Genomic DNA, 112,036 nt, shown 5'->3' on the forward strand with positions numbered 1-112,036 from the left:
ATACAAGAATTCACCCTAACCCTAACCATTGCCATAACCCTGAACCTAAACCCTAACCCTAAACATGACGCTAACATAGACCCTAATCCTGACCCTAACCCTAACCCTAACCTTAAACCTAACCCTAACCCTGACCTTAACCGAACCACACTCCTAACACTGACCTTGATCCTAACCCTAAACCTAACCTTGACCCTGATCCTAACCTTGACCTTAGCTCTAACCCTGATCCTGACCCTGAGCCTAAACCTGACCCAAAACCTGACCCTGACCCTAACCTTGACCTTAACCCTAACCCTAACCCTGATCCTGACCCTGATCTGAACCCTGACCCTGAACCTAACCCTGACGCTGAACCTAACCCTGACACTGATCCTAACCCTGACCCTGATCCTAACCCTGACCCTATCACTAACCCTGATCCTAACCCTGACCCTGATCTGAACCCTGACCCTGACCCTAACCCTGACCCTGATCCTAACTCTGACCCTAACCCTGACGCTGAACCTAACCCTGACCCTGATCCTAACCCTGACCCTATCACTAACCCTGATCCTAACCCTGACCCTGATCCTAACCCTGACCCTGATCCTAACCCTGACCCTGATCCTAACTCTGACCCTAACCCTGACCCTGACCCTGAACCTAACCCTGACCCTGATCCTAACTCTGACCCTAACCCTGATCCTATCACTAACCCTGATCCTGACCCTGACCCTGGCCCTGACCCTAAACCTGATTCTATTACTAACCCTGATCCTAACCCTGACCCTGATCCTAACCCTGATCTGAACCCTGACCCTGATCCTAACTCTGATCTGAACCCTGACCCTGATCCTAACCCTGAACCTAACCCTGACCCTGAACCTAACCCTGACCCTGAACCTAACCCTGACCCTAACCCGAACCCTGATCCTAACTCTAATCCTAACCCTAACCCTGACCCTGATCCTAACCCTGAACCTAACCCTGACCCTGAACCTAACCCTGACCCTGAACCTAACCCTGACCCTAACCCGAACCCTGATCCTAACTCTAATCCTAACTCTAACCCTAACCCTGATCCTAACCCTAATAACCCTGACCCTAGCCCTAAACCTGACCCTGACCCTAACCGTAACCTTTACCCAAATCCTGACCCTGACTCTAACCCTGAGACTATCCCTAACCTTAAGCCCAGCCCTAACCCTAACCCTAATCCTATCCCACCCCAACTGCTGACCCTGACCCAACCTGCAGCCCTAACATGAACTGCATTCCTCGGTGTGACCCCCCCGACCCTGATCCTAACTCTAACCCTCACCCCAACTCGCACTCGGAACATCCCCTCAATCTCACCCGAAACGCTGACCTCCAAGCTAATTCCAATTCAACCAGGTGTCAACCCTGGTCTGAGGTGAACCCTGACCTTTCACCCCGACACTCCCCTCCACGAGGAGGTCCTGCGGCTCCAATCCTACCCCCGCCAACGCCCTGGAACACGTCTGGCCAGTTTCCCAGCCAAAGGGGGATACTGGCACGGGGCACTTGTGGGTGCAGGAGGGGAGGGGAGCGACTTGGTGGGGGAGGTGGGGGTGCGAGGGAATCGGGCAGGTTGAGGGTGCAGGGGCCTACAGACGGGGGGTGGGGTATTGGGAGACTTCGGGTGGGCTCATGGGGTCTGAGGGGGTGTGGGGTGAGGGTGTGGGAGGGGGACAAGGGTTCCCTTCATGAGCCAAATGTAGGACTTGTTGCTTCTTCTCAAAACCAGGTCACGGGGAACATCCTTCCCGTGTTTCCCCTGTCCACTCCTGTTGGAATTTTATAGGTTTCTATGAGATTCCTTCCCGTGTTTCCCCTGTCTATCCCGTCGGAATTTTATAGGTTTCTATGAGATTCCTTCCCGTGTTTCCCCATCTGGTCCTGTTGGAATTTTATAGGTTTCTATGAGATTCCTTCCTGTGTTTCCCCTGTCTAGTCCTGTGGGAATTTTATAGGTTTCTATGAGATTCCTTCCCGCGTTTCCCCTGTCTAGTCCTGTTGGAATTTTATAGGTTTCTATGCGATTCCTTCCCGTGTTTCCCCTGTCTATCCCGTCGGAATTTTATAGGTTTCTATGAGATTCCTTCCCGTGTTTCCCCATCTGGTCCTGTTGGAATTTTATAGGTTTCTATGAGATTCCTTCCTGTGTTTCCCCTGTCTAGTCCTGTGGGAATTTTATAGGTTTCTATGAGATTCCTTCCCGCGTTTCCCCTGTCTAGTCCTGTTGGAATTTTATAGGTTTCTATGCGATTCCTTCCCGCGTTTCCCCTGTCTAGTCCTGTTGGAATTTTATAGGTTTCTATGAGATTCCTTCCTGTGTTTCCCCTGTCTAGTCCTGTGGGAATTTTATAGGTTTCTATGAGATTCCTTCCTGTGTTTCCCCTGTCTAGTCCTGTGGGAATTTTATAGGTTTCTATGAGATTCCTTCCCGCGTTTCCCCTGTCTAGTCCTGTTGGAATTTTATAGGTTTCTATGCGATTCCTTCCCGCGTTTCCCCTGTCTAGTCCTGTTGGAATTTTATAGGTTTCTATGAGATTCCTTCCCGTGTTTCCCCTGTCTAGTCCTGTTGAAATTTTATAGGTTTCTATGAGATTCCTTCCCGCGTTTCCCCTGTCTAGTCCTGTTGAAATTTTATAGGTTTCTATGATATTCCTTCCCGCGTTTCCCCTGTCCACTCCTGTTGGAATTTTATAGGTTTCTATGAGATTCCTTCCCGTGTTTCCCCTGTCTATCCCGTCGGAATTTTATAGGTTTCTATGAGATTCCTTCCCGTGTTTCCCCATCTGGTCCTGTTGGAATTTTATAGGTTTCTATGAGATTCCTTCCTGTGTTTCCCCTGTCTAGTCCTGTGGGAATTTTATAGGTTTCTATGAGATTCCTTCCCGCGTTTCCCCTGTCTAGTCCTGTTGGAATTTTATAGGTTTCTATGCGATTCCTTCCCGTGTTTCCCCTGTCTATCCCGTCGGAATTTTATAGGTTTCTATGAGATTCCTTCCCGTGTTTCCCCATCTGGTCCTGTTGGAATTTTATAGGTTTCTATGAGATTCCTTCCTGTGTTTCCCCTGTCTAGTCCTGTGGGAATTTTATAGGTTTCTATGAGATTCCTTCCCGCGTTTCCCCTGTCTAGTCCTGTTGGAATTTTATAGGTTTCTATGCGATTCCTTCCCGTGTTTCCCCTGTCTAGTCCTGTTGGAATTTTATAGGTTTCTATGAGATTCCTTCCTGTGTTTCCCCTGTCTAGTCCTGTGGGAATTTTATAGGTTTCTATGAGATTCCTTCCTGTGTTTCCCCTGTCTAGTCCTGTGGGAATTTTATAGGTTTCTATGAGATTCCTTCCCGCGTTTCCCCTGTCTAGTCCTGTTGGAATTTTATAGGTTTCTATGCGATTCCTTCCCGCGTTTCCCCTGTCTAGTCCTGTTGGAATTTTATAGGTTTCTATGAGATTCCTTCCCGTGTTTCCCCTGTCTAGTCCTGTGGGAATTTTATAGGTTTCTATGAGATTCCTTCCCGCGTTTCCCCTGTCTAGTCCTGTTGAAATTTTATAGGTTTCTATGAGATTCCTTCCCGTGTTTCCCCTGTCTGGTCCTGTTGGAATTTTATAGGTTTCTATGCGATTCCTTCCCGTGTTTCCCCTGTCTATTCCTGTGGGAATTTTATAGGTTTCTATGAGATTCCTTCCTGTGTTTCCCCTGTCTAGTCCTGTTGAAATTTTATAGGTTTCTATGAGATTCCTTCCTGTGTTTCCCCTGTCTAGTCCTGTTGAAATTTTATAGGTTTCTATGAGATTCCTTCCCGTGTTTCCCCTGTCTGGTCCTGTTGGAATTTTATAGGTTTCTATGAGATTCCTTCCCGTGTTTCCCCTGTCTAGTCCTGTTGGAATTTTATAGGTGTCTATGCGATTCCTTCCCGTGTTTCCCCTGTCTATTCCTGTGGGAATTTTATAGGTTTCTATGAGATTCCTCACCCCACATTCTCCTAAATCCCAGTGAATAGAGAGAGGCTGAACAGGCTGGGACTGTTTTCCCTGGAGCGTCGGAGGCTGAGGGGTGACCTTATAGAGGTTTATAAAATCATGAGGGACATGGATAGGGTAAATAGACAAAGTCTTTTCCCTGGGGTCGGGGGGAGTCCAGAACTAGAGGGGCATAGGTTTAGGGTGAGAGGGGAAAGATATAAAAGGGACCTAAGGGGCAACTTTTTCACCCAGAGGGTGGTACGTGTATGGAATGAGCTGCCAGAGGATGTGGTGGAGGCTGGTACAATTACAGCATTTAAGAGGCATTTGGATGGGGATATGGATAGGAAGGGTTTGGGGGGATATGGGCCGGGTGCTGGCAGGTGGGACTAGATTGGGTTGGGATATCTGGGTCAGCACGGACGGGGTCGGGCCGAAGGGTCTGTTTCCGTACTGTACGTCTCCGTGACTCCATGAATATAATCCCAACTGATCCAGTCTCTCTTCACACATCAATCCTGCCATCCCGGAATGAGTCTGGTGAACCCTCACTCCATAACCAGAACGTCCTTCCTCAGGTCAGGAGACCAGTGTGGCCGATGGTCACTTAACCATTTCAGGACCAACTGGAAGACAGCACTGTCGTCTGCTCAAGGACAGGTAGCCAGAATTCTCTGGTGTATCTCAGAATGAGAGAGGAATCTCAAAGGAATGTTTCCAATCCCTGTCGGGTTTGACAGGGATCGGTTCCCCAAAACTGCGCCCCCCTCCCCCCGCCACCCCCACTCTGGCTGGAGAGTCCACAGCCAGAGGTCGGAAGATGGGACAGTCTCACAGCTGCAGGATGTGTAGGCGACCATTTTGGGACTAGGCCGAGTCTTCAACTCGGAGGGTTTGTGGATCTCTGGAACACCCTCGCCCTCCACCCCCAGAGAGCTGTGGATACCCGGATGTATCGTGCATTCGAGACCGAGATGGATTGTCCAACACTGAGGGGATTGAGGGACACGGGCAGTGGGCGGGAGGGAGGGTGGGGGTCGAAGGTCATCCATGACCATATTGAACGGTGGGACGGGCTGAAGGGACTGAACGATCTCCACTCACTCGTGCTTCTGTAGGGATGTCCAATACAGACATTGTGAACTTCACAAAACATGTCAACAGCCACACAACGAGGACAGGAGAACAAACACAGAGACAAAGCAGGTAGTGTCAAGCAGTGAAGGAAAGAAGGGGAGAGAGAGAGAGATGGAGGGAGTGACAGTGACAGAGAGAGAGATGGAGGGAGAGGGAGAGACATAGACAGACAGACAGAGAGAGAGAGAGACAGAGAGAGATGGAGGGAGTGACAGAGACAGAGATGGAGGGAGAGGGAGAGATATAGACAGACAGACAGAGAGAGAGACAGACAGACAGACAAACAGAGAGAGAGAGACAGAGAGAGATGGAGGGAGTGACAGAGAAAGAGAGAGAGAGAGGGAGAGACAGGTACAGAGAGAGAGAGAGGGAGAGTGGGGTTCAGGAAGGCAATGCCAGAGCATGGTCGCCAGGTGAGGTGAGGGCTCAGCCCCCAGTGATCGAACTCTGAAACTGGAGGGCCAAAGGTCAGAGAGGCACAGAGATACTGGAGGGTTATGGTTGCTAGGGACAGGAGGGGGGTGTAGGGGCTGGAGGGGGTTACAGTGATAGGGAGGGTGTGTAGGGGCTGGAGGGGGGTTACAGAGATAGGGAGGGGGTGTAGGGGCTGGGGGGGGTTACAGAGATAGGGAGGGGGTGTAGGGGCTGGAGGGGGTTACAGAGATAGGGAGGGGGTGTAGGGGCTGGAGGGGGGTTACAGAGATAGGGAGGGGGTGTAGGGGCTGGAGGGGGGTTACAGAGATAGGGAGGGGGTGTAGGGGCTGGAGGGGGGTTACAGAGATAGGGAGGGGGTGTAGGGGCTGGAGGGGGGTTACAGAGACAGGGAGGGGTGTAGGGGGTGAAGGGGCCGGAGGGGGTTACAGAGATAGGGAGGGGGTGTAGGGGCTGGAGGGGGTGGAGGGGCTGGAGGGGGGGGTTACAGAGATAGGGAGGGGTGTAGGGGATGGAGGGGGTTACAGAGATAGGGAGGGGTGTAGGGGATGGAGGGGGTTACAGAGATAGGGAGGGAGTGTAGGGGCTGGAGGGGTTACAGAGATAGGGAGGGGTGTAGGGGCTGGAGGGGTTACAGAGATAGGGAGGGGGTGTAGGGGCTGGAGGGGGTTACAGAGATAGGGAGGGGGTGTAGGGGCTGGAGGGGGTTACAGAGATAGGGAGGGGGTGTAGGGGCTGGAGGGGGTTACAGAGATAGGGAGGGGTTGTTGGGGGTTACAGAGATAGGGAGGGGGTGTCGGGGCTGGAGGGGGTCTGGGAGAGCAGAGAGAGGTGGACGGGCTGTACGTGGTGGGTGTGAGGGTTGGGTGCCGGGTGAGGCCTTCTATAGCCGACAAGCCGGGAGTAGACACCTCGCTGAGACACGAATGGGGGTGGGTTGGGGGGGGGGGGAGGGGGTACGGGCTGGGGGAGACGGGCTGTCCAACCACTTACCGAGGTTCGTCTGGGGCCCCCCCCCTCCCCTCCTTCGCAGCGTCGCTGCCCTCCAGCACCCCGAGAGATCAGGGTCGAGTCTGGGCGCCGCGGTGACAGGAGGGACTGGTTTGGCTGAGGACCTGGGAGTGGGGGGGAGGAGGTGGGTGGGGGGGTTGTGCAGATGGTGCTGTCACAAGGGGGGCAACATGCCAAGTGGAAACCTCTGGCTCCTCAGTCTCTCTCTCTGTCTCTCTCTCCCTGCAGCTGAACAATCCTTCTCTGTCCCTTCCCCAAGAACCACTCCCCCCCCCAGCCTCGGAGAGTGAACCGTTGAATTATTCAGCCTCCCACTCAGCGTTCTGTGGCACTCCGAGATTGTCACCGCTTTTAACCCCTTCCTCCACCCCACACCAGACGGGGAGGGACGGCAGGAGGCCACTCGGCCCCTCGAGACTGTTCCAGCATCCAATATGATCGGCAGGAGCTGGGACTGGGATGGAATGAGCTGCCAGAGGATGTGGTGGAGGCTGGTACAATGACAACATTTAAGAGGCATCTGGATGGGGATATGGATAGGAAGGGTTTGGGGGGATATGGGCCGGGTGCTGGCAGGGGGGACTAGATTGGGTTGGGATATCTGGGTCAGCAGGGACGGGGTTGGGCCGAAGGGTCTGTTTCTGTGCTTTACATTTCTATAACTGTATGACTCAAGGGGCATCAGTGTCACTGTCTGGGCCCCAGTATTTATCGCCCCGTCCCTAGTTGCCCCACCCCTCCCTTGAGAAGGTGGTGGGGGGGTGAGCGGCCATCTTGACCCACTGCAGCCCATGTGTTGTGGGTAGACCCACAATGCCCCTGAGGGAGGGAATTCCAGGATTCTGACCCTGAAGGGAACGGCGATATGTTTCCGAGTCGGGATGGGGAGTGTCTCGGAGGGGAACTTGCAGGGGGGGGGGGGGGGGGGGAGTGTTCCCATGTACCTGCTGCCCCCCTTGTCCTTCTGGATGGGAGTGGGGCCGTGGGTTTGGGGGAAGGTGCTGCCTGAGGGTCTTTGGTGAGTTTCTGCAGTGCCCCTTGTAGATGGTCCACCCTGCTGCTACTGAGAGGGGGGGGGGGGGAGGGAGGGGGGGGGAGGGGGTGTTTGTGGGTTTGGGGCCAATCCAGCAGGGGGGGGGGGGGGGGGCTGCTTTGTCCCTGGATGGGGTCGAGCTTCTCGAGTGTTGTTGGAGCTGCCCCCATCCAGGGGCAAGTGGGGGGTATTCCCTCACCCTCCTGACCCGTACCTTGTAGATGGTGGGACAGGCTTCGGGGGGAGAGTCAGGAGGGGAGTTACTCGCTGCAGGATTCCCGGCCTCTGACCCTGCTCTTGTAACCACTGGGTTTATGTGGTGAGTCGAGTTGAGATTCTGGTCAATGGTAACCCCCCCCTGGATATTGTTAGTGAGGGGATCCAGTGATGGTAACGCCAGTGATGTCAGGGGGCAGTGGTTAGATTGTCTCTTATTGCTGATGGTCGTAGCCTGGCATTTGTGTGGCGCAAATGTTATTTACCACTTGTCAGCCCAAGGCTGGACATTGTCCAGATCTTGGACATGGACTGCTCCAGTATCAGTGCATTGTGCCGAACGTTGTGCCATCGTTGGCGAACATCCCCACTTCTGACCTTACGATGGAGAGGAGGTCATCGATGAAGCAGCTGAAGATGGTTGGGGCCTAGGACACTCCCCTGAGGAACTCCTGCAGAGATGTCCTGGAGCTGAGATGTCTGACCCTCCAACATCCCCGACCCCCCTCCTGTGTGCCAGGTGTGACTCTAACCAGCTGGGGGTTTGCCCTGGATACCAGTTTTGCCAGGGCTCCCTGATGCCACACTTGATGGAAGGGCAGCCTTGAGGTCCAAGGGCTGTCCCTCTCTCCCCTCCCCTCTGGAATCCAGCTCTTTTGCCCGCGTGTGTGTGTGTGTGTGTGTGACCCAAGGCCGGAATGGGGTCAGGAGCTGGGGCCTGGAGGAACCCGAACTGGGCAGGTCACTGAGCAGGTTATTGCTGAGCTGGTGCTGATTGAGAGCAGTGTCGATGACCCCTTCCATCACGTTACTGAGAGGAGACTGATGGGGCGGTGATTGGCCGGGTGGATTTGTCCTGCTTTTTATGTACGGGACATACCGGGGCAATTTTCCCCATTGTCGGGTAGATTCCAGTGTTGGAACCGTACTGGAACAGATGGGAGCGACGAGTCCTGGAGCACAATCTTCAGTACTGTTGTGAGAATGTTATCAGGGCCCATTGCCTTTGTAGGGTCCAGTGCCTCCAGCCATTTTTTTATATAACAGGGAGTGAATCGAATTGGCTGTCGATGCTGGGCACCACAGGAGGAAGCTGAGATGGATCATCCTCTTGGCACTTCTGGCTAAGAATCGCTGTGAAAGCTTCAGCCTTATCCTTTTGCGCTGATGTGCTGGGCTCCTCCATTGTTGAGGACGGGATTATCTGGGGAGCCTTCTCCTCCAGGGAGTTGTTTAATTGTCCACCCCTATTCCCGACTGGATGCAGCAGGACTGGTTCTGGGATCGCTTCCCTCTGTCTGTCACTTGCTGTTTGGCAGGTCGTCCTGTTTGGGGGCTTCACCAGGTTGACCCCTCATCTTCAGGTGTGCCCTGGCACTGCCCCCTGGCCTGCCCCTCCTGCCCCCTCTCTCCACTGAACCAGGGTCGATCCGCCCCCTGACTTGAAGGGAATGGTCGAGTGCGGGATGTGCCGGGCCGTGAGGTTACAGATTGTGCTGGAGGACAGTTCTGCTGCTGTCGGTGACCCCCAGCACCTCATGGATGCCCCCCCCGGGTCTTGAGTTGCTGGATCAGTTTGAGGTCTGTCCCATTTAGTATGGTGACAGTGCCACACAACACGATGGAGGGTCTTCTCAATGTGAAGGTGGGACTTGGTCTCCGCATGGACTGGGCGGGTGGTCACTCTGACCGATACTGACAGGGACAGATCCATCTCCCGCCGGCAGATTGGTGAGGATGGGGGTCAGGGATGTTTCTCCCCCCCCTGTTGGTTCCCTCACCACCTGCCACAGACCCCAGTCGGACAGCGATGTCCTTTCGGACCTCACCCGCTCGATCAGTGAGTGCTGCAGACCCAGCCAACTTAATCAGTGGTACTGCTGCCTACTGTGTGGGGAAGGTTGTGGAGATAATGTTCTCTCTTGAGGTAAAGTTGGCTGAGAAGGGTCCATTGTGTACTTTTTGGGGATAGGAATGGACGCTTCTGTTTGGACCGAAGTTGTACAAGGTTTTGGGGGGGGAGGATGATGGAATTTGAAACACAAACAGCCAAGCCAAAACTTCGGCCAAGGCTCCAGGGGGTGGGTGGGCAATGGTGATGAAATAGTTGCAGGGTGAGGTCTTTCATTGCCAAATAGTCTGCCACCACCTTCCCCACCACCCCCGCCCCTCCCATGTCAGTTTTCAGGAGTTACAGATAAGCCACCAGATTTGAGGATGTGCTGTGGAGGAAATTGTATGTTTTAAAAGAAAATACATCCCACTGTTGTGAGGGTGTATGGTTATGGGTGGTGTGCCCTTCCAAGAGATGGTGGTGGGGTGGGGGTGGCCGCAACACTCCGACTGGCGCTGTCGAGGGAGGTCGCCTTCAACCGCTCCTCCCCTCGTCCGCTCTTGTCCGCGCTCCTCCCTCTCTTGGAGACGGGCCGGCGCCTGACCCGGGCGCCATCTTTGTGCGGGGAAGCTCAGCGTCGCCCGAGGCGAGCAATTCGAACAGAAGAGGCCGGAGACTGGACCCTGACCAGCCCCTGAGGATCCTCCCTCGAACGATAAGCGGCAGCGGTGGCGGCGGGTGGGGCTGCGGGGTGAGCCGCACGGAAAGCCGGGGGGGGGGGGGGGGGGGTGCCCCTCACAAAGATGGCGTCGAGCCCCTCACAAAGATGGCGTCGAGCCCCTCACAAAGATGGCGGCGTCGCCCGCCGCGTTTCAATAAAGTTTAATTGACGGGCAACCGTAATATTTTATTTATTTATTTTTCCCCCCGACGCCCTCCGAAGCGGAAAGGCCCTCGGTGTTGGGCTCCAGCTGAAGGGCTGAAAGGCGCGGCGGTGCGGAAATCAAAAATTAATCGAGGGGGTGTGACCACTTTTTTTGTTTCAATTATCTTTATTGTTCCAGGCCCATGTGGCCAAGAGGGAGAGTGAGGGTTGTGTTGCTGCAGGTAAACTGGGGGCTGGAGTGCTCAGTCTTAACATGGTCTTAAGGTCATATTGTGCCTCTGCTCATTGATTTTCTTTCTGTTTCCACCCAGCAGCAGGGACCCTGCCATTGACTGCACCCCCCCACCCCACCCACCTACCACCTCCCTCTGGTTATGGACCCCCTCAAGGCGCAGCAGTTGGCAGCCGAGCTGGAGGTGGAGATGATGGCCGACATGTACAACAGGTGGGTGCCCCCTGCCCCCCCCCCCCTCTCCTGCCTTGGCTGGGTGAGGGCGCGCTCTGTGAACCAAAACCATTCTCCCCCCCCCACACAAGTCGCCTTGGTTTGGAGGAGTAGACCAGGATGACCTCTGACCCCTACCCCCCCCCCCCCCCCGGTTGGTGGAGGTGGGGGTGGGAAGGCTGACCTCTGACTCCGAGGTGTGGGCGGGCTAGGATCCCTATCCCTTCTGATTCCCCTGGGTGTGGGAGTCTGGGATGCCCTCTGACCCCTGGGTGTGGTGGGGGGGAATAGGGTGATCTCTGACCCCTGGGTGTGGTGGGGGGGAATAGGGTGGTCTCTGACCCCTGGGTGTGGTGGGGGGGGGGAAAAGGGTGATCTCTGACCCCTGGGTGTGGTGGGGGGGGGGGAATAGGGTGATCTCTGACCCCTGGGTGTGGTGGGGGGGAATAAGGTGGTCTCTGACCCCTGGGCGTGGTGGGGGGGAATAGGGTGGTCTCTGACCCCTGTGTGTGGTGGGGGGGGAATAGGGTGATCTCTGACCCCTGGGTGTGGTGGGGGGGGGAATAGGGTGATCTCTGACCCCTGGGCATGGTGGGGGGGAATAGGGTGGTCTCTGACCCCCGGGAGTAGGAGTCTGGAATATCCTCTGACCCCTGGGTGGGGTAGGGGGAATAGGGTGGTCTCTGACCCCTGGGTGGGGTAGGGGGAATAGGGTGGTCTCTGAGCCCTGGGCGTGGTGGGGGGGGGAATAGGGTGGTCTCTGACCCCTGGGCGTAGTGGGGGAACAGGGTGGTCTCTAACCCCCGGGAGTAGGAGTCTGGGATATCCTCTGACCCCTGGGTGGGGTAGGGGGATAGGGTGGTCTCTGACCCCTGGGTGTGGGAGTGTTAGGATGCCCTCTGACCCCCGCCAAGTCTGGAGGGGGATAGCGAGACCTCGGAGAGTACCAACCTCTCTCTGAACCCTCCGGGAGGAGGAAGTTCCCCTCGATTCCGTCCGGAAAGGGCAATCCCTGAACTCTGTCCCGCTGGTTCAGAAACAGAAATCGCCGGCCAATCTCAGCAGGTCTGTGGAGAGCGAAAGCAGAGTTAATGTCTCAGGTCCAGCGACCCTCCTTCAGGCCTGATCGCGGCTTGGGAAAAAAACTGGGAGATATGCCGGAGAGGATGTCGGAGTTGGGGGAAGAGAGGGAGAATGGAGAGGGTGGAGATAGAGCTGGCACATTATGACCAGTGGAGGCGGTAGACTCGAGTGTGCGAAGTGCAGGTAGAGCGCTGCTTCACCTGGACCCTTGGACACCAGAGGAGGGCGGAAGTACATGGGCAGGTGATACATCTTCAGTGGTTGGAGCAGAAGGTGGTGTTGGGAGTAAAGGAGGTTCGGACCGAGCTGTTACTGAAGGAACGGTCCCTGCGGAAGGCGGACAGGGGAAGGGAAGGGGAATATGTGTCTGGTGGTGACGGAAATGGCATCTTACTATGCTTTGGCTGGTGGGTGGGAAGTGAAGACCAGCCCCATCGTTATTGTGGGATGGAAGAGGTTGGGGGGAACACTATGGGACAATCGTGTTCAGGGATGTGTAGGTTAGGGTGGATTGGCCGTGCTAAATTGTCCCATAGTGTTCAGGGGTGTGTAGGTTAGGGTGGATTGGCCCGTGCTAAATTGTCCCACAGTGTTCAGGGATGTGTAGGTTAGGGTGGATTGGCCGTGCTAAATTGTCCCATAGTGTTCAGGGATGTGTAGGTTAGGGTGAATTGGCCGTGCTCAATTGTCCCCATAGTGTTCAGGGATGTGTAGGTTAGGGTGGATTGGCCGTGCTAAATTGTCCCACAGTGTTCAGGGATGTGTAGGTTAGGTGCTTTCGTCAGGGGTAAATATAGGGTTGAGGAATATGTCTGGGTGGGTTACTCTTCGGAGGGTCAGTGTGGACGTGTTGGGCTGAAGGGCCTGTTTCCACACTGTAGGGAATCAATAAAACAAGTTGCAACATGTCGCTGTGCGGAGGGCCCTGGCTGTCCTTGTGCACGAATCACAGAGGGTTGGTCTGCAGGTACAACAGGTCATTAGGAAGGCAAGTGGAATATTGTCCTTCATTGCTGAAGGGGTTGAGTTTAAAAGCAGGGAGGTTGTGTTGCAGCTGTGTAGGCCACACTGCGTGCAGTTTTGGTCTCCTTACTTGAGAACAGATGTACTGGGACTGGAGGGGGTGCAGAGGAGGTTCACTGGGGTGATCCCAGTGTTGTGGGGGTTGGCTTGTGAGGAGAGACTTGAGTAGAATGGGAGAAGAATGAGGGAGGGATCTTCCAGAAACATAGAAAATGATGAAGGGGAATCGATAAGAGAGAGGATGTTTCCACTGATGGGTGAGACTGGGACAAGAGGGCGTAGCCTCAAGATCAGCGGGAGCAGATTTAGGGGTGAATTGAGAAGGAACCTCTTCACCCAGAGAGTTTTGAATCCCTTGCCCAGGGAAATAGTTGACGCTACTTTGTTAAAGTAGGGTAGATGTTTGTTGAACAATGAAGTGAGAAGGGCGGGTAAGTGGTCCTGAGTCGGTGAGAGGGTCAGCCATGATCTTACTGAGTGGAGCAGCGGGCTCGATGGGACGGACGACCTACTCCCACTCCCGGGTTCGTGCGTTCCCCTCGGCTCCCATCTATCTTTTCCCTGGCTCCCACAGGATGACCCACGCCTGCCACCGCAAATGCGTGCCGCCCCATTATAAGGAAGCCGAGCTCTCCAAGGGCGAGTCAGTCTGCCTTGACCGCTGTGTGGCCAAGTACCTGGACATCCACGAGCGCATGGGCAAGAAACTGACGGAGCTGTCCATGCAGGACGAGGAGCTGATGAAGAGGATGCAGCAGGGTGCGGTGGCACAGTGAGGGCACCACGGGCACACAGGAACCACCGTCAATAAACTCCACCCTCCACACTCTCTCGCTGCCTTGTCTTCTCATTGTGGGTGGCGGGGGGTGGAATGGGTGAGCCCAAGAAGAGGACATTCAATTCCCATTGGAAAACCATTGAAGACAAACCACCACCGTCTCTAATTTCCACACCTCTCTAAAGTCCCCTAACCCTCCCATCAAAGACCGTACGACTAGACCCCTAACCCTCCCATCGATCACCGTCCGACTAGACCCCTAACCCTCCCATCGATCACCGTCCGACTAGACCCCTAACCCTCCCATCGAAGACCGTCCGACTAGACCCCTAACCCTCCCATCGATCACCGTCCGACTAGACCCCTAACCCTCCCATCGATCACCGTCCGACTAGACCCCTAACCCTCCCATCGAAGACCGTCCGACTAGACCCCTAACCCTCCCATCGATCACCGTCCGACTAGACCCCTAACCCTCCCATCGATCACCGTCCGACTAGACCCCTAACCCTCCCATCGAAGACCGTCCGACTAGACCCCTAACCCTCCCATCGATCACCGTCCGACTAGACCCCTAACCCTCCCATCGAAGACCGTCCGACTAGACCCCTAACCCTCCCATCGATCACCGTCCGACTAGACCCCTAACCCTCCCATCGATCACCGTCCGACTAGACCCCTAACCCTCCCATCGATCACCGTCCGACTAGACCCCTAACCCTCCCATCGATCACCGTCCGACTAGACCCCTAACCCTCCCATCGAAGACCGTCCGACTAGACCCCTAACCCTCCCATCGATCACCGTCCGACTAGACCCCGAACCCTCCCATCGAAGACCGTCCGACTAGACCCCTAACCCTCCCATCGATCACCGTCCGACTAGACCCCTAACCCTCCCATCGATCACCGTCCGACTAGACCCCTAACCCTCCCATCGAAGACCGTCCGACTAGACCCCTAACCCTCCCATCGATCACCGTCCGACTAGACCCCTAACCCTCCCATCGATCACCGTCCGACTAGACCTCTAACCCTCCCATCGATCACCGTCCGACTAGACCCCTAACCCTCCCATCGATCACCGTCCGACTAGACCCCTAACCCTCCCATTGAAGACCGTCCGACTAGACCCCTAACCCTCCCATCGAAGACCGTCCGACTAGACCCCTAACCCTCCCATCGATCACCGTCCGACTAGACCCCTAACCCTCCCATCGAAGACCGTCCGACTAGACCCCTAACCGTCCCATCGATTACCGTCCGACTAGACCCCTAGCCCTCCCATCGAAGACCGTCCGACTAGACCCCTAACCCTCCCATCGAAGACCGTCCGAGTAGACCCCTAACCATCCCATCGAAGACCGTCCGACTAGACCCCTAACCCTCCCATCGAAGACCGTCCGACTAGACCCCTAACCCTCCCATCGAAGACCGTCCGACTAGACCCCTAACCCTCCCATCGAAGACCGTCCGAGTAGACCCCTAACCCTCCCATCGATCACCGTCCGATTAGACCCCTAACCCTCCCATCGAAGACCGTCCGACTACACCCCTAACCCTCCCATCGAAGACCGTCCGACTAGACCCCTAACCCTCCCATCGATCACCGTCCGACTAGACCCCTAACCCTCCCATCGAAGACCGTCCGACTAGACCCCTAACCCTCCCATCGAAGACCGTCCGACTAGACCCCTAATCCTCCCATCGAAGACCGTCCGACTAGACCCCTGACCCTCCCATCGATCACCGTCCGACTAGACCCCTAACCCTCCCATCGATCACCGTCCGACTAGACCCCTAACCCTCCCATCGATCACCGTCCGACTAGACCCCTAACCCTCCCATCGATCACCGTCCGACTAGACCCCTACCCCTCCCATCGAAGACCGTCCGACTAGACCCCTAACCGTCCCATCGAAGACCGTCCGACTAGACCCCTAACCCTCCCATCGATCACCGTCCGACTAGACCCCTAACCCTCCCATTGAAGACCGTCCGACTAGACCCCTAACCCTCCCATCGAAGACCGTCCGACTAGACCCCTAACCCTCCCATCGATCACCGTCCGACTAGACCCCTAACCCTCCCATCGAAGACCGTCCGACTAGACCGCTAACCGTCCCATCGATTACCGTCCGACTAGACCCCTAACCCTCCCATCGAAGACCGTCCGACTAGACCCCTAACCCTCCCATCGAAGACCGTCCGAGTAGACCCCTAACCATCCCATCGAAGACCGTCCGACTAGACCCCTAACCCTCCCATCGAAGACCGTCCGTCTAGACCCCTAACCCTCCCATCGAAGACCGTCCGACTAGACCCCTAACCCTCCCATCGAAGACCGTCCGAGTAGACCCCTAACCCTCCCATCGATCACCGTCCGACTAGACCCCTAACCCTCCCATCGAAGACCGTCCGACTACACCCCTAACCCTCCCATCGAAGACCGTCCGACTAGACCCCTAACCCTCCCATCGAAGACCGTCCGACTAGACCCCTAACCCTCCCATCGAAGACCGTCCGACTAGACCCCTAACCCTCCCATCGAAGACCGTCCGACTAGACCCCTAACCCTCCCATCGATCACCGTCCGACTAGACCCCTAACCCTCCCATCGATCACCGTCCGACTAGACCCCTAACCCTCCCATCGATCACCGTCCGACTAGACCCCTAACCCTCCCATCGATCACCGTCCGACTAGACCCCTACCCCTCCCATCGAAGACCGTCCGACTAGACCCCTAACCGTCCCATCGAAGACCGTCCGACTAGACCCCTGACCCTCCCATCGATCACCGTCCGACTAGACCCCTAACCCTCCCATCGAAGACCGTCCGACTAGACCCCTAACCCTCCCATCGATCACCGTCCGACTAGACCCCTAACCCTCACATCGAAGACCGTCCGACTAGACCCCTAACCCTCCCATCGATCACCGTCCGACTAGACCCCTAACCCTCCCATCGATCACCGTCCGACTAGACCCCTAACCCTCCCATCGATCACCGTCCAACTAGACCCCTAACCCTCCCATCGAAGACCGTCCGACTAGACCCCTAACCCTCCCATCGAAGACCGTCCGACTAGACCCCTAACCCTCCCATCGAAGACCGTCCGACTAGACCCCTAACCCTCCCATCGAAGACCGTCCGACTCGACCCCTAACCCTCCCATCGAAGACCGTCCGACTAGACCCCTAACCCTCCCATCGATCACCGTCCGACTAGACCCCTAACCCTCACATCGAAGACCGTCCGACTAGACCCCTAACCCTCCCATCGATCACCGTCCGACTAGACCCCTAACCCTCCCATCGATCACCGTCCGACTAGACCCCTAACCCTCCCATCGATCACCGTCCGACTAGACCCCTAACCCTCCCATCGAAGACCGTCCGACTAGACCCCTAACCCTCCCATCGAAGACCGTCCGACTAGACCCCTAACCCTCCCATCGAAGACCGTCCGACTAGACCCCTAACCCTCCCATCGATCACCGTCCGACTAGACCCCTAACCCTCCCATCGATCACCGTCCGACTAGACCCCTAACCCTCCCATCGATCACCGTCCGACTAGACCCCTAACCCTCCCATCGATCACCGTCCGACTAGACCCCTAACCCTCCCATCGATCACCGTCCGACTAGACCCCTAACCCTCCCATCGATCACCGTCCGACTAGACCCCTAACCCTCCCATCGATCACCGTCCGACTAGACCCCTAACCCTCCCATCGATCACCGTCCGACTAGACCCCTAACCCTCCCATCGATCACCGTCCGACTAGACCCCTAACCCTCCCATCGATCACCGTCCGACTAGACCCCTAACCCTCCCATCGATCACCGTCCGACTAGACCCCTAACCCTCCCATCGATCACCGTCCGACTAGACCCCTAACCCTCCCATCGAAGACCGTCCGACTAGACCCCTAACCGTCCCATCGAAGACCGTCCGACTAGACCCCTAACCCTCCCATCGAAGACCGTCCGACTAGACCCCTCACCCTCCCATCGAAGACCGTCCGACTAGACCCCTAACCCTCCCATCGAAGACCGTCCGACTAGACCCCTAATCCTCCCATCGAAGACCGTCCGACTAGACCCCTAACCCTCCCATCGATCACCGTCCGACTAGACCCCTAACCCTCCCATCGAAGACCGTCCGACTAGACCCCTAACCCTCCCATCGAAGACCGTCCGACTAGACCCCTAACCCTCCCATCGAAGACCGTCCGACTAGACCCCTAACCCTCCCATCGAAGACCGTCCGACTAGACCCCTAACCCTCCCATCGATCACCGTCCGACTAGACCCCTAACCCTCCCATCGATCACCGTCCGACTAGACCCCTAACCCTCCCATCGATCACCGTCCGACTAGACCCCTAACCCTCCCATCGAAGACCGTCCGACTAGACCCCTAACCCTCCCATCGATCACCGTCCGACTAGACCCCTAACCCTCCCATCGATCACCGTCCGACTAGACCCCTAACCCTCCCATCGATCACCGTCCGACTAGACCCCTAACCCTCCCATCGAAGACCGTCCGACTAGACCCCTAACCCTCCCATCGAAGACCGTCCGACTAGACCCCTAACCCTCCCATCGAAGACCGTCCGACTAGACCCCTAACCCTCCCATCGAAGACCGTCCGACTAGACCCCTAACCCTCCCATCGAAGACCGTACGACTAGACCCCTAACCCTCCCATCGAAGACCGTCCGACTAGACCCCTAACCCTCCCATCGATCACCGTCCGACTAGACCCCTAACCCTCCCATCGAAGACCGTCCGACTAGACCCCTAACCCTCCCATCGATCACCGTCCGACTAGACCCCTAACCCTCCCATCGAAGACCGTCCGACTAGACCCCTAACCCTCCCATCGAAGACCGTCCGACTAGACCCCTAACCCTCCCATCGATCACCGTCCGACTAGACCCCTAACCCTCCCATCGATCACCGTCCGACTAGACCCCTAACCCTCCCATCGATCACCGTCCGACTAGAACCCTAACCCTCCCATCGATCACCGTCCGACTAGACCCCTAACCCTCCCATCGAAGACCGTCCGACTAGACCCCTAACCCTCCCATCGATCACCGTCCGACTAGACCCCTAACCCTCCCATCGATCACCGTCCGACTAGACCCCTAACCCTCCCATCGATCACCGTCCGACTAGACCCCTAACCCTCCCATCGATCACCGTCCGACTAGACCCCTAACCCTCCCATCGAAGACCGTCCGACTAGACCCCTAACCCTCCCATCGAAGACTGTCCGACTAGACCCCTAACCCTCCCATCGATCACCGTCCGACTAGACCCTTAACCCTCCCATCGAAGACCGTCCGACTAGACCCCTAACCCTCCCATCGAAGACCGTCCGACTAGACCCCTAACCCTCCCATCGAAGACCGTCCGAGTAGACCCCTAACCCTCCCATCGATCACCGTCCGACTAGACCCCTAACCCTCCCATCGATCACCGTCCGACTAGACCCCTAACCCTCCCATCGATCACCGTCCGACTAGACCCCTAACCCTCCCATCGAAGACCGTCCGACTAGACCCCTAACCCTCCCATCGATCACCGTCCGACTAGACCCCTAACCCTCCCATCGATCACCGTCCGACTAGACCCCTAACCCTCCCATCGAAGACCGTCCGACTAGACCCCTAACCCTCCCATCGAAGACCGTCCGACTAGACCCCTAACCCTCCCATCGAAGACCGTCCGACTAGACCCCTAACCCTCCCATCGAAGACCGTCCGACTAGACCCCTAACCCTCCCATCGATCACCGTCCGACTAGACCCCTAACCCTCCCATCGAAGACCGTCCGACTAGACCCCTAACCCTCCCATCGATCACCGTCCGACTCGACCCCTAACCCTCCCATCGATCACCGTCCGACTAGACCCCTAACCCTCCCATCGAAGACCGTCCGACTAGACCCCTAACCCTCCCATCGAAGACCGTCCGACTAGACCCCTAACCCTCCCATCGAAGACCGTCCGACTAGACCCCTAACCCTCCCATCGAAGACCGTCCGACTAGACCCCTAACCCTCCCATCGAAGACCGTCCGACTCGACCCCTAACCCTCCCATCGAAGACCGTCCGACTAGACCCCTAACCCTCCCATCGATCACCGTCCGACTAGACCCCTAACCCTCCCATCGATCACCGTCCGAATAGACCCCTAACCCTCCCATCGATCACCGTCCGACTAGACCCCTAACCCTCCCACCGATCACCGTCCGACTAGACCCCTAACCCTCCCATCGATCACCGTCCGACTAGACCCCTAACCCTCCCATCGATCACCGTCCGACTAGACCCCTAACCCTCCCATCGAAGACCGTCCGACTAGACCCCTAACCCTCCCATCGATGACCGTCCGACTAGACCCCTAACCCTCCCATCGAAGACCGTCCGACTAGACCCCTAACGCTCCCATCGATCACCGTCCGACTAGACCCCTAACCCTCCCATCGATCACCGTCCGACTAGACCCCTAACCCTCCCATCGATCACCGTCCGACTAGACCCCTAACCCTCCCATCGATCACCGTCCGACTAGACCCCTAACCCTCCCATCGAAGACCGTCCGACTAGACCCCTAACCCTCCCATCGATCACTGTCCGACTAGACCCCTAACCCTCCCATCGAAGACCGTCCGACTAGACCCCTAACCCTCCCATTGATCACCGTCCGACTAGACCCCTAACCCTCCCATCGATCACCGTCCGACTAGACCCCTAACCCTCCCATCGATGACCGTCCGACTAGACCCCTAACCCTCCCATCGAAGACTGACCCTCCAGCAGACAAAGGCATTTTCCCCAATGGGACTGTGTACAATAGGAGGGATTGGGAAGGGATGTGGTCCATTGGGATTGTGTACAGTGGGAGGGAATGGGGAAGGGGTTTGATCCATTGGGATTGTGTACAGTGGGAGGGAATGGGGACGGGGTTTGATCCATTGGGATTGTGTACAATGGGAGGGAACGGGGAAGGGGTTTGATCCATTGGGATTGTGTACAATGGGAGGGAATGGGAAGGGGTTTGATCCATTGGGATTGTGTACAATGGGAGGGAATGGGGAAGATATTTACAGTCATAGAGATGTCCAGCATGTAAACAGACCCTTCGGCCCGACCCCGTCCATGCTGACCCAGATATCCCAACCCAATCTAGTCCCCCCTGCCAGCACCCGGCCCATATCCCTCCAAACCCTTCCTATTCATATCCCCATCCAAATGCCTCTTAAATGTTGTCATTGTACCAGCCTCCACCACATCCTCTGGCAGCTCATTCCATACACGTACCACCCTCTGGGTGAAAAAGTTGCCCCTTAGGTCCCTTTTATATCTTTCCCCTCTCACCCTAAACCTATGCCCCTCTAGTTCTGGACTCCCCCACCCCAGGGAAAAGACTTTGTCTATTTACCCTATCCATGTCCCTCATGATTTTATAAACCTCTATAAGGTCACCCCTCAGCCTCCGACGCTCCAGGGAAAACAGCCCCAGCCTGTTCAGCCTCTCCCTGTAACTCAAACTCTCTCTCTCCTCCACTCTCTCCCTCTCTCTATCTCTGTCCCACTTTCTCCCTCTCTCTATCACTGTCTGCCTCTCTCTCCCTCTCTCCCCCTCCCTCGTTCACGCTCCCCACTGCTTAAATCACTCTGTCCGTTGCAATGATGGAAAAACCCCTGGAAATCTGGGATTTGTGGAGAGACCTCCTGCTCCTCACCATCAGGCTATCCTTTACCTCCCCCACACCCCCACCCTGGTCATCGATCCCTCCATCGGGGTGGGGGGAGGGGGGTGGTCCCCCTCCTGTCTGTGCCCGTCATCATTTTCTCCATCTCGCTCTCGTTCCCCCTCTCTGCTCCATCAGGGAACGTCCCCAGCCGCCAGGGGAAGGTCCTGGTAAGCCCCTCCCTCTGCTTCCCCCCCCCCCCCCCCGTCCTCTCCAGGTGCTATCACATCCCTCGGGTAATGTGGATCCCAGAACCGCACACAATCCTCTCGCTGTGTGTCGTGACCAACGTCCTACACAGTTCATGCATCACCTCCCCATTCCCCTCAACACCGATACCTCAGCTCACAAAAGCACCCCCCCCCCCCCCCCCACCGACCGTGTGCTGTGATACCTCCAGGGGCTGGTGAGCACGCACAGCATCATCCCACTAACACTCAGCGTTCCCCCCCCACCTAGCGTCCTGCTCCTTGTCCTGTGCTCCATTGGGATTATGTACAATGGGAAGGAGTTTGATCCACTGAGACTGTGTACAATGGGAGGAAACGAAAAGGGATTTGATCCATTGGGACTGTGAACAATGGGAGTTAAATGGGAAGGAGTTTGATCCATTGGGATTGTGTATAATGGGAGGGAATGGGAAAGACTTTGATCCTTCTGGGGTTGTGTACAATGGGATGGAATGGGAAGGGGTTTGATCCACTGGAATTGCGTACAATGGGAAGGGCTTTGACCCATTGGGATTGTGTACAGTAGAAGGGAATGGGAAGGGGTTTGATCCATATTGGTTGTGTACAATGGGAGGGAACGGGATATGGGTTTGATCCATTGGAATAGTGTACATTGGGAATGGATGTGATCCATTGGGATTGTGTATGGTGGGAGGGAATGGGAAAGGGGTTTAATCCATTGGGATTGTGTACAGTGGGAAGGAATGGGAAGGGTTTGATCTGTTGGGATTGTGTACAATGGGAGGGAATGGAAAGGGTTTGGTTCACTGGGATTGTGTATCAAGACACAGTGAAAAGCTTTGTCTTGTGAGCAATCCTGGCCGATCACAGAGTTAAATAGCAAGATAAGTAAATAATAGGTACAGGCAAATGTGAAGAGTTTGTGAGTCCATTCAGTATTCGAACAACAGGAGGGTAGAAACTGTTCTGAAACCGGCTGGTGTGTGTGTGTGTATATGGGTGAGTGGGTGTGTATGGGTGTGTGTGTGTGTGTGTGTGTGTGTGTGTGTGTATGGGTGTGTGTGGGTGTGTGTGTGTGTGGGTGTGTGTGTGTATGGGTGAGTGGGTGTGTGTGTGTGTATGGGTGGGTGTGTATGGGTGTGTGTGTGTGTGTGTATGGGTGTGTGTGTGTGTGTGTGTGTGTGTGTGTGTGTGTGTGTGTATGGGTGAGTGGGTGTGTGTGTGTGTATGGGTGGGTGTGTATGGGTGTGTGTGTGTGTGTGTGTGTGTGTATGGGTGTGAGTGGGTGTGTGTGTGTGTGTGTGTATGGGTGTGTGTGTGTGTGTGTGTGTGTGTGTGTCCAGACCTCTGTCCCTTCTCCCCGATGGGAGAGGTTGGAGAAAAACATCGCCAGGGTGGGATGGATCTTTGAGAATGCTGGCGGCCTTTCCCCGGACAGTGGGCCTGGGAGATGGATTCTATCGATGGGAGGTTGGCTCTTTGTGATTGTCCAGGCCGAGTGTCACCGCTCTCTGTAACCGTCCCCCGATCTCGAATGGTCCGGTTACCGTACCAGGTAGTGACACATCCAGACAGAATGTTCTCGATGTCGCACCTATAAATGTTCGCCAAATTCCCTCGGCTGCCTGAGGAAGGAGAGACATTGTCGGGCCTTTGTAACCAGTACGTCCACACGAAGTGTCCAAGAAAGTTTGTTGTGGATGACCACTCCCAGGAGTGTGACCCTCCCCACCCCTTCCCCCCCTCTGTGCTGTTAATGTGTAGGGGGAGGGGGCATGAGTAACATCCCACCCAAAGTCAATAATCTGTCCCTTGGTTTTGCCGGCGTTGAGAGCTGGGTTATTCTCAGTGCACCATTTTCCCAGGTCTCCCACCTCCCGTCTGTTTCATCACCATCTGAGATCCGACCGACTCTGGTGGTGTCATCAGGGAACTTGTAAATGGCATTAGTCTGGTATTTGGTGACACAGTCATGGCTGTACAGTGAGTACAGTCGGGGGCTGAGTACACACCCCTGGGGGGGGAGCTCCAGTGTTGAGTGTTAGTGAGGATGAAATATTGTCCCCAATCTTCACCGATTGTGACCCGTGGGTCAGGAAACTGAGGATCCAGTTGTAGAGAGTGGGGCTTAGTCTGAGCTCACCAAGTTTAGTCATCAGTCTCGAGGGGAGAATGGTGTTGAAGGTTGAACTGTAGTCAATGAGTCAGATTCTTATGTCGCTGTTCCTGGTGTCAGGATGTTCTAGGGAGGAGGGAAGGGTGAGTGATGTGGCATCTGACGTGGATCTGTTGGTCCGATCGGCAAATTGGAGTGGGTCAAGAGAAGTGGGGAGGCTGGAGTTGGTTAATGCCATGACCTGCCTTTCAAAGCACTTCATGTCCACCGAAGTTAGGGCCACTGGGCGATAGTCATTGAGACAGGCTGCATGAACCTTCTCAGGCACAGGGCTAATGTTGGCCCTCTTGTACCAAACAGGGAGAGTGGCCTACTGCAGGGAGAGGTTGACAATGTCTGAGAAGGCCTCCGCCAGGTAATCTGTACAGGGCCAGGGGGCTCTGAGTGCACGGCCTGGTATTCCGTCTGGTCCTATCGCTCTCCTTGGATTCACTCGAAGGAAAACTGATCTGACCTCTGATGCAGTGACTGTTGGGATAGGTTTGTCAGGACCTGTCAGAATAGGTGTTAGCTCTCCGCCGAAATTCTGCTCATAGACGGGGTTGAGACGTCCTGGGAGGGATATGTCATCGTCTGCTGTCTTGCACTGTCTCTGTTTAGAACCTGAGATGTCATTCAGTGGTTGTCATGGTCGCCGGGCGTCTGTCTGGGTCTCTCGTTTGTGTACAATGGGAGGGAATTGGAAGGGGGTTTGATCCGTTGGGATTGTGTACATAGGGAGTGAATGGAAGGGGTTTGATCCATTGGGATTGTGTACAATGGGAGGGAATTGGAAAGGGGTTTGAGCCATTGGGATTGTGTACATAGGGAGTGAATGGAAGGGGTTTGATCCATTGGGATTGTGTACAATGGGAGGGAATTGGAAAGGGGTTTGAGCCATTGGGATTGTGTATAGTGGGAGGGAATGGGATGGGGTTTGAGCCATTGGGATTGTGTACAGTGGGAGGGAATGGGATGGGGTTTGAGCCATTGGGATTGTGTACAGTGGGAGGGAATGGGACAGCACGGGGTTAGATACAGTGTAGAGCTCTCTCTACATCCCCCTGACAGTGTGTCCCCCCTCCCACTTTATACCCTGTGTCAGCATCCAGTGCTCCCAGGGACAGGGACAGCACGAGGGGGTTAGATACAGTGTAGAGCTTCCTCTACATCCCCCTGACAGTGTGTCCCCCCTCCCACTTTATACCCAGTGTCAGTATCCAGCACTCCCAGGGACAGGGACAGCACGGGGGGGGTTAGATACAGTGTAGAGCTCCCTCTACATCCCCCTGACAGTGTCTTCCCCCTCCCACTTTATACCCAGTGACAGCATCCAGCGCTCCCAGGGACAGGGACAGCACGGGGGGGAGCTAGATACCGTGTAGAAAGACATCAGCTATTGGACGGCAGTCAGTTAAGATCAAAGCAGTGAACAGCCACTCAGTGATGTGATAACATTCAGCATTTATCAACCTCTTTTCACATTGTATTTTACAACAACAATCAGGGAAAATAATTAAAACTCACCAGGACAATATCCCTGAGGGAGCGGTACGTCAGGAATTGCAGGGTTCCCTGCACAGGGAAACACAGTCAGCTTTTGTGAAATGATTCAAGTCACGGCTGAATGTGGGGCCAAACCCCCAACTTGTCTGTCCCATTCCCCAGTCCCAGGGCGAAGGAAGCCTGCAGGAGGAAGAGATTCGGTTCAACGCAGTTGCACGCACAGAGTACTGACCGTGAAAGAGCTCTCAGCTTTACACAAAGCTGGGACCACCCTGGAGTATTGTAAACGAGGTAGCAAACCAGGGGGGGACAGTCAGAGGTTGGAGGTCCATTCCCCACCTCGGGTCATCAGCGAGGTAACGGTGCGCTTTGCGGTGCACGTGCACCAGATGACGTTCCCCTCTGGAGGTTTTCGAGGGGAAAAGTGAGGGTTTTCTTGCTGCAGAACTGGACATTTCTCCACCTGTCGCTGGACCCATAGTAATCCCCCCATGCCCCCCCCCTATCTCTGTAACCCCCTCCAGCCCCTACACCCCCTCCCTATCTCTGTAACCCCCTCCAGCCCCTACACCCCCTCCCTATCTCTGTAACCCCCTCCAGCCCCTACACCCCCTCCCTATCTCTGTAACCCCCTCCAGCCCCTACACCCCCTCCCTATCTCTGTAACCCCCTCCAGCCCCTACACCCCCTCCCTATCTCTGTAACCCCCTCCAGCCCCTACACCCCCTCCCTATCTCCGTAACCCCCCTCCAGCCCCTACACCCCCTCCCTATCTCTGTAACCCCCTCCAGCCCCTACACCCCCTCCCTATCTCTGTCACCCCCTCCGGCCCCTACACCCCCTCCCTATCACTGTAACCCCCTCCATCCTTTACACCCCCTCCCTATCTCTGTAACCCCCTCCAGCCCCTACACCCCCTCCCTATCTCTGTAACCCCCTCCAGCCCCTACACCCCCTCCCTATCTCTGTAACCCCCCTCCAGCCCCTACACCCCCTCCCTATCTCTGTAACCCCCTCCGGCCCCTCCAGCCCCCTCCCTATCTCTGTAACCCCCTCCAGCCCCTCCACCCCCTCCCTATCTCTGTAACCCCCTCCAGCCCCCTCCCTATCTCTCTAACCCCCTCCAGCCCCTACACCCCCTCCCTACGTCTGTCAACCCCTCCGGCCCCTACACCCCCTCCCTATCTCTGTAACCCCTTCCAGCCCCTACACCCCCTCCCTATCTCTGTAACCCCCCTCCAGCCCCTACACCCCCTCCCTATCTCTGTAACCCCCCTCCAGCCCCTACACCCCCTCCCTATCTCTGTAACCCCCTCCAGCCCCTACACCCCCTCCCTATCTCTGTAACCCCCTCCAGCCCCTACACCCCCTCCCTATCACTGTAACCCCCTCCGGCCCCTACACCCCCTCCCTATCTCTGTAACCCCCCTCCAGCCCCTACACCCCCTCCCTATCTCTGTAACCCCCTCCAGCCCCTACACCCTCTCCCTATCTCTGTAACCCCCTCCAGCCCCTACACCCCCTCCCTATCTCTGTAACCCCCCTCCAGCCCCTACACCCCCTCCCTATCTCTGTAACCCCCTCCAGCCCCTACACCCCCTCCCTATCTCTGTAACCCCCTCCATCCCCTACATCCCCTCCCTATCTCTCTAACCCCCTGCAGCCTCTATACCCCCTCCCTATCACTGTAACCCCCTCCAGCCCCTACACCCCCTCCCTATCTCTGTAACCCCCCCTCCAGCCCCTATACCCCCTCCCTATCTCTGTAACCCCCTCCGGCCCCTACACCCCCTCCCTATCTCTGTAACCCCCCTCCAGCCCCTACACCCCCTCCCTATCTCTGTAACCCCCTCCGGCCCCTCCACCCCCTCCCTATCTCTGTAACCCCCTCCAGCCCCCAAACCCCCTCCCTATCTCTGTAACCCCCTCCGGCCCCTACACCCCCTCCCTATCTCTGTAACCCCCTCCAGCCCCTCCAGCCCCTCCCTATCTCTGTAACCCCCTCCAGCCCCTACACCCCCTCCCTATCTCTGTAACCCCCTCCAGCCCCTACACCCCCTCCCTATCTCTGTAACCCCCCTCCAGCCCCTACACCCCCTCCCATCTCTGTAACCCCCCCTCCAGCCCCTACACCCCCTCCCTATCTCTGTAACCCCCTCCAGCCCCTACACCCCCTCCCTATCTCTGTAACCCCCTCCACCCTCTACACCCTCTCCCTATCTCTGTAACCCCCTCCAGCCCCTCCAGCCCCTCCCTATCTCTGTAACCCCCCTCCAGCCCCTACACCCCCTCCCTATCTCTGTAACCCCCTCCAGCCCCTACACCCCCTCCCTATCTCTGTAACCCCCCTCCAGCCCCTACACCCCCTCCCATCTCTGTAACCCCCCCTCCAGCCCCTACACCCCCTCCCTATCTCTGTAACCCCCTCCAGACCCTACACCCCCTCCCTATCTCTGTAACCCCCTACAGCCCCTACACCCCCACCCTATCTCTGTAACCCCCTACACCCCCTCCCTATCTCTTTAACCCCCTCCGGCCCCTACACCCCCCTCCCTATCTCTGTAACCCCCCCCAGTCCCTACACCCCCTCCCTATCTCTGTAACCCCCCCCAGCCCCTACACCCCCTCCCTATCTCTGTAACCCCCTCCAGCCCCTACACCCCCTCCCTATCTCTGTAACCCCCCCTCCAGCCCCTACACCCCCTCCCTATCTCTGTAACCCCCCTCCTGACCCTACACCCCCTCCCTATCTCTGTAACCCCCTCCAGCCCCTACACCCCCCCCAGCCCCTACACCCCCTCCCTATCTCTGTAACCCCCTCCAGCCCCTACACCCCCTCCCTATCTCTGTAACCCCCCTCCAGCCCCTACACCCCCTCCATATCTCTGTAACCCCCCTCCAGCCCCTACACCCCCTCCCTATCTCTGTAACCCCCCTCCAGCCCCTACACCCCCTCCCTATCTCTCTGTGTCTTTAATTCCTTCCCTTTCATTAAACTGCCTCGCTCCCAACTCCGTGGACCTCCATCCCTAAACGTTCCACCTCCCCCCTTCCCCAGTGAAGACCAATCCTGCCCCTGACACTGTCACAGTGAGACCGTCTCTCAGTCTGCGAAGTTCCGAATTCTCGTCTGCACCAGGCCCCCCGTTCCCCCTCCCTGTCCTTACAACTCACCGTTCCTCTGCCTGACAAAATCTATCTTGCCTTGAAAGACCGTTTCCGGTGGCCACCCCGTTCAGAGGCAGTGCGTTCCAAAGTCACACCCCGTCGATTCCTCTCATAATGAGGGATAGTATTCCTCCTGGGTGCCTGCGTCTTCATGTTTTGAACCTCATTCACAGATCCTTTCCTCGTGAGACAATCCGGAGAAATCGAGGTCAGAGTTGAAACGTGTGGTGCTGGAAAAGCACAGTGGGTCAGGCAGTATCCGAGGAGCAGGAGGTCTGACGTTTCGTGGGCAAAACCCCTCCATCGGGAATGGGTGGCAGAGGGGGAAGGAGGGTGGGTTTGCTGAGATTAACTCAACCCGTCGGTGCCACAGTGGTTAGCACTGCTGCCTCACGGTGCCAGGGACCCGGGTTCGATCCCAGCCTCGGGGGGGGGTGACTGTCCGTGTGGGAGTTGGCACATTCTCCCTGGGTCTGTGTGGGTTTCCTCCGGGTGCTCCGGTTTCCTCCCACAGTCCAAAGATGTGCAGGTCAGGTGAATTGGCCATGCTAAATTGCCCGTAGTGTTAGGTAAGGGGTAGATGTAGGGGTATGGGTGGGTTGCGCTTTGGCGGGGCGGTGTGGACTTGTTGGGCTGAAGGGCCTGTTTCCACACTGTAACTAATGTAAAAAAAATTATCATCTTGTATGTCTCTGTTAAATCCACTCTTAGCCTTCTCTCCAATGCGAACAGACCCAAGTCTCTCGGCCTTTCCTCGTGAGACCTTCCCTCCAGACCAGGCAACATCCTGGTAAATCTCCTCTGCACCTTTTCCAATGCTTCCACATCTTTCCTGAAATATGGAGACCAGAACTGTGCACAATATTCCAAGTGAGGGCACACCAGCATTTTGTGTAGTTGCAGCATGACATTGTGGTTCTGGAACTCAATCCCTCTCCCAATGAAACCTAACACACCATATGCCTTCTTAACAGCACTATCCACCTGGGTGGCAACTTTCAGGAATCTATGTACATGGACTCCAAGATCCCTCTGTACATCCACACTACCAAGAATCTTTCCATTGACCCAGTACTCTGCCTTCCTGTTATTCTTCCCAAAGTGAATCCCCTCCCATTTGTCCGCACTGAACTCCATATCACAAACTACATCGCAGGAAGAGAAATTGACTCGAATCCTCTTGCAAGGATGCCTGCCTTGAAGAAGTTTTCCTCCTCTCTCTACAAGAATCTCAGGGAGTCCCTCTCCCACTGCAACTCCCAGGTCATTTCCCCTGCCCTGAAGCTATGTTACTTTCTCCTCCCCCCCCCCCCCCCCACCCTCCTCTAGCTTATCTCTCCACGCTTCAGGCTCACTGCCTTTATTCCTGATGAAGGGCTTTTGCCCGAAACGTCGATTTCGCTGCTCGTTGGATGCTGCCTGAACTGCTGTGCTCTTCCAGCACCACTAATCCAGAATCTGGTTTCCAGCATCTGCAGTCATTGTTTTTACCTCCGCTGATACAAAACTGACCGTCTGTACAGATAGATCAAGGGTCCCCCCTCCTCGGGCTGAGGATGAAGCCAGGTTTTATAGGAATCTTGTACAATAAGGTTAATTAAAACGGGGAAAGATTTGGAAATGGAGTAATCCCGGGACGATGAGGATAATTGGAAAAATCGTTCTTGGATGAATGTCCTGATTCTCAATACAATGCAACACCCTGACAGTATCAGTGGGAATCAGGAGATTCCAGCTCTCTTTGCCGGTCGGTGAGAATGTCTCGTTTGGAACAGTTCAATCCTTGGTGGTGTCTCTCCCCCTGACCTGTCCTTTGTGTGGCTTTTGGTATTGCTGTGTTATGAGACTGCCCTCGGGCCTTTGGGACAGCCATGTTGACTGGGTATTGTTGGTGCGTTTTGCGAAGTGTATTCCCCTGTCTGCGAGGGCTGTCTGATTTCACTTGTCAGCCTACTTGGTCCCTGCTGAGGCATTCTGGGTGTTTCTGGTATAGTTTGGCCAGGTTTGCTTTCCCCTGCTCTGCGTGGGTCAGCAGAGTGGCAGATCTTTTCCCACAGTCAGGCTTTCGACCTGGGTCTCACTTATAAAGCTCAACATTTCCACGTGTTCAACAGTCTTTGTAAACTCACGTTGTTTTTATTTTAGTTGGCCAGTGCATTGAGTGCTGGACAAAAGTGAGGATTGCAGATGCTGGAGATCAGATTAGTGTGGTGCCGGAAAAGCACAGCAGGTCAGGCAGCGTCCGAGGAGCAGGAGAATCGACGTTTCGGGCAAAAGCCCCTCAGAAGGTCTGAGGGGAGCCTCCTGCCTTCAGTCCTGATGAAGGGCTTTTGCCCGAAACGTCGATTCTCCTGCTCCTCGGACGCTGCCTGACCTGCTGTGCTTTTCCAGCACCACTCTAATCTGGACATTTGAGTACAGGAGTTGGGAGGTCATGTTGCGGCTGTACGAGACATTGGTTAGGCCACTGTTGGAATACTGTCTCCAGTTCTGCTCTCCCTCCTGTAGGATTTTGGAAAATTTGAAAGGGTTCAGAAAAGATTCACCAGGATGATGCCAGGGTTCGAGCCGTAGGGAGAAGCTGAATAGGCTGGGGCTGTTTTCCCTCAAGTGTCAGAGGCTGAGGCTTATAAAATGATGACAGGCATGGAAAGGATAAATAGACAAGGTTAGGCCACTGTTGGAATATTGGGCGCAATTCTGGTCTCCTTCCTATCGGAAAGATGTTGTGAAATTTGAAAGGGTTCAGAAAAGATTTACAAGGATGTTGCCAGGGTTGGAGGGTTTGAGCTACAGGGAGAGGCTGAACAGGCTGGGGCTGTTTTCCCTGGAGCGTCGGAGGCTGAGGGGTGACCTTATAGAGGTTTATAAAATCATGAGGGACATGGAGAGGGTAAATAGGGAAAGTCTTTTCCCTGGGGTGGGGGAGTCCAGAACTAGAGGGGCATAGGTTTAGGGCGAGAGGGGAAAGATATAAAAGGGACCTAAGGGGCAACTTTTTCACCCAGAGGGTGGTACGTGTATGGAATGAGCTGCCAGAGGATGTGGTGGAGGCTGGGACAATGACAACATTTAAGAGGCATTTGGATGGGGATATGGATAGGAAGGGTTTGGGGGGATATCGGCCGGGTGCTGGCAGGTGGGACTAGATTGGGTTGGGATATCTGGTCGGCATGGATGGGTTGTCCAACTCTCTGACTATGCCATACAAACACAAGTGCTCTCATCTTTACCATAAAAAATAGGAACGAAATTAGGCCATTCAGCCCATCATGTCTTCTCCCATCATGGCTGATATGTTTCTCAACCCCATTCTCTTGTCTTCTCCCTGTAACCTTTAGTCCCTTTGGTAGTCAAGAACCTATCTATCTTTGTCCTCAATACACTCAATGATTTGCCCTCCTCTGTCCTCTGTGGTCGTGAGTCCCACAGATTCCCCACCCTCTGGCTGAAGAACTTCCACCCCATCTCAGTTTTGAAGGGTCATCCCTTCACTCTGAGGCGGTGCCCTTGGGTCTTCTCCATGTCTGCTGTATCCAGAGCCCCTCGGTATTGTGTACATTTCAATCAGATCCCAAGACCCCTTGTCCTTCTAAACTCCATCGAGTACACAAGCCCTTCATCCCTGGGATCATTCCTGTAAATCTCCTCTGGAACCCCCTCCAAGGGGTCCCAAACACTGCTCACGTTATTCCAAACGTGGTCTGACCAGAGGCTTACGCAGTACGTCTCTGATCTAGTCTTCCAGCCCCCCCCCTCAAAAACGGTTACCAATGGGGATCCAAGATGGCGGCGATCTAGGAGGGTCGCGTTGCAGAGTCACAGTGATGGAAGCTGATGCCAGTTCCTCCAAGGATGGGATCCAAGCCCTGGAGACGCAGGTCTGTAATTTGCCCGACCAAGTAGCTGATCTTGAGAACAGGGGCAGGAGGAGGAACATTCAGATCGTTGGTCTGCTGGAGGGTAAGGAAGGTGAGCGGCCGGTGGAACCTACTGAGGACTGGTTGCCGAAATTCCTTAACTTGAAGGCCGGAACGGGAGGGTCGAAGGTCGAGGGGGCTCCCCGGGTCACGGCGCGGAGGTCAGGTCTGGGTCAGCGTCCTCGTCCTGTCTTGGTGCAGTTTCATCATTATAGGGATAAGGAGAGAATTGTGGGAGCTTCCAGGATCCAGGGGAAGGATCCGAGGGCCCGAGTTTACGAGGGGTCTCAGATTGTGTTCTTCCAGAAATTCTCAGCGGCGGTGATCCGGGAAAGACAATCCGATGATGGCGTCAAGAGGAGACTGAGGGAACTTGGGATCCAGTACTCTCTGAGGTATCGGGTGGTGTTTCAGATCACCTCAGATGGATCCATACATCTCTTTGACACATCAGAGAAGGCAAGAGACTGTGGATTAAATTAACTTAATCTGAACAATTTACTATGTACAAGTAGTCGCGTTGTTTGACTATGTCTTTGATTTGTTTCTTTTATAAACAGAGGAAGTCCGGTTGGAGATTTCTTATCCTGTTTTTTTTTCCCCTATTGGTAATAATTCCGGTTTAAGCTATGTTGGGCGGTTGAGATGTGTGCTTTCAGTTTGTAAGTTCAGTTGTACCAAAGGATGGTTGGGCTATTTCCCCCTTTGCTGTTTAAAATAAAAAATTATTTATTCACATTGCTAATTCAAGGTGCATTTTCTTTCTTTTCTGCTTGTGTTTGCGGTGCAGGAGAGAAAATGGTTGGGATGCTGACTTACAATTAGTTTATGGGGAAAGCGCAGCAGGTCAGGCAGCATCCGAGGAGCAGGAGAATCGATGATTCGGGCATCAGCCCTTCTTCAGGAATGAGGAAGGTGTGTCCAGCAGGCTAAGATAAAAGGTAGGGAGGAGGGACTTGGGGGAGGGGCGTTGGGAATGCGATAGGTGGAGGGAGGTGAAGGTGAGGGTGATAGGCTGGAGTGGGGTGGGGGCGGAGAGGTCGGGAAGAAGATTGCAGGTTCGGAAGGCAGTGCTGAGTTCGAGGGATTTGACTGAGACAAGGTGGGGGGGAGGGGAAATGAGGAAACTGGAGAAATCGGAAGATGAGGCGCTCTTCCTCCAAGAGGAGGCCACATCAGGTGCAGTGGATGCATCCTCTATATTAGATTAGATTATTTACAGTGTGGAAACAGGCCCTTCGGCCCAACAAGTCCACACCGCCCCGCCGAAGCGCAACCCACCCATACCCCTACATCTACCCCTTACCTAACACTACGGGACAATTTAGCATGGCCAATTCACCTGACCTGCACATCTTTGGACTGTGGGAGGAAACCGGAGCACCCGGAGGAAACCCACACAGACACGGGGAGAATGTGCCAACTCCACACAGTCAGTCGCCTGAGGCGGGAACTGAACCCGGGTCTCTGGCACTGTGAGGCAGCAGTGCTAACCACTGTGCCACCGTGCCGGTGGGGAGACAGGCCGCCTACTTGTGGAACGTTTCAGAGAACACCTCTGGGACACTCGGACCAACCAACCCAACCACCCCGTGGCTCAACACTTCAACTCCCCCTCCCACTCCACCAAGGACATGCAGGTCCTTGGACTCCTCCATCGCCAGACCATAGCACCACGACGGTTGGAGGAAGAGCGCCTCATCTTCCGCCTAGGAACCCTCCAACCACAAGGGATGAACTCCGATTTCTCCAGTTTCCTCATTTCCCCTCCCCCCACCTTGTCTCAGTCCCAACCCTCGAACTCAGCACCGCCTTCCAAACCTGCAATCTTCTTCCTGACCTCTCCGCCCCCCGCTTCCACCCCCACCCCACTCCGGCCTATTGCCCTCACCTTGACCTCCCTCCACTTATCGTATTCCCAACGCCCCTCCTCCAAATCCCTCCTCCCTACCTTTTATCTTAGCCTGCTGGACACACTTTCCTCATTCCTGAAGAAGGGCTGATGCCCGAAACGTCGATTCTCCTGATCCTTGGATGCTGCCTGACCTGCTGCGCTTTTCCAGCAACACATTTTCAACTCTGATCTCCAGCATCTGCAGTCCTCACTTTCTCCTTATGATTACTTTATACCCGATTCACGTATTTAAATGCTGGAGTATTGGCTGTGGGATGGGAAATTGGGTTTTGGGATGGGTAATTGCCCCCTTTGGGCTGGGGTGGGATGGGGGGGGGATGGTGAGTTCCTCTATTCAGCACCATTGGCGCTTTATATATTGGTTTGTTTTTTGGTTTTTGTTGTACACAATCTTTGATAGGTTTGTGAACTGTCGTGGGTTTAGTTTATCTAGTTTTTATGTTCGATGTATCTTGCGACACTAAGGCTTGGCAATTTGTGGTTCAAGTTCCTCTGCTCTGAAAACAAAATGTGACTACAGAGGGTTATAGCGAATGACTTGAGTAAATGGTGTACCTGGAACATAAAGGGAAGTCACTCACCAATTAAGAGGAAGAAGGTACCTTTGAGTCTTAGCAAGGAGAAGGCAGATATTGCTTTGTTACAGGAGACACACTTGGGTGATAAGGAATATCTGAAATTACAGTAGAATGGCTTTGACCGAGTTTATTTTTCATCATTTAACACCAGAAGCAGGGGAGTGGCTATATTGGTTAGGAGGAATCTCCCATTTAAGTTACTAGAGTGTGTTAAAGATACGCACAGGAGGTTTGTAATCCTCAAAGCCCTGATAAATGGGGAAGAATATGGTGTTTTAAATGTTTATTTCATTCCAGCCCATCCCCTCCAATTTTTGGTAGATGCATTCTCTAAACTGATCAGTCTTGAATCCCAGCATATCATTGGTGGGTGGCACAATGGCACAGCGGTTAGCACTGCTGCCTCACAGCGCTGGAGACTCGGGTTCAATTCCTGCCTCAGTCGCCTCAGGCGACTGTCCGTGTGGAGTTTGCACATTCATCCCGTGTCTGCGTGGGTTTCCTCCGGGTGCTCCAGTTTCCTCCCACACTCCAAAGATGTGCAGGTTAGGGTGGATTGCCCATGGGAAATTGTCCCATAGTGTTCAGGGATGTGTAGGTTAGGGTGGATTGGCCGTGCTAAATTGTCCCACAGTGTTCAGGGATGTGTAGGTTAGGGTGGATTGGCCGTGCTAAATTGTCCCGTAGTGTTCAGGGATGTGTAGGTTAGGGTGGATTGGCCGTGCTAAATTGTCCCACAGTGTTCAGGGATGTGTAGGTTAGGGTGGATTGGCCGTGCTAAATTGTCCCACAGTGTTCAGGGATGTGTAGGTTAGGGTGGATTGGCCGTGCTAAATTGTCCCATAGTGTTCAGGGATGTGTAGGTTAGGGTGGATTGGCCGTGCTAAATTGTCCCACAGTGTTCAGGGATGTGTAGGTTAGGGTGGAATGGCCGTGCTAAATTGTCCCATAGTGTTCAGGGATGTGAAGGTTAGGGTGGAATGGCCGTGCTAAATTGTCCCACAGTGTTCAGGGATGTGTAGGTTAGGGTGGATTGGCCATGCTAAATTGTCCCACAGTGTTCAGGGATGTGGAGGTTAGGGTGGATTGGCCATGCTAAATTGTCCTGTAGTGTTCAGGGATGTGTAGGTTAGGGTGGATTGGCCGTGCTAAATTGTCCCACAGTGTTCAGGGATGTGTAGGTTAGGGTGGATTGGCCGTGCTAAATTGTCCCACAGTGTTCAGGGATGTGTAGGTTAGGGTGGATTGGCCGTGCTAAATTGTCCCACAGTGTTCAGGGATGTGTAGGTTAGGGTGGATTGGCCGTGCTAAATTGTCACACAGTGTTCAGGGGTGTGTAGGTTAGGGTGGATTGGCCGTGCTAAATTGTCCCATAGTGCTCAGGGATGTGCAGGTTAGGGTGGATTGGCCATGCTAAATTGTCCCATAGTGTTCAGGGATGTGTAGGTTAGGGTGGATTGGCCGTGCTAAATTGTCCCATAGTGCTCAGGGATGTGCAGGTTAGGGTGGATTGGCCGTGCTAAATTGTCCCACAGTGTTCAGGGATGTGTAGGTTAGGGTGGATTGGCCGTGCTAAATTGTCCCATAGTGTTCAGGGATGTGTAGGTTAGGGTGGATTGGCCGTGCTAAATTGTCCCACAGTGTTCAGGGATGTGTAGGTTAGGGTGGATTGGCCGTGCTAAATTGTCACACAGTGTTCAGGGGTGTGTAGGTTAGGGTGGATTGGCCGTGCTAAATTGTCCCATAGTGCTCAGGGATGTGCAGGTTAGGGTGGATTGGCCGTGCTAAATTGTCCCATAGTGTTCAGGGATGTGTAGATTAGGGTGGATTGGCCGAGCTAAATTGTCCCACAGTGTTCAGGGATGTGTAGGTTAGGGTGGATTGGCCGTGCTAAATTGTCCCACAGTGTTCAGGGATGTGTAGGTTAGGGTGGATTGGCCGTGCTAAATTGTCCCACAGTGTTCAGGGATGTGTAGGTTAGGGTGGATTGGCCGTGCTAAATTGTCCCACAGTGTTCAGGGATGTGTAGGTTAGGGTGGATTGGCCGTGCTAAATTGTCCCACAGTGTTCAGGGATGTGTAGGTTAGGGTGGATTGGCCGTGCTAAATTACCCATAGTACTGAGTGCATTAGTCAGAGGGAAATGGGACTGGGTGGGTTACTCTTCGGATGGTCGGTGTGGACTTATTGGGCTGAAGGGCCTGTTTCCACGCTGTAGGGAATCTAATCTACACCTCTATTCTTCCGATCAAAGTGCATACCCTCATCCCTTCCCATGCTATTGTCCATCTGTCCACTCTCCTGGTCTTTCTGTAGCCTCCCTGTTTCCTCAACACCACCTGTCCCTCCACCTGTCTTCTTGTCATCTACAAACTGAGCAACAACGCCCTGATCTCCTTCTTCCCGTTTGTGAATAGTTCTGATCCAATCCTGTTCCCCACGGAGCTCCACTAGTCACTGGCTGCTGTCCTTTATTCCCCGCCTTTGACTTCAGTGAAACAATCCTCTGTCTGTGCCAGTACCTTGTCCCTAACACCATGGGTTCTGATTAGAGTCCTAGAGATATACAGCACAGAAACAGACCCTTCGGCCCACCCTGTCCATGCTGACCCAGATATCCCAAACCAATTTGGTCCCACCTGCCAGCACCCGGCCCATATCCCTCCAAACCCTTCCTATTCATATACCCATCCAAATGCCTCTTAAATGTTGCAATTGTACCAGCCTCCACCACATCCTCTGGCAGCTCATTCCATACCCGTACCACCCTCTGGGTGAAAAAGTTGCCCCTTAGTTCCCTTTTATATCTTTCCCCTCTCACCCTGAACCTATGCCCCTCCAGTTCTGGACTCCCCAACCCCAGGGAAAAGACTTTGTCTATTTACCCCATCCATGTCCCTCATGATTTTATAAACCTCTATAAGGTCACCCCTCAGCCTCCGACGCTCCAGGGAAAACAGCCCCAGCCTGTTCAGCCTCTCCCTGTAGCTCAAACCCTCCAATCCTGGCAACATCCTTGTAAATCTTTTCTGAACCCTTTCAAGTTTCACAACATCTTTCCAATAGGAAGGAGACCAGAATTGCACACAATATTCCAACAGTGGCCTAACCAATGTCCTGTACAGCCCTAACCTACACAGCCCTGAACACTTTGGGACAATTTAGCACGGCCAATCCACCCTAACCTACACATCCCTGAGTACTATGGGACAATTTGGCACGGCAAATCCAACCTAACCTGCACATCCCTGAACACTATGGGACAATTTAGCACGGCCAATCCACCCTAACCTACACATCCCTGAACACTATGGGATAATTTAGCACGGCCAATCCACCCTAACCTACACATCCCTGAACACTGTGGGACAATTTAGCACGGTCAATCCACCCTAACCTACACATCCCTGAACACTATGGGACAATTTAGCACGGCCAATCCACCCTAACCTATACATCCCTGAACACTGTGGGACAATTTAGCACGGCCAATCCACCCTAACGTACACATCCCTGAACACTGTGGGACAATTTAGCACGCCCAATCCACCCTAACCTACACATCCCTGAACACTGTGGGACAATTTAGCACGGCCAATCCACCCTAACCTACACATCCCCGAACACTGTGGGACAATTGAGCATGACAAATCCACCGTAAACTACACATCCCTGAACACTATGGGACAATTTAGCACGGCCAATCCACCCTAACCCACACATCCCTGAACACTGTGGGACAATTTAGCACGGCCAATCCACCCTAACCTACACATCCCTGAACACTGTGGGACAATTTAGCACGGCCAATCCACCCTAACCTACACATCCCTGAGCACTATGGGACAATTTAGCACGGCCAATCCACCCTAACCGACACATCCCTGAACACTGTGGGACAATTTAGCACTGCCAATCCACCCTAACCTACACATCCCTGAACACTGTGGGACAATTTAGCACGGTCAATCCACCCTAACCTACACATCCCTGAGCACTATGGGACAATTTAGCACGGCCAATCCACCCTAACCGACACATCCCTGAACACTGTGGGACAATTTAGCACTGCCAATCCACCCTAACCTTCACATCCCTGAACACTGTGGGACAATTTAGCACGGCCAATCCACCCTAACCTACAGATCCCTGAACACTGTGGGACAATTTAGCACGGCCAATCCACCCTAACCTACACATCCCTGAACACTGTGGGACAATTTAGCACGGCCAATCCACCCTAACCTACACATCCCTGAACACTGTGGGACAATTTAGCACGGCCAATCCACCCTAACCTACACATCCCTGAACACTGTGGGACAATTTAGCACGGCCAATCCACCCTAACCGACACATCCCTGAACACTGTGGGACAATTTAGCACGGCCAATCCACCCTAACCTACAGATCCCTGAACACTGTGGGACAATTTAGCACGGCCAATCCACCCTAACCTACACATCCCTGAACACTGTGGGACAATTCAGCACGGCCAATCCACCCTAACCTACACATCCCTGAACACTGTGGGACAATTTAGCACGCCCAATCCACCCTAACCTACACATCACCGACACTATGGGACAATTTAGCACGGCCAATCCACCCTAACCTACAGATCCCTGAACACTGTGGGACAATTTAGCACAGCCAATCCACCCTAACCTACACATCCCTGAACACTGTGGGACAATTTAGCACGGCCAATCCACCCTCACCTACACATCCCTGAACACTTTGGGACAATTTAGCACGGCCAATCCACCCTAACCTACACATCCCTGAACACTATGGGACAATTTAGCACGGCCAATCCACCCTAACCTACACATCCCTGAACACTGTGGGACAATTTAGCACGGCCAATCCACCCTAACCTACACATCCCTGAACACTATGGGACAATTTAGCACGGCCAATCCCCCCTAACCTACACATCCCTGAACACTGTGGGACAATTTAGCACAGGGAGAATGTACAAACTCCACACGGACAGTCGCCCTCGAGGCTGGGATCGAACCCGGGTCCCCAGCACCGTGAGGCAGCAGCGCTAACGACTGAGCCACTGAGCTGCGAGGAGTCTGCCCACCCCTCCCCTCACCTCTTGGTATTATCGCTAAACCTTTAATCCAGAGCCCCAGATCATACCCTGGAGAGTTGGGTTCTGATCTTACCAAGGTGGAATTTAAACTGAAGGCAAAAAGAGTGTCATGGTGACCATGGGACTTGCTGATTGTTGGAAAATTCCGCTTCGGACCAGAACAACAGGTAGGCGGTTCGGCCCCTTGAACATGTTCCAGCGATCGATGAGATCTGATTTGTGGTCGAAATACACAACCCCGGGCCTGTTTCCCTTCATAACTTTGCTCAACAGGCATCTATCTATCTCAGATGTGGAATTAATAACTGATCCTGCACACACTGCTGTTTGTGGAAGAGACTTCCCAAACTGCTGCCACTTTTTGTGTCCAGAAGCTCTTATCGTCCCTGAAGAAATAGGGTGTACAAAGTTACAAATCACACAACACCAGGTTCTAGTCCAACAGGTTTAAACGGAAGCACACTAGCTTTCACTAGCTATCAGGTGGTTGTGATGAAGGAGCGTCGCTCCGAATGCTAGCGCTTCCAATTAAACCTGTTGGACTATAACCTGGTGTTACGTGATTTTTAACTTTGCACACCCCAGTCCAACACCAGCACCTCCAAATCGTGTCCATTTAAGACTGAGATGGGGAGGAATTTCTTCTCTCAGAGAGGTGGGGAGCTTTGGATCTCTTTGTCACCGAGAGCAGTGGGGCCAGACTCCTTCTTCTTATTCCTATTTCTTTTGGTTATTTATTGGTGCGTTGTACATGGGTGTTGCTGGCTGGGCCCAGTATTTCTCGCCCCGTCCCTAGTGGCCCCCCCCCACCACCCCCAAGATGGTGGTGGGGGGTGAGCGGCCATCTTGACCCACTGCAGTCCATGTGCTGTGGGTAGACCCACAATGCCCCTGAGGGAGGGAATTCCGGGATTCTGACCCTGAAGGGAACGGCGATATATTTCCGAGTCGGGATGGGGAGTGTCTCGGAGGGGAACTTGCAGGGAGGGGGAGGGGGGGGTGGTGTTCCCATGTACCTGCTGCCCCCTTGTCCTTCGGGATGGGAGTGGGGCCGTGGGTTTGGGGGAAGGTGCTGCCTGAGGGTCTTTGGTGAGTTTCTGCAGTGCCCCTTGTAGATGGTCCACCCTGCTGCTACTGAGCATCGGTGGGGGGACGGAGGGAGGGAGGGACGGAGGGGGTGTTCTTGGGTTTGGGGTCAATCCAGCGGCGGCGGGGGGGGCTGCTTTGTCCCTGGATGGGGTCGAGCTTCTCGAGTGTTGTTGGAGCTATCTCCATCCAGGGGCAAGTGGGGCGTATTCCCTCACCCTCCTGACCCGTGCCTTGGAGATGGTGGGACAGGCTTCGGGGGGCTTGGGGCCTCGGACACTCCCCTGAGGAACTCCTGCAGAGATGTCCTGGAGCTGAGATGTCTGACCCTCCAACAACCCCAACCACCCTCCCGTGTGCCAGGTGTGACTCGAACCAGCTGGAGGTTTGCCCTGGATACCAGTTTTGCCAGGGCTCCCTGATGCCACACTTGATCGAAGGCAGCCTTGAGGTCAAGGGCTGTCCCTCTCTCCTCTCCCCTCTGGAATCCAGCTCTTTTGCCCGTGTGTGTGTGTGTGTGTGACCCAAGGCCGGAATGGGGTCAGGAGCTGAGTGGGGCCTGGAGGAACCCGAACTGGGCAGGTCACTGAGCTGGTGCTGATTGAGAGCAGTGTCGATGTCACATTCTGTGATGCTGAGGACCCACTGGAGGAGGCCAAGATGGATCATTCCCTGGATACTTCTGACTGAAGATTGCTGTGAAAGCTTTAGCCTTATCGTTTGTGCTGATGTGCTGGGCTCTTCCATCGTTGAGGATGGGGATATTTGTGGAGCCTCCTCCTCCAGTGAGTTGTTTAATTGTCCAGCACCATTCACGACGGGATGTGGCAGGACTGCAGAGCTCAGATCTGATCTGCTCATCTAATCTAATCTAATCACCTGACTAGGGAAGATCTTCAGTGGGCCTCCAGGCGAAGCACTGCTGATAATTCCTGCTTTCTATTTACATGTTTGGGTTGGTGACTTCATTTCCTGTGGTGATGTCATTTCCGGTTCTTTTTCCCAAGGGGTGGTCGGTGGGGTCTAACTCGGTGTGTTTGTTGATAAGAGTTCTGGTTGGAATGCCATGCTTCTAGGAATTCTTGTGCCTGTCTCTGTTTAAGGTTTAATTTAAATAAAACTTAAGTTTTTTTTTAATAAGAAAAGGTGACATCTCAGCTCATTCATGCATTAAAGGTGTGAGGTTAGAGCCTGTCTGTATCCCAGTCTTGAGTCGGACTGGTTCTACTTCCAAAGTAGGAATTTATAAAATGTAACATGGATTGACTGCCTGTAGGTTGTGGGCTCTTTGAGCAAAAACACCACCTTGGTGATGGTTGAGAGGGAGCTATGCTGGGCAGCGAGGTCGCAGATTGTGTGGGAACGGGTAACTCACCTCCTGACTCCCAAAACAGTCCTTGGTGCAGCTGAGACCCAGTGCGGAGCGGACTGGAGTCTTAGAGTGGAGCGAGACCCTTGTCGGACTGGGGCCTAGCGCGGGAAGTAGGACCATGGGCTTGCTGAGCTGCAATGTAATTGTCTCTTTGAAATTCTTTACCGGGCCTTCCCGTCAAACCTCTTACTATATCATAGCTATCTCGTGTCCAACTTTGTTGTTAGACACTGCAAGTAACGCTACTACTTTTCCTTTTGTAAACAAGATTTGTCCCCGGGTACTTGAAACTAAAGTGGCGCCATTTCCTCCCACAGTCCAAAGACGTGCAATTCAGGTGAATTGGCCATGCTAAAGTGCCCATAGTGATAGGTGCATGAGAAGGGAGTTGGGGGAATGGGTCTGGGCGGGTTACTCTTCGGAGGGTCGGTGTGGACTGGTTGGGCTGAAGGGTCTGTTTGCGCACTGTAGGGAATCAAACCCAATTAGTGAACCAGATGGGTTTCTCCAACAATCAACAATAGGTTCATGGTCATCAGTCAATTCTCAATACCAAATATCTTCGTTGAATTCAAATTTCAGCATTTGCTGTGGTGGGATTTGAAGCCTGACACCCCCTACCCTCTCTCCCCCCCCCAACACATTGCAATGCAGAACCTTGCATGGACCACCTTCTCCCCCTCCCTCAACTCATTGCATTTTTTTCAATAAGGTCATGTCCCTTTAAGAGTCCATTCCGCCCCGCCCGTCCTGCAAAAGGCGGGCCCGAGTACCCTTCCGATACCCGATTGGCCGATGCCCGCTGCCAATCGGCGCGGCGCGGTCCAATCGGTTGTAGGCTCGTGACGTAAGGCGGAGGCGGGTCACCAAGTCTCTGTGACGTCAAGACCAGTGCCGACGCAATCCGGAGAGCAGCGGGGCCTCCCACGCCGGGCGCAACCAACTGCCCCGGAGGGCGGGGGTGGCGTGCCAATCTCACTACCTTTTCTTTGTCGTTGACGCACACAGAAACCGCTAGAGAATCTCAGAAGCATCCGACTATCAACAAATAGAGTCAGGATTAAACTTCCGATTCGTGTGCGACGCTCATCATCATTTTTCTCCAACACTTACCCAAACGAACACCCATCTCTTCTTTCCTTCTCCCCAACCCCCCCCGTCACAGACGGCGGCGGTTGTGTTTTGGGTTGCGGAGGGGGCGGGGCCGCTCGCCTGACGTAGGAAGGGCCGGCCTTCAGAGCCGCGCGCCGATTGGGGTCCGAGGGGCGCGCTGTCGTCACCAACCACCCCGCCCTCGAACACGCCCATTGGCCGAAGGTTGGGGCGCCCCTCCCCGTCTTCCCTCAAGCCCTACCGGTCGGTCGGTCGGTCGGGCCGTCCATCATATTTTCCCCACCTACACCTTCCCCCTCCCCCACCTTCTTACCACCAGAAAAGCGGACGACCTCTCCTTCCCCCCTCCCCCACCCCTGGGCTTTCCGCGACTGGACGAGCCCGGTGTCAGTCAGGGCGGAGGCCGACCAATCGGAGCGTGCGGTCCTCTTCCCTTCCTTCCTTCCTTCCTTCACCTGTCGGAGAGAGGGGGGGGGTGTCCCGCCTTCTTCCGCGGGGGTAAGGGCGAGCGGAGGGGCCAGGGGCGCGGGGGTCCCGCGCGCGCGCGCGCGAGGGGGGGTGCAGGGCGGGTTGCTGAGGTAACCGAGACCCGAACGTTCCGTTTCTGTTCGAAATTTGAATCTCAACGGTTTTTTCCTCCCGCCCTTTGTCGTCCTCTTTAAACGGTCGCTTCCTCTCCTCCTGTTTATTTGTCTCTCTCTCTCTGTGTGTGTGATGGAAAAAAAACAAATTTCGACGCTCTTTTGCTTTAAAATCCAAACCCATGAGGTAAAGGGAGGTCGGAAAGTTTGCAAATAAACCCCTCCCCCACCTTTTTAGGTTTTCCCCTCAAGCAACTTTTGCCCCTCAGTTTTTTTTGCCCCTCAGTTTTTTTTTTGCCCCTCAGTTTTTTTTTTGCCCCTGCTTAATATTTGCTTCCCCCCCCCTCTCTCTCTCTCTCTCTCAATTTTTACCCCCTCCTCCTCCTCAAATTTTTGCTGCCACTTCTCTTGATTTTATTGCCATCACTGTCCATTTTTTTTTTAACCTCCCCTTGGGTTTTGCTTCCCCCCCCCCCCCCCCTCTCTCTCTCAATTTTTACCTCACAATTTTTTAACCCCCCCCCCCCCCCTCTCTTGGGTTTTTGCTGCCCACTCTCTTAATTCTTGCCCCTATTCTCTCAATTTTTTAACCTCCTCTCAAATTTTTGCTGCCGCTTCTCTTGATTTTATTGCCATCGCTGTCAATTTTTTTGTACCTCCTCTTGGGTTTTGCTCCCTCTCTCTCAGTCTTTACCTCTCTCTCTCTCTCTCTCTGTCTTTACCCCTCTCTCTCTGTCTTTACCCCTCTCTCTCTGTCTTTACCCCTCTCTCTCAGTCTTTACCCCTCTCTCTCAGTCTTTACCCCTCTCTCTCAGTCTTTACCCCTCTCTCTCAGTCTTTACCCTTCTCTCTCAGTCTTTACCCCTCTCTCTCAGTCTTTACCCCTCTCTCTCAGTCTTTACCCCTCTCTCTCAGTCTTTACCCCTCTCTCTCAGTCTTTACCCCTCTCTCTCTGTCTTTACCCCTCTCTCTCTGTCTTTACCCCTCTCTCTCTGTCTTTACCCCTCTCTCTCTGTCTTTACCCCTCTCTCTCTGTCTTTACCCCTCTCTCTCTGTCTTTACCCCTCTCTCTCTGTCTTTACCCCTCTCTCTCTGTCTTTACCCCTCTCTCTCTGTCTTTACCCCTCTCTCTCTGTCTTTACCCCTCTCTCTCTGTCTTTACCCCTCTCTCTCTGTCTTTACCCCTCTCTCTCTCTCTCAGTTTTTACCTCTCTCTCAATTTTTTAATCTCCTCTTGGGTTTTTGCTGCCACTCTCTTAATTCTTGCCCCTATTCTCTCAATTTTTACCTCCTCTCAAAATTTTGCTGCACCCTCTCTCTCTCTCTCTCTCTCTCGGTTTTTGCCGTCACTGTCAATTTTTTAACCTCCACTTGGGGTTTTTGCTGCCCCCTCTCTTAATTTTTGCCCCTATTCTCTCTCATTCTTTTTTTGCTTCATAATTTTTCCTCCTGTCCTCAACCTCTCCCCTCCTGACGAGGTTTCTTCTCTTCCCACCACCACCATCCGCTCGGTCTCCCTTCGTCGGCTTTTCTCCCCCTCTCAATTTCCTTCCCCCTCACCCCTCAACTTTTCCCACCTTGACTCAGATTTCGCCCCCCTCTCAGATTTATCCCGACTGTCTTCGTAATTTCCATTCTGCACCGTGTTTTTCTCTCTCTCTCTCTTCCCCCACCCCCCTCCACCACCACCACCATCCTCCTGTATTTTCCCTTCCACTGTGTTTTCCCCTGTTCCTCACAGTTGCTTTTTCCCTTCCCATTCCCCCACTCCCCCAACTCTTACAACTTAGATGTACAAAACCTACCCTTTCTCCATCTGGCTTTCTTCCCACTCTGAATGAAATTTTCACCCCCTGTTAATATTGAAGAGGGGGGGAATAAGGATTGGGAAGGAGAGGAAAATTAAGGCCAAACTGTTCTCAGGAAAAATATCTCCTTGTTTTCAAACTGTGACAGATTCATTTCTTCCTCCTCCCTCTTCTCTTCGCCCCCCCCCCCCCCCCCCCCCCGCCAGCCAGCCAAACACAAAGAATAAGAAGTCTCTCCATTTCTCTTTTGAGTATTTCAAGGGGAGAATTGAACACCTGCGAGAGCAGAAAGGAAATGGATGTCACTGCTTTTTCGCTTTCGTTTTCAGTTTTAAATAAGAATGTAAAATCTTAAAAAGGAGAGGCAGAGCAGTTGTCAGTTGTGAATCCTTCTTCTCTGTGTCATTACGAGGATGAAAGGTTTTGATGTTTCTCAAAACAAGCCTTTAATCGTTATTTTCACTTTTAAGCTGTGGTGATGTAGTTTTTAAGATTAATTCAGTCAAAGACATCGAGAGGAGAAAAAGGGACTCGAGAATAGAAAAGATTAGACTATTTTAACTTAATCCATTGAAATTACGAAAAGGAAACAGTTATGAATTTCCATTTTCTTTTAAAAAGTTAATGTTCAGGAATTTGAGTTAAAAGCATCCTGAAGAGGAAAATTTAAGGCGTGCTCATTTGTGTTTTTGACATTTCCTTTTACGTTCATTCTCTGCATTTAAAATTATCTTGTTTCTCTTAAACCCTCAGCAAGAAGAGGAGAAAGGAGGGGAGCAAGTTGACCTCTCCAAGACTAAATGGCCTCACCAAAAGGATGGATGGGATTTGACGGTTCTCCCTGCCAAAGAGTGTGTCTGCTGATTTAAAAGACAGACGGTTAATATATTGCACTGCAACTGGAATTTAAGTTTGACTGTCAGCCAAGAAGAAGTGCTTCCACCTCTTCCACATTTTCTTTTTAAGCTTCATCGCTCAGGTTATTTGTTTTATAAGTGATTCAGGAACTCTCCTTGGCTGTTCAGGAAGCAATTTTGGGTTTGATTCTCCTCTCTAGGAATTCTCTTCAAGACGAGAGAGGCAGACAGAAGGAAGATTTCAAATTGGATTGGAATTTACTTGCATGTGTGAACTTGAGATCAAGTGGGAACGTTTGGTCGAAGTGGAGGAATTCAGAGTATCATCACCAATCTCTTGCCTCAACTGTCGTCAGCATCGACGGTTTTGTTTGTTTGTTTCTGACAAATTGGATTTGGAAGGGATGGTCACTGGATCTTGATCTGGTTTGCTTGGTGTGTTTGCTCCCACTAGATTTATTTCTGGTTTCTGCATATTTGAAGAAAAGACGAGGAAAGGAAATTAAAAGGAGGAGAGAGTCGTTTGTGCACTTGCTGATTTTCGTGGTACTTTATTTTTGTAATCTCCTGCACCACTCCACTGTCAAAAACCACCCAACTGCTCCCAAGTTGGTGTTTCTGTTCTGCACGTGCAAAGAGACTCCTGCCGTTTTACGATCAAGAATTGAATCCCTGTAACGCTGCCTTGACAGTCTGAAATCGGAAGGAGACGGAGTGGGGGAATCAGATACGGTGGCAAAGATTTATAAAGCAGCGGTGGAAAAGAATTGAAAAGATTTTTCTGTTGCTTTGGCAATTAGATTTAGAACCTTGCTGGCATAGCCCCTCACATTTCCTCCCCCACTCCGTCTCATACCCTTAGAGCACTGCCTGATCCTAGATTTCTGCCTTGATTTCCAGATCCTTCACCCCCATAATCTGTTTAATTGTCAGCTTGCTTATTCTGAGTTCCAGCCATTCCGTCCATTTTAGTACCAGGCTCCAATGTCTGATTTATTCTCCCCTCTGTGTCCCTACTCTCCTGTAATCTTGAAGATCAACCTAAGCTGCTGCTAAGAATTGGATTTTGCATTGTCCAAAAAGGCCCCAGTTTTCCTGTTGATATCCCATGAGGAAGAAATCCCTGGTAGAAATCCTTATCTTGTCCATCGCCAACAGAAAAATAAATTGCCATTTATTCCTTAAATTGGTTCTTACTTTCTTGCTTCCAGACCCAGATCGAACTTGCCTGCAACTCCTCCAACTTGATGTTATAGGTTGGTTGATCCTGGTGTGAAGTGTAGTGTCTTCACTGTCTTGTCTTGAACAAGCTCCTCCATCTAGTTTCAGCACCTGACCTCATTTTGGAGCAGTTCCCATATAGATTTCCTAGTTCCTGAGCTTTGTTCAGCGTTTGCTTTTTAAAAGAGCACACCGTCCTTCATCTCTGCCAAAAGAGCACCAAATCTGCACCCCATCTTCAGCTGGTGTGGAATCAAGATTTGCCCATCTTGGCACACTGTATCTATCCTTAGTGTTTTCCTCCATTCTTCATCTGCCTTGTCCTTTTACTCATTCCTCCAGTTTTGACCATTTCTTCCTGCCATTTGTCTACCCCCAATGCTGTGCTGGGCACATCAGGATCTCAGTCAGTGACTCATCCCATCCCACCACTACTCTCTTTCCCCTGTCCCTCCCTCACCACAACAGTTACCCTGGGCTATGCTGCTGAGCAGGGTTGCTGACCGAGCAATATGCCATTGGGAACGGAGAGGAAATTCAAACCCAGCAAGTACATCCCCGTGTCGGCAGCTGCCACTTTTCTTGTGGGCTCCACCTCCCTGTTCTTCGTTTTTCCGTGAGTATTTGTTGATATTGCTGTGCGGGTGCACAGGTTGGGTTAAGCAGGTGACAGCACACACCACTCCACTGCCCCAGTAAACACAATGTTGCTATCTCTGATCCAGCTGGACATTCCATTATTAGAGGGGAGTCTTGGCTGAGTGGCTACTTGTCAAAGTATGGATGGAGTCAAGGTTTAGCTGATCAGGAATAGGAACTTGCAGTGCGAAACTTGATTTTCAGTACAATGCTCAGGGAGCACTTTGTTGACTATGCGATGCCTTGGAGATGTCCTGAAATGACAAAAATGTCAAGAGAAGAGTTTTGTTTCTGTCCTTTAACAGAGCGGATAGGTTCAAGCCCCAAGTCTGTGCTCCTCTATTGTCTCTTCTGTATACCAACGTGCCCAATGACTTTAAAGGTGCACTGTTACAGCTTCTGTGGTGGGATAACCTACCAAGGCACAGTTATAGAGTCCTAGAGATATACAGCACGGAAACAGACCCTTCAGTCCATGCCGACCAGATATCCCAACCCAATCTAGTCCCACCTGCCAGCATTCGGCCCATATCCCTCCAAACCCTTCCTATTCATATACCCATCCAAATGCCTCTTAAATGTTGTCATTGTACCAGCCTCCACCACATCCTCTGGCAGCTCATTCCATACACGTACCACCCTCTGCGTGAAAAAGTTGCCCCTTAGGTCTCTTTTTATATCTTTCCCCTCTCACCCTAAACCTATGTCCCTCTAGTTCTGAACTTCCCTACCCCAGGGAAAAGACTTTGTCTATTTATCCTATCCATATCCCTCATGATTTTATAAGCCTCTATAAGGTCACCCCTCAGTCTCCGATGCTCCAGGGAAAACAGTCCCAGCCTGATCAGCCTCTCACTGTAGCTCAAACCCTCCAAACCTGGCAACATCCTTGTAAATCTTTTATGAGCCCTTTCACGTTTCACAACATCTTTCCAAGAGGAAAGAGACCAGAATTGCACACAATATTCCAACAGTGGCCTAACCAATGTCCTGTACAGCCGCAACATGACCTCCCAACTCCTGTACTCAATACTCTGACCAATAAAGGAAAAACATACCAAACGCTGCCTTCACTATCCTATCTACCTGCGACTCCACTTTCAAGGAGCTATGAACCTGCACTCCAAGGTCTCTTTGTTCAGCAACACTCCCCAGGACCTTACTATTAAGTGTATAAGTCCTGCTAAGATTTGCTTTCTCAAAATGCAGCACCTCTCATTTATCTGAACTAAACTCCATCTGCCACTTCTCAGCCCATTGGCCCATCTGGTCCAGATCCTGTTGTAGTCTGAGGTAATCCTCTTTGTTGTCCGCTACACCTCCAAATTTTGGTGTCATCTGCAAACTTACTAACTATTCCCCTTATATGTCTCCTCTTCTTCTCCCACCCCTGCCCCATTCAAACAAAATAAAAAGTGGCCCATTGAGACACTAATTCTGCTTGTCTTCATGGTCTCCATTTTGAAACAGCCTCAGTACATGGGTGTGAGCCTGGACCTTTCCTGTGTGTACCCAGTATGTTTGACTATATTTGTGGTAATGCTTTTCTCATAGACCTTTCTGCCTTATTCGCCAGCACTCTCACAAGATTGCAAGTAAACAGGAAACAGCAACAGCTTGTGTTTACCCATAAAGTACCTTTTCACTTTCCAAGCCCACCACCCAACCTGTGCAGGAACTGAAATTAATTTGTTTGGAAGTGGGTTTTAGGACAATGAGTGATCAGAAGCATGGTCAAAGGAGGAGGTTTTAGGGAATGTATTGAAGGAGAGAGAGATGTAGAAAGAATCAGGGAAGGATTTCCAGCAACTGAAAGCATGGTCAAAATAATGGAGTGATAAAATCAGAATGCTCATGAAACCAGAACTGGAGGAGTACAGAGGTCACAGAGTTAATAGGAGGTTATGTGCACGTTAAGAATGAGGAGGGCAAAGAAAGGAGATTTTGAAATTTGACTTTTTGTTTTCTTTCCTGTCTGTACTGTTTGATCCTAATTTGTGTCCTTTCAAAGTCCTCATGGATTGTGGGGAATATTCTGCCTGTTGATCATTATGGAGTTGTGTTGAGTTTTTAACAGCTTGTTGGAAGAATTGTGCTGTCATTTGTGTGCAGGTAAACAGTCGGTTGAAATTTACTGTTTTGATCAGAACTTTGAGTATTGTGACTAGGGGAGAGATTGTCCATAAGACAGAGGATCAGAAATTAGGCCATTTGGCCCATTGAGTCTGCTCAGCCATTCAGTCATGGCTGCTAGGGGATGAGGACTCTCTTGTTGTCATTCCCGCAATGTCAGCATCGTGCACTGTCAAGTCCTCTTTGCCCACCCATTTCCCATATTAGTCAATTTCCTCGTGTCCAGAAGTTAGACACAGTGTAGACCTCCCTCTAACAATAGCCTGATGGTGTGTCCCCCTATTATTTCCCAGTGTCAGCATTGAGAGCTTCCAGCACAGGTTAGGTACACGATAGAGCTCCCTGTTTTACCTGAATGGTGTATCATTAAAGGAAGGATGTGGTGGAGTTATGTGCTTCATTTCTCTTGGGTTGCAGTAGGTTTGATCTCAGGCTCAAGAATACGCTTTCCTTCTACTTGAAAAGTTGTGGCCTTCAATCTAGATGGAATTTAAACTCCGTATCATTGATTTCCTGCTTGGAGAGAAGATCCTTTTATTCTTTGTCTTGAATTTTTCTCCTTTTATCTTTGGTGAATATCTTTCCTTTGGAAGTGGTACAACAGATGTTTGCCACATTCTGGGTCGGAATTGTTGCTGTCTGATGAGACACTGAATAGAATAGACCTGTGTTGTCTAGCGGTTAGCATTTGAAATGTGTGAAATTGTTGGGAGTTTTTGACAGTGCCCCCCCACCTCCAAACTCAGAAGTGGAGAGTCTAGAACTAGGGCTGTAACAAAGAATTGGTTGAAGATGAGAAGTATTGTCCTCGCTTGAAGGACTTAGAATCTTTGGCAATCCCCCTATGCAAAAGCTGTGTGTGCTCAGTTGTTGATTATATTTGAGATAGATTGAGAGATTTCTGGACACGAGGAAATTGACTAATATGGGAAATGGGTGGGCAAAGTGGACTTGAGGTCAAAGGTCAGGTGTGATCTCATTGGCAGACTAGGCTTGAAGGACCAAATGACCCCCTACTTAAATCTCTGGTGTCATTTTGATCAGGCAGAGTGACAGCCAAGCATTGAGCAGCTGTGGCTGTTGCCACAGCTGAGCAGGAATGTTGACCTTCTCCTGTTCAGAAGTGGTTCTCACGGCAGTTGTGCTTGCGAAAGATTGTGTTTCTTCCGGGCCTTGTGTTTGTGAAAGTCTGAAGTTCTGTAAAAGGGAGGATTGCCTTCAGTGGTGTGTTCTATAAATAAACCCTGTCGTCGCTCCTTGACAGCCTGGTGAAGTCAGGCAGCCCTCAGCAACACAGGCGTAAAATTTCCAACCTGGGGCCTATGTTAATTCTACTGACTTTATCCAAAGCTGATGGAGAGGCAGGGCAGCAGTCAGCCTCAACACTGCAGGATGTTTTAAAAATAATGTTTTCTCAGGGTTTGGGCAAGGCTGATGAAGTTGCATTCATAATAAATCTGCAGAAGACGTGAAACAAAAGGAAAATAACTGGGATGCCTTCATTCACTATCTGCTGGTTCCTGCTACTGAATGGTATTCCTTCAGCATCTTGAATCATATTCATGTATCCCACCCAAAGATGAGGGGGCCACAGGGTCCCACAAGAGTCCAAAAATATTGGCTGTAGTCACATGTTCTATAACTTCTTCCGAAACCTCAAACTGAGACCAGAGTGTGCTGCCAGTTTAATATATCAGAAGACCACTCTTATGTCACAGAAATGGAGAGCCTAGAACTAGGACTGTTGGGGGTGATAGTCACAGAACAAAGGACTGGGCTAATGTGTGAAGCCTCTGGTTGCTGCACCTCTGGTGGAGCAAGGCTTTGCTATGGCCTTGAATGATTTTTCATCAATGATATTTCCTGCACACCGGCAATAAGACTGAGTTCAGCTATGTTTGCTTGGTGGTGGTTGTGACTGAAGCCTAGTGTGTTATGTTTGCAGTGGGGAGAAGCCAGTGGTGGTCAGCAAAATGAGGTTGATTGTTATTTTTGGCTTAGCTTGATGTAGGAGAACAAGATTATTTGAGATTTTGCACTGTAGGAACAGGTTATTCAGCCCAAAAATTTCATGATAGCGCTTCTTCTCTATCATTCCTTATGGGAGCAAGTTCCACATTCTCCCTACTCTTTGAGGGACTAAATTTGAGTTTCCAAATGAAATTATTAATAATTGTATTGATGCCTCCTAGTCTAACCTCATCTATAATTGGTAACATCCACCCTACCAAAGACCTCTAACACACAATTCTGTCTTTTTTTTTTGAGGAAATAGCTCCTGCCTATTCATCAGTAAGGACTTTTAGTTCTGGTAGCATCCTCGTGAACCTTTGTAGTACTTTCTCCAGTGTGTATGAGTCCTTTATGAAAATATAGTGACCAGAACTGTGTACATTCAGCAAATTGTCGAAGCCATTTTGTGGGTAACCACAATGCCCTTCAGTTGATGAACCAGGCTCCAGTTGTTAGGATAGTCATTGCAGCAAAGGACTGGAGGTCTGAACAAGCCTTTGTAATCATTTCCCAGCAAGATTCAGCCCCTTGAATAGGGCAAGGAGGATCAGTGCAAAACAAAGTGCCAACTAGATGTGTTTATTTTTTCCAGTCCTTGTTGATAAAGCTGCACTGTTGTTTTGTGCTCATCAATTGAGCGCCCTCATTCCCAAGGGAAGTGAAAGGTTTCCATTCTGCACTCTCAGTATTGAGCTCTCCCAGCATCACTTAGATACCCATATGCCCTTCATCTACACTTACCCTTCTAATACTGAAGATCAGCATTTGAAATCAGCACTGGGGATTTTGTGAAAGGCTACACACAAAACTTAGAGGGTAAGAGGGTTTTTTTCTCTCCATCACTTCATTAACTGGTCTCTGCCTACCTGGGAGGGTGCTCTTGCTGAATTATTGTTGAGTTAGGCTTGTTCAGTCACTGCACCCAAGTTTCCCAACTGTGGTGAATGTTAGAAGAACCATTGCACTATTTTGAAGGTGATCACAGGAGCTCGGTGTGGTGTCATGGCCAGTATTATCCCTCAATCAAAACCAGTGAAACTGATTATCTAGTCATTATCTTGCTGTCTGTGGCAGTTTGCCATATGCCTGCTGTTTCCTAAAGCATTTTGAAACACCTATTTGTCAAAAGTACTAAAACTTTAGTGTCTACTTTCAAAGAAAACCACTTCTCAATTGCATCAAGTGAATTCCTTTGATCTTGACTCCCAAACTCACCACCCCTCCCCAAAAAGTAAGTTAAAGCTTCATCAATATTACCTTTTAGAGTTTGTATTTCATAACCAGTAATGACTACGCAAAATCATCATAAAATCTCAAGAAACATGAAGTAAATAATCTGGAGTATTATTTTGATGTACTGTACATTTAGACCTTGGTGCATTGAAATTCAGGTGGGCACTGTCAGAGTTGGGACTAACTGAAATAATTGGACATGATTTTAAAAATGTGTATTTATGCATTGCCTCTCACAACTAAGAAATACCCTAGCATTAAAAAAAAAATTGGAAGCACGAGTCAGCTATACAGCCTCTCAAACCTCCGCCACATTAGGATTAGGAAAAAACATCTGAAGTGTGCTGGTGTTGCAGTGCAGAAAATGTGGATCCACAGCACGTTCTCTCATGGTAATGAGTAGAATATCTGATTTCTTTTGCCCATCAATAGACAATTTGAACAAATGTTGGGTTCCAGGGTATGAGGGAAATAAATAAAATGATAGAGATATTATGCTGCATCATAAACCTTACTGGACTTGGTAAAGTACACATTTGAGTCAGCTCAGGGAATCCCTTGTGGACTCAATCTGTAAGCCTCTCTTGGTTTTTCCCAGAAATCGTATTGTTTTTGAGTTAAAAACCTCTTACAGGCAGTTTAGTTTAATTTTAGTCATCCCCCTTACCAAGAGCATCACTGTTACAAAGTAACTCGGATACCTAAAAGCTAAGCTAACTAGGTTCTAATAACCCAGGAAAGTAGGGCACCAGCTGTACAAGAGCCCTAGCAGGCTACTCTGTCTTACTGACACAAACAGGCTTCCTTTATACAAAAAGTTTACAAAAAATACTGCATGTTCTTAATTAAACAGATAACGGTAAAAGACTAATCGTAACGAAGAGAAGTTAACTGACAGATCCTACAGGCCTTGAGCTATTTATCAGGTGGGAAAAAGAAATCCAGCCGAGTTAGGCAGTTGCTGGCGAGATAAGTTCCTATCATAGAGGTACCACTCTGAGCTAATTGAAGACTTCATGAGGTAACCTTGCACAGCTCGCATATCAGATACAATTGTTTAACAAAATGGCTTCTTAGCAAGGAGGGCACACTTTTGACCTTAAAATGGCTTCCTGACAGATTGTGTCAGAATCTCTGGGTGGCACAGTGGCTCAGTGGTTAGTACTGCTGCCTCACAGCACCAGAGTCTCAGGTTCAATTCCAGCCTCAGGTGACTGTCTATCTATGTGGAGTTTGCATATTCTCCCCATGTCTGCGTGGGTTTCCTCCGGGTGCTCCAGTTTCCTGCCAGAGTCCAAACATGTGCAGGTCAGGTGAATTGGCTGTGCTAAATTGCCAGTAGTGTTAGGTGCATTAGTCAGAAGGAAATGGGACTGGGTGGGTTACTCTTCGGAGGGTCGGTGTGGACTTGTTGGGCCGAAGGGCTTGTTTCCACACTGTAGGGAATCAAATTTAATCTTCAATGTTATGTTTAGAATAACTTTTAAGTTTAGAGCAGACTCCAGCTTTTTATCTTAAGCAGTGAATCATTCTGTACCTGAGGCTGAGATGTTACCAGAAAGTTGCATTGAAACTGATTCATTAGTCTCGAATTAAACATGCTTTCTTTTCAAGGTTGTGATTCAAAATCAAATAAGAATTAAGATCTGATTAGTTAGAATTAACAGTGGGGCAGTCTGTAGAAACAGCAAGTAAGTTAAAGCTTCATCAATATTACCTTTTAGAGTTTGTATTTCATAACCAGTAATGACTACTCAAAATCATCATAAAATCTCAAACTGCAATTAACTTCAATCCATAGCAAATAAGCAGAAAGTTAGTTGTCTCCATCCCTCATCATTTTATAAACCTCTATAAGGTCACCCCTCAGCCTCCGATGCTCCAGGGAAAACAGCCCCAGCCTGTTCAGCCTCTCCCTGCAACTCAAATCCTCCAACCCTCGCAACATCCTTGTAAATCTTTTCTGAACTCTTTCAAGTTTCACAACATCCTTCCAATAGGAAGGAAACCAGAATTGCATGTAATATTCAAAATGTGGCCTCACCAATGTCCTGTACAGCCGCAACATGACCTCCCAACTCCTGTACTCAGTACTCTGACCAATAAAGGAAAGGATACCCCAAACACCGCCTTCACTATCCGATCTACCTTGGATTCGACTTTTAAGAAGCTATGAACCTGTACTCCCAGGTCTCTTTGTTCAGTAACACTCCCTCAGACCTTGCCATTAAGTGTGTAAATCATGCTAAGATTTACTTTCCCAAAATGCAGCACCTCTCATTTATCTAAATTAAACTCCATCTGCCACTCCTCAGCCCATTGCCTTATCTGATCAAGATCCCCTAGAATATCCTGTTATCACTTGATGAGAACAAATGTTTTTATCTTCTGCATAACTTTGGTTCCCCCTTTTTGTTCTGTGCCTCCCTGCCTGTCTATTTTCTCGTGTGCAGCAAATGTGTTCTAGAATTCAACACTACACTTTAGTCTAAATGTTAAAGGGCAAGTTTTAAGGCTATAAACTTTCTCGGACTGTTCTGCAAAAAGGCCTGCAGTGGCCATAGTCAATGTTACCTTTTCTGAGCTCTCAATCCCAAGCTTCCCTTTGCTATTATTATCAAGTTTGCCTTTGTTTCCTCTGGCCCTGGACGCTGTTTCAGGGCGAAATACATCTACTTTCACATTGCTTTCTGTTAACACAACCAGATTTACCAAGAGGTGGAAGTGGATTGACTTGGTAGTGACAGAGTCAGGATAAAACGCAGTGTAGTACAACTGGAACATATAGGATGTATTTGATGCTGAGAGAAGTGAGAATGGTAAGCACTGGCCATAATCTTCTAACCCTTGGTCGAAACTGGTGCCAGAAAGGAGGGGGGGGGGGGGGGGGGGGTAGAAATTAGTCAGAGATGTACAGCAAGGGAACAGACCCTTTGGTTCAACTTGTCCATGCCAACCAGATATCGTAACTTAATCTAGCCCCATTTGTCAGCGCTTGGCCCATGTTCCTCTAAACACTTCTCACTTTAAACCTATGCCCCTCTAGTTCTAGAATCCCCCACCCCAAGGAAAAGACCTTGTCTGTTTATCCTATCCATGTCCTTCCTGATTTTATAAATCTCTGTACGGTCACCCCTCAGTCTCTGACCTCCAGGGAAAACAGCCCTAGCTTATTCAACCTCTCCCTTTAGCTCAAGCCCTCCAACCCTGGCAACATCCTTGTAAATTTTTTCTGAACCCTTTCAGTTTCACAATATCCATCCTATACAAAGGAGACCAGAATTTCATGCAATATTCCGATGTCTTGTACAGCCACAACGTGACCTCCCAACTCCTGTACTCAATACTCTGACCAATAAAGGAAGGCATACCAAGTGCCCCCTTCACTATCCTATCTACCTGCAACTCTACTTCCAACCTGCACTCCAAAGTCTCTTTGTTCAGCAACACTCCCTAGGACCTTACCATTAAGTGTACAAATCTTGCTCTGATTTGCTTTTCCAAAATGCAGCATCTTGCATATATCCGAATTAAACTCCAACTGCCACTTCTCAGTGGCCCATTTGGTTGAGATCCGGTTGTACTCTGAGGTAACATTCTTCACTGTCCACTATACCTCCAATTTTGGTGTCATCTGCAATCTTATTAACTATCCCTGTTATGCTCACATCCAAATCATTTATATAAAATGCTAAAAAGTAGTGGACCCAGCACCGATCCTTGTGACCCACCACTGGTCACAGGCTTCCAGTCTGAAAAGCAACCCTGCACCACTACCCTCTGTCTTCTACCTTTGAGCCAGTTCTGTATCCAAATGGCCAGTTCTGCCTGTATTCCAAGAGATCGAACCTTGCTAATCAGTCTCCCATGGGGAACCTTGTTGAACACTATATTCTAGTCCATATAGGTCACGTCCACCGCTCTGCCCTCCTCAATCCTCTTTGTTACTTCAAAAAACTCAAACAAGTTCATGAGACGTAATTTTCCATTCACAAAGCCATGTTGACTATCCCTAATCAGTCCTTGCCTTTCAAAACACATGTACATCCTGTCCCTCAGGATTCCCTCCAATAACTTGCCCACCACCAACATCAGGCTCACCAGTCTAATTGAAGTAATTTTTTTTGTGTGCAAGGTATGTATTAAGATAAACTCAGCAATTACAGGCCAGTCAGTTTTACTATGGTGGTGAGAACAGCTTTAATCTGGGACCTCGTTTGGGCAAGTCTGGGCTAATAAAGGAAAGCCCGCTTAGATTTGTTAAGGGCAGTTAGTTTTAAGAAACTAGCTTGAGGTTTTGAAAAGCTTACAGGGAGAGTTGATGAGGGAAATGCAGTGGATGTGGTGTGGATTCATAAGGTTCTCGAAGTGTCAAATTCAACTGCAATTCACAGCCTTGTCTGTGAAATTAGAATCCAATCCAAAGGATAGTTGCAGCATGAATATGAAGTTGCTGAGTAAAAGGAAATAGTGGTGAATGGTTGCTTTCCAGTCTAGAGGCAGATAAACAGCAGAATTCTCCAGGATGAAGTACTGGGATTGCTGCTTTTCCAGATTTCTACATTCTGACAAGATGATGTCAGGCAGATATAGTTCATTTGGGCCATCAAAACTGATGCACCATTCAATTTGTTCATGGCTGATCTGATAATCCTCAAATCTACTGCACTGGCTTTTCCCTATGACCCTGATTCCCTTATTGATGAAAGACCTGTCTACCTCAGCCTGAGTCTGGTTATCGACGCAGCTTTGACAGAGCTCTATGGTTTTTAAAAAAACAAATTCCACTGACTCATCAACCTCCTGAAGAAATTCCTTCTCATCTCCACTTAAATGGGCAACACCTTACTCTAAGAGTTTGCTGTCTGGTCCTAGACTTTCTCTCATAAGAGGAAACTACCTCTCCACATGTACCTTATTGAAGACCTAAACTTGGGTATCGGACACAGTTGCAACATGGCAAAAGTGAGGACTGCAGATGCTGGAAGCCAGAGTCAAGATTAGAGTGGTGCTGGAAAAGCACAGCAGGTCAGGCAGCATCCGAATAGCAGGATGCTGCCTGACCTGCTGTGCTTTTCCAGCACCACTCTAATCTAGACAATTGCAACATGTGCATTCAACACAAACCTTGTCAATGTAATGAATTGAAAAGTGCATTGACATACACAGGCCAGTGGAATGAACAGACCTTTTCTTATTCACTCCTGGGACATGTATGTTGCTGCCTGTCAAAGTGCCTAGTTGCCCTTGAGCTGCCTCCTTGAATTGCTGCAATCCATGTGCTGAACATAGGCCCTCAATGCCCTTAGGGAGGTCCAGCAACTGTGAAGAATGGCAATATATTTCCAAGTCAGGATGGTGGATGACTTAGAGGGGAAATTACAGGGGGCGATGTTCCCATGTATCTGCTGCACTTGTCTTTCAAGATGGAAGTGGTTCTTGGGGCTGGAAAGTGCTGTCCAAGCATCTTTGAATCTCTGTAGTGCAGCTTGTAAATAATACACACTGCTGTGTGGTGGAGAGAGTAGATGTGGTACCAGTCAAGTGGGCTGTTTTGTCTTGGATGGTGTTGAGCTTATTTGCTGTTGTTGGAACATCCATACAAGTGGGGAGTATTCCATCACACTCTTATTGATGGACAGGATTTGGGAAGTCAGGAGCTGAATGAAATGCTGCAGTATTAAGACCATAAGACATAGGAGTGGAAGTAAGGCCATTCAGCCCATCGAGTCCACTCTGCCATTTAATCGTGGCTGATGGGCATTTCAACTCCACTCACCCGCATTGTCCCCATAGCCCTTAATTCCTTGTGACATCAAGAATTTATCAATCTCTGCCTTGAAGACTTTTAGCGTCCCCGCCTCCACGGCACTCTGTGGCAATGAATTCCACAGGCCTACCACATTCTGGCTGAAGAAATGTCTCTGCATTTCTGTTCAGAATTGACCCTCTCTAATTCTAAGGCTGTGCCCATGGGTCCTAGTCTCCTCGCCTAACGGAAACAATTTCCTAGCGTCCACCCTTTCCAAGCCATGTATTATCTTGTAAGTTTCTATTAGATCTCCCCTTAACCTTCTAAACTCCAATGAGTATAATCCCAGGATCCTCAGCTGTTCCTTGTATGTTAGACCTGCCATTCCAGGGATCATCCGTGTGAATCTCCGCTGGACGCGCTCCAGTGCCAGTATGTCCCTCCTAAGGTGTGGGGCCCAAAACTGGACACAGTACTCCAAATGGGACCTGACCAGAGCTTTATAAAGGCTCAGTAGCACTTCGCTGCTTTTATAATCCAACCCTCTTGAGATAAGTGACAACATTGCATTCGCTTTCTTGATCACAGATTCAACCTGCATGTTTACCTTTAGAGAATCCTCGACTAGCGCTCCCAGATCCCTTTGTACTTTGGCTTTATGAATTTTCTCACTGTTTAGAAAGTAGTCCATGCTTGTATTCTTTTTGCCAAAGTGCAAGACCTCGCATTTGCTCACATTGAACTTCGTCAGCCATTTCCTGGACCACTCTCCCAAACTGTCTAGATCCTTCTGCAGCCTCCCCACCTCCTCAGTACTACCTGCCTGTCCACCTATCTTCGTATCATCGGCAAACTTCGCTAGAATGCCCCCAGTACCTTCATCCAGATCATTAATATATAACGTGAACAGCTGCAGCCCCATCACTGAACCCTGTGGGACACCGCTTGTCACTGGCTGCCATTCTGAAAAAGAACCTCTTATCCCAACTCTCTGCCTTCTGTCAGACAGCCAATCCTTAATCCATGCCAGTAGCTCACCTCGAACACCATGGGCCCTCACCTTACTCAGCAGCCTCCCGTGTGGCACCTTATCAAAGGCGTTTTGGAAGTCTAGATAGACCACATCCACTGGGTTTCCCTAGTCTAACCTACTTGTCACCTCTTCAAAGAATTCTAACAGGTTTGTCAGGCACGACCTACCCTTACTAAATCCATGTTGACTCGTTCTAATCCGACCCTGCTCTTCCAAGAATTTAGAAACCTCATCCTTAACGATGGATTCTAGAATTTTACCAACAATCGAGGTTAGGCTAATTGGCCTATAATTTTCCATCTTTTGTCTTGATCCTTTCTTGAACAACGGGGTTACAACAGCCATCTTCCAATCATCCAGGACTTTCCCTGACTCCAGTGACTTTTGAAAGATCTCAACCAACGCCTCCACTATTTCCTTAGCCACCTCCCTCAGAACTCTAGGATGTAGCCTATCAGGGCCAGGAGATTTGTCAATTTTAAGACCTTTTAGCTTTTCTAGCACTATCTCTTTTGTAATGGCAACCATACTCAACTCAGGCCCTGACTCCCTTTAATTGTTGGGATATTACTCATGTCTCCCACTGTGAAGACTGACGCAAAGTACTTGTTAAGTTCTCCAGCTATTTCCTTACCTCCCATCACTAGGCTTCCAGCATCAGTTTGAAGTGGCCCAATGTCTACTTTTGCCTGTCGTTTGTTTCTTATGTATTAAAAGGAACTTTTACTATCATTTCTAATATTACTGGCTATCCTTCCTTCATATTTGATCTTCTTCCTTATTTCTGTCTTTGTTATCCTCTGTTTGTTTTTGAAGCCTTCCCAATCTTCTGATTTCCCACTGCTCTTGGCCACTTTATAGGATCTCTCTTTTTCTTTGCATTTCCTGACTTCCTTTGTCAGCCATGCCTGTCTAATCCCTCCCCGGATAATTTTTCTTTTCTTGGGGATGAACCTCTGTACTGTGTCCTCAATTATACCCACAAACTCCTGCCATTTTTGCTCTACTGTCTTCCCTGCTAGGCTCTGCTTCCAGTCGATTTTCGTCAGTTCCTCTCTCATGCCCTCGTAATTACCTTTGTTTAACTGTAATGCCATTACATCCGATTTTGCCTTCTCTCTTTCAAACTCCAGACTGAACTCTACCATATTATGATCGCTGCTTCCTAAGGGTTCCCTTGCTTTAAGATCTTTTATAAAGTCTCGTTCATTACATAGCACTAGATCCAGAATAGCCTGCTCCCTTGTGGATTCCATGACAAGCTGTTCCAAAAAGCCATCCTGTAAGCATTCCATGAATTCCCTTTCTTTGAATCCACTGGCAACATTATTTACCCAGTCCACCTGCATATTGACTCTCCCATGATCACCATGACCTTGCCTTTCTGACATGCCTTCTCTATTTCCCGGTACATGTTGCGTCCCTGGTCCTGACCACTGTTAGGAGGTCTGTACATAACTCCAATTATGTTTTTTTTGCCTTTGTGGTTCCTCAATTCCACCCACACAGGCTCCACATCATTCGATCCTATGTCATTCAGTGCCATAGATTTAATTTTGTTCTTAACTAACAAGGCCACCCCGCCCCCTCTGCCCACCTCCCTGTCTTTTCGATAAGTTGTAAATCCTTGGATGTTTAACTGCCAGTCCTGAACCCCCTGCAACCATATCTCTGTGATGACTACCACATCATAATCATTCACGATGATCTGTGCCATTAGTTCATCTACTTTGTTACGAATTCTACGAGCATTCAGGTAAAGTGCCTTAATGCTAACATTCTTATCATTAGAGATATTGGAAGTCATAAGATGTCCTAAGTTATCCTTCCTTTTTGTTGCATTCCTAATCTGCCTCAAAGTTAAATCCACCTGCATACATGCTACCCTCCTGCTTATCTTTCCATTTACCTCCATACTCCCTGTTGCTTTCACTTTAAATAGAAGTTTAAAGTCCTACTGACCACCCTATTTATCCTCTTCGCTAGAACATTGGTACCAGATCGGTTCAGGTGGAGACCGTCCCAACGGCACAGATCCCCCCGGTTCCAAAACTGATGCCAATGCTCCATGAAATGGAATCCCTCTTTCCCACACCAATCCCTTAGCCACGTGTTTACTTCCCTAATTTTCTTATCCCTATGCCAATTGGCACGTGGCTCGGGCAGTAATCCGGAGATTATGACCCTTGAGGACCTGTACTTCAATTTCCTTCCTAGTGCTTGATAATCCCCAAACAGGCCCTCCACCCTAGCTTTGCCTATGTTGTTAGTCTCAACGTGGACCACAACAACTGGATCCTCCCCCTCCAGCTCCAATATTCTTTCAAGCCGGTCGGAGATGTCCCGCACCCTGGCACCGGGCCGGCAACACACCATGCGAGGCTCCCGATCCGACTTGCATAGGATACTATCTGTCCCCCCAATTATAGAATCCCCCATATCGACTACTTGTCTTTTTGCTCCCCCCTCTTGAATGCACCATGGTGTCGTGGTCAGCTGGCTCATCCTGTCCACAGCCCTTTTCCTCATCCGTACAGGGAGCAAGAATCTCATACCTGTTGGACAAGGTCAAGGGCTGAAGTATTCCTAGCCTCTGACCTGCTCTTTTAGTTACTGTGTTTATATGGCAAGTCCAGTTGAATTTCTGGTCAGTGGTAATCCTCAGGATGCTAATAGTGGAGGCTTCAGCAATGGTAAGGGTGGCACTGAGCTCAGCGATTTGTACTGCTGCCTCACAGCACAGGGACCCAAATTTGATTCCAGCCTTGGGTGACTGTGTGGAGTTCGCACATTCTCCCTGTATCTGTGTTTCTCCTGGATGCTCTGGTTTCTTCCCACAGTCCAAAGATATGCAGATTAGGTGGATTGGTCATGCAGTATTGCTGCTTAGTGTCCAAGGATGTGCAGACTAGTAGATTAGTCATGGTAAATGTGAGATGAGGTGGGGGGTTGGGTCTGAGTGGGATTCTGTTCGTAGGGTCACTGCAGACAGGATGGGCTGAGTGGCCTCTTTTCACACTGTAGGCCTTCTGTGATTCTAATGTCAATGAATGTCAAAGAGTGAAGATAAGATTCCATCTTATTTGGAGAGATTTACAAGGATGGTGCCAGGGTTGGAGGATTTGAGCTACAGAGCGCGGCCGAATAGGCTGGGCTGTTTTCCCTGAAGCATCAGAGGCTGAGGTGTGCTCTTAGAGGTTTATAAAATCATAAGGGGCATGGATAGGATAAACAAACAAGATCTTTCCCCTGGGGTAGGGGAGTCCAGAACTAGATTTAGGATGAGATGGGAAAGATATAAAATGAACCTAAGGGGCACCTTTTTCATGCAGAGGGTGGTGCATGTATGGAATGAGCTGCCAGAGGAAGTGGTGAAGGGTGGTACAATTTTAGCATTTAAAAGACGTCTGGATGGGTATATATGAATTGGAAGGGTTGAGAGGGACATGGGCCAAGTGCTGGCGAATGGGACTAGATTAGTTTAGGATATCTGGTCGGTTTGGACGTATTGGACTGAAGGCTCTGTTTCTCAGCTGTACGTTTCTAAGGCTCTGTTCATGCCTAGCATTTACGTGGCACAAATGTTACTTGTCACTTGTCAGACCAAGGTGGGATATTGTGCAGATCGTGTTACATTTGAGCATAGACTCCTTCAGTATCTGCAGAGTTGCAAATGGTACTGAAAATCAGCAAACACCCCACTTTAGTTATTAATGGAAGGAAAGTCATTAGTGAATCAGCTAAAGATGGTAAGACATAGAACCCTACTGTGAGGGAAATCCTATAGCGATGTCCTGGAGCTGAAATGACTGACCTCCAACAACCACAGGTAATCTTCCTATTTGCCAGTTGTAAACCAAACAGTAGAGTGTTTGCCTGCTGATTTCCATTAATTTTAGCGTTTCAGGGTCTCCTTGATGCCATACTTGGTTGAATGCAGTCTTGATGTCAAGGACTGTCCCATTCACCTCCCCTCGAATTCAGTTCTTTTGTCCATGTTTGAACCAAGGCTTGTAAATAGTTCAGGAGCTGGGTGACTCAAATTAGGCATCACTGAGCAAGTTTTTGCTGAGCAAGTGCTGCTTAATAGCACTGTGGATGACACCTTCCATCAGTTTACTGGTGACCAAGGGTAGGATGGGATGGTAATTTGCTGGCTTGGATTTGTCCTTTTACTTTTTGAGTAAAGGATATACCAGAGCAAATGTTCACATTGTTGGTTGGATGTCAGTGTTGTAATTGTACTGATACAGCTTAGCTAGGAAAATGCAAGCTCTAGAACAGTTTTCAGTACTGTTGTTGTTATATTGTTAGGGCTTGTAGCCTTTGCAGAATCCGCTGCCTTCCAACCCGTTTCTTGATTTCAAATTGCCTGAAGGCTGGCATCTGTGATGCTGGGGACCACCAGAGGGGGCAGAGATGAATCATACATTCGGCACTACTGGTTGAAGATTGCTGCAAATGTTTCAGATGGCAGCTGATTTACACACAGAAACACCACAAAGATCAATGTAACAACCAGAGTTTGTAAGCAGTGATATTTGCAAAGGTGTAATAATTGGCTGCAGAACAACAGAGCGACCTACCTTTTGCTTTCTTTGCTGTAGTAGTTGTGTATTCTGTTATATCCATTTGAAAGGGTTGACTGAGATCTGGCTTTGATGTTTCACCAGAATCCGAACACCACCTTACTACCATTTTGAGAGTGCAGCTGACTCTCTGGCAATGTGGCAAATCTGTCTTTCCTAATCTGAGAATGTCAGGCTAGCTTTAGCTGGATACTTCACATAACCTTCTTTTTGTATTAGAGCAAGAGAATGATTGTCCTACTAAGTGGATTGCAGATGATTTTCTCTGATTTGTAGCTTCTGATGCATGATTTTAGTGATGAAATGCATGAAAGATATTGGATGGGATCTGTTGTAGTTCTGGTATTTATGTGGTGATTGTGATGCACCCAAACCTCTTAAAATCCATTATGACTTTGAGTCGCTCTGCCCAGAACTCAGTGCAATCTGAGCAAGATTACACGAACAAAGTGAAGCCTTTCAGTTCTGCCTTTCACTTTCTTTCTTTAATCTAACTTTTTTCCCTTTTGGCAACTTGTGAACTAAAATCTGGGGGAGGTAACTCTTGTTTTATGTGGTTAGGAGAATGGGAGGAGGTCGGAGGTTTGTGCAGAATGTAAACATTACTGTAGACCTGTTGGATGTAACAGCATACTTCTGCATTGTACACCTCTATGCAATGGCAGTTTTCTTTCTCTATTCATGGGATATAGGTATCGCTGATGGGGCAAACATTGATTTCCCATCCTCAGTTGTAGTGGAGAGGGTGGTAGTGAGTAATTGTCTTGAACAGCTGGATGAGTTTCCATATTCTGAACACTTGGGTAGTTTATTGCTATCATCAGTTGCTTCACCAAAGACTTGCAACATATTTAATATCCCACACTGTTTGTTTGAATAATCAGTGGATGAGTTGTTTCTGAGTCACAGGATTTTCAGGCATGACTGTGGCTTGTTAACTTGTCTGGTGAATTTCTTATCTCCATTCTGTTTGTGGGGTTAACTTTCAACCTTGCAGAAGCATTGGCAGATTGGGAGGTATGTTGAAAAGTCTGGAGGATTTAAATTTGAGTCAGGTTTTTAATCATCAGGGAAGAAAGATTTGTAAAGCAGGTGCACACAAGGTTCCCAAAAATATCAGCAGCTCCTTCCACCCCAAAATTGGTGGAGTTGGCAAATCACTGTTGGGATAAATTCATAAAGACTCCTTCCCTAATGGGTGTGTGTGTCACAGTGCACAGTGTGTTGCTGTCTGCTAGAGTCAAAGTCTCTGTGTACAATATATTTTTTGCCATTATTGTTTAATCCCTTTTCTGGTTAGTCTCCCCATATGCATTACTTCACACTTGTCCAGATTGAATTCCATTTGCCATTGCTCTGACCACCTGAGTAGTCCATTTGATATTTTGATGACTTGTTCAACTTCTGCAGATACAACATCCCCAGATATTGTCCCAATGCCTCAGAAATCTCAAACCCTTCATCCTATCTCTTCAGCTGCTCATTAATCTGTTCTATCCTTCTATTCTTATACTTAGTACAGCTTCTCAACAGGATTAGTCTGGAGATTACTGCTTTGAAATTCTGGTTTTCAACTTTCTACATAACTCCCTAAGTCCACTTGGAGGACTTTGTTTCTCTTTCTTCCTATGTTATTGATCCCAATATGGACCATAGTCTCTGACTGTTCAACCGCCCCATTCATAATACCCTTCAGCCTATCTTAGGATCCTTAACACTGACACTTGAGAAGCAATATACCATCCTGGAGTTGCATTTACGGCCACAGAAGGACTTGTCTACTTACCTCATTATCTAACCTAATAGTAATTCATTAATATGGAATCCAGGGAGAGCTAGTCATTTGGATACAAAATTGGTTCTGGATTAGTGGTGCTGGAAGAGCACAGCAGTTCAGGCAGCATCCAAGGAGCAGCGAAATCAATGTTTCGGGCAAAAGCCCTTCAGGAATAAAGGCAGAGAGCCTGAAGGGTGGAGAGATAAGCTAGAGGAGGGTGGGGAAGATAGGAGACAGAGGGTGGTGGCGCACGGCTGTTTTTCAGACTGGAGGCCTGTGACCAGCGGTGTGTAGCAAGGATTGGTACTTTTTGTCATTTATATAAATGATTTGAATGTGAGTATAGGAGGTATGGTTAGTAAGTTTGCAGATGACACCAAAATTGGGGAGTAGTGGTCGTGCAGAAGGCTATCTCGGAGTACAATGGGACCTTGATCAGATGGGCCAATGAGCTGAGGAGTGGCAGATGGAGTTTAATTTAAATAAATGTCAGGTGTCGCATTTTGATAAAGTAAAATCATGCAGGATTTGTTTACTTAATGGTATGGTCCTAGGGAATGTTGCTGAACAAAGAGAGCTTGGGGTGCAGGTTCATAGTTCCTGGAAAATAGATTTGCATGTGCACAGATCAGCAAAGACAGTGTTTGGCATGCTTGCTTTTATTGGCCAGCGCATTGAGTATAGGAGTTGGGATGTCGTGTTATGGCTGTACAGAGCATTGTTTTGGCCAGTTTTGGAATACTGTGTTCAATCCTGGTCTCCCTGCAGTAGGAAAGATCTTAAACTTGAAAGAGAGCAGAAAAAAATTCCAAGGATATTTCTGGGTTTGGAAGATTTGAGCTATAGGGAGAGCCTGAATAAGCTGGGTCTGTTTTCCCTGGAGCATCGAGGCTAAGGAGTGAACTTATAGTGGTTTATAAAATCATGAGAGGTGTACGTCGGGTGAATAGCCAAGGTCTTTTTCACAGGGTAGGAGATATGACATCCAAAGCTGGAGGACATACTTTCAAAGTAAGAAAGGAAGATTTAAAAGGGCCTCAGTGTGGAGGGTGCATGTATGGGGCGAGCTGCCAGAGGGCATGGTGGAGGCTGATACAACTGGAACCTCTGAATGGGTAAGCCCCTTTCCTCTTCCCTCTCACATGGCACCTCAGATTAGCAACACAGATGCTAGCCTAGTCACACTATCAGTTGCCAGGAAGTAAATGAAAGCTACTAAGTCCTGGTTCTCACCAGCATCTTCTGTAACCTCTTTTCTACAACATTTTTTTTTAAACTGCCTCAGCAGTTTGCTCTGTTATCATCAGATCTTTATAGTTACACATGACCAAGTGCATCTACTCTTGCATCCCCCTCATAATTTTGTGCCCTGTTGTTCCTTGTAATGTGCATTGTGTCACTTGAAATCACGTCTTCCTCATGGGACTGCACCTGATGCAGTTGTGCCAAGTGTGGAGTGAACTGACTAGATTATCTTTCCTTGTTAATGGATATAGGTTTGCTGGCCCAGGACAGTGGCAGGATTCCAAGTTACTCAGTCACCTGATCTTTTACTGACCATCTAATGTGCTGCAGCATCCAGGTTACTGACCATTTGCCATTCCATGAGTTTAGCAGTAAATACTAGGATGCATTTATGTGCCTGACTTCAAGGGTGGGGCACTAGTCAGGAGCACTGCAGTTAGCGCAGGATGGGGAGAGGCAATTTGTGCCAGTGTTCCAATACCTGATGTCAATGGTTTGCATTCTCACCATTTGGTAAGAATTTTGATATTTGAACACTAGCTCAGCCATTGGAACCTGTAATCCAGACCAATGCTCCAGTTGCACTCAGAGTTTTGCACTGTCAGAGGATCAGTATGAACAAAATGTCATATCTGAAGGGTCAGTACTGAGTTCCTATATAATGACAGTAACTGGTCTCTTATTGCTTGTGCTTTGTGGGCAATGAAGTAATTTTATGCTGTCCTGGACTGTTGAGTGGTGATATACATATGAGTTCTCCAGGGCAGGGAGGAGAGTGGACTAAACAAATTGGATGTTGATGGATGATGACACAGTACTGCTTTTTAGTTTTTGTAAGATCTGGACTATTTCTCTAGTTAATGCAACGCTAGAAGCTTTTTTTTGTTGTTAGTAGTATTGCACCGTGATATCCCTTAATAATAGGCATAGTTTGCAGCTGCTGAGTTGCTGACAGCAAACTATCCCAAGGACAGCAAGCTCCAGGAATAAAGCTGAGAGAGGACAGGACAGCAGTGGGGGTTTGCACATTGAATGCAACTTGTATATCTGTGCTTTCTATCTGACTGAATCACAAGTGTTCACAAAGTACTATGATGGCAGCTAGAATGCTGTCTGTTGATGTGCTGTGTTGGGGGAGGGAACCTCAAAAATACCACAGTTTGAACTTCCTTTTGTGTAATCTTTTAAAAATCCAAAAGTCCCCAGTTTGTGTTGCAAGCCAAGCAGCCTGTGGTCCTTTGACGCAACAGATTAGTGTTGCATTTTGGATCTTTTTGCAGTGGTCTATGTTTTTATTAAACTGTCAGTAATAAATGCTTTCTTAAAGATCTGTTCTGACAAGACTCTGGGTGTGGTTTCCATTTCTTGGAGATGATACATGGGTTGTGCATATGTTGGGTTAAGGTGGCTGACAAGGTTTAGCCATATTGATGAGAGCAAACGATAATTTATGAGCAGGGTCTTTTGCAGCACTAGAAATAGGTTACAGGCATACCATGGATTCCAAGTTATTAGTCCTTAAAGCCTTGCATTATATTTCTTGATTTATTATTATTCCTGTGCTTTTTTTTAAATTTTCTCCTAGAAATGCATTTCTGGTGATTTAATAAGAGCTGTTAGTATTTTTGTGGTCATTGTTACAGGGCCACAATCTATGTTCTTTTTGGTGAGCTTGAGAATCTTTGACTGTCTCCCTCACTGGTTCATTCCCAGCTTGTCCTGTATTTACCACCATCGACATCAAGGCTGCAGCATGTTAACAAACCAAAACAAACAAAAACAGAAATTGCTGAAGAAACTCATCAGAAGCAGTTAACATTTTGAGTCCTGTGACCCTCCTTCAGAACCATTTGGATGATTGGATTTATGTTGATGTTCAAGAGTGGAACAGAATCCAATCATGGGATGAGGGTGTCACTGATAAACACCACTATTTATTGCCTCTCCCTACTTGCCTTTATTAGTCATTACCTTTTTCAGGCTGAGTGGCCACTTCAGAAGGAAGTTAAAAGTAGAGGTTGTTTTTGACCAGAATCATGTGTAAGCTCAGCTTGGATAAAGATTGCATTCTTTCTCTCCGTGAAAGAACATAAAATCAAGTGTTTTATTTTTTTTTGTTTGAATGCTGAGAGAATTGTAGCCAAGCCTAATCCTATCCATACATAGCGGGTTTGTTTTTAGTAATCAGCAGAGGTCAATTGTAATTCCGTAAACAAGCTTAACTGAATCATACAATCTACTAATACAACTTGCAGGTTTTGAATCCCCTGGCATAGTTCAACTGCAAATAGCATTCACCTTAAATGAAAACGTATTCTGTTGAATTAACGAAGATCAACCTGGACTTTGTCCCTGATTGTGAAGTGTTTCATACTAGATAGTTAACTTTAAATGTGTTCCAGTGATACAGTTCCCAGAAGCAGCTTGAGGTAATTTATTCCTTCAGTGGTTTTGGTTGTCAGAGGGATGCTGAGCTAAGACACCCAAGGAGAAGTCACTCGTCTGCTGTCCTCTCTATATGAGATCAATGAAGATCTCTAGGAGGTTCAGACTGTAACCTTTTGGCAAGATGTCAACTGCTCCCTGAGTCCCTTTGCACAGTCAGCATAGATTAACTGTGCTCAGTAAGAGGCATGTGGCTTTAACTGTTAGCAGTGATAAAATTCCTGCCTCATGGATCCAAATTCCAGTCTAGTGACTTAAGTGCAACATCCAACTAATGCTTCAAGGCAATGGAGAGGGAATGCTGCACTGTGAGGTGGACTTAAAAGATCTTGTGACTGTTATTGAGAGGAAAAAGGAGTTATTTCTGGTGTCCTGGTGAATATTTATTCCAAAGCCAATGTCACTTAAAATAAATTAGCAAGTCATTATTAAGTTGTATTATGGGTGCTTGCTGTATATAGATTGACTGCCTTGTATCTGACACTTCAACAGTGACTGCACTTCGGAAAGAAGTTTGATTGTCTGTAAATCAGTTTTGGGTTGTGCATGGCATTGGAAAAATTAGGGTCTTTATTTAGAAAGAATGGAAAGGCCTTCGGTGCAGAGAACATTTATCAGAATAATAGCAGGGATTGAGAGCCTTAGTGAGTCTGGTGAGAATGGGATATCTGGGCTGTTCTCCTTAAAACAAAGGTAAGGAAAGATTTTAATCTACGTGCTCAAAACAATGAGACTTCTGGGAGTAGTAGATGGGTAAACTGTTCCTGTTGGCAGAAGGGTTAAGGACCAGAGGTGATTGGCAAAAGCACAAAGAACAACATGAGAAAATTCTATACTCTGCAGCAAGTGGTTAGGATCTGAATATCATGCCCAGTGAAGGCAGATTCAGTTGAAGATTCCCATCCTCACATGGGTCTTTGGGAAATCCAACCCATGCTCCTTGTTGCTTTTTGTGCCTTTTGCAGAATGGTGTTTGTGTCCTGTGAGTGACATTGGAACAAGTTTTAACAGATGAGAACAGTGATACTGTGCTATTAGATGTGGGCTGTGGGTAAGGAAGAGCCGGTTTTTCTTGCTCCCTGTTCTGCTCATCTCCCTGCCCCCTTCCCAAACTTCCAGGCTACAATTAGTTCATATAATTGCTCTTGTACCTTATTGCATTATTAATACCATAAAAAAGAATGGATTTATTGCTGTGACAGACGTTATAGTCATCTGGAGAGGAAAAGTACACTCAGGAGAGAGAACTCATTTTTAGAACGGCAGGAGGATGCCAGTATGTTTGCGCTTGTTCAACCATTCAATGCTATTATGACAGCAAAAAATCAAGAACTATGGATGCTGGAAATCGAACAAAAACAAATTGCTTGAAAAACTGAGCTGGGCTGGCAGCACCTGTGGAGAGAAAGCAAAGTTAACTTTTCTGGTTCAGTGACCCTTCTTTAGAACAGTTCTAAGAGTTATACTCAGAACTAAATGTGCAGCATATACTGTTGACTCAGTATATGCTCAATTTGCCTAGTAAAGAATTTAAACTTCAACTCAGGACACTGGAACCCATTGCCCCCGAGTAAAAGTAAACACTGCAGTTGCTGGAAATTTGAAATGAAAATAGAAGATACTGTGGAAACTCATCAGTTATGACAGCATCTGTAGAGAGAAATAGTGAATGTTTTGAGTCCAATGTGACTTTGTTCTGCTATTTTAAGTGTTTCTCTCTCCACAGCTGATGCCAGATTTAGAGTTTCTCCAGCACTTGGTTTCCTCTGTGCTGAGTTAGCTGCTCTTGTTGGCTTAGGAAGATAAGGGGAACAATCAACCAGTGTGTCTTGCTGCTAACTACTCAATTCTAGCAGGATGGGATCAGATATCTGTAAAATTTCTGGTCTTTTGCACTTCCAAAAAACTATATGTCATCACCCAAATGGCTTCCATAATGTCAGTCTCCCCATAAATTTACTTTGATATGCCTGCCACTGCTGTAACATCTGATTCTCTGGAAAACCTGCAAACTCATTGTAGATGTTCCAACTGTGCATGTCAAGATATGTCTTCCATAACACATTAACATAAATTATCCAACAGCATTAGATGAAACAAGTTTTATTCTTTGTGTCCTGGCCAGTACTTTCAACCAAACATTGATTTTTAAAAAGAATTGTCCAATCATATTGCATTCCTTGATCAAAATGAATGGTGGTGCTGGCTCAAAGGGCAGAATGGCCTACTCCTGCACCCATTGTCTATAGTGTGTACTTCTTTTCATGCATTATAACAAATGATTGTGTTTTTATAAAGCAACTTGGGAATAGTTATAATTTTAAATGGTTCTAAAAAATTATTTGGGGAATGTTCTGATGGTGGAAGTTGCAGTATGAATGCGAGTTCTGAAACATTTCTGTAGGTATGTTCTTTCTGTGCTTGTTGACTCAAAGTTGAAACTAGTGTGAGGCCAGCATTGCAACATAGTTTGTAATGGGATTCATCTACCAATGTGTGTTGGGAAATAGCTTGGTGTATGTATCACTGATGAGTCATAAATCTATGATGGAGCATTTTTCTTCCTGCCCTTATAGTGTTGGTCTTCCCTTCAAACTGTCCATTCTGGTTAGTTGAGAGAGTACTCCTAATTCCAAGTCTGAGCCCTAATGTGTTTGGTTCTGTTTGCTTCAGGGGTTTGAATCTTGTCACCCAGGTTTAAACTCCCAGTTGAAAGTACTGAGGGGAGTACTGCATTGATCCAACTCTCATTACTTCTGCCAATAAATCCCTGTGCTCTGATTTGAGATTTGTCCACAAATGAGGCAATACCACTCAGACAGATGTTTCTGAATCTTTTAAGCCGACAAGCCACAAATGGAACAAAGCAGCAAAACCAGATTGAATGTATAAACCAAGGTGGAGTCCATGCTTTAGGTGATGGATTGCCAGGGTGTGGCTCACTATAGTTTTAATACTCCCATTCTATGTACCTCTTTTTAAGTATTTCCAGTATAGCTGGAGATCTACAATAAAGATTTGATTGGCCTCCATTGGTGAGTACTGTGCGCAGTTTGGGTGCACTATAGGAAAAGATGGGATTGTGCTGGAACGGGTGCAGAGAGATTCACCAGGATGTTGCATGGAATGGAGCATTTTAACTATAAAGTGAGGCTTGATAGGCAAAGGTTAATTTCTTTAGAGCAGAGAAGGCTGAGAGAGCTGTATAAGATGTGCAGAATGCATTGAAAACTGCTGTTCCCCTGAGTTGAAAGGTCAATAACAAGTGGGCAAAATTTGAAGGTGGAAGGTAAGAGGTTTTAATGGCAATGATGGGAAAAGAAAATCACTGGAAAACACCTTTCACCCAGAAGGTGATAGGAGTCTAGCATTCACTGTATGGGAAGGTACTTGAGGCAGAAAGCCTCAAACCTTTTTTAAGAATAGAGCCATACAGCTTGGGAACAGGTCCTTCAGTCCAACCTGTACATGCTGACCATGTTTGCAAACGAAGCTAGTCCCACCTGCCTGTACTTGGTCCATATCCTTCCAAACATTTCCTCTTCATGAACTTATCCAAATTGTAACTCTATCCGCATCTGCTACTTTCTGTGGCAGTTCATTCCATACATGAACCATTCTGCTGTTATGTCCTTTTTAAATTTTTATCTTCTAATCTTAAAAATATGTCCCCTAGTTTTGAACTCTCCTTCCGGATGAAATAACCTTTGTCATTCACCTTAGCTCTTGTGATTTTATAAACCTCAGTAAGGTCACCCCTCAACCTCCTGCGCTCCAGTGTAAGAAGTCCTAGTCTTTCCAGTCTATTTTTGTCTCAAGCCCTCCATTCCTGATGACATCCTAGTAAATATTTTCTGAACCCTCTCCCACTTAATATCTATCCTCGAACAAAAGGATCAGAACTACAAATGGTACTCCAGAAAAGGCCTCACCAATGTCCTGTACAACCTCAACATAATGTCCCAACTCCTATATGTAGAGCTTTGAGCAGTGAAAATATTTTGATAAGCACTTGAAATGTAACAACATTCAAGGCTGTGGGATGAGTGTGAATTGAGCAGATTTGTTGTTGCAGACCCAATGGGTCCATAAGACCATAAGACATAGGAGTGGAAGTAAGGCCATTCGGCCCATCGAGTCCACTCCGCCATTCAATCATGGCTGATGCGCATTTCAGCTCCACTTACCAGCGTTCTCCCCGTAGCCCTTAGATTCTTGTTGTCTAGAGGAATTATCAATCTCGGCCTTGAAGACATTTAGCGTCCCGGCTTCCACTGCACTCCGTGGCAATGAATTCCACAGGCCCACCACACTCTGGCTGAAGAAATGTCTCCGCATTTCTGTTCTGAAATGACCCCCTCTAATTCTAAGGCTGTGTCCACGGGTCCTAGTCTCCTCGTCTAACGGAAACAATTTCCTAGCATCCACCTTTTCCAAGCCATGTATTATTTTGTATGTCTCTATTAAGTCTCCCCTTAATCTTCTAAACTCCAATGAATACAATCCCAGTATCCTCAGCCGTTCCTCATATGCTAGACCTGTCATTCCAGGGATCATCCGTGTGAATCTCCGCTGGACACGTTCCAGTGCCAGTATGTCCTTCCTGAGGTGTGGGGACCAAAACTGGACACAGTACTCCAAGTGGGGCCTAACCAGAGCTTTATAAAGTCTTAGTAGTACATCTCTGCTTTTATATTCCAAACCTCTTGAGATAAGAGACAACATTGCATTCGCTTTCTTAATCACGGACTCAACCTGCATGTTTACCTTTAGAGAATCCTCGACTAGCACTCCCAGATCCCTTTGTGCTTTGGCTTTATTAATTTTCTCACCATTGAGAAAGTAGTCCATGCTTTTATTCTTTTTACCAAAGTGCAAGACCTCGCACTTGCTCACGTTAAATTCCATCAGCCATTTCCTGGACCACTCTCCCAACCTGTCTAGATTCTTCTGTAGCCTCCCCACTTCCTCAGTACTACCTGTCTGTCCACCTAACTTCGTATCATCGGCAAACTTTGCTAGAATGCCCCCGGTTCCCTCATCCAAATCATTAATACATAATGCGAACAGCTGTGGCCCCAGCACTGAACCCTGCGGGACACCGCTCGTCACCGGCTGCCATTCTGAAAAAGAACCTTTTATCCCAACTCTCTGCCTTCTGTTAGACAGCCAATCCTCAATCTATCCCAGCAGCTCACCTCGAACACCATGGGCCCTCAACTTGCTCAGCATCCTCCCGTGTGGCACCTTATTGAAAGTCTAGATAGACCACATTCACTGGGTTTCCCTGGTCTAACCTACTTGTTACCTCTTCAAAAAATTCCAACAGGTTTGTCAGGCATGACCTCCCTTTACTAAATCCATGTTGACTTGTTCTAATCAGACTCTGCTCTTCCAAGAATTTAGAAACCTCATCCTTAATGATGGATTCTAGAATTTTACCAACAACCGAGGTTAAGCTGATTGGCCTATAATTTTCCATCTTTTGCCTTGATCCTTTCTTGAACAAGGGGGTTACAACAGCCATCTTCCAATCATCCGGGACCTTTCCTGACTCCAGTGACTCTTGAACGATCTCAACCAATGCCTCTGCTATTTCCTCAGCCACCTCTCTCAGAACTCTAGGGTGTATCCCATCGGGGCCAGGAGATTTATCAATTTTAAGACTTTTTAACTTTTCTAGCACTATCTCTTTCGTAATGGCAACCATACTCAACTCAGCCCCGTGACACCGTTTAATTTTTGGGATATTACTCCTGTCTTCCACTGTGAAAACTGACGCAAAGTACTTGTTAAGTTCTCCTGCTATTTCCTTATCTCCCATCACTAGTCTTCCAGCATCAGTTTGAAGTGGCCCAATGTCTACCTTTGCCTGTCGTTTGTTTCTTATGTACTGAAAGAAACTTTTACTATCATTTCTAATATTACTGGCTATCCTTCCTTCATATTTGATCCTCTCATTTCTTATTACACTCTTTGTTATCCTCTGTTTGCTTTTGTATCCTTCCCAATCTTCTGATTTCCCACTGTTCTTAGCCACTTTATAGGATCTCTCTTTTTCTTTAATACATTTCCTGACTTCCTTTGTCAGCCAAGGTTGTCTAATCCCTCCCCAGTTAATCTTTCTTTTCTTGGGAATGAACCTCTGTACAGTGTCCTCAATTATACCTACAAACTCCTGCCATTTTTGCTCTACTGTCTTCCTGGTTAGCCTCTGCTTCCAGTCTATTTTAGTCAGTTCCTCTCTCATGCCCTCATAATTACCTTTATTCAACTGTAACACCATTACATCCGATTTTGCCTTCTCCCTTTCAAACTCCAGACTGAACTCTACCATATTATGGTCGCTACTTCCTAAGGGTTCCCTTACTTTAAGATCTTTTATAGAGTCTGGTTCATTGCAAAGCACTAGGTCCAGAATAGCCTGCTCTCTTGTGGGCTCCATGACAAGCTGTTCCAAAAAGCCATCCTGTAAGCATTCCATGAATTCCCTTTCTTTAGATCCACTAGCAACATTATTTACCCAGTCCACCTGCATATGGAAGTCTCCCATGATCAATGTAACCTTGCCTTTCTGACATGCCTTCTCTATTTCCCGGTCCATGTTGCGTCCCTGGTCCTGACCACTGTTAGGAGGTCTATACACAACTCCAATTATGTTTTTTTTGCCTTTGTGGTTCCTCAATTCCACCCACACAGACTCCACATCATCCGACGCTATGTCATTCAATACCATAGATTCAATTTTGTTCTTAACTAACAAGGCAAACCCACCCCCTCTGCCCACCTCTCTGTCTTTTCAATAAGTTGAAAAACCATGGAGGTTTAACTGCCAGTCCTGACCCCCCCTGTAACCAAATCTCTGTGATGCCTACTACATCATAATCATTCACTATTATCTGTGCCATTAGTTCATCGACTTTGTTATGAATGCTACGAGCATTCAGGTAAAGTGCCTTAATGCTAACTTCCTTATCATTAGAGATGTTGGAAGTCATATGTCCGAAGTTATCCTTGCTTTTTTCTGCATTCTCAGTCTGCCTCAATTTTAAATCCGCCTGGAAACATGCTATCCTGCTGCTTATCTTTCCATTTACCTCCATACTCCCTGTTGCTTTCACTTTAAATAGAAGTTTAAAGTCCTACTGACCACCCTATTTATCCTCTTCGCTAGAACATTGGTACCTGATCGGTTCAGGTGGAGACCGTCCCAACGGTACAGATCCCCCCTGTTCCAAAACTGATGCCAATGCCTGGGTCAAAGAGCCTGTCGTCTGTATGTAGAATTTATGAAGTTGAAGGCATGCACTGTACCTTTAAGGGAGAGCGAATGCTGTTTTACACTGAGAGCTTACAAGCACCTGTCATATGACTAGCTAGCTGTCTGTGTGTACTGGAAAATAGAAAATATGTAACACTCGACTGTGAATTGGATACCCGAGTTGATGCTTTGAATTTAACCAATTCGTTTAAATTATTCCCCAGGATACTAAAACCCAATTGAGTTCGAATTTATTATTTTGCCAACATCAAATTAATGAGATGATCTGATGTTGGTGGTATAAAAAAGACAGGCAATTTGAAAGTCAAACAGAGTAACTACCATTGAAATATTCTCTATCAAAGGTACCTTTTCAAATGAAACACATTCACAATAAAAGAAAGATGATGAACCAGAGAGATCTTCAGTCAAAAGAAGAAAAACACCAAAGATGACAGCTGCTGTATGGTTTCCAAATTAAGTTATGTAATTTTAATAAGTGTTTTACTGGAGCAGCATATTATTATAGAGTTGGAGGCTGATAATAAGAGAAAGGGGGGTGGGGTTGGAGTTGTTAATAGTTGTCATTTAATTATCACTTTTAGAGTTAAAGAATAATTGATATTATTTTCTTTAAATAGTGGAATTTGAGAGTTCTCTGTTAAAATATGAGTAACAATTATGAGGTGCGGTGAACTTTTCTGTGTATTTAGTTTAATTAACAGAAGGGGTCACTACTGTGTCGTAACAGATTCTACGACTATTCACCTCAACCAATCCCTGTGGGAGCAACTGCAGCAGTCTCTCCACTGTCAGTGAAGAAGTTCCTAGTGAATTTTTGATTGAATTAGTTAGTAAATTTTTTTGTATTGATTGTGCAGAGAATGAACTAGGGCATTTACAGACCTAACACTAACAGGAATTCCATGTAGGAGTGCTTGAAATTGTTGAATTAGTTTCTGCACTTGCCCAATCTTATGATAAAGCCGTGCTCATAAAACAATTTAAAAAAAACACAGAACCTGCTAATCCCAGAGAACTGAAACAGACAAAAACAAATTGCTAGAGAAACGCAGTAGGTCTAGCAGCATTTATGAAGAGAAAACAGTTAACGTTTCAAGTTCAGTGATCATGTTCTGAAGAAGGGACTTGTCCGACCTGCCTATCTTCTTTTCCACCTATCCACTCCACCCTCTCCTCCTTGACCTATCACCTTCATCTCCTCCCCCACTCACCCATTGTACTCTATGCTACTTTCTCCCCACCCCCACCCTCCTCTAGCTTATCTCTCCACGCTTCAGGCTCACTGCCTTTATTCCTGATGAAGGGCTTTTGCCCGAAACGTCGATTTCGCTGCTCGTTGGATGCTGCCTGAACTGCTGTGCTCCTCCAGCACCACTAATCCAGTATTTGGTTTTCAGCATCTTGCAGTCATTGTTTTTACTCTGAAGAAGGGTCACTGGCCTGAAAAGTTAACACTTTATTTTCTCTCAGGTCTTGTCAGACATGCTGACTTTCTCCAGCAAATTGTTTTTTTTGGTTCCTACAGAACAATAGTCTAGATTTCTGAATTACTCGTCCAGTGAAATTACCAATTTGTAGCGGCACTCCTGAAGGACATTGTTGTCATAACAATTTATCTTGTTCACTAGTGATGGTTACTGTGCATCACCATTAGAGAGTAATTCCAGATTTTATTAATTGAATTTAAATTTTTCCATCTGTCGAGAGATTTGAACATGTGACCCTAGAGCATTCGTTTGAGCCTCTGAACTTTTGGTCAGTGACATCAATAATATGTCACCATCTCCACCCTAACACAAAGCAAGATGATTGTGGTTGTTGAAGGTCAATCGTCTCAACCAAGAACCCAATTGCACAAGTTCATCAAGGTGGTGTCCTTGGCTCTACAGTCTTCAGTTGCTTCATCAATAACCATTTCTCCATCATGAGGTCTGAAGTGGGGGCTTTCAATGATGATTGCACAATTTTCAGTGTAATTTGCCATAACTCAGACGCTGTGTCCATATGCATCAAGGCTTGACAATGGGCTGCTAAGGGGCAAGCAGTTTCCATGCCATATGTGCCAGGCAATGAACTTCAGATAATCTAACCACCTCCCTTCACATTTAAGAGCATTACTATCACTGAATCGCCTACTATCAACAATCCTCGAATTTACCATTGAGAACAAACTGAATTGGGCCCACTGAATTGGACTCTCTATATAAACATGAGTAGGTCAGAGTTCGGAATCCTGTGGTGAGTAAGTCACCACCTGACTCCAAAGCCTGTCTACCATCTATAGACTACAAGTCAGAAGTGTGGCGAAATATTCCCTACTTCCTTAGATGAGTGCAGCTCCAACAGCACTTGAGAGGCTTGACACTACCCAGGGCAAAGCAATCTGTACATGACACCCATTGACCATGTTCAACATTCAGTCTTTTCAACACCAGCACTCAGTGGAGTAATTGGTACCATCTACAAAGTGCACTGCAGTAAAGCACCAGGACTACATTGACAGCACCTTTCAAACCCGAAATATTCTACCACCTGGAAAGAAAAGGGCAACAGAAATGGAAATGTCACCACCTCCCAAGTTGTTCGCCATCCTAACTGGAAACTATATCCCCAATCCTTCGCTGGGCCAAAGCCCTGGAATTTCTTTATAAAATCATAGAATAGTATAGCACATTAGGTGATTACTCTAGTTTGTGCTCTTTTGAACAATGCTCTGATTAATCCCATTTCTGTAGCATCATCCCTACCCAGTTGTTTCCCCATAATCCTGTGATTGTCCCTCAACCTATCTTTAATCCAGTGGTTTGTTTTTGGTCGACGACCAAGTCCTTTATCCTTCACCCTTTTGGGAACCACTTTTTCAAACCATAAACAAGTTGCATTTTTAATTTTTGGAGGAAAAAGGTTACTGCTGAAGTTGGCTCTGATTTTTTTTTTGTCCAGACATGTTAAACATGTTCACCGGTTATTGAACATTGGTCCATGTCTGAACGTGTATACAGTATAAGCAGGCAGGGAAAGAGTTAAGTTCTGAATTTTGTGAAACATGAGGATCAGCTGAGCATGACTCCAATCATATAAGAACTTAATTAACAATGGAGTGTTGAAGGCAAGGGTAATGGGTTAACAAGGTGGAAAAGCAGTCATTATGTAGAGCCATTTGACAATATTGGAAACATTCAGTATACAAGGTCAGCTAACAAGGGGAAAAGTATCCATTGTATGAATCCAGTTAACAAGGTTAAGAACATCCCTTGCATAACAGTAAAGGGCTTAGTCTCTGCTATTGATACTCGTTGATTGTAATGGTCACCCAATTAATATGGATGTTGCTTATCTGGATGCACCTCCCTGTAAAATGACTATATAGCTCATTGAGAAACTGTTGTTAAAGAGAAGATTGGAACCCATGTCCATGCGCATAAAGGGTCACTCTGTCTGTCTCTCGCTTGGAAGGTCAAACTACTCTGTCTCTGGGCATTTTGCTTTGACTGAAGGGGGAATGGGACGACACATAGAAATCATTTATTTTTGTTAATCTGTTAGAACCGTTTAAAGAGTTGAAAGGTTTTATCGAATTTCCTTTCTCTGCTCCAAGAGAACAACCTCAGCTTCTCTAGCCTATCTACACAACTGTAATAACTTAGTTCTTCAAACAATCTATTACATCTCTTGTGCGTTCACAAACTGTTTCGTGCCCTTCTCAAGCTGTGATGCCCAGAATCGACAATTCATAGTCACTTTCAGAGGCCACTTGGCCTATTGTGCCTGCACCAACTCTCTGTAAAGACAGTAAATATTTTAAATGTTTCTGCAGCTTTGATTGTGGACTGAAATAGGAAAGTAACTGTGTTAAAAGCCAAGGCTTGTTGACGGACTGCTACACTTTTTAGAATGAGCATCTTGTAAGTTACTTTTAAGTGCTGTTTTCACAGTTGCTGATTCAGCAGTGGGGAAAGCCGAGTTACAGATGAGCTGGAGCCAGGGAATGGTGTATAAATGGATATTTGATCAGCAACAAGTTGCTGGTTAGTCTGTGAAATGATGACAAAGGTCTCCTATGTGTTACCAAAAATGTAATTGGTTTCAAGGTATCTGAATATCTTGAGTGTGAGGCCATCAGATCCCTGAGGTGGAGTGCCCTCTTCTCTGTAATGCAAACCGTCTCAAGCATGAAGAAGGCTAGATTTTGTCTCATAATTATTGCTATGGTTCTTGTACTGAAGTCTCTGACTTATTGGTTAAGCCATTGCCCTGAGTCCTTGTAAGAATGTGAAATTACCGGGATAAAGAGGATCCAGGAGGTATATCCTGAGGAGCCAAAAGGGTAATTTCATTAACCCTTCAAACCAGCCCAATGAACAGCCATTCAAATCTTTCCATAACAGTTGTTTTCTTTTCTGTTTGTTTGTGCGTGGATATATATAGTTTGGTGGCTTAGGAGGGTTGCGGCTCTACCTCCGAGTTATATGCTGACAGTTCATAATTATTTACTGTAGGAAGGGTCTCTCTATTTGGAATAAATAGTAACTCTTTAAGTATAGAAGTCTCTAACTTACTTTCTAACAACCTGTATCTAAAAGAAAGAAATTTGAAATTTTGCAACCTTTATAAAATTCTTGAGCTTAGTGATTTCACCAGGAATGGTACAGCTTGATTTCCAGCACTCTCCTCCACTGAGTTGTAACAGTTCCTAAGTACTCACCATCTGAATGTACAATCAGATCTTTTAACAGACAATGCCCCCTCAGCAGTGACCCACTAACATTGCAGTATTTCCTGGATAACAGTGCAGGGTTACTTCACGGACTGACTCTCCTTCAGTCCTTCCTTCAGTTCCATCAGTATGGCACTCCCTCAATGTTGACCCATCTTCTGGCAGCACAGTGTTCCCTCAATCCCTACCTTTGGCCCGTCCACCTCGGTCTACGCCAAGATCTTTTGGACTGTGTATTACTGAAGTAATGGAAGATCCTCCTTTGGAAAGAACAATCAATTAGTGATCATGCATGTGGCTGGCTGGTGACCTGAATTACAGTCCTGTAATCCTGATGTGTTTGTTTAAATATTTTCCCACAGGTGCCCATGGCTCAGCCAGGTCTACTCACCGGCCATTCCCATCTACAATGTAATCATCTTTCTCTTCGTGCTAGCAAACTTCAGCATGGCCACATTCATGGACCCTGGCATCTTCCCACGAGGTGAGTTTCTGCAATCCTGTTCCCATGTAACAGCTACTAATGTTCTCCATAAGAGCCAAAGGGTTCAAGTCTGAGACCGGGATAAATAGAATTGAAGGTATTATCTAATCAACCTGTTCAGACATTACGAAGATCCTCCAGAGCAGATGAAATTTGAATCCATGTTTTTTGGTTTGGAGGTAGGGACGTTATTACTGTAGCACAAGAGCCTATGATTTTAAATTTAAAAAACTTGTACACCTGGACTACTTTTTTTAAAACCACCTCCAAATGACAATTAAAAGAACAATTATGAAGTATTACTCACCAAGAGACAAGCCTATAAGTCAGATTGTATAGGGGAGAGCTGGTTAAGTCTTTAAGGTGATTAAAGAAGTTGATTGAAAGAATCAGAGATACCAACAGTGATATTGTGGAGGAGAATTCCCTGGAGATTATATGTGACTTTAAAAAAAAATCTCTTGAGGGACAAACTAGAAAACAGGCTGTTCTAGACTGAGTACTGTGCAATGTGTGTGATCTCTTGGGGAAAAGTGACCAGGGTGGAAGTGGGTAAAGATCCAGTGGTAGTGATCCACACAGGTACCAATGACATAGATAAAACTATGGCAGAGGTTGTGCTAAGGGAATATGAACAGCTAGGAGAAGAAATTAAAAAGCCCAAACTAAAGGAGGCGGCAATAGTATAGGTTAGCATGTGGTGGATTGTGACCAGACAATAAAGGTGAGGGCAGATTTGGTGTACCGAGGAATTATAAAAAGTAGGGAAATTTACCAGTGGAACAAATTTTAAAGTTTGGTATCTAAATGTATGAAGCATTTGAATAGTATAGATGAACTAATCATGCAGACAGATGTAAACAGAGACAATATAATTGGGATTATGGAGACAAGGGGGAATCAGTCGATGTGGTATATTTAGACCTTGTCAATGTCTTCCTAAAGTCCCGCCTAAGACATTATTGCACAAGATTAAAAGGGGAGGGGTGTATTGAGTTGGGTAGAAACCTGGTTAATAGAGGAAACAAAGAGTGGGAATTAATGGGTCCTTTTCAGATTGGCAGGCAGTAACTCTCGGGTTCTACAGGGAGTGGTGGTGGGATCCCAGCTATTTGCAATATTTATCAATGACTTGAATGAGGGAACAAAAAGTTTGCAGATAATACCAAGTTGAGTGGGAGAGTGAACCTGCAGAGGTCCTTCAGCATGATCTGAACATGGGTAAGCAGGCAAATCAATGGCAGATGCAGTATAATTTAGATAAATGCAAGATTATTCACTTTGGAAGCAAAAACAAGAAGCAGATGACTACGTGAATGGCTGTAAATTGGAAGAGGGGAGTGTGCAGCAGGATCTGAGTGTCCCTGTGCGCCAGTCGCTGAAGGTAAGCGTGCAGGTGCAGCAGGTGGTCAAGAAGACAAATGGGATGTTGGTCTTCATTGCGTGAGGTTTCATGTGCAGGAGCAGGGATTTGCTGTTGCTGTTACACAGGGCCTTGGTGAGGCCACCCTGGAATGTTGTGTGCAGTTGTGGTCCCCTTTTCTGAGGAAGGAGTGCAGCGAAGGTTTCCCAGGCTGATTCCGGGAATGCTGGGACTGAGGAGAAATTTGACTAGGTTAGGATAGTTTCCGACAAGGGGGTTGGGGCGGGGGGAATCTCCTAGAGACTTGTGCAATTCTAACAGGACGAGACAGAATAGATGTAGGGAGGATGTTTACAATGGTGGGTGTGTCCAGAACCAGGGTCACAGTCTAAGGATTCAGGTAGACTATTTAAGATGGAGATGAGGCATTTCTTCACCCAAAGAGTGGTGAGCCTGTGGGATTCATTACAGGAAGTAGTTGATGCCAAAACATTGAATGTATTCAAGAGGCACCTAGATATAGGGGTGAATGGTGTCAGAGGTTATGTGGAGGAGCAAGATTAAGCTATTGGACTGAGCAATCAGCCATGATCGTGATGAACAGCACAGCAGGTTTGAAGGGCTGAATGGCAGCCTCCTGCTCTATGTTTCAATAATATTCTTCATTAAAGTGGTCAAATCCAAAATTAGTGTTCTGAATCTAAATACGGGGAAACCTCGATTATCCGAACCACAGAAAACTCCTGTGCAGGTATAGCAGGTAATCAGGAAAGCAAATGGAATGTTGGCATTTATTACTGAAGGAATAGAATAGAAAGATAGAGGGGTGTCGCTGCAAATTTATAAGACTGCATCTGGAGTATTGTGTACAGATCTGTTCCCCTTACTTGAGGAGGGATGTAGTTGCTTTGGAGGCAGTTCAGAGATGGTTGATGAGGTTGATTCCAGAGATGGAAGGTTTGACTTATGAAAAGAGATTAAGCAGTTTAGGCCTATACTTTCTGGAGTTTCAAGAAAGCTGGGGAGATCTGACACATGCTAAAGATGATTGACAGCAGAAGGGATGTTTCCTTGTGTGGCAATTTAGAATAAGAGGTCATCGTTTTAGGTTAAGAGAGAGCAGATTTAAAGGAAAGATGAGAAATTATTTCTTTCAAGTTTATCTGTGGAATTCACTGCTCCAGAGTGCAGTGGATGCAGAGGCATTGAGTAAATTGAAGAAGGAAATAGATTTATATGTGGTAATGGGTTGAAAGTGTTATAGAGAGTGGACAGGAAAGTGGAGTTGAGGCGAGGTTGCGATTAGCCATGGTTTAAATCAAATGGTGGAGCAAACTTGTGGGGCTGAATTCTTTTCTGATTTGGAGGTGCTGGTGTTGGACTGGGGTGTACAAAGTTTAAAAATCACACCACACCAGGTTATGGTCCAACAGGTTTAGTTGGAAGCACTAGCTTTCGGAGTGCTACTCCTTCAGGTGGTTGCACATCCACCAGATGAAGGAGCCGTGCTCTAAATGCTAGTGCTTCCAATTAAACCTGTTGGACTATAACCTGGCGTTGTGTGATTTTTAACTTTCTGCTGCTAGTTCTTGTGTTCTTTATAAATGGGTCTTTCTCTAATTGGGTACCTGCTTGAGCCCCAGCTATTCATAAATGGAAATGACCTGGATGAAAGAATCAAAAGTAACATTTCTAGTTTGTTGATAATATGAAACTGGGGAGGATTGTAGTTTAGACATGGATGTGAGGAGGCTTGAAGGTTATTTAGATAAGTTGAATGAATGGGTAAGCACATAGCAAATGCTGTACAAAGTGGTTAAATGCAAAGTTATAGGTCTGTATATTTGATATGAAAAGCAGAGTATAATTTAAATGGTGAGATATTGGGAAACTGGATGTACAAAGGTCCTTAAACAGCAGTAAGTGACAGTAGACAAGTAGGCGCAGCAAGCAGTTTGGAAGGCAACTTGTTGATCTGCTTTCATTGTGAGAAGATTGGAATTCCAAAGTAGGCATGTCTCTCTGCAGTTACGCAAGGCCTCAGTGAGACCACACCCAGAGTGTTGCAGCAGTTTTTTATCTGAGAAAGGATAGACTTACCGAGGAGGGATTGGGGCAGAAGTTCATTAGGGGCTGATACTGGAGATGGCAGGACTCTCATGTCAGGAGGGATTGGTTTGACCGGGTCTGTATTTGGAAGAACAAGAGGAGAATTCTAAAATGAGAGCCAGCCTTTGAGAGATGATGTTAGAAACAATTTGTTCCGAGTAGTGCAGTAAGACTTAGTCATTTGGAAACCCTGTAACTGTGAGATGGATAGATTTTTGGGAGGTAAGAATATTGAAAGTTATTGGATTGAGACAGATGGACAGAGCTCGGCACCACAATACCATTATCTAAACAAATAACCAATCAGGGTCAACAGGCTAAACAGACCTTCTGTTTCTGTGGGACAGGATGGAGATGGTATTGAATGAGTCACCACCTGTTCTTATGTGCACACCGAAATACAAAAGCATGCATTGAACTTAACCTGGATGATAGGAAACTAATGGTAGAGTTGAGGGACAATTGTTCAGCGTTGTATTCCTGGCAAGGAGCCTTGAACCACAGGGAGAATCAATTGGAAATGTGACAGATGTGGTTTATTAAGACCATTTGCACAAACAAGACTTTGTATTCCCTTGAGTTTGGATGATCAAAGTATTGACTGAGATGTGCATCATCAGAAAATGACCCCCCCCCCCCCCTCACTGGACACACAAGATACTTATCTGTAAATTGGGTCAACCTTCATGTCACGTAAGGAAATACAACAATCAATTTGTGGGCAGCAAGATCCTGAAAACCAGCTTCCAATCAACACCTCCATTTTGGCAGTATGAGCCATATGGGGAGGGAAATAATAGAGATGTGGACAGAATCATTGAGGTTTGAGTGCGTGTCACTTATCTGATTAAATCCCCAATTCCATCTCGGACTGTTAACAATCCAAGCAACTGCACCCTTTGGAAAATGAGAGTTCACATTGGCAGGCCGAAAACACTGCCTACACATTTGCATGCACCTTATTACTAGAGTTCATGGGTTCTCTACTGAGGTTTAGTGATATATGCAAAATAATTGAGAGGTCCTATCTCCCTCTGAATTTCTCAGTGGATAGAATGAAATGAAATAAGGATGGGAAGAAGGGTAGAAATAAGAATGGCACCTAAGTACTGGCAAGGCCAGGCTGGATTATTCCGATCACCTTGTCAAATAATAAAATTATAAATTGTTCAGCTGAGGAGGAGAAAAGGAAACTGTGGGTCAGGTGAAGTGAGGAAACTATGGTGGTGACCAGTCAGCTTCAAGCACTGAGGATTGTTTCACTTGTTTCCCAGTTTGACTTTGCCAGTTTTCAAATGATCTCTCTCTCTCCCTCTGTCTGTCTGTCTGTCTCTCTCTCTCTCTCTCTCTCTCTCTCTCCCTCTCTCTCTCTCTCTCTCTCTCTCTCTCTCTCTCTCTCTCTCGCGCGCGCTCTCTCTCTCCTCTTTCCAATTCTTGTCTATCTGTCTACCCCTCCCCTCACTCTTTTCTGGCACTCTACGTTCTCTCCATCTCCTCTTGTCAGCTGATGAAGATGAAGATAAAGATGATGATTTTCGGGCTCCACTTTATAAGAACGTGGAGATCAAAGGCATCCAAGTCCGGATGAAATGGTGCTCAACTTGCCGGTTCTACCGCCCACCCCGGTGTTCGCACTGCAGCGTCTGTGACAACTGCGTGGAGGTACAAGTGGCTTGCCTGTCTTGTTTTAGCCCTCAACAAACAACTGTGGTAATGCTAGATATCTGAAAGAAAAGAAATTGCTATCGAAACTCAGCAGGTCTGGCAGCATCTGTGAAGAGAAAGCAGAGTCAACATTTCACATAGTGTTCGGAAAAAGGGGCACTGGACCCAAAACGTTGACTCTGCCGATAAATGCAGCCAGATCTGCTGAGTTCCTACAGCAATTTCTGTTTGTTTCTGTTTGTGGGAATGGAAAATGTGTTCAATGATGTATCATCGCTTTTTGTGGTTCTCTTAAAATGATGGACTTTGTTCAGCCCATTGTGTTGACGGGTTTGATGTGGAGTTAATTATTTGGGTTGTTGAGTCAAGCAAGTGATTAATTGACTTGTGTGAGATTTTAATTCCAGTTTGTTTTGTCTTTCTCTATCCCCACTCTTTCTCCAACCCAGGAGTTTGACCATCACTGCCCATGGGTGAACAATTGCATTGGGCGAAGGAACTACCGTTACTTCTTCCTGTTTCTCCTCTCACTTACCACCCACATCATCGGGGTCTTCGGCTTTGGTCTCCTCTATGTGCTCAATCACGTGAATAAATTGTCTGATGTGCACACTGCTGTCACGTATCCTTGCTGTGTTTGCTCCAGGGCTTTCGGACAGGTTTACAGTATATGCAGGAAGGCACTATGCTGAGAGTTACTTCTCATTGCCTGTCTGTTTTAAAGGTGCTGGATATGTACGGTGACTTAAGTGAGTGTTTGACAGTGTTTGCTGTTGATGTATTTGGATTGGTTCCCCTTCCCAGACCTCTGTGCGAAGGCGGTCAGTTTGGCCTGCATAGCAGCAACATTGGTGTGCTGTCCAGTAAATTTTAGACTCGTACAAATCAAATCGGGGTTTGAGAATTCTGGCAGCTTAATCTGAATATCTAAGCATTATAACTTCACGTTACTGCAGCCCTTAGTGAAATGTGGGTTTGTAACAGTTTTTAAATTTAGGTTTATAAGAGCCAGAGATTTCCAGGTCACACCTCGTCCCTGTCCAGGTTGCACCTTGTATTTAAAATTGAATGCAAAATGTTGAGCACGCTGGCTCCACCTAGCAGCAGGTATGTGCAATGTCCTGTTTAAAAGCAGTCTCTTCAGATTAGATTACTTACAGTAGTGGAAACAGGCCCTTCAGCCCAACAAGTCCACATTGACCCTCCAAAGAGCAACCCACCCAGACCTATTCCCCTACATTTACCCCTTCACCTAATACTACGGGCAATTTAGCATGGCTTATTCACCTTACCTGCATGTTTTTGGACTGTGGGAGGAAACCGGAGCACCCGGAGGAGACCCACACAGACACTGGGAGAATGTGCAAACTCCACACAGTCGCCTGAGGCAGGAATTGAACCCGGGTCTCTGGCGCTGAGAGGTAGCAGTGCTAACCACTGTGCCACCGTGCCGTTCTCTCACTTCTGTGCAGTCCCAGTGATCTGTTCCATTGTTGATGAGAAAAGCCGCCGATACACAACTCTGCCTGGGGTTGAGGTGCCTGAGAGTGAAGAGTCAGTCTTTTAGCCTTCATTGCCTATCAGACAGGGGAAGGGCATTCAGCTCCTTGAGTCTGTCCTGCCATTGATTAGGGTCATGTTTGATAGGTGATCTAGCTCAAAAGCCTTTGGGCCTCTGACCCATATCTTGTCGATTTTGTTATATAAATGTATTATCAATCTCCTATTTAAAATAACCAGAGAGAATTTTAAGCTAATATTTCTTTTGTATGTCAACGTGCTTCCTCGTTTCATACCTGAAACCTCTGGCTTGAATTTTTAGGTTCTGCCACTTGTTTGTAGGCTGCACAACCAGAGCAGAAATGTTTTTTCTTACTACATTATCTGTTTCCCTCACTGGCTTGAAAACTTTGATTATTCATCCCTGATCCTTTTACGTACTTAAGGAAGTAGCCCAAGAAAACCTTTAGTGGATTAATTGGTGGTTACCTTTCAAGATACTGTAGATTTTTGAATAGTTCCTATGAACTGAGGAATAGCTAATTTAACCCTACTATTTCAAAAGGGCAGAGAGAGAAAACCGAATTATACGCTGGTTAGCCTGCCTTCTGTAACAGGGAACATGCTGGAATCCATTCTAAAAAATAGCTATCTCGCAACACCAAGTTATAGTCCAACAGGTTTATTTGAAAGTTCAAGCTTTCGGAGTGCTGCACCTTCGTCAGATAGTTTCAAATAAACCTGTTGGACCATAACCTGGTGTTGTGATTTTTAACTTTTTGTCCACCCCAGTCCAACACCGGCACCTCTACATCAAAAGAATTTACAGAAGGGATAGCATATTTGACAAATCTAGTGGGATTTTTTGAGGCTGGAGCTAGTAGAATTGATAAGTGGGAGCCAGTGAATGTGGTTTACCTGGACTTTCAGTAGGCTTTTGGCAAGGCCCACATAGATTTGCATGCGAAATTGAAGAACACTGGATTGGGGCTCGTGTACTGACATGGATAGAGAATTGATTGGCAGACAGGAAACAGAAGGAGTTATTGGATCTTTTACTGGGTGGCAGGAGATGATTATTGGGGTACTTAAGGGATCAGTGCTAGAACCCCAGCTATTCACAATATATATGATTGATAATAGAGGAGAGACCTAAATGGAATATCTCCCAAATTTGCAGATGACCCAAAGCTAGTGATTTGTGAGGAGGCTGCAGCGATTTGGACAAGTTGAGTCAGTGGTCAGATGCCTGGCAGGTGACACATTAACGTGGATAAATGTTATCAACTTTGGATTTCCAGCGCAGAAACAGACCCTTCTGCCCAACTTGTGCATGCTGACCAGATATCCTAATTTAATCTAGACCCATTTGCCAGCATATGGCCCATATCCATCTAAACCCTTCCAATTCATATACCCATCCAGATACCTATTATATGTTGTAATTGTACTCACTCCACCACTTCCTCTGGTAGCTCGTTCTATGCACACACTACCCTCTGTGTGAACCCTTAGGTCCCTTTACCTCTCTCATTAAAGCTATGCCTGCCAATTTTGGATTCACCCACCCAGGGAAAATTTTTATAAACCTCTATATGCTGCTCCTCAGCCTCCAACACTCCAGGGAAAATAGCCCCAACCTATTCAGCCTCTCCCTATAGCTCAAACCCTCTAACCCTGGCAACATCCTTGTAAATCTTGTCTGAGCCCTTTCAAGTTTCACAACATCTTTCCAATAGCAGGGAGCCACTGCAAGTAATCACGCAGATACAGCAGGCAGTGAAGAAGGCAAATACTATGTTGGCTTTCACAGCAAGAGACCCTCCTAGCGAGAGTATTCAAATGCACGAGGAGGGATTTCTTGTTACAATTGTGCAGGACCTTGCTGAGAGTACACCTGGCACAATGAGTGTAGTTTGAGTCCTGCAGCATGGAAACCAAGGTTTACCAGACTGATTCCTGTGGTGGTAGGACTGATGTATGAAGACAGACTTAATCAGTTAAGACTGTACACTGAATGTTAGAAGAATGAGGGGGATATTATAAAATCCCATAAAATTTAAATTGGCAGAGACTAAATAAACAGAGGAAGGATCTTCTCGCACTCATTCTCTCTCACTTCCATGTTGAATAAGAAGGCATCTGGATGGGTATATGGATAGGAAGGGTTTGGAGGGATATGGGCCAAGTGCTGGCAAATGAGACTAGATTAGGTTAGGATATCTGGTTAGCATGGACGAGTTGGACCGAAGGGTCTGCTTCTGTGCTGTACATCTCTATGACTCTATAAAGATGTTCCCAGAACCAGGAATCACAGTTTTAGAATGTGGAGTAGGCATTTAGGACTGAGAAAAGAAATTTCTTCACCCAGGGAATGGTGAGCTTGTGCAACTCTATACCACAATAAGCTGTTGAGTCCAAAACACTGAATGTTTTTGAGAAGGAAATCGATATGATTCATAGATATGAGTTGGATAATAGGCTATGATTGTACTAAATTGCAGAGCAGACTCTAAGTGCTGAATGGCCTACTCTTTCCTTCAATGTTTCTCCTACAAAATGGTACAACTGTAGTTCCTGTATTCCTTCCTCATAATCCCCTTTTGAAGTCCAGGTAACATTCTGGTAAGTGTCCACTACCCTTCCACCAAGGCCAGTGTATAACACTCAGCTTGACGTCCAGAAGTACTCAAAGTGGTGTGATCTATCTGAGCCTTTGCCCTCTCCTGGCTATTCCCTATGTCACTGGATTTGATGTCCAAGTCCCATTTCTCCATTTACCAGATGGAGCCAAATGTGGAAGTATTGATATCCTACCTCCTATCTGTCGTGTCCTTAACTTCTTGGGTTATGGGTAGAACATACAAAAACTCCCAGGGTCGGTTTTTGAGCAGCTTTTCTGTATTGGTCTGTCTATCACTTTCCCTTGACTCCACCAATGTAGTATGGCAGTCATGTGTGTGGCAGGCTTGTTCTTCATTCCTGTGGCTGGTCTGACTGGATTCCACATCGTGCTGGTCGCGAGGGGACGGACGACCAATGAGCAGGTAAAATATCCATGTTGTCTGTCTCTTAGAAATGCTCCTCCACCTGCCCCTGGGTTAAGCCCTGGTGTGTCATCTTTCTGAGCAAATCAGGCTGGTGGATCTTTTGAGAAAGGTATCAAAGGAAAGAACCTGATTGAGCATGTACTCTGAAGCTGCAGAGATCAGAAATTAACCACAAGCAACTGTCACGCTGATTTACTATACATATTAAACATAGAACAACAATACAGCACAGAGCAGGCCCTTCAGCCCTCAATGTTGCGCTGACCTATGAACTAATCTAAACCTGTTCTCATCCATATGCTTATCCAAGGACTGTTTAAATGCCCCTCATGTGGCTGACTTGACTACATTGGCAGGCAGGGCATTCCACAGCCTTACCACTCTCTGAGTAAAGAACTTGCCTCTGACATCTGTCTTCAATCTATCACCCCTCAATTGGCAGCTATGCCCCCTCATACAAGCAGATGTCATTATCCTAGGACAAAGACTCTCACTGTCCACCCTATCTAATCCTCTGATCATCTTGTATGTCTCTATCAAATCCCCTCTTAGCCGCCTTCTCTCCAATGAGAACAGACCCAAGTCTCTCGGCCTTTCCTCGTGAGACCTTCCCTCCGGACCGGGCAACATCCTGGTAAATCTCCTCTGCACCTTTTCCAATGCTTCCACATCCTTCCCATAATGCGGCAACCAGAACTGTATACAGTACTAGCGTTTTTTACAGTTGCAGCATGACTTCACTGCTCCAGAACTCAGTCCCTCTACCAATCAAACCTAACACACCGCATGCTGCCTTAACAGCACTATCAACCAGGGTGGCAACTTTCAGGGATCTATGTACATCCCTCTGCACATCCGCACAACCAAGAATCTTTCCATTGACCCAGTATTCTGCCTTCCTGTTATTCTTTCCAAAGTGAATCACCTCACATTTATCTGCATTGAACTCCATTTGCCACCTTTCCAATACTGCAGTTTATCCAGCTGATCCATCCAAAGTACTGGAGTTATAGCATTTCCAGTTAATGTTGGGGAAGTTAAAGTCCCCCATAATGACCACCCTGTTCCTTTCACTCCTGCCCAGAGTCGATTTGCCAATCCTGTTCTCTACATCCCTAGAACTTTGTGGAGGCCTACAAAAAACACCCAGCAGTGTGACTTCTCCTCTCCTGTTTCTAACCTCAGCCCGTACTACCTCAGTAGACAAGTCCTCATCAAAAGTTCTTCCAGCCACCGTTATACCGTCCTTGACTAACAAAGCCACCTCTTTTACCACCTTCCCTGATCTTAATGAAAGATCAGAGAACCTGCAACATCCATTCCCGACCTTGCTCCATCCATGTCTCAGAAATAGCTGCAACGTCAAAGTCCCAGGTGCCTATCCATGCTGCAAGCTCGCCTACCTTATTCCGGATACTGCTGGCATTGAAATATATACACTTCAAACCAGCTTACTGTCTGCCAGCACATTCCTGTGACTGTGAAATCCTGTCCATGTCCTCCCGACACTCATCCTCCAGTGTACTGGAATACAACACAGGTTCCCATCACACTACGGAGTTAGTTTAAACCCACCCGAATATCTCTAGCAAATTTCCCACCCAGGATATTAGTACCCCTCTGGTTCAATCCATTAGCATTGATTGATGGATGGGAAAGAGGGGAAACAAGCATACTGCCCCCAACTGTAATATTTGAGGTTTTGGAGACTTCTGCCCTAAATGCCGACCAACTACACTTTGCTCAGTACCGAGGCCTGCTGTATTTAGGAAGGCAAGCACTATCACTCATCTGGGGAGGTCACAAAAACATGGTTTTTCAAGGTTCAGTAATTCCCAAGGGGAAATTTCAGAAGCTGATAAACGGTATTAAGTCAGAATGTAACTTGAGGATATTTGAGAAATGAGCTCTTCAGTTTATTGAGCCAGCTCCGCCATTCTCGATCATGGCTGATCATCCATCTGAATGCTATGTTTCCATGTTATCCTCCTCAACATTCGCATTCAATCTGTTGGCCTCCATGTCTTTCACTTAATGGTTGACCTTGCATCATCATCTGGGATAGAGATTTCCAAAGATTTGCCACTTCTGAATGGAAAGTTTTCTCCTCATCTCAATCCTAAAAGATCTGTCTCATTTTCCAAGACTGCCCATGTTCTAGAACTCACTGTGGGAAGCATCCCTTCTGCATCTAATGCATCTCTCTCTTTAAAAATGCTGTTAAGTTTCTAAGATTGAATCTGTCTGTTCTAAATTTCAAAGAATATGAGCCTAGTCCTCAATCTCTCCTCGTTGCACCATCCTAGGAATCAGTTTGGTGAAACTTCCCTCCCTGTATGGCAAGTATACCCTTGAGTGTGGAGGGAATTAGTACTGCAAATAGTACCCCAGATGCTGTCCCTTAGTGTTCCATACTATTGAGGGAAGTTGTCTTTTCTCCTGTGCTTAAGATCTTCTTGGGATAAATACTAATGCACGGTTTATTTTCTGAATTTCTTGGTGCACCCTCGTGTCAGCTTTCAGAGACATGTGAACAAGACTATATCAACACTTTTTCCAGTTTCTCACTATTAGGGCAGCAGGGTGGCTCAGTGGTTAGCACTACCTCACAGCGTCAGGGATCTGGGTTCGATTCCTGCCTTGGGCGACTGTGTGGAGTTTGCACATTCTCCCTATGTCTGCGTGGGTTTTCTCCAGGTGCTCTGGTTTCCTCCTACAGTCCAAAGATGTGTAGGTTAGGGTGGATTGGCCGTGCTAAATTGCTACATTAGTCAGGGGTAAATATAGTATAGGGGAATGCGTCTGGGTGGGTTACTCTTCGGAGGGGCTGTGTGGACTTGTTGGGCCAAAAGGCCTGTTTCTGTACTGTAGGGAATCTAATCTAATCTATTTTCTTAAGAAATACCACACACCTCCAATCCTACCAAATTGGACAATTTTGCATCTTTTCCACATTATATTCTGTCTGACATGCTCTTGCCCATGCAACCAAGCAAAATCACTTGAAGTCTCTTTTTATCCCCTCAAATATCATTCCTATCTGGTTTTGTATCATCTTCAAACTTGGAGATATTAAAATTGACCCCCAGATCCATTGATATTGATTGTGAACAGCAGGATCAAAAGGAATAGTTTGGACTCAGCAGTAGATCAGCCATGATATAACTAAATAGAATGATGGACTCAAGAAGGGGCTATAGGGCCTTCTCCAGTTGCTGTGTAAGATCCTCAAGAAGGGGCTGAGTAGGTCTACTGTTTGTTTGTCAAAGCAGCTGAATGGGGATCCTCCTGTTCCATAGTCAATGTAACAGACTGAAGAATAAGCCTGCTGCTTTTCCTGTGCTGAGTCCGTGCCAAGGGCACAAATAATTTAGGCTTATCAGTGGTGAGAAACTGGGAGAAATGTTACATGGATTGATGGGATCAGAATGACTGTGAGGTAGAGTTTGTGGGTTGTCAATGGACTGTGTGCGCTCTTTTGGTCTCTTATGTGCTGTCTCTGTACTGCGGAAACTAGATTTATGGGGTAATGGCATTCACAATGAAGGGGAGGCATTTTGGAAAGAGGCTGGGATTGGAATTGATCCAGTCCATTGTAATGGAAGACCAAGCAATGATGGGGAAGTGGAGAGAGACCAAATGGACTAGAGTTGAGGATGTCACAACTGCCCCAGAAGTCCAGGTCACTTTGTCTGATTTATCTGTGTGCGTTTCCACAATAAAATGCCCTTCTCTTGTTTTAGGTTACTGGGAAATTCCGAGGTGGAGTAAATCCCTTCACTCAGGGCTGTTGGATGAATATCTCATACGTCCTGTGCAGCTCACAAGCACCCAGGTACGAAGCTGCTACTATGTCACTTTTCCACAGAACCCTACTAACCGTCTCTTCAAGTCCACTATCCACCTCGCCAAAGCCTGCTGCGCTCTAACAAATTGCAGCCAAATACACAGTTTGTATTCCCTAAGTAAAAAGATGTCTTGTATTTTTACTATGCCGTACATATTTCAGGAACCTCCAATGCACTTTGCAGGTTTTTGAACGTGTTATCGAAGAGGCAGCGTGACTAACCATCTTTACATCCACTTGAAAGGATAGGAATTTTAATGTCTCTTTTTAAAAGCTGGCACCTCCAGCAGTGCTGCATTATTACTGATACTCTGCTGGAGCAGTACTGACTGCCCAGCCTGAGAATACCCAGTCAGGATTGACAGTGTGGTGCTCCCTCTGGACCGATCTTCTGACAGTGCACTGACCTGATCTCCACAGTGCAGTGAGATTCTCCACTGAAATGCTTAGATGTGTCACCACTGTTTCCACTTCGGTGTCGTTCTTTCAGGATTGGGTTGGTTTGCTCAGTCGGCTGGCTTGTAATGCTGAGTAATACCAACAGAGTGAGTTAAATTCCCACACTCGGTGAGGTTACCATGAAGGACTCTCCTTCACAATCTCTCGCATCACCTGAGGCATGGTGACTCTCAGTTTTAACTAGTACCAGTCATCTCTTTAAGAAGAGAGCAGCCCAATGGTCTGCTTGAGCTTTGGTAACTTTACTCTGTCATTTACATTCTTTCAGGTACATCAGCCGAGAGAGGAGGGAGTTTATTACTCCAGTCCAGACTCCCTTCCTGCGTCCCTTGGTTTCGGACACTGAGGTCACCATGAAGCTGATGGACAATGGCATTCAAACAAACCTCAAGAGGTCACTGGTAAGAATACAGGGCAAGCTGGGACAGAGGAGGGGAGGAACAATTCTTTTAGCTTGTGACTCTGGAATCTCATGCATGTGGAGTGACGCTGGGGCATGGGATACCAGAAAGTTGACTTTAGGTGCTGAGGTGTGACATTGAGGTGAGGGGTGGCACTCTGATGAAGGGCAAGGTGGTGACACTGGCGAGTACCACAAAAGTAACAGAAATTTCCACTCTGATGTCACTGCTGCTTTAAAAGTATTGTGTGAAGTAGACATTTAACACTTCAGTTTTGGCAGAATAACTCTCCATTTCTATTTTTCCTTCTAGTCCAAAGGAAGTCTGGAGGTTATGGAAAGCCAGTCAGCCGATGCTGAGCCCCCTCCTCCACCTAAACCTGAGTTACACCGTTACTCAGGCCTCAGGGCTCACTTGTCACTGGCAACAAACGAGGGTGAGTGGACAATCTCCATTATGTCTGTGGTGGCGGGGTGTGCATGCTACACTTCTAAATAATAGGGGACAAAATTGAGGGGATCTCGTGTTTGGAGTGGCTGAATCCTGGCAACTGCCTCTGTGCCTTCACCCCATCTGTGAGCAGTCACATTTAACATTCTGGGAGACGTGCACAGGAGGAAGTGTTGAACAGCAGACAGTAACTTTGTGTGGTTCCCACTCTGGCATCTCACTGCCCTGAGTGTCAGGCTATAATTCATGGCCCTGAGGGTCAGCTGGTTTTGGTGTTCTGAGTTGATCATCTTGTGAAAGATCAAGTGCAGTTGGATATGTAGGTGGTGGAAAAGGGCATCCAGGGTCGCAGCAGGAATTAGATTTTTGCTGAGCGTATAAATTGATGCCACTGCTGTTCTTAGAGGCTTACCATTGGCCAGAGTGTTTTTAATCTCTCCCCATCTTTCTCCCACTGCCATCCTGGTGCAGAGAGTAACTTGCTGAACAGAATGGACAACCCACCAACACCCACTATGTACAAGTACAGGCCAGCCTACAACAGCCCAGGGCGCAACCACACTGCTCTCACGCACTCCGCCAGTGAAAAGGTATGTTTTCTTTCCCATCCTGCAGCCACTAGCTTGTCACTTTGAACTGCATTGGGTGTACAGTGCAGTAGAAGGCCATAATTTTTATGCTGTTCATGTGCAACTTCTTGTCCCACTTCACTACCACCACTACTGCCCACAAACCCACCCTGCACCCACTCACTACAAGGTAGACAAGCAGGAGGCTGGAAGAACACAGGATGTTGCCTGGCTAGCTGTGTTCTTTCAGTCCCCTGCTTGTCTACTTTGGATTCCAGCATCTGCAGTTTTGTTTTAGTCTATAACCCACTCACTCCAATCCTCTCTCATTGACAGATCTTTGGTTCCTTTCCCCTTTATGGTTTATCCAGCTTCCATGTAAGCACACCAGTATCCTTCATCTCAGCCATTTGTTCTGGGGAAAGAATTCCACATTGTCCCCACTCTCTAGGTGACTAAGTTTCTTGTGAATTGCAAATTGGCTTTTGTAGTAGAAGCCTATCCTGCCCCTTGTACCTGTGCAGACTCCGAGACCAGTTATTCTCTCTTCCATTCTTATCTTTCCCCGTAGATCTGCCAGTGCTTGGGTTTCAAGTATTTATTTGTGACTATCTTACATCCTAATGTCGCTGTCTCTCACAAATTGAAACATCTTATAGAGTAGACAGTCAGAAACTTTTTCCCCGGGTACAACAGAGTGTTACAAGGGGACATAAATTTAAGGTGAAGGGTGGAAGGTATAGGGGAGATGTCAGGGGTGGGTTCTTTACCCAGAGAGTGGTGGGGGCATGGAATGCGCTGCCCGTGGGAGTGGTAGAGTCAGATTCATTGGCGACCTTTAAGCGGCATTTGGATAGGTACATGGATGGGTGCTTGTTCTAGGATAGAAGTTCGGCACAACATCGTGGGCCGAAGGGCCTGTTCTGTGCTGTATTGTTCTATGTTCTATGTTCTATCTTCATCTACCTGATCAAAATCTTTCCAAATGTGACATTTTAATGCACAGATCACACCCCCCCCCCCCCCGGCTCTCTTTAGCTTGGAGAAAAGAGTGCCAGTTTCTTTTGTGTTTTCATGATAGTTACAACCTCTTGTTATCCTTTGAAAACATTTTTTCCTCCTTTTCTGTGGCCCAACTTTTGGGTGGGGGGCCCGGTGTGGTGGGGAGGAATGGCACAGTATTGTTGCTACACTTGAAATCAGATAATGCTTGGGGGACTCGGTTTTCAATCCCACCATGGCGGCTGAGCAAATGATGTGAACAGAATTTGAATTAAAAATCAAATGACACTTTTCAGATGGCATTCAATAAGACCTCTCCTATCATCATAGCATGTAAAATCAAAGTGAGTGGGATTCACAGAACAGTATTGAAATGGATAAAGAACTGGCTGGCAGACAGGAAACAAGGAGGGGGTCAGTGGGACCCAAAAAGATAAGTCTGAGGCTGGTACAGTTGACAGAGGGGTAAGTAAAATAGTCAAGGCAAGCAAGAGCAAGGCAGAGGACAAACTAAGACTACTAAATTAAACAGCATTTATTTCAGTGCAAAAGGCCTGACCGGTAAAGCAGATGAACTCGGGGCATGGTTGGAAACATAAGACTGAGAAAACACTGCTATTACAGAACCATAGCTCAGGGAAGGGCAGGTTTGGCAGCTTAATGTTCCATAGTTCAGATGCTGTAGGAAGAAGAGAGTGGGGATTGGCATTCTTGGTTGAGGATAAAATTACAGCTGTAATTGGGATATTTCTGGGAGTATGTCCAGTGAGGCTTATTTGGGTGAAACTGAGGAATAAGAAAGGGATTATCACCTTATTGAGATTTCTTAGGCATTTGAGATTGAGAAGCAGATTTGTAAGGAGATCTCCAATACCTGTAAGAATAATAGGGTTGTAATAGTTGGGGCTTTTAACTTCCCAAACATAGACTGGGACTGCCAGAGTGTTAAGGACTTGGGTGGAGAGGAATGTGTGTGTACAAGAAAATTTTCTTCAGTATGTGAATGTCCCTGCTAGAGAAGGAGCCAAGCGTGACCTTGGGAAATAAGTTAGAGCAAATGACTAAGGTATCCGTGGAGGAGCACTTTAGGGTCTGTGATCATAATTACATTAGTTTTAAAATAATGATGGAAAAGGTTAGGCCTGATCTAAAAGTTAAAATTCTAAATTGGAGTAAGGCCAATTTTGATGGTGTTCGGCAAAAACTTCCAAAAGTTGACTGGAGAGGCCTTTTCACAGGTCAAAGGATGCTTAGAAAATGGAAAGCATTCAAAAATGAGATAATGAGAGTCCAGAGTCCTGTTCGTGTGAAGAGCAAGGCTGGTAGGTGTAGGGAATGCTGGATGACTAGAGAAATTGAGGCTCTGGTCAAGAAAAAGGAGACGCCATATGTCAGATATAGACTTCTGGGATCAAGTGAAGCCCTAGAGGAATACAACTGCAGTGGGAGTATACTCATGAGGAAAATCAGGAAGGTTAAAAACAGAGGACATGGGATAGCTTCGTCAGATAGGGTTAAAGAGGATCCAAAAAAGTTCTTCAATACATTTAAGGACAAACAAGTAACTAGGGAGAGAATGGAGCCCCTTAAAGATCAGCAAGCCCATCTATGTGTGGGACTGCCGGAGTTTGGTAAGATACTAAATGAGCATTTTGCATCTGTGTTTACCATGTTGAAGAATATGGAAGTTTGAGAAATAAATAGTGAAACCTTGACAAGTGTCCAGATTAGAGCAGGTGGTGTTAAATGTCTTAAAACACATAAAGGTGGATAAATCTCCAGGACCTGATCAGATGTAGCCCAGAAGCTGTAGGGAGGTGGGTAATGATTGCTGGGCCGCTTACTGAGATATCTGTATCATCGATAGTCACAGGTGAGGTGCCGGAAGACTGGAGGGTGGCTAATGTTGTTGCCATTATTTAAGCTGATCAGGAAAAGCCAGGGAACCATTGCCCAGGGCGTCTGATGTCAGTAGTGGGTAAGTTGGAGGGGACTACTGAAGAACAGGATTTGCATGTATTTGGAAAAGCAAGGACCGATTAGGAGTTCGGGATTAGTGGTGCTGGAAGAGCACAGCAGTTCAGGCAGCATCCAAGTAGTTCCGAAATCGACGTTTTGGGCAAAAGCCCTTCGTCAGTAATACAGGCAGTGAGCCTGAAGCGTGTAGAGATAAGCTAGAGGAGGGTGGGGTTGGGGAGAAAGTAGCATAGAGTACAATGGGTGAGTGGGGGAGGAGATGAAGGTGATAGGTCAAGGAGGAGAGGATGGAGTGGATAGGTGGAAAAGAAGATAGGCAGGTCAGACAAGTCGTGGGGACAGTGCTGAGCTGGAAGTTTAGAACTAGGGTGAGGTGGGGGAAGGGGAAATGAGGAAACTGTTGAAGTCCACATTGATGCCCTGGGGTTGAAGTGTTCCGAGGCGGAAGATGAGGCGTTCTTCCTCCAGGCGTCTGGTGGTGAGGGAGCGGCGGTGAAGGAGGCCCAGGACCTCCATGTCCTCGGCAGAGTGGGAGGGGGAGTTGAAATGTTGGGCCACAGGGCAGTTTGGTTGATTGGTGCGGGTGTCCCAGAGATGTTCCCTAAAGCACTCTGCTAGGAGGCGCCCAGTCTCCCCAATATAGAGGAGACCGCATCGGGAGCAACGGATACAATAAATGATATTAGTGGATGTGCAAGTAAAACTTTGATGGATGTGGAAGGCTCCTTTAGGGCCTTGGATGGAGGTGTGGGCGCAGGTTTTACAGTTCCTGTGGTGGCAGGGGAACGTGCCAGGATTGGAGGGTGGATCGTAGGGGGGGTGTGGACCTGACCAGGTAGTCACGGAGGGAACGGTCTTTGCGGAAGGCGGAAAGGGGTGGGGAGGGAAATACATCCCTGGTGGTGGGGTCTGTTTGGAGGTGGCGGAAATGTCGGCAGATGATTTGGTTTATGCAAAGGTTGGTAGAGTGGGAGGTGAGCACCAGGGGCGTTCTGTCCTTGTTACGGTTGGAGGGGTGGGGTCTGAGGGCGGGGGTGCGGGATGTGGACGAGATGTGTTGGAGGGCATCTTTAACCACGTGGGAAGGGAAATTGAGGTCTCGAAAGACGGAGGCCATCTGGTGTGTTCTGTGGTGGAACTGGTCCTCTTGGGAGCAGATACGGTGGAGGCAGAGGAAATGGGAATATGGGATGGCATTTTTGCAAGAGGTGGGGTGGGAAGAGGTGTAATCCAGGTAGCTGTGGGAGTCGGTGGGCTGATTAGGAGTTGTCAACATGGCTTCGTGCGCGGGGAATAGTATCTCAGTAACTTGATTGAGTTTCTTAAGTGACAAACAAGATTGATGAAGGCAGAGTGGTAGATGCTTTTCTGTAAGGTGTTCAGCAAGATTTCACAGGGTATACTGGTTAGCAAGGTTCGATCATGTGGAGTACAGGGAGAGAGCTATGCATTTGGATACAAAATTGGCTTGAAGGTGGTGGTGGAGGGTTGTTTATCAGAATTGGAGACCTGTGACCAGCAAGGATCAGTGCTGGGTCCATTGCTTTTTGTCATTTGTATCAATGATTTGGATGTGAAAATAGAAAGAATGGATAATAAGTTTGCAGATGACACCAGAATTGGTGTAGTGGACAGTGGAGGAGGTTACCTCCGAGTTCAGCGGGATCTTGATCCGATGAACTAAGGAATGGCAGATGGAGTAAATTTAAATAAATGTGATATGCATTTTGATAAGGCCAATCAGGGCAGAACCTGTGCACTTAATGGTAGTGCCCTAACAACTGTTGCCAAACAAAAAAATCTTGGGTGCAACTTCATAGTTCCTTGAAAGTGGAGTCTCAGGTCGGACCTATCGCATTCCCAACACCCCTCCCCCAAGTCCCTCCTCCCTACCTTTTATCTTAGCCTGCTTGGCGCATCCTCCTCATTCCTGAAGGGCTTATGCCTGAAACGTCGATTCTCCTGCTCCTTGGATGCTGCCTGACCTGTGCTTTTCCAGCAACACATTTTTCAGCTCTGATCTCCAGCATCTGCAGTCCTCACTTTCTCCCTCTCAGATAGGATAGTAAAGAAAGCATTTGGTACACTTGCTGTTGTTAGTCAGTGCATTGAGTATAGGAGTTGGTCCCTCAAGATGTCATGGCTGTGGGTTTGGAAGGTATCGTCTTTGATCTTCAGTGAATTTCCACAGTGCATCTTGTAGATGGTACACACTGCTACTACTAAGTAATAGATGCCTGTGGCTGTGGTGCCAATCAAGCGGGCTGCTTTATCCTGGATGGTATTGGGTTTCTTGTGTTGTTGGAGTTGCACCCATCCAAGCAGGTGAGGAGTATTCCATCACATTCCTCTGACTTGTGCTTTGTAGATGGTGATTGAGAGTGGGATGCTGGAAAAGCACAGCAGGTCAGGCAGCATCCGAGGAGCAGGAGAATTGACTTTTCAGACAAGAACCCTTTGTCAGGAATGCTCAAAAAATGGTTGGAAGCACTGAATACTGTCAGTAAAATGTAGCCTTTCAAATCTCTAACCCTACTCCAACCCCTTATGTTGTAACTAGTTGCAGCACCTAAAACTCATCCCATCTGTGTAATCATCCCTATCTCTATAACTTTCTCCAGTCTCTACAACCCTCCCTATCTCTGTAACCCCCACAGCCCTGGCAACCCAGCCACTCAGTAAATGCCACAAGTCAGGGGAAGCACAGTGGTTAATGCTGTTGCCTCACCGCACCAGAGACCTGGGTTTGATTCCACTCTCGGGCGCATATCTGTGAGGAGTTTAGACATTCTCCCCATGTCTGTGGGTTTCCTCCGGGTATTCTAGTTTCCTTCCACAGTTCAAAGATGTGCTGTTTAGTTGGATTAGCCATGCTAAATTGTTCGTAGTGTCCAGGATTGTGAAGGTTGGGTGGGTTAGTGTTACCTCCTCTGGTCCCTACACTTCCTCCCTATCTCTGTAACCCCCCTCCAGCCCCTACGCCCCCTCCCTACCTCTGTAACCCCCTCCAGCCCCTATACTCCCTCCCTATCTCTGTAACCTCCTCCGGCCCCTCCCTATCTCTGTAACCCCCCTCCAGCCCCTACACCCCCTCCCTATCTCTGTAACCCCCCTCCAGCCCCTACACCCCCTCCCTATCTCTGTAACCCCCCTCCAGCCCCTACACCCCCTCCCTATCTCTGTAACCCCCCTCCAGCCCCTACACCCCCTCCCTATCTCTGTAACCCCCCTCCAGCCCCTACACCCCCTCCCTATCTCTGTAACCCCCCTCCAGCCCCTACACCCCCTCCCTATCTCTGTAACCCCCCTCCAGCCCCTACACCCCCTCCCTATCTCTGTAACCCCCTCCAGCCCCTACACCCCCTCCCTATCTCTGTAAACCCCCTCCAGCCCCTACGCCCCCTCCCTATCTCTGTAACCCCCTCCAGCCCCTACGCCCCCTCCCTATCTCTGTAACCCCCTCCAGCCCCTACGCCCCCTCCCTATCTCTGTAACCCCCCTCCAGCCCCTACGCCCCCTCCCTATCTCTGTAACCCCCCTCCAGCCCCTACACCCCCTCCCTATCTCTGTAACCCCCCTCCAGCCCCTTCACCCCCTCCCTATCTCTGTAAACCCCTCCAGCCCCTCCCTATCTCTGTAACCCCCCTCCAGCCCCTACACCCCCTCCCTATCTCTGTAACCCCCTCCAGCCCCTACGCCCCCTCCCTATCTCTGTAACCCCCCTCCAGCCCCTACACCCCCTCCCTATCTCTGTAACCCCCCTCCAGCCCCTTCACCCCCTCCCTATCTCTGTAAACCCCTCCAGCCCCTCCCTATCTCTGTAACCCCCCTCCAGCCCCTACACCCCCTCCCTATCTCTGTAACCCCCTCCAGCCCCTACACCCCCTCCCTATCTCTGTAACCCCCCTCCAGCCCCTACACCCCCTCCCTATCTCTGTCATCACTTATCGAACCTCTCACCCACCTGTTCCTGTAACCTTCTCTAGCTGTACTCTGACCTCTTGAGTACCCCAATGTTAGTAATGCCTTTGAAGCTCCATGTTGTTTTCCTGGCGTGTTGCAGATACGTGTTGCTCAAAGTTTCTGTAATTGTCTTTGAAACCTCTGCTGTGGCCCAGTAACGCACTATGAAGCTCCCTGTCTTTCATCCTCCTGTCATTCTGGTCAGTAATTTGCCTTTCCTTCTCTGCTGTGAGGACAACAGTCCCAGCTTCTGTGGTTTCCCCATGTTCACTAAAGTGTCGCATCCTTGATGCCATTCTGGGAACTTTCTGACAATATTACCTGTGAAGCAATAATGTTACTTTTATATTTGTTTTTGTGCCCCTAGATTTCCCGAGGTGAAGCTGTGAAGGAGCCTTTGCCCATTGACGAGAGCAGCAGGAGTCAGAGCTACAAATCGGAGCCCAATCTGGAATCTGATGCATGCCGTTCACCAACCATCTATAAGAGTTTCCAGTTTGAGCCGGTTTCCAATGGCTCCCGCTCGTCCAGTCTGAAGTCAGCTCATGGTGGAGGCTTTGAGATGAGCCACCTACAGTCCATTCGCTCTGAGGGAACCACCTCTACCTCTTACAAGAGCTTGGCCAACCAGACCCGTAATGGGAGCCTGTCTTACGACAGCCTGGCCACCCCCTCAGGTAGCCCAGAAGCTGAGTCGCCCTGCCCAGTGCCAGGTCCGGAGCCAACAGGCTACCATTCCCCCTTTATGTCAGCCAAGATTGCTCAGCAAAGGGAGGCAGACCTCCACCGCTACCCACTAGCCCCTGGTGCATACGGAGTCCCTCCCCGCTGCCCCAGGGACCCCCCGGCCATCTCCTCTACCGACAGCCGGTTACGACAGGAGCGGGAGAAGCTGCTGCGGACAGAGGAGACACCAGCTGTCACTGCCCACCATCACCAGCATCATGCCCGGGTCAGTATGTCCTCTGAGGACACTAGGCGCTCGCCTGGCCTTAAAAGTCCAACCCAGAGAACTACACCTCCACTTATATCTTCCACCTCTTCTTCCTCCTCTTCCTCTCAGTCTGGCGGAGCCCCTGGCCAACCTACACGTTTCTCCAGAGTCTCTGAGGGTAGCGCGCAAACTCCCAGGGTGCGCTCCATGTGCTCTCCTGAGGCTCCTGCCCCTCCTCCCACCATGGGCAAGTCAACATCCTATGTGGTTGCGAGACCTCCATATGGAGCTGCATTGGACACCAGTGAAGTATTGGCAACAACGCACCCACTACTGGCTCCCAAGTAAGTTCCATCTCGTTTGCACTATATTTTCACCACCTCATTTTCAAAAAATGTTCATGGGATGGGGGTGTCACTGGCCAAGCCAGCATTTATTGGCTCTCCCTAATTGCCCAGAGGGTAGTTAGGAGTCAACCACATTACTGAGAGCATGGAGTCACGTGTGGTCCAGATCAGGAAGGGGTGGCAGCTTTCTTTCCTAAAGGGCATTACTGAACCAGATGGGTTTTCCCAACAGTTGATGAGGATTTCATGGTTCACATCAGCCTGTTAATTCCAGATTTTTATTGAATACAAATTCCACCATCTGCCGCAGCAGGAATTGAACCCAGGTTCCCGGAACATTATCTGGATCTGTGGATTAACAGTCCCGACTCAGTACCACTTGGCCATTTCCTCTGGAGATGCCCCTCATCCACTCAAACCGATTTTATGTTTTGTTTAATTTTACAAAGTGTCATTTGTTCTTGATGTCAGGAAGCAGTAAAATCCCATTGGCAGTCTGGCTCAGAAGCTCTGAGTAATGGAACAATTATAAAAGCTGTGAATTCTAGGAGCAGGAGATGACCATTCAGTACCTCCCACCCCAGAGATGCTCCACCATTCTACACTCTCATGCCTTATCAACTCCACCTTCCCACCCATTCCCTGTATCTGTCCCCAGAAAAAATCTGTCTTCGAGGTACTCAGTGACTGAGGGTGCTCAGCTGTCTGGGGGGAGAGAATTCCTGAGAGTGAAGATATTACATCGCCCCTCAGACAGACAGACAGACTTAAGGGGCTGAATTCATGTGGAGTGGCCAGCCTTCCTTTACTCAAACCCCATTGCCATTCAGTCAAGCAGGGAAAAAGACTCTCCATTTCATCCCTGTCAGTCCTCCTGAATAATTTGATACTTTGTTTTGCTCCATTTGTGATCCAGTGGCCTGCACTGATAATCCAGAAGGATTCACATCCTGCTCGGCAGTTTGAAACTTCAAACTCAATCAACACAATTAATAACATTACAGGATAAGTGCTAGTGATATGCAAGTATCCTTGAAATGGCTTAAAAACACTCCGGCATGTTAAACCACTGAGTGCAATAAAGGTGTTCCATTGGCTGAAGCTGGCTGAACCATCTTTTCAAGGGATGCTTTCAGATGGAGAGCAAAAGTTGGCGTTGCCAGTGATGCTCACAAAAGGTCACTCTCCTCCACTTGAACCCAAAGCTCCAGTTCAGCCTGCTGTTTCAATCCCTGAGCTGGTACCAATGCTGGTGAAGCACTGTCAAATATGCCACCTTTTGGGTGAGATGTTAAATCTAAGCCATCTCAGGTGTATGCTTAAGATCCCATATCCATAACTGGAAGTGGGGTATGGTGTCCTGAGACTGATGATCTGCTTGTTGTCACAGTGCTATTTGTGGGATCCTGTTGTGTGTGGCCTGGTCCTCATGTTTTTCTATATTTGTAGCAGCAACTCTTCTTGAGAAATTGCTTCCTTTTTTGAATGAGAGTGGTGAAAGCTTGCTTTCTGCTGGTAATTGTTGTCCTTGGTTTACATTGAGAGCAAGGGTTGTAAATCAGTCAGTGTACCTGCTTCTGATCACATTCCAGTGACCTCAGGTTTATAGAGAAAGGGAAATGATCCAGGACTTGAAATAAGACAAGACTTAGGAACAGAAGTAGGCCATTCCGCCCACTGAGTCTATGCTGCCACTTAGTGAGATCATGGTGGATCTCATAATCCTCAATTCCACTTCCCTGCCTTTTCCCCCCATAACCCTCAACTCCCTTACTGAATAAAACACTCTCCATGTCAGCCTTGAATATACTTAACCACCCAGCCTCAACAGCTCTTTAGAAGGTGACTCCTTCTACATAGAGATCCCAGATTTACAGAGAGGGAGGAAATCTGTGTAGGTACCTGCTCCTCTTCACTGTTTAGTGATCCCTGGACCAGAGAGATGGTAAATCAGCCAAGATTCCTGCTGACACTGGGTATTAATTAGGGGGAACACAATCAGGGAAATGTTCTACATTGTATTTAACCTGTGCTGTACCTTCGCCTTGCTTGCTTTACTTAGGTACTTGGCTTTTCTTTTTAACAGGGATGAAGTGAGGATGAAAGGTTCCCACAACAAAAGCAATGGACAGCCCAAAAGTCTGAGCAAGGCAGACTCGCGGCAGACGTCACCACCTCCTTGCCCTGGGGCTGCCAGTGGAGCACCTCTAAGCCCCAGTAAAGGTGTGAAAAAAGTCTCAGGAGTTGGAGGGACCACCTATGAAATCTCTGTGTGAGACCAAGCAAGGCGGAGAGAGAGAGAAACTGAGGCACCTCATAAAAGACTCTTGGACACAGTCAGTGGGGACTGAATCTCAAGTTGACAAGACTTTAATTCCTTTGGGATCTGGAAGGAGAATGTAAGGAGAGGAAAGCTGAACACTGGAGAGCTCTCCTAATCCTCCTCCATGACCCGCTTAAATGCGGGGTGGGAATCCTTCTATGCCTAAATCCAAGTTTTAGCCATTTGTAAGTTTTAAGGAGAGAAAGAGAGAAACACCATCCCCTCCCCACAGCCCCCACAAACGTGCGCACTACATGTACAGGAGAGCCATGAGAGGGATGCAAAAGTGTGTGACAGGATCTAGTGGGGAGGGGGGCAAGGTGTGGTGGAAAGTGTCTGAGTGGGACAAGGTGGGTGGAGAGAGATTTGCAGCTTCCTCTCCATCCTGAGGGGAGGGGAACTTGTGTGGTTTTTTAATTCTGATTAATGTTCCACCCGTCTCCCTCCTTTTTTCTCTCTCTCTCTTGCTCTTTCTCTCATGCAAGTCTGAGAGTTCGATCACTGAGGAGCCGACAATGTGCAATCAACGGAGGGGGTGGAGGGTGGGTGGGGATGTTTAAAGGACAGAAGCCTAAGGAAAAAAGCAAAGACTTTGAAAACAAAAGGAATTTTTTATATATATATATATAAATAATTAAAGGGATTATTTACTCTCTATCCTTCCAGTGGTGGAAAGGCTGAAACTATTAACACACTCCCTTGCAATGGGGGGGAAGCAGGGGTGGGATGTTATGAGCTGTTGCAAAGGAGGAGTAAGAGCCTGAGGCTGGCGTTGAGCAAGTGGGTGACGTGGGGAGGGAGAGAAGCTGACATTTCACAGAGTGGTGTCTCCCTCATGCTGCTTGTCCTTCTCACTTTACTCTGACTGCTCACATTGCACCTTTTTAAAACCACCTTCCCCACCGCCCAGAACCCCACTTTGGAGGACATGCCATGGACCAGTCTCACCTATGCTCCCAGTCGTGACTATCTTGATCAGATTTCAGAATCTCAGCAGCGTTGGAGTTTTCTGAAGGGGGCATGAGGTCTGTGGCTGTGGAAACATCTTGATGGAATATAATAAATATTTTCAAAATAAGCTATTAAATAGAAAAGGAAAATCTCCGGTGGATTTTGTCTGAAGACAGTGTGGGAGCCTTAAACTTCTGAGTTGTTTACTGTGAGCCCACTTCTCACCACCCCTTTCCAGAATGTGCTGCTGCTCCTGCTGCTCACTCGGTTCCTTGCCTCTCGCTGCATTTCACGAAGATGGCATGCCAGACAGGACGTCTGGGCAAGGACATAACTGTTTACCACCAACAATGCTGCTTCCCCCAAAATCCCAGTTTGTGCTGAGGCAATTGATTAGCATTCCTTTTTCTGTGTTGTGAGGGAGAATTGTGAAATTATTACCTTGTACTCTCTGGTTATTCCTTTCTGAAGTGGTGAGACACTGTCTTGAGCAGCTCCAAGTCTGTGTGATGAAGCTGCTGGCTGTCGTATATCAGACCCATGACAGTGAAGGAATGGTAATTATAGTTCCAAGTGAGGACGGTATTTGGTTTTGGATAAAGTTGTAAGACCAGAAGAATTAGGAACGGGAGTAGGTTGTTCACTCCCTCAAGCCTGCAGCACCATTCAGTTGATAACTGATCTGACATTCTTTAGTCCACTTTGTTTGGGTGTGGTGGGAAATGTCTGAGTGGGACAAGGTGGGTGGAGAGAGATTTGCAGCTTGCTCTCCATCCTGAGGGGAGGGGAACTTGCGTTGTTTTTAAATTCTGTTAATGTTTTTCTCCTCCCTCTGCTCTTTTTTTTCGTTCTCTCTCTCTTTCTTTCTTTCTTTCTTTCTCTCCTCTCTCTTTCTTTCTTTCTCTCTCTTTCTTTCTTTCTCCCTCCCTCTCTCCCTCCCTCTCTCCCTCCCTCTCTTCCCTCCCTCTCTCCCTCCCTCTCTCCCTCCCTCTCTCCCTCCACTCTCCCCTCCCTCTCTCCCTCCCTCTCTCCCTCCCTCTCTCCCTCCCTCTCTCCCTCCCTCTCTCCCTCCCTCTCTCCCTCCCTCTCTCCCTCCCTCTCTCTCTCTCTCTCTTTCCTTCTCTCTCTTTCTTTCTCTCTTGCTTTCTTTCTTTCTTTCTCTCTCTCTCTCTCTCTCTCTCTCTCTCTTTCTTTCTCTCTCTCTTTCTCTTTCTTTCTCTCTTCCTTTCTCTCTTCTTTCTTTCTTTCTTTCTTCCTTCCTTTCTTTCTCTCACTCTCTGTTTCTTTCTTTCTCTCTCTTTCCTTCTATCTTTCTTCTCTCTCTCTTTCTTTCTCTCTTTCTTTCTCCTCTCTTTCTTTCTCTCTTTCTTTCTCTATTCTTTCTCTCTCTCTCTCTCTCTCTTTCCTTCTCTCTCTTTCTTTCTCTCTCTTTCTTTTCTTTCTTTCTCTCTCTTTCTTTTTCTTCTTTCTTTCTCCCTCTCCTCTCTCTCTCTCTCTCTCTCTCTTTCCTTCTCTCTTTCTTTCTCTCTCTCTCTCTCTTTCCTTCTCTCTCTTTCTTTCTCTCCTCTTTTCTTCTTTCT

General features: G+C 48.3%; 2 protein-coding genes and 1 long non-coding RNA gene across 5 annotated transcripts in view; 2 read left to right on the forward strand and 1 right to left on the reverse strand.

Annotated features, from left to right (window-relative positions):
- Window positions 1–6,632, reverse strand: part of LOC140468558 (uncharacterized) — a 58,565-nt gene extending 51,933 nt beyond the window's left edge. The window contains exon 1 of the long non-coding RNA XR_011955691.1: window positions 6,539–6,632. This is a non-coding gene — a long non-coding RNA (uncharacterized lncRNA). The remainder of the gene's footprint in view (window positions 1–6,538) is intronic.
- A 3,986-nt stretch (window positions 6,633–10,618) lies between these two features.
- On the forward strand, window positions 10,619–13,905 carry timm10 (translocase of inner mitochondrial membrane 10 homolog (yeast)). The gene is made up of 3 exons (XM_072564646.1): window positions 10,619–10,746; window positions 10,840–10,970; window positions 13,651–13,905. The coding sequence occupies exons 2-3, from the start codon at window positions 10,900–10,902 to the stop codon at window positions 13,850–13,852; spliced, it is 273 nt and encodes a 90-aa protein (XP_072420747.1). The 5' UTR covers window positions 10,619–10,746; window positions 10,840–10,899; the 3' UTR covers window positions 13,853–13,905.
- A 30,076-nt stretch (window positions 13,906–43,981) lies between these two features.
- zdhhc5a (zDHHC palmitoyltransferase 5a) lies at window positions 43,982–110,040 on the forward strand. 3 transcript variants are annotated; one of them, XM_072564649.1, is made up of 13 exons: window positions 43,982–44,232; window positions 46,877–48,817; window positions 83,425–83,546; window positions 88,523–88,680; window positions 89,133–89,305; window positions 93,128–93,230; window positions 96,977–97,068; window positions 97,808–97,940; window positions 98,253–98,376; window positions 98,862–98,980; window positions 106,269–106,853; window positions 106,965–107,179; window positions 109,269–110,040. In XM_072564649.1, exons 2-13 carry the CDS (start codon window positions 48,714–48,716, stop codon window positions 109,456–109,458), a joined length of 2,118 nt encoding a protein of 705 aa, XP_072420750.1. In that variant the 5' UTR covers window positions 43,982–44,232; window positions 46,877–48,713; the 3' UTR covers window positions 109,459–110,040. The 3 variants fall into 3 exon arrangements, with proteins under 3 accessions (XP_072420750.1, XP_072420748.1, XP_072420749.1); XM_072564647.1 differs by having other exon boundaries at window positions 106,269–107,179; XM_072564648.1 differs by lacking the exon at window positions 43,982–44,232 and adding an exon at window positions 44,348–44,502 and having other exon boundaries at window positions 106,269–107,179.
- Window positions 110,041–112,036: the final 1,996 nt, after the last annotated feature.

The sequence above is a fragment of the Chiloscyllium punctatum genome, chromosome 47 (genome assembly GCF_047496795.1).
Source record: "Chiloscyllium punctatum isolate Juve2018m chromosome 47, sChiPun1.3, whole genome shotgun sequence".
Classification (NCBI taxonomy): domain Eukaryota; kingdom Metazoa; phylum Chordata; class Chondrichthyes; order Orectolobiformes; family Hemiscylliidae; genus Chiloscyllium; species Chiloscyllium punctatum.

Coding starts and splice junctions, on each gene's coding strand:
- zdhhc5a (XM_072564647.1), top strand. CDS start 48,714: ATGCCATTGGGAACGGAGAGGAAATTCAAACCCAGCAAGTACATCCCC. Junction 88,681..89,132: donor TCTGTGACAACTGCGTGGAG/GTACAAGTGGCT, acceptor TCTCCAACCCAG/GAGTTTGACCATCACTGCCC. Junction 93,231..96,976: donor GACGGACGACCAATGAGCAG/GTAAAATATCCA, acceptor CTCTTGTTTTAG/GTTACTGGGAAATTCCGAGG.
- timm10 (XM_072564646.1), top strand. CDS start 10,900: ATGGACCCCCTCAAGGCGCAGCAGTTGGCAGCCGAGCTGGAGGTGGAG. Junction 10,971..13,650: donor ATGGCCGACATGTACAACAG/GTGGGTGCCCCC, acceptor TGGCTCCCACAG/GATGACCCACGCCTGCCACC.